This window comes from Oncorhynchus clarkii, chromosome 4, assembly GCF_045791955.1.
Source record: "Oncorhynchus clarkii lewisi isolate Uvic-CL-2024 chromosome 4, UVic_Ocla_1.0, whole genome shotgun sequence".
NCBI classification, from domain to species: Eukaryota; Metazoa; Chordata; class Actinopteri; order Salmoniformes; family Salmonidae; genus Oncorhynchus; species Oncorhynchus clarkii.
In genome coordinates, this window is record NC_092150.1 from 68,941,304 (window position 1) to 69,085,482 (window position 144,179).

At 42.5% G+C, this 144,179-nt stretch overlaps 5 protein-coding genes and 1 pseudogene across 15 annotated transcripts; 3 read left to right on the forward strand and 3 right to left on the reverse strand.

Annotated features, from left to right (window-relative positions):
- The first annotated feature begins 18,320 nt into the window (after positions 1 to 18,320).
- LOC139407175 (thrombomodulin-like) lies at positions 18,321 to 21,378 on the forward strand. The gene has a single exon (XM_071150706.1). It carries the CDS (start codon positions 18,390 to 18,392, stop codon positions 20,004 to 20,006), a length of 1,617 nt encoding a protein of 538 aa, XP_071006807.1. The 5' UTR covers positions 18,321 to 18,389; the 3' UTR covers positions 20,007 to 21,378.
- Positions 21,379 to 27,444: 6,066 nt separating this feature from the next.
- Positions 27,445 to 28,703, forward strand: LOC139408041 (toll-like receptor 5; annotated as a pseudogene).
- A 5,195-nt stretch (positions 28,704 to 33,898) lies between these two features.
- On the reverse strand, positions 33,899 to 98,088 carry LOC139407179 (protein dispatched homolog 1-like). 5 transcript variants are annotated; one of them, XM_071150714.1, is made up of 9 exons: positions 97,991 to 98,088; positions 78,683 to 78,756; positions 57,783 to 58,380; positions 40,844 to 40,873; positions 40,330 to 40,453; positions 39,999 to 40,126; positions 39,194 to 39,291; positions 38,984 to 39,081; positions 33,899 to 38,730 (listed from the first exon to the last, which is right to left on the reverse strand). In XM_071150714.1, the coding sequence occupies exons 3-9, from the start codon at positions 58,337 to 58,339 to the stop codon at positions 35,128 to 35,130; spliced, it is 4,638 nt and encodes a 1,545-aa protein (XP_071006815.1). In that variant the 5' UTR covers positions 58,340 to 58,380; positions 78,683 to 78,756; positions 97,991 to 98,088; the 3' UTR covers positions 33,899 to 35,127. The 5 variants fall into 5 exon arrangements, with proteins under 5 accessions (XP_071006815.1, XP_071006813.1, XP_071006814.1 ...); XM_071150712.1 differs by lacking the exons at positions 78,683 to 78,756; positions 97,991 to 98,088 and adding exons at positions 60,237 to 60,414; positions 61,621 to 61,635; XM_071150713.1 differs by lacking the exons at positions 78,683 to 78,756; positions 97,991 to 98,088 and adding an exon at positions 61,621 to 61,855.
- Positions 98,089 to 104,396: 6,308 nt separating this feature from the next.
- Positions 104,397 to 107,210, reverse strand: LOC139407808 (small kinetochore-associated protein-like). 5 transcript variants are annotated; one of them, XM_071151674.1, is made up of 10 exons: positions 107,166 to 107,210; positions 106,933 to 107,001; positions 106,676 to 106,710; positions 105,879 to 106,017; positions 105,760 to 105,789; positions 105,581 to 105,680; positions 105,264 to 105,378; positions 105,070 to 105,131; positions 104,850 to 104,924; positions 104,397 to 104,757 (listed from the first exon to the last, which is right to left on the reverse strand). In XM_071151674.1, the coding sequence occupies exons 3-10, from the start codon at positions 106,704 to 106,706 to the stop codon at positions 104,626 to 104,628; spliced, it is 684 nt and encodes a 227-aa protein (XP_071007775.1). In that variant the 5' UTR covers positions 106,707 to 106,710; positions 106,933 to 107,001; positions 107,166 to 107,210; the 3' UTR covers positions 104,397 to 104,625. The 5 variants fall into 5 exon arrangements, with proteins under 5 accessions (XP_071007775.1, XP_071007774.1, XP_071007776.1 ...); XM_071151673.1 differs by having other exon boundaries at positions 106,670 to 106,710; XM_071151675.1 differs by lacking the exon at positions 106,933 to 107,001 and having other exon boundaries at positions 107,166 to 107,205.
- A 5,524-nt stretch (positions 107,211 to 112,734) lies between these two features.
- Positions 112,735 to 126,539, forward strand: LOC139407181 (DNA repair protein RAD51 homolog 1). Of its 2 annotated transcripts, none has more exons than XM_071150719.1 (10): positions 112,735 to 112,789; positions 122,778 to 122,886; positions 123,057 to 123,194; positions 123,321 to 123,438; positions 123,555 to 123,646; positions 123,790 to 123,884; positions 124,100 to 124,213; positions 125,223 to 125,352; positions 125,543 to 125,664; positions 125,824 to 126,539. In XM_071150719.1, exons 1-10 carry the CDS (start codon positions 112,755 to 112,757, stop codon positions 125,945 to 125,947), a joined length of 1,077 nt encoding a protein of 358 aa, XP_071006820.1. In that variant the 5' UTR covers positions 112,735 to 112,754; the 3' UTR covers positions 125,948 to 126,539. The 2 variants fall into 2 exon arrangements, with proteins under 2 accessions (XP_071006820.1, XP_071006821.1); XM_071150720.1 differs by lacking the exon at positions 112,735 to 112,789 and adding an exon at positions 122,149 to 122,246.
- A 137-nt stretch (positions 126,540 to 126,676) lies between these two features.
- On the reverse strand, positions 126,677 to 132,019 carry LOC139407180 (regulator of microtubule dynamics 3). 2 transcript variants are annotated; one of them, XM_071150718.1, is made up of 12 exons: positions 131,142 to 132,019; positions 130,798 to 130,975; positions 130,516 to 130,656; positions 129,209 to 129,548; positions 128,974 to 129,076; positions 128,823 to 128,883; positions 128,660 to 128,735; positions 128,399 to 128,476; positions 128,182 to 128,280; positions 128,022 to 128,075; positions 127,818 to 127,898; positions 126,677 to 127,722 (listed from the first exon to the last, which is right to left on the reverse strand). In XM_071150718.1, exons 1-12 carry the CDS (start codon positions 131,356 to 131,358, stop codon positions 127,636 to 127,638), a joined length of 1,515 nt encoding a protein of 504 aa, XP_071006819.1. In that variant the 5' UTR covers positions 131,359 to 132,019; the 3' UTR covers positions 126,677 to 127,635. The 2 variants fall into 2 exon arrangements, with proteins under 2 accessions (XP_071006819.1, XP_071006817.1); XM_071150716.1 differs by having other exon boundaries at positions 127,411 to 127,719; positions 131,142 to 132,002.
- Between the last annotated feature and the right edge of the window lie 12,160 nt (positions 132,020 to 144,179).

The following is a 144,179-nucleotide window of genomic DNA, read 5'->3' on the forward strand; positions in this document are numbered from 1 at the left end:
ATTGTTTTCACTATATATTTTACCTCTTGGGGATGTCATTCGAAAACATAATGTTAACTTTCACTGCTATGCGGATGACACACAGCTGTACATTTCAATTAAACATGGTGAAGCCCCAAAATTGCCCTTGCTAGAAGAATGTGTTTCAGACATAAGGAAGTGGATGGCTGCAAACTTTCTACTTTTAAACTCGGACAAAACAGAGATGCTTGTTCTAGGTCCCAAGAAACAAAGAGATCTTCTGTTGAATCTGACAATTAATCTTAATGGTTGTACAGTCGTCTCAAATAAAACTGAAGGACCTCGGCGTTACTCTGGACCCTGATCTCTCTTTTGAAGAACATATCAAGACCATTTCAAGGACAGCTTTTTTCCATCTACGTAACATTGCAAAAATCAGAAACTTTCTGTCCAAAAATGATGCAGAAAAATTAATCCATGCTTTTGTCACTTCCAGGTTAGACTACTGCAATGCTCTACTTTCCGGCTACCCGGATAAAGCACTAAATAAACTTCAGTTAGTGCTAAATACGGCTGCTAGAATCCTGACTAGAACCAAAAAATGTGATCATATTACTCCAGTGCTAGCCTCTCTACACTGGCTTCCTGTCAAAGCAAGGGCTGATTTCAAGGTTTTACTGCTAACCTACAAAGCATTACATGGGCTTGCTCCTACCTATCTCTCTGATTTGGTCCTGCCGTACATACCTACACGTACGCTACGGTCACAAGACGCAGGCCTCCTAATTGTCCCTAGAATTTTTAAGCAAACAGCTGGAGGCAGGGCTTTCTCCTATAGAGCTCCATTTTTATGGAACGGTCTGCCTACCCATGTCAGAGACGCAAACTCGGTCTCAACCTTTAAGTCTCTACTGAAGACTCATCTCTTCAGTGGGTCATATGTTTGAGTGTAGTCTGGCCCAGGAGTGGGAGGGTGAACGGAAAGGCTCTGGAGCAACGAACCGCCCTTGCTGTCTCTGCCTGGCCGGTTCCCCTCTTTCCACTGGGATTCTCTGCCTCTAACCCTATTACAGGGGCTGAGTCACTGGCTTTACTGGGGCTCTCTCATGCCGTCCCTGGAGGGGGTGCGTCACCTGAGTGGGTTGAGTCACTGATGTGGTCATCCTGTCTGGGTTGGCGCCCCCCCCCCCCCCCTTGGGTTGTGCCGTGGCAGAGGTCTTTGTGGGCTATACTCAGCCTTGTCTCAGGATGGTAAGTTGGTGGTTGAAGATATCCCTCTAGTGTTGTGGGGGCTGTGCTTTGGCAAAGTGGGTGGGGTTATATCCTTCCTGTTTGGCCCTGTCCGGGGGTGTCCTCGGATGGGGCCACAGTGTCTCCTGACCCCTCCTGTCTCAGCCTCCAGTATTTATGCTGCAGTAGTTTATGTGTCGGGGGGCTAGGGTCAGTTTGTTATATCTGGAGTACTTCTCCTGTCCTATTCGGTGTCCTGTGTGAATCTAAGTGTGCGTTCTCTAATTCTCTCCTTCTCTCTTTCTCTCTCTCGGAGGACCTGAGCCATAGGACCATGCCCCAGGAATACCTGACATGATGACTCCTTGCTGTCCCCAGTCCACCTGACTGTGCTGCTGCTCCAGTTTCAACTATTCTGCCTTATTATAATTCGACCATGCTGGTCATTTATGAACATTTGAACATCTTGACCATGTTTTGTTATAATCTCCACCCGGCACAGCCAGAAGAGGACTGGCCACCCCACATAGCCTGGTTCCTCTCTAGGTTTCTTCCTAGGTTTTGGCCTTTCTAGGGAGTTTTTCCTAGCCACCGTGCTTCTACACCTGCATTGCTTGCTGTTTGGGGTTTTAGGCTGGGTTTCTGTACAGCACTTTGAGATATCAGCTGATGTACGAAGGGCTATATAAATAAATTTGATTTGATTTGATTAGATAAATCACTCATCCGTTTGGATTTGATAGTCATATGCACAGATGCATTATTAATCCCTATGTTAAATTAAATGATGGCACAAGTAGATCTTACCTTGATATCACAAAACAGTTTTGTAAACTACAAATTAACACAACATCGAATTGACACAAGATTTGCTACTAAAAGGCTGATCTCTGAGGAAGATTGAGGGCATAGGGTTTAAATGACTAGACTTGGCCTGGTGTCATAACGGTTTCGAATTGCTATAAGACGATATAATAAATATTATAGTCATGATGGTAGATAAGATAACGGTTTGATAGTTTCAGACCAATTAATAACGGAATAATCAACAGATAAAGTGTACTTGTAAGTCTCGCCTCACCTTCTACAACAAAATGAATGGCCTTTTTCTGAAAAAGTTTTTTTTCATCCTTGATCAAGCCCACGGGATAGCCACCATTGCTTTTGTAATTGACAAAGTTACTATAGGTTGCAGGATCCATTCTTCTGAAAACATCAGTTTCGAAATTAAATCAATCAACTGTGTTCTAATAATCTGCAACGTTATGACATTTAAGCAAGTTGTGTAATTTGGATAACATTGCCTAATGTCAGTCTTCAATGAAGCACTTGTTGTTGTTTTACTGATAGGTCAATCGCAAATGAGAAGTATCGCGTAGTGGAGGTAGGCCTGACGTCTTCCATGATATGTTGTGACACTTTAAAAAAAATAAAAATAAAAACTCAGTATGAAAGCCATTAACACTAAAATTAGGCACTCTATCACAAAAATAGGCTTTAGCAACTCACAGAAAGTGTACATACAAACTTATCATTTCATTCTTAATCATCTGTGATGCTGACAATATACAGTATGTTTTTCATAGCAGTGTAGCCATATCACCTTATAGTCGTCATAAGACGAATGAGTCTGTATGTATGTGTATGTGGTATATGTTGGATTTGGACAAGCCACAGTGATGGAAAATAAATTGGTTTGTTCTGTCGTTATTGTATATCATGATATTTGTGAGACAAGACAATACCATATGTTATGATTAAAAAGACAAACCAAACCTGTTGTGTCATTTGAGGTTAAGTGAATATACAATGCTCTTCTGTCACAAACTTGTGTAATAATCTATTAAGTCTAAGGCACACTAACCATATATACTGTACCTAATCACATTTTTCTCCTAGTGCCCAAAGCAATACTGAATCACTGACCAACCCAAATGCAGATGAAAATTACGTAATTATTCAGTCATGTTTTTGGACCAAATGTGAGACGGTGTAGATCCCTAAGTCTAAAAGATTGGATTAATGTTGAAATGTCAATCCCTTGTAACCAAGGATTGGTCTGTGAGAGGAGTCGTTTGGCCACAGTTGGACCACAAACTTCTTGTTGTTACTATCTTAATCTTACTATGAGTCTTGTGTGACATAAATTGGCAAGATCGCCAGCAGAGTGGAAAAGAACATTGTGGCAAAGGGCATTGTGACATATGCTGTAGTGAGAAAGTAGGAGAATAAGCATGGCTGTACTTGCCAAATTCTGATGATGATGATCATTTCGTGAATGATTTATCCACATTGTGACGTCTCAAAGATGTCATAATACCGTCTGTATAGGCTAGTAACACATGCAATTTTCCTCCTCTGTGACATCATCAGATACATAATCACTATTTACTCACTGCTCCTGATCAGACACGATCAGCCGAAATGTGCCCACGGGCACAGAGCAAGATGATGCATGGCAGACAGAAGCAATCCCTGATGACAACAATGCTCACAGATAACCACAACATTCCCAGTAACAAGCCTATGGACCATTTCCAGAATGTCTTCATTTATGGAATATTGCCATCAAACATATACATTTTTAAGACTTCAGTTTATTGTCTGAAGGTAACTGTAACGTTGCCTTCACAATAGTCTACTCAATAGTAGAATGGCGCCGGAAAGTATGGCTGATGTTTTACGTGCTTAAAAAATAAGTTACGAACAACGCAAAAAATATAATAATAATATAACAGTTGTTTAAACTGTTTTATTTTGTTTGTTTTTTGGGGTTGTTCGTAACTTATTATTTAACTCATTTTGTACATGATGTTGCTGCTACCGTCTCTTATGACCAAAAATAACATCAGAACAGCGATTACTTACCAGGAACTGGAAGAAGCTTTTTCCATTAACGAGTCCGACGTGGAGGATATACTGCTTTCCCGGGAATGGGCCCAAATCAACGTCTGTCATAATGGTGGGTGTAGCTGGTGTATGCAGGCAGGTGCAGGAGAGCAGAGAATTGGGAGCAACGTAACTTTGCTCAGAATAATGAATGGTGCAAGGTACAACACTACACTTGCCCAAACACAAACACACGAACATCAATTTTTACGCACGGGCAAAAAACAGCACCCGTCGAAATAACCAGTCACCAACATTACCAAACATGACAATAACAATCCCGCACAACACCATGGGTGTCACGCCCTTGGGGTTCTCTATGGTGCAGTAGGTCAGAGTGTGACTAGGGGGTGTTCAAGTACTATATTTCTATGATGGTGTGAGTATGGTTCCCAATTGGAGGCAGCTGATTATCGTTGCCTCTAATTGGATATCATACTTAATGTGGTCCTTTCCCCACCTGCGTTTGTGGGATATTGTTTTGTTTTCAGTTAGTGGCTTAGTGTGCTCTGTACTGTACGTTCGTTGATTCTTTGTTGTTTTTGTTAAGTTTCACTTAGTAATAAAGTATGTGGAACTCTACACACAATACGCCTTGGTCCGCTCCTTTTGACGGATGTGACAATGGGGAAAACAGAGGGTTAAATACAGTGCCTTGCGAAAGTATTCGGCCCCCTTGAACTTTGCAACCTTTTGCCACATTTCAGGCTTCAAACATAAAGATATAAAACTGTATTTTTTTGTGAAGAATCAACAACAAGTGGGACACAATCATGAAGTGGAACGACATTTATTGGATATTTCAAACTTTTTTAACAAATCAAAAACTGAAAAATTGGGCGTGCAAAATTATTCAGCCCCCTTAAATTAATACTTTGTAGCGCCACCTTTTGCTGCGATTACAGCTGTAAGTCGCTTGGGGTATGTCTCTATCAGTTTTGCACATCGAGAGACTGAAATTTTTCCCATTCCTCCTTGCAAAACAGCTCGAGCTCAGTGAGGTTGGATGGAGAGCATTTGTGAACAGCAGTTTTCAGTTCTTTCCACAGATTCTCGATTGGATTCAGGTCTGGACTTTGACTTGGCCATTCTAACACCTGGATATGTTTATTTTTGAACCATTCCATTGTAGATTTTGCTTTATGTTTTGGATCATTGTCTTGTTGGAAGACAAATCTCCGTCCCAGTCTCAGGTCTTTTGCAGACTCCATCAGGTTTTCTTCCAGAATGGTCCTGTATTTGGCTCCATCCATCTTCCCATCAATTTTAACCATCTTCCCTGTCCCTGCTGAAGAAAAGCAGGCCCAAACCATGATGCTGCCACCACCATGTTTGACAGTGGGGATGGTGTGTTCAGCTGTGTTGCTTTTACGCCAAACATAACGTTTTGCATTGTTGCCAAAAAGTTCAATTTTGGTTTCATCTGACCAGAGCACCTTCTTCCACATGTTTGGTGTGTCTCCCAGGTGGCTTGTGGCAAATTTTAAACGACACTTTTTATGGATATCTTTAAGAAATGGCTTTCTTCTTGCCACTCTTCCATAAAGGCCAGATTTGTGCAATATACGACTGATTGTTGTCATATGGACAGAGTCTCCCACCTCAGCTGTAGATCTCTGCAGTTCATCCAGAGTGATCATGGGCCTCTTGGCTGCATCTCTGATCAGTCTTCTCCTTGTATGAGCTGAAAGTTTAGAGGGACGGCCAGGTCTTGGTAGATTTGCAGTGGTCTGATACTCCTTCCATTTCAATATTATCGCTTGCACAGTGCTCCTTGGGATGTTTAAAGCTTGGGAAATATTTTTGTATCCAAATCCGGCTTTAAACTTCTTCACAACAGTATCTCGGACCTGCCTGGTGTGTTCCTTGTTCTTCATGATGCTCTCTGCGCTTTTAACGGACCTCTGAGACTATCACAGTGCAGGTGCATTTATACGGAGACTTGATTACACACAGGTGGATTGTATTTATCATCATTAGTCAGTTAGGTCAACATTGGATCATTCAGAGATCCTCACTGAACTTCTGGAGAGAGTTTGCTGCACTGAAAGTAAAGGGGCTGAATAATTTTGCACGCCCAATTTTTCAGTTTTTGATTTGTTAAAAAAGTTTGAAATATCCAATAAATGTCGTTCCACTTCATGATTGTGTCCCACTTGTTGTTGATTCTTCACAAAAAAATACAGTTTTATATCTTTATGTTTGAAGCCTGAAATGTGGCAAAAGGTTGCAAAGTTCAAGGGGGCCGAATACTTTCGCAAGGCACTGTACATCAACAATAATTAGGGGAATGAAAAACAGTAGAAACAAAGACAAAACAAATGGAAAATGAAAAGTGTTTCGGCGATGGCTAGTAGACCGGCAATGTTAAATGTGCAACCAGAAGGGGGAAAAAACTCTAGACCACCTTTACTCCATACACAGAGATGCGTACAAAACTCCCTCGCCCTCCATTTGGCAAATCTTACCATAATTCTATCCTCCTGATTCCGGTTTACAAGCAAAAATTAAAGCAGGAAGCACAAGTGACTAGATCAATTAAAAAGTGATGCTAAGCTACAGGACTGTTTTACAGGACTGTTTTGCTAGCACAGACTGGAATATGTTCTGGGATTCTTCTGATGACATTGAGGAGTACACCACATCAGTCACTGGCTTCATCAACAAGTGCTTCGATGATGCCGTCTCCACAGTGACTGTGCGTACATACCCCAACCAGAAGCCATGGATTACAGGCAACATCCGCACTGAGCTAAAGGGTAGAGCTGCCGCTTTCAAGGAGCGGGACTCTAACCTGGAAGCTTATAACAAATTCCACTGGGCCCTCCGACAAACCATCAAACAGGCAAAGCATCAATACAGAACTAAGATTGAATCGTACTACACCGGCTCCGACACTTGTTGATGTGGATTGGCTTGCAAACTAGTACAGACTACAAAAAGGCAAGCACAGCCGAGAGCTGCCCAGTGACGCGAGCCTACCAGACGAGCTAAATTACTTCTATGCTTGCTTCAAGGCACTGAAACATGCATCAGCGCATCAGCTTTTCTGGACAACTGTGTGATCACACTCTCCGTAGCCGATGTGAGTAAGAACTTTAAACAGGTCAACATTCAGGAGGCCAAACGGATTATCAGGACGTGCACTCCTAGCATGCGCTGACCAACTGGCAAGTGTCTTCACTGACATTTTCAACCTGTCCCTGACTGAGTCTGTAATATCAACATGTTTCAAGCAGACCACATAGTCCCTGTGCCCAAGAACACTAAGCTTACCTGCCTAAATTACTACTGACCCGTAGCACTCACGTCTATAGCCATGTAGTGCTTTGAAAGGCTGGTCATTGCTCACATTAACTCCATTATCCCAGAAACCCTAGACCCACTCCAATTCACTTACCGACCCAACAGATCCACAGAGGATGTAATCTCTATTGCACTCCACACTGCCCTTTCTCACCTGGACAAACTGGATCCTGGACATCCTGACGGGCCGCCCCAGGTTTTAAGGGTATGTAACACCCCCACTACGCTGATCCTCAAAACTGGGACCCCTCAGGGGTGTGTATTGAGTCCCCTCCTGTACTCCCTGTTCACTCATGACTGCACGGACTGAAATGATGTGTTGTTTGGACTATGAGTGCCCCTCATCTCCTACTTTTGAGTTGAAGTGTTGTGCAGGGTCCAGCTGAGGTCCAGTCATACACTACATGGCCAAAGGAATGTGGACACCCACTCGTCGAACATCTCATTCCAAAATCAAGGGCCTTAATATGGAGTTGGTCCCCCATGTGATGCCAGCATCCACTCTTCTGGGAAGGCTTTCCACTAGATGTTGGAACATTGCTGCAGGGACTTTCTTCCACTCAGCCACAAGAGCAGTAATGATATCAGGCACTGATGTTGGGCGATTAGGCCTGGCTCGCAGTTGGCATTCCAATTCATCCCAAAGGTGTTCGATGGGGTTGAGGTCAGGGCTCTGTGCAGGCCAGTCAAGTTCTTCCACACCGAATCATCTAGAATTCCATTGCATGCTGTAGCATTAAGATTTCCCTTCACTGCAACTAAGGGGCCAGGCCCAGACCATTATTCCTCCTCCACCAAACTTTAGTTGGCACTGGCATCCGCCAAACACAGATTCGTCCATTGGACTGTGAGATGGTTAAGCGTGATTCATCACTCCAGAGAACGCATTTCCACTACTCCAGAGTCCAATGGCGGAAGCTTACCATCACCCCAGCCGACGCTCGGCATGCGCATGGTGATCTTAGGCTTGTGTGTGGTCTCTATCCCATGGAAACACATTTCATGAAACTCCCGACGAACAGTTCTTATGCAGAGGTTGCTTCCAGAGGATGTTTGGAACTCAGTAATGAGTATTGCAACTGAGGACAGATGATTTTTATGTGCAACGCACTTCAGCACTCAGCGGTCCCATTCTGTGAGCTTGTGTGGCCTACCACTTCGCGGTTGAGCAGTTATTGCTCCTAGATGTTTCCGCTTCACAATAACAGCAATTACGGTTGACTGGGGCAGCTCTAGCAGGACGAACTGACTTGTTGGAAAGGTGGCATCCTATGGCGGTACCACTTTCAAAGTCATTGAGCTCTTCACTAAGGCCATTCTACTGACAATGTATGTCTATGGAGATTGCATGGCTTTGTGCTCAATTTTTATATACCTGTCGGCAATGGGTGTGGCTGAAATAGCCAAATCCACCACTTTGAAGGGGTGTCAACATACTTTTGTATACACAATGTGTTTGTTATTGTAACAGGGGTTGCCTCAAGTTAATAATATTCCTGTCACCACGCCAGACTGGCCAGCCCTGAGGAAGGCATATTTTTTTTTACAGTAGGTGTATTCCTGTCCCTTGTGCGCAGGGCTCAGGGCGGATGGGAACGGTGTGCAGCAAGGAAGGCTGAGGAGAAATATTCTCATTAATGATGACTAAGTAATGTCCAGGGAAATGAATGTCTATGAGGAAAGAATTGCCTGCCCAGGAAAAACATTGTTAGGGCCCTAGTTATAGGCAATTCCTGTTCAGTTTATGTGGTCGGGAAAATCTCAGGGTTTAGTCATGTCTAATGCAAGAGAAACCTGAACGTGGTGTGACACTGCTTGGCTCTAGTAAGCATTGATTTAAGGTTGCAAGTTAAAGTCCTTTGAAGAGGCTAGTAAACATACCAGGGGAAAGCTGGGATTGGTACATCATTTAAAAAAAACTTTTAAATAAATGATTTATACCCCTTGATTCTTGAAGTATCTCATTTATAAATGCCTCATGTGCTTAGTTCAACTGTCATACCCCATCAGAATGCAAAATATATGCTTGTTTTACTCAAATGTTTGTAAACAATGTAAATGCAAACCAAACGAAATCACATTTTATTTGTCACATGCGCCGAATAAAACTGGTGAAGTTCTTGCTTACCAGCTCTTCCCAACAATGCAGAGTTTAAAAGTAAAATAGTAACAGGAGGAATAAAATACACAAGAATGGAGCTACATACAGGAAGTACCAGTACCAGATCAATGTGGAGCTACATACAGGAAGTACCAGTACCAGATCAATGTGCAGAGATACAAGGTATTTGAGGTAGATGTGTACATGAAGGCAGAGTAAAGTGACTAGGCATCAGGATAGATAATAATAAGGTATTTGAGGTAGATTTGTACATGAAGGCAGAGTAAAGTGACTAGGCATCAGGATAGATAATAATAAGGTATTTGAGGTAGATTTGTACATGAAGGCAGAGTAAAGTGACTAGGCATCAGGATAGATAATAATAAGGTATTTGAGGTAGATTTGTACATGAAGGCAGAGTAAAGTGACTAGGCATCAGGATAGATAATAATAAGGTATTTGAGGTAGATTTGTACATGAAGGCAGAGTAAAGTGACTAGGCATCAGGATAGATAATAATAAGGTATTTGAGGTAGATTTGTACATGAAGGCAGAGTAAAGTGACTAGGCATCAGGATAGATAATAATAAGGTATTTGAGGTAGATTTGTACATGAAGGCAGAGTAAAGTGACTAGGCATCAGGATAGATAATAATAAGGTATTTGAGGTAGATTTGTACATGAAGGCAGAGTAAAGTGACTAGGCATCAGGATAGATAATAATAAGGTATTTGAGGTAGATTTGTACATGAAGGCAGAGTAAAGTGACTAGGCATCAGGATAGATAATAATAAGGTATTTGAGGTAGATTTGTACATGAAGGCAGAGTAAAGTGACTAGGCATCAGGATAGATAATAATAAGGTATTTGAGGTAGATTTGTACATGAAGGCAGAGTAAAGTGACTAGGCATCAGGATAGATAATAATAAGAGTCAAATAAAGAATAGAGCAGCAGCAGCAAATGATGAGTGTAAAAGTGTGTCTGTGTGAGTGTGAATGTGTGGTGTGTAATGTGTGTTTGTGTTGTGTCAGTCTGCCTGCCTGCCTCCCTGCCTGTGTTTTATGTGTGTGTGTGTAACGGATGTGAAACTGCGAACCAGAGGATCCCTGGTTCGCGCCCGGGTATGGGCGAGGGGACGATCTAAAGTTATACTGTTACATTGATGCTGTTGACCCGGATCACTGGTTGCTGCGGAAAAGGAGGCGGTCAGAAGGGGGTGAGTGTAACGGATGTGAAACTGCTAGCTAGTTAGCGGTGGTGCGCGCTAAATAGCGTTTCAATCGGTGACGTCACTTGCTCTGAGGCCTTGAAGTAGTGGTTCCCCTTGCTCTGCAAGGGCTGCGGCTTTTGTGGAGCGATGGGTAACGATACTTCGGGGTGACTATTGTTGATTGGTGCAGAGGGTCCCTGGTTCGCGCCCGGGTATGGGCGAGGGAACAGTCTAAAGTTATACTGTTACATGTGCATGTAAACAAACAAACACTGTACAGCCTCAAAACATGGTTAAAACTATAATTATCATACCATGGATGGCCAGTCGCTGCATCCATAGCTCTGTCTATGAATTGGAGAGTGGTTACATCGTTTGAACTGCAGATTGGCGCTATAACTTCGAGACCACAAACTAAATTATTCGGAACTCAGTTTAACAGATGTAAGATCTTAATTTGAGCCAGTTTGCTACAACAGGAAAATAATGTGAATTATTATGTGGATTATAAATAATGGACATATTTGCAGGGATTGATACATTTTTCGTTAGGTGAAAATTACAAACTTTAGAAGCTTTATAAAAACTCAAATACACAACAACTTGCATTTTCTGTGGTGCAGGAAGATTCTGAGCAACAAAAGAGTGATCAAATTAAGATCCTACACCTCTATCTACTTGTCTACCGACTCCACTCTCAAAGTTACTACACGGGTTTGCCTGCAATTTACCTACCTCATCCCCATACTGTTTTTATTGATTTACTTTTCTGCTCTTTTGCACACTAGTATCTCTACCTGCACATGACCATCTGATCATTTATCACTCCAGTGTTAATCTGCTAAATTGTAATTATTCGCCTACCTCCTCATGCCTTTTGCACACAATGTATATAGACTCTTTTTTTTTTTATTAAAAAAAATGATACTGTGTTATTGACTTGTTTATTGTTTACTCTATGTGTAACTCTGTGTTGCTGTCTGTTCACACTGCTATGCTTTATCTTGGCCAGGTCGCAGTTGTAAATGAGAACTTGTTCTCAACTAGCCTACCTGGTTAAATAAAGGTGAAATAAAAATAAATCAATAAAAACTACCAGTAGTCTGTGTAGGTAGGATGAAGGCAAAGGCTACGACATGTCAGGGTTTGTTTTCCTGTCCCTGGAGTTCTATCAGCCTGATTTAAATATCCCTTCTTTTTGCATGTACCGAGTGACACAAAACAATTGCTGGAAACACATTCCAATGTGTTTATACATAGGTCAATAAACCATCCTGTTGTACACCAAACCTCTCAGTTATTTTCTCAGTAGTAAATGAAATCTGTCAAAAACTAGAGCCTCTGTGTGATTTCCTTTTGGAGAAGCCCTATTTTACAAACTTAGGGCTGGCTGTCTCTGAAAACACATTCCACCACAGGATATGTTCTAACTGAACATCCACTGTCTCCCCGTCCATCTCCTTCCATTCAACAGTCTCACTCTGAGATCTAGGAAAATATTAATAATGACCGGATTCTGAGACTCAAACCCCCAGGAATAAAATTTTAACTCAGCCTACCCAAGAGATGGAATTTGTTGTCCATTAACCACAGTTTTTCAAAACTCACTTTTGTTTGAGTCTATGTTGTGTATTTTGAACGAATAAACATTTTTATGAATGCCGCCATGGGTTTAAGTTAGGTGAAGTTCACTCACTTGATGATTAGCATTTCCTGAGACCTGAAAACTAATCTCTAAGCCCTTCCAACTCAACTCTTGACCTCCAAGCCAGTTCCAGTGCATGTATTAATTGTTCCCCTCTAACACGAGTGTGCAATTAATTATCAGGTAGAACAGAAATCCAGAAGGCTCCGGACCACAGGGTAAAATGATTATAACCCTGCTCCAGGCTTAAGCTCACGTTTGATACCCATGCAGTCAGTCCTGGTTTCTTTTGAAATCACTTCATCATCTCTGATGAACATATCTTCATGCTGAGCAAGCTTTGTTGCTAACAAGGTTTTCACACTTACTAGACTTTTTGCTAAACTTCGGCTAATCATACAGGATTACTACAATATAAACTTGCAAACGTGTCATGACCGTAAATATTGCTTTCAAAACACCATTGTCAAGATGAACTATTACACCATATAATAGATTAAATATTTGCTCATATTTTCACGTTACACCTACCTCAGTATATTGACCAGTTTTGGGACAGTTGCTAGGTGTGTGGGGGGGGGGGGGGGGGGGGGGGTTCGATGAAGACGCGTGGTATTTTTCTTGTTTAAACTTAAGTGAGCTGTGGAGGAGTGATGTGATCTAAGAGTCCCGTGAGGCCATTTCCTGCCATTGAGTCGGTGGATCTACCTTTCCTCCCGTTCTAACACAGGACATGATTTACACTACAATTATTATCTGTGCCTCTCAGGCAGCGAAATACAATATCCTCACAGTGAGTTCCTGGAGGCAGAGGGTCAAAGAGGGTCAGAGAGGGTCAACAAAGCAAAGCAAGGTAAGCTTAGACTGTGGCAGACAGAATACCAAAATATGACTGGCTGGGTTGAGTCCACTAGCAATAGCATGAGGCATGCCAAATCATTTTGAGAATAATTTCACTAGAATCATATTACGTGGTTTCAGGGTTGGACAATCCCAACATAAACATGAGTGAGTAAGACTTTTCATGTATTCATTACACATGGTACATTTCTGTGTCAAATTTGTGTCAAATTACATAACTGCAAGTTATGAGAAGATTGCAAATTGCTGCTCCTAAAATGCAATGTTTTTGTTAAGACAAAAATGTGTTTTCAATATGGCATGTCTACATATTCTTTAATAAATATATAAATGTCTTCTTTCATCCTCCACAATCTATAATTTTCCATTGACAACAACATGAGGGAATCTTTTTCAAGGTCATTTCGACCATTTCCATAAAGGTTATCATCAATGTAGAGTTGGTAGCCATCTCATCTCACCCATGATATATTCTTTTCTGACAATGCTTACTCAGAGAGAAATCACTCCCGGGAGGGTGTGTGGCACAGAGAAGGTTATCAGTACAGACCTCCTCCCTTTCTCCTCATGCTCAACTACACCCTACAGGGGAAGACCTCCCATTTCCTCCATTACGAGTAGCCTCCGTCTAGATAAAACACTGTTGTACCCTGTGGCCACAAAGAACTGGTCCCTTTTGAGGTACTGCTTACTCAATGATATGCTTCAGATATGTTATTGGTGGCACCAGCAACGACGGAACTGGCTGTGTCAGAATGTGGCTATGCAAACACAAGCCAAGTAAGTGTTGGAAAGAACAGGCACTGTTTCTTCCGTTCTGGATATCTTTGATTTTCCCAAAATAAACATTTCGCTGCAGACACATCTTTAAGTTTTCACTAGTAAGTTTAATCAAATAGATATGCAAAACAGAGAAAACATTTTCCCAGGCATATCAAGAAGCCATCAATAATTCACAAACGCCACTACTTATCATACAATGTCCGTAATGGTCTTCATCGTGACGACCTCTTCGTCATGAAGACCACAGTAGGCCTAATCAAATGAGAGGGTTAGACAGATTTTGTTTCCATTGCATGAACAAAAGATTGCTTCCCCGAATGCCAAAGCCACCTCACTTCCACCCCATTCTCCATTTCTCTCACTTCATCCATTTTTATCAAAGGAAATACAGAGACACTGAAATAGCATGCCGTTTCTATCAACTGCTACCGTGAATTGTGGGGTGGCCTTAGAGGAAGTGAGCCCACCTTCCACGTCCTGTAGCACAATGTGTCACTCATGACTCACACTCTCCCCCTGGGAAGGGTCCCTCCCGCGAGTGATTATGTTCCTACTCCTCCCAGACAAACAGAGAGACCTAGAATCACTACATGGACACCTGCTCATTGAACATTTTATTCCAAAATCACGAGTTGGTCCCCCATTTGCTGCTATAACAGCCTCCATTCTTCTGGGAAGGCTTTCCACTAGATATTGGAACATTGCTGCGGGGACTTGCTACCATTTAGCCACAAGAGCATAACATGCTGACTAGACCAGGTACGTGCGTCCGCGTGCACAATTGCATGTTGATTTGGTCCTGACGAGATCAGGACACACTGGTTGAAATATCTTTGAACCAACTATATTAATTTGTGGACAGGTCAAAACACATGAAACATACATGGCCATTTAGCTAGCTAGCTTGCTGTTGCTAGCTAATTTGTCCTGGGATGTAAACATTGGGTTGTTATTTTACTTGAAATGCACCAAGGTCCTTTTTTTCCTGGATCTTTGTAGAATTTTGGCCCATTTTGAGTCAAACAAAATTGTGTGTTCTCTACTCCGACAATTAATCCACAGGCATGTTGTCCGGTCCTCTGGCAGTCTCTATGGGGGTGCCACAGGGTTCAATTCTCGGTCCGACTAATTTCTCTGTATATATCAATGATGTTGCTCTTGCTGCGGCCGATTCCCTGATCCATCTCTACGCAGACGACACCATTCTGTATACTTCTGGCCCTTCCTTGGACACTGTGCTATCTAACCTCCAAACGAGCTTCAATGCCATACAACACTCCTTCCGTGGCCTCCAACTGCTCTTAAAAGCAAGTAAAACCAAATGCATGCTTTTCAACCGTTCGCTGCCTGCACCCGCACGCCCGACTAGCATCACCACCCTGGATGGTTCCGACCTAGAATATGTGGACATCTATAAGTACCTAGGTGTCTGGCTAGACTGTAAACTCTCCTTCCAGACTCATATCAAACATCTCCAATCCAAAATCAAATCTAGAATCGGCTTTCTATTTCGCAACAAAGCCTCCTTCACTCACGCCGCCAAACTTACCCTAGTAAAACTGACTATCCTACCGATCCTCGACTTCGGCGATGTCATCTACAAAATGGCTTCCAATACTCTACTCAGCAAACTGGATGCAGTTTATCACAGTGCCATCCGCTTTGTTACTAAAGCACCTTATACCACCCACCACTGCGACCTGTATGCTCTAGTCGGCTGGCCCTCGCTACATATTCGTCACCAGACCCACTGGCCCCAGGTCATCTACAAGTCCATGCTAGGTAAAGCTCCGCCTTATCTCAGTTCACTGGTCACGATGGCAACACCCACCCGTAGCACGCACTCCAGCAGGTGTATCTCACTTATCATCCCTAAAGCCAACACCTCATTTGGCCGCCTTTCCTTCCAGTTCTCTGCTGCCTGTGACTGGAACGAATTGCAAAAATCGTTGAAGTTGGAGACTTTTATCTCCCTCACCAACTTTAAATATCTGCTATCTGAGCAGCTAACCGATCGCTGCAGCTGTACATTGTACATCGGTAAATAGCCCACCCAATTTACCTACCTCATCCCCATACTGTTTTTATTGATTTACTTTTCTGCTCTTTTGCACACCAGTATCTCTACCTGCACATGACCATCTGATCATTTATCACTCCAGTGTTAATCTGCTAAATTGTAATTATTCGCCTACCTCCTCATGCCCTTTGCACACAATGTATATAGACTCTTTTTTTTAATAAAAAAAATGTATACTGTGTTATTGACTTGTTTATTGTTTACTCCATGTGTAACTCTGTGTTGCTGTCTGTTCACACTGCTATGCTTTATCTTGGCCAGGACGCAGTTGTACATGAAAACTTGTTCTCAACTAGCCTACCTGGTTAAATAAAGGTGAAATAAAAAATGAAAAAAATTTTAAGATAAAAGGGCAAACTTAGTTAGTTTCTAGTAATATCTCCTCCTTCAGTCGTCGTCTTCTTCTTCTTCTTCTGACTTTATATGGTGGTTGGCAAACATCTTTAAGGTGCATTACCACCACCAACTGGACTGGACTGTGGACCTCAGTTCATCTTGCAATCACCCATGTGGGTATATGCTCCTAAAAACCAATGAGGAGATGGGAGAGGCGGGACTTGCCATGCGTTAAGCGTCAAAAATAGAACCACGTTCTATTTTAGCGCCTGGCAACGCAAACGCTAGTTGACGCAAGCGAGCAGTTTGGATGAAATTATTGAATAACATGTATGTGTACATTTATTTTTGCAATGCTCATGCACGTAACGCAGGTGGTGTGGTCAGCATGTTAGTGAGTTCGGGCATTGATGTTGGACGATTAGTCCTGGTTCGCAGTTGGTGTTCCAATTCATCACAAAGGTGTTCGATGGAGATGAGGTCAGGGCTCTGCGCAGACCAGTCAAGTTCTTCCACACCGATCTCAACAAATAATTTCTGTATGGACCTCGCTTTGTGCACATGGTCATTGTCATGCTGAAACAGGAAAGGGTCTTCCCCCAAACTGTTGTCGTCTAGAATGTCATTGTATGCATTGTAGGCCTACCATGAACAACGATAAACAACCCCAGACCATTATCCCTCCTCCACCAAACTTTACATTTGGCACTATGCATCGGGGCAGGTAGCATTCTCCTGGTATCCGCCAAACCCAAATTCGTTTGTCAAACTGCCAAATGGTGAAGTGTGATTCATCACTCCAGAGAACGCATTTTCACTGCTCCAGAGTCCAATGGCAGCGAGCTTTATACCTTTCCAGTCGACACTTGGCATTGATCTTAGGCTTGTGTGCAGATGCTCGGCCATGGAAACCCATTTCCTGAAACTCACGACGAACAGTTCTTGTGTTGACGTTGCTTTGGAAAATCGGTAGTGAGTGTTGCAACCGAGGACAGACAATTTTTATGCGCTAAGTGTATCAGCACTCAGTGGTCACATTCTGTGAGCTTGTGAAGCTTACCACTTTGAGGCTGAACCATTGATGCTCCTAGAAGTTTCCACTTCAATAACAGCACTTACAGTTGACCGGGGCAGCTCTAGCAGGGCAGAAATTTGACAAACTGACTTGTTGAATATCAAGCATAATAAGATATTATTCTGAATTAATGTATTCAAATATAACCTAAAACGTGTTTAAATCACCTCATGAAGAATGTGTTTGTCCTCGTGTCCTCAGAATGTGCCATTTGGCTGCCCAATAGGCATTCTCATGAGAGAGAACCATGTAAACACAAGGAGAGAACTGAGCAAATTAGGCTGCATATCACTGAAAGATGTTATCTACGTTTTTGATGTCATTGATGTGTTTTCAATGTGTTTCTTATTTAAATGCTAGTTTTGCCATATGTGCGTAATTTGGCTATAGCTTACTATAAATATACATTTCGTGTGTGTGTTGTGTGTGCACGTGTCAGTTCAATGTCTAGGTTTGATTTACATTTGGTTGAGTTGTCAACTAACGTGAATTCAACATGAAAAAAAATCGCCATGTTAGATTTAGTTAATGGTTGGGTGAAAATGTTACTTTTTGCAAATCTAATTAGTTTTCCACGTTGATTCAACCTCAACACATTGATATTTGGGGTTGAAATGAGATGGAAACAATGTTGATTCACCCAGCTGTTACCCAGTGGCTGGTTGTTTAGCATGATAGGCAGGTTCAGAGAGAACTTGTTTGTTCTTGGTCAGCAACTACGCCATCCAGAAAGGAACTTCCTTCCTTGATCAATCGAAGACATGGAGGGAGGCTTATATAAATGGGAGTTATCGGCAGTCTTAACGTTCATTCTGCAACTCAAGCCATGCCTAATAGACGAGTAGCCTACATCTAAATTCTATGCGATTTTTTATATTTAGTTTGAGGCGTAGGAGATTGTTTAAAAAAAATGGGGGATACAGTAGCAATACTCGTTGCCCTGACGTTCCTTTTGAGAGTGAACGGGGAAGCCCCCCTCGTCGGATACTGCATGGGGAAGCAGTGCTTTGCCGTTTTCCAGGACCAAGCTAACTTTGGAACCGCTCAAAAACGTTGTGAGGAAAATAATAATGGATATTTAATGACAGTTCGATCTTTGATATCACATAGCATCCTTTTAATATTACTTGGTATTCATACAGGAGATTATTGGATTGGTTTACATTTACCAAGCGGGCAATGCCCCGACCAAGCATCGTTTTTACGAGGGTACAGGTGGATAACTGGAGATAATGAAACCAAATTCCAGAACTGGGGGCGCTTTGAAGATGTCTGTTCTTCAAAATGTATTTCGGTATCAAAATACGACTTTGTGTGGAAGGAACAACCATGCGAAAGTAAAGTAGATGGATATATTTGTGAATATAAACTTGACAGTCCCTGCCAACATGTAATTGTAAAAGGGGACGAATCAGTTCTGTATGAGACTCCGTTGGGATTCAAGGGAGAGAACCTACTGACATTACCCCTCGGAACCACTGCAACGCTCAAATCCATCGGGTCGAAGTATATCTGTCTATCTGAACAGTGGCTACAAGCACCGTGGAGTTGCGAGGTATTCAAAGGTGGCTGTGCGCATGACTGTTCCTCAGTTAATACTAAACCTGTATGCACTTGCCCACCTGGAGAAACTCTCCAGGACAATAACGTCACATGTGAAGATGCGCAAAATGACCCTTGCCTTGACTCAGGATGCGCACATCTCTGCCAAAAAAAAGATGACAGCTACACTTGCATGTGTCAGCATGGGTATGCACTGGCAGAAGATGGGAAGCATTGCAAAGACATTGATGATTGTGTCGATAACAGACAGTGCCCTGGACATAACATTAAGTGTGTCAATACTGTTGGTGGATTTAAATGCGAATGCCATAAGGGATATGTGTTTGAAAATGACAAATGCGTCGATGAAGATGAATGCTCCATGGGTCCATGTGACCACGAATGCAGAAACACAATAGGCAGTTACAATTGCTCCTGTTGGGATGGATTCATAAGAATGACCGAAGACACCAACCGGTGCCAATTTGTTTGTTTAGCCGAGTGTTCCCCAGAATGTGACCCAAGTAAACCACATCATTGCAACTGTCCAAATGGTTACATACTCGATGACAAAAATGGGAAGTCAATTTGTGTTGACATAGATGAATGTGAGATGGATGAGTGCCATCATAATTGTACAAATACGTATGGAGGTTACCTGTGTTCTTGTGATGAGGGATTCGACTTGGTTGGTTTAAATTATTGTGTTGAGAGAGAACCGTCAAATGTTTCAGGTTTTACCATACCATTTACACCATTTGTTAAGCATCCAACTGAGCGCCCTTCCACTGTAAAGGCTGGGGGTCTTCTTGGAATTATAGTATGCATTGTCATTGTTATTTTGGTGATGGTTGTACTTATTCACCTGATACTAAAACGTCGAGGTAATTTAGACATTGCTTTCGAAAGCCAAGATTTTGGTAATCACGATTTGCAACAAGTCACAATGGATAAGTACAAAACATTATCATTTGACAGACAGTAGATATAGGACAATCAATATTTTGTTGGATAACTTTGTCATTTTCATTGTCATTACCTTTTTACACGTCTGCAAAGGAGAATCAGATGTTTGAATGTTTTATATTTTTATTTCATACAGTTGTAGTAAACCTATCATAAATGTAATGGCTCCATAAGCATCTCATTACTGAAAATTGCAGACCTGTCTAAGTAACCAATACAAAGTAGGCCTATAACTTGCAAATTATAATTTCTTCTTTTATATATACACTACCGTTCAAAAGTTTGAGGTCACTTAGAAATGTCCTTGTTTTTGAAAGAAAAGCACATGTTTTGTCCATTAAAATAACATAAAATTGATCAGAAATACAGTGTAGACCCCAAACGTTTGAACGGTAGTGTATATTAAATTGTCATTATTTGTGCGTCTTTTACGTTCTCACCACAATACCCAATCTTTTGTGAAGTGTGACCCCTTGTGGACTCTGAAAGAGGTTGCTTTCTGATGACGCTTATTTATCCTTATCGCTTAATAGTCAGCCTTTTTTCTTTGACTATAGCAAGGTTTCCAATCAATTGGCAACAGATTTTCGTGTGAATATTCTAGAATCTGCATAAGGAAAATATCTGCATTTTCCCACTAGTGGTATTTTACCGCCTGCATTGCTTGCTGTTTGGGGTTTTAGGCTGGGTTTCTGTACAGCACTTTGAGATATCAGCTGATGTAAGAAGGGCTATATAAATTCACTTGCCTGGCCAATTGTAAGCCGCCCTATGGGACTCCCAATCACGGCCGGTTGTAATACAGCCTGGAATCGAACCAGGGTCTGTAGTGACGCTTCTAGCACTGAGATCAAATCGAACCAGGGTCTGTAGTGATTTGATCTCAGTGCTAGAGGCGTCACTACAGACTTCTGCTGTGGCTGCATCACAGTAAATGCTGTACAGCCACAGCAGATGTCGGATTGACCATGCAGAGCCTTTAAGGCTAATGCCATCACTCCAGTCCTCGAGTAAGCACAGCAGTACACAGTTTTATTGTAGCCCAGGACAAGTACACCTGATTCAACTTGTCACTTAATGAACGGTGCAGAATTATTATTTTTACTACAGATGGCTACATTGGTCCAGTAATGCAGGACTATTAAAGGCCCAGTGCACTACTTTTGTGAAAAAAACATATGTATTACTATTTTTTATTTATTCCGATTTTTTAGGGGGTGCTGCAGCACCCTCAGGACCCCTACTTCCTGCCGATATGGGTTATTATATCAATATTTGCACACACAATGTTTGCACTGCTATTTCTCATGTAATTAATTTTACTGACAAAAAGTTAACACACATATGGAACGAACAAATGATCTGTCCGCATTTATAAAATTGTACCAAAACTTCCTGTTTTCATTACAGCTGTCAGGATTTGTATTTGTTTTATAAGGTAGGACTTTACTCACATAAAAACATGGTTATAGGTACACATATAATCCATAGTAGATGTCTTCAGACCCAATATGCATAAATCATTTTTTAAAAGAAGGAGACCCATTCCGAATGGACCTGAAGACAGTCAGACCCGTTCCGAAAAGGACCGTGGAAAACAGACCCAAACAGACCCGTGCTGATTCGGATCAGAGAGACCCGTTCAGATCCGAGAGTAAGAGAGATAAAGAAACCTCAGACTAAAACAATAGTTGTCTACCTCACGGTTCAGCTGCCGGAGATTTGAGCAATAAATGTATCAAGGCATGGCATGCATATAGGCCTAGGAGTCCAACGTATAATATTCATATTTAAAAATGTAAAAAACATATTAAAGGAGACAAGTTTAGGCCTAGCCCTGGAGAGACCGAGAGAAAGATAGAGATATGCCTGTGCCATGTTCCCAACATCAACATGGATTTCTTTATTGTCAGATAGGCTACTACTGCTATACAGATACATATAGGCGTACAGAAGGAGGCTAATTCGTTAATTTTCGAATATAGAATATATTTTATAAAAGATAAGCATTATATTGTTAGATTAAGGGAGTAGGCTAACTCTGGTAGTCCTAAAACATTCTTCCTCACATCAAGTTCAACTGTCGGAGTCAGTTAGAGTGCAGGTGTGTACTGCCTTCATAGCCCTGCTGTAGGTACTGTAAGCCTAATAATATCCATACCACACCAAACCTTCACAAAAGTTGCTTACTTTTGATATTACCCTAATAAAGTTAAGTCAGTGTTTATCGGGAAAATACGAACAGAATATTGCAGCATTAAATTCATTACTAACAAAGGCATACCCAACAAATGACAGCAATTGGCTAATGCTATTTACTTTTAACCTTAAACTAAATATGGAGCACAAAATTAAATAAAGAACTTAATTTAGCCCATTAAACTTTCTCAACAAAATGAAACAAAACACCTTTTGCATAGGCTATTTAAATTATAAAATTTTCCTACAATAATACTAAACATAATAAAAATGATGATTTACAATAGTAATATGACTAAACAATTGATAATAAATACAAAAATGAATACATGAAAGATAGAAAATTGCATCAAACCTCACACAGTCCATTTGGCCGCGCCAACGTTCTTTGTCCTCAAACTTTTGTCTTACCTAAATAACAAAAACTTTAGCACCGCCCTAAAAAACAGATTCAATTCGACACAAACCTTCAAGTAGGTATGTAATGACACATTATATAAACTCTTTATAGTGTTTTATTTACATTTTAGAGGCGATAAGGTGATAAGTTTGACAAATCGAGTGAAAAAAAGCCATTTTCCCACACAACATCTCTCCTTCTCACTATCACGCATTAGTTTCGCTTCCCCGCCCACCATTTTTAAAAAGACCCGACGGGGCTCATTGCCTGCTTGAATTATGCAGAAACGGGCAGCGTTTAGGACATGTAATTGATTCTGTTGGAAAGGGGAGAAATTGTGCTTTACAATGGTATTGACATTACAGATGATCTGGATCTATTACGTTTTGGGTCGCTAAAATAAGGGCAATTGTACGGACCAAGGCGATGTACGGGTTTACGTTAGCTATACAGTATGTAATGTTAGGTCATTTGAATTAGCCTGCACACATAGTTCCTGTAGCTATCATTTTCAAAAATATATGTAAGTACTTGAATAGGTTCTCCCACTGCCTCCCTTTTCCGGGTCCTTAGAAAAGGGAAATAACGGTTAAGCTTGAAGGTTTAGAGGCCATGATTATTTTCATCATTGTGTCAAGAGATATAGTACTAAAACACTTGAGTGTCTCTCTTGATCCTAGGTCCTGGCAGAGTTGTGCAGACTCAGGACAACTGAGCTTTGAAGGAATACACAGATTTAAAGAGGAGTCCGTAATTTGCTTTCTAATAATCATGATCTTTCCCTCAAAGAAGTTCATGAATTTATTACTGCTGAAGTGAAAGCCATTCTCACTTGGGGAATGCTGCTTTTTAGTTAGCTTTGCGACAGTATCAAAAATACATTTTGGATTGTTCTTATTTTCCTCAATTAAGTTGGAAAAATAGGATGATCGAGCAGCAGTAGGGGCTCTTCGATACTACACGAAACTCTCTTTCCAAGCTAGTCAGAAGACTTCCAGTTTGGTGTGGCGCCATTTCCGTTCCAATTTTCTGGAAGCTTGCTTCAGAGCTTGGGTATTTTCTGTATACCAGGGAGCTAGTTTCTTATGAGAAATGTTTTTAGTTTTTAGGGGTGCAACTTCATCTAGGATATTGCGCAGTTAGGTGGTTAACTGATTTTTGTCCTCTGAAGTCCTTGGGTAGGCAGAGGGAGTCTGGAAGGGCATCAAGGAATCTTTGTGTTGTCTGTGAATTTATAGCACAACTTTTGATGCTCCTTGGTTGGAGTCTGAGCAGATTATTTGTTGCAATTGCAAACATAATAAAATGGTGGTCCGATAGTCCAGGATTATGAGGAAAAACATTAAGATCCACAACATTTATTCCATGGGACAAAACTAGGTTCAGCGTATGACTGTGACAGTGAGTAGGTCCAGAGACAGGTTGGACAAAACCCACTGAGTCAATGATGGCTCCGAAAGCCTTTTAGAGTGGGTCTGTGGACTTTTCCATGTGAATATTAAAGTCACCAAAAATTGGAATATTATCTGCTATGACTACATGGTCTGATAGGAATTCAGGGAACTCAATGAGGAACGCTGTATATGGCCCAGGAGGCCTGTAAACTGTAGATATATTGAGTAGGCTGCATAGATTTCATGACTAGAAGCTCAAAAGACGAAAACGTCATTTATTTTGTTGTAAATTGAAATTTGCTATCGTAAATGTTAGCAACACCTCCGCCTTTGCGGGATGCACGGGGGATATGGTCACTAGTGTAACCAGGAGGTGAGGCCTCATTTAACACAATCAATTCATCAGGCCAAACACATCAAGATTATGATCAGTGATTAGTTCATTGACTATAATTGCCTTTGAAGTATGGAATCTAACATTAAGTAGCCCTATTTTGAGATGTGAGATATCACGATCTCTTTCAATAATGACAGGAATGGAGGAGGTCTTTATCCTAGTGAGATTGCTAAGGCGAACACTGCCATATCTTATCACAGCACTGGCAAACCATGGTTAACCGACTCCCTGACCAAGATGGCCGACCTTTAGCAGAATGGTCCACGGCCATTCTAGTATTCTAATTCCAAATTTATGGGAGTGGGTCTTTAAGTAGCCCAGGTTATTGGATTGTATACTACTATATTGAGTTTTGAGACAAGTTCCCCTGGTTCTACACATTTAATTAGCATAATGTGTAATAGCAATGTCATGCATTGAAAGCTACAGAATTTCGATTGGACATTATGAACTTCTACAACTTTGCAATGTCAGCTCATTGGTGGTCTGTAAAGCAGAAATGTTGCCGTTATTTGGGAAATTGACAACATGTTGACACAGAAGGAAAACATTTTTTCCCTTTGTGTTTCAAGAGGACGGTTTGAACTTGTAAGACCAATGGACTATAAAAACTGTATTTGAAGTCAGTCAGATTATTGTGTAATTAACTCTCAAACATGGTTGCATAAGAACATTTCAGTCATTTTCAGGGGAGGAGTTAATGAAAAACGGTGCTTTGAGTTACAGTATCTGCGACGGGAGTAGCCTATCCGATAAACAGGCTCACAGGCTCAACGCATATTTAGGTAAGCCACAACTATTACCTTTAGCTTACTGTTTACTCTAAGTGCATTATTGTGTGTAGTTGTTGACTAGTAGTTCACTTCAATTAGATTATAGGCCTATGCCTACTTGAATGGTTACATTGCCCAAAGACAACTTTACTCATTGATGCACCGGTCTGCAACAATTGCTGTCATATTAAGACCTCACAGTTCTTTAGATGACAACTTTATTAAATGTCAAATAATTGTAGCCTCATTAAGTACATTTAAAGGGGGAAACCGGGATTGGTAGGCCTACATCCATTTTCTGATTCTTGAAGAACATACTGTATTTTATAAATTACTCACAAGCTTAGTTGTCTTACCCCATCAGAACCCAAAAGAAATAGCTTCAAAACATGGTTAAAACTGTAATTACAATGTCATTGATGGTCAGTCCTTGCATTCATAGTACCCTCTATTTGAGAGTGGTTACATTTATCCAGCCCCATCCCTCAGTTGTTTGCCAAAAGAGTGTCACAGTTTTTGAATCTCAGATTGCCCCTTTAAAACAATTTTACTGGCCACATAATAGGTCTCATGATAATCGTTTAGCCACATCAAACGAGGCCATAGTTATATTGCCCGAGGCACTCTCTTGTGACACCTGACTAGAGTAAGGCTGTGTACCCAGCACACAAATAAAGTCTTTTTATTATCAGATTGGGACAGAAACTGTGGACTATGGATATTTCAAAGAGACAGTTAAATGTGAATTCGCTATAGCCAAGGATGTCTCATCTGAAGCGGATCATCTAAGACTGATACAGCCAACAAATTAATTTATGGACTGTAGCCCTGTAATATCATAACAATCATTTAAATTATTTTGTAATAATTTGCATTATTTTCTACTTCTGTCAGGGGGATGATGAGGAACCTTATACTGCTGGCTATATTTGGAGTCTATCTGCAGGTGGTGAAATACACCCCAACATGCCCACTATATGGCTCTATAGCAGCTTGCACCAGCCAGTCTCTACATCAGATCTCTATTTAGGACATAGCTCAGGTTTACAGATTGAACCAAATGGGTTTGTGGGACTGTCTAACCTGAACTCTCTCTCTAAATAATTGTGACCTGACTGAATCTGTGTTACAAGGTGACTATCTCAGACCACTGGTCTCCTTGGTATCACTAGATCTGTATGGTAACCAGATGAAAGGAATTCAACATGCACTGTTCTTTGTGAACATGACAGATTTCCAAAAGCTAAATGTTGTTACTCGTTGCCAACTGAGGTCCAATTCCTTTAATTTGGCTTTTGGAAATCTGTCATGTTCACAAAGATCAGTGCAGGTTGAATTCCTTTCATCTGGTTACCATACAGATCTAGTGATACCAAGGAGACCAGTGGTCTGAGATAGTCACCTTGTAACACAGATTCAGTCAGGTCACAATTATTTAGAGAGAGAGTTCACATCATAGTCACATCCTAAATAGGATGAAAAGCTTATGTGAAGATGATTTGCTTGGCTTTCAAGGCAAACACTTTCAGCTACTTGACTTGAGCAGCATCCAACTGAATAGTATGACTCAATGTGGCTTTGACTGGGAAATATGCAGAAATCCCTTACGGAACATGTCCATGGAGATACTTGACTTACCGTCCAATGGATTCAATGTCGACAAGGCAAAACTGTTTTTCAGTGCAATCCGAGGAACCAAAATTCCCCATCTTATTCTGGAACACAGCACCATGGGGAAATCATTTTGTTTCAGCGACGTCAAAGACCCAGACAGGAAAACATTGAGGGCTTCAAGAATAGTGGTGTCAAGATTCTAGATTTGTCCAAATGCTTTATTTTTACTTTGCAATATGCAGTATTCAGTCCACTGAGAGAGGTACAGGACCTAACAATAGCCCAAAACAAAATGAACAAGATTGAGTTTTTTGGCCTACAATGGCTGAACCTGTCACACAATCTTATAGGGGAAATCTATTCTTACACATTTGAAAATCTACCCAGTATTTTAGAACTAGACTTATCTTACAACCATATTGGCGCATTGGGATATCAGGCATTTACAGGACTTCCACACCTGCAAGTCCTTGATCTTACAGAAAACTTTTTTCGTGATCTAGGTACAAATGGTTACCTTGCACCACTCCCAAACATCCAACTTCTTCGTTTGACTGATAATAAGATCACATCCTTAGAAGGCCTCGCTGGCTTTGCTGATAGTACGATCATACTTAATATTCAAAACAACAGGTTATCTCATTTAGAGAATGTATATATACATTGTTTTAGCTAAATGAATGCACATTAAGCTTCTCTGGTATGGTAACAACTTCAAAAAGTGGTGCACCGTTAACAATAATATTTCAGTGCCAGCTGTGAACTATTTAAAGTTGCTTGAGCTAAGGAACATCGCTCTGCAGGTGATATGGGCACGAGGAGAGTGTTTGCATGTTTTTGAAAATCTTGGCAACCTTTTTAGTCTGGATTTAAGCTTGAACTCCCTGCAGGCTCTCCCAGATGGTATATTTAAAGGCCTGATTTCTCTGGAAGAGATGAGATCTCCACTTCAACTTCCTCACATACCTCCAATCAGACATTTTCCCAAAGACTCTCAAAACACTTCACCTCTCTTACAATTCCTGGCCTCTCCTGACCCAGCCGCTTTCCATTCTCTCAGCTGAATCAACCTGTATAGGAATCGATTCCACTGTGACTGCGGCCTGGAGGACTTTCTGACGTGGCTGAACAGGACTAACGTGCCTTTTCCAGACCCTGGCGTGGATGAATTCAGCTGTGATTTTTCCTCAAATCTCCATGGCATCAGTCTGTTGAATTACATCAGTCATATCATGTGAGTAGAATGACGAGGGGCTGGTTCAGGAGCTGAGGCTCTCGCTCTTTGTCTGCTCAGCCCTGATCACCGTCGGAACGATCGTTTTAGCCCTGTCTCCGTGGAAACTTCTTCGAAGTTTACAAAAAGGTGATCGCCAGGATCCTGGAGGGCCCTAGGAAGGATCATCCTGCTGATGGGCCCCGGTAGGACGCTTACTTATGCTTCAGCAACAACGAATACAAGTGGGTAGAAACTGCCCTGTTGAAGAAGCTTGACTTTCAGTTGGCAGAGTGCAACATCCTCCACTGCTGCTTCGAGGCCAGAGACTTCATCCCAGGTGAAGATCACCTGTCCAACATCAGGGACTCCATATGGGGGAGCAGGAAGACTGTGTGTATCGTGTCTAAAGAGTTCCTTAAGGACGGCTGGTGCCTGGAGGCCTTTACCCTGGCTCCGAGCAGGATGCTGGAGGAGCTCAGAGATTTTTTCATCATGGTGATCGTGGGGAAAGTCCCCCATTACGGACTGATGAAATGCGAAGCCATTAGGACCTTTCTCCAGAAGAGGGAGTATCTACAGCGGCCGGAGGACACACAGGACATAGAATGGTTTTATGAGAAGCTTATGTCCAAGATTCTTAACGACAGGAAGATCAAAAAGGACACAGCCAAAGATAACAATGGTGATATCACACTTGTAAATATGCAAGCAGTTGGAACTTAAAGATGCACTCTCCAACTTTTGTATAATTTCAGGCAGCAGTTTTGAAAGTGGTGCTCACATTTTTTGTTGTTGCAATTCCTATCATATATTACAAATCCAATTCTTACTATATGTTACAAACACAGGAGGCTGCTGAGTGGAGAACGGCTCATAATAATGTCCAGAACGAAGCAAATGGAATGGCTAGAAACACATGGAAACCAACGCTGGGCCAAATGCCAATTTGAACTATGGGACTCCCAAGCACAGCCAGTTGTGATACAGCCTGGATTCGAACCAGGGTGTCTGTAGTGACACCTCAAGCACTGAAATGCAGTGCTTTAGACATCTGCGCCACTCAGGAGCCCCTTCACTGTATTGTGAACTGTATTTTGAAATATGACATCATTTTTTGACTGTACAACATAAATCATTGTTACCATATTGATTACAGTCAAAACACAAGCATTTTCGCTACACCCGCAATAACATCTGCTAAACACGTGTATGTGACCAATTTAAATTGCATTTGAATGGAGAGGGTCCTCTGTATTTTGGCATAGCAAATTTTTTTACCACTAGATGGTAGACTCAACCTGTATTCACCAATCTTGGTCCTGTGAAATATGACCTGTTTAGTGTGTTTTATAGTGTGTACGTTGCAATTCTCTCCTATTATACATTTCACATTGTAATATAATTATTGTAAGAATTGTATTAGTTTTAATTAAAACCATTAACACTTCAACAGCACTACTCTTATAAATTTGAATAATTCTGTGAACTTTTATACTGAATGCATTCTTTCACTTGTTCAGTCACTGTTTTTTTTTAAATCCCCTATCTCCTCCCTATTTCCTCAATATAGAGTGTATGTCTGAAAACAGGATGCCACTGGACAGAGAAACTTCCTTCTGTAAGTATTTTTTTATTTTTTATTCAGATCCCCATTAGCTGTTGCTGATGTAGCAGCAACTCTATCTGGGATCCAAGTAAGGAGGAGCTGAGAATCAACTCATCCTCTCTCAGCAGTCACAGTGTTTGGGACTTGCATACGGAAACCTCTCCTGACCTGTGGTAATTAACACCACACATGTTTAGACCTCTATATTCAAGGACCCTAGAATTCAATTTAAAAAGATTATCAAATATTTACCAAGTAAATAAACTGCAGGTCTCCCCTTTCAAGTTATTTCAGGGATACGTAGTATTTGTGGAACACAGGCGCACGCCGGTCAGATTACCCTCACAAGAAAATGTAATAAACACTGCCCCCTAACCATAGCCAATATTTGGCCTCTGTTAAAACAAATATAATATACCTTCCGTGCAAGCTGAAGTGAAATCCATTGACTGGAGTGGCCAATCTACAGTGAGCTGCCCTGGTGTATGAAGGCACCCATGGTGGAGACCTAAGACCAGGGAACACAGAACATCCAGTCTGGGTCGTATGAAGCCCATCAGTTCAGTATAACAGGAGCTCTCATGCGAATCCCTCTAACGCCTCACTTTCCCCCTTGGTGGTTAAACTTACGCAATGTGTTTTTAAGGGTTTGCTTGTAGGTTTGTATGGTGTTTGTGTGTATGGGATTTGGGAGGGCGGGGGTGGGCAGATACATAGGGGCAATTCCACGAGAACGGAATTACGCTGAGACTCTGATATTTTACTTTAAAATGTATGCCAAGTTAAGAACCTAAGTCAGTGTAATTCTGTTACCATGGAATTGCCCATATCAAAACAGAGGTCAGTAGTGACGTACAGTGGTACCTTTGACTTGTATCTCTATTTCGGAAGGGGATAAGGGAAAATAATATTGAAACATTTCCATTTAAAGCCACAGAGGCCTGTTTCTTCCAGTTTTCTGTACTTGCTGACTGCAGAAACATTTAGGCACTGGTAGCCTACCCAACCCAGGTTAGAGGCCCTGTGGTAGTAAAGGAGTTGATGGAGCATCTACAGTCAACTTCTCTGAGTGCTGTCTGTCCTCGGAGAGAAAGACGGGCCTGAGTGGCCATCAAGAGCATGGAGTTTTAATAGAGCATAACTGCTTTCCCATCTACCCCTGGGGCTCCGGCTGTAAGTGTTTGGTACAGGGACGTATCTTATGTTTCCGCCAGAGGATCAGCCTTCACATTCCAGAAAGGAAAGGAAAGGAAAGGCAGGGAAGGGGAGAGGACCTATTTCCCAATTGACCCTTCGGAAACAGGTGTTTTCTGCACTTGAAACACTGGTGTAGCCTTGCCAGCGTGAGGAGAGAGAGAGAGCAGAGGGATAAAGGATTAGGAAATTATTCCTGCCTCCGTCACCTGTTTTTCTAGCTACAGTGCCTTGCGAAAGTATTCGGCCCCCTTGAACTTTGCGACCTTTTGCCACATTTCAGGCTTCAAACATAAAGATATAAAACTGTATTTTTTTGTGAAGAATCAACAACAAGTGGGACACAATCATGAAGTGGAACGACATTTATTGGATATTTCAAACTTTTTTAACAAATCAAAAACTGAAAAATTGGGCGTGCAAAATTAGGCACTGGTAGCCTACCCAACCCAGGTTAGAGGCCCTGTGGTAGTAAAGGAGTTGATGGAGCATCTACAGTCAAAAATATGTTGTATTGTGAAACAAACAAGAAATAAGACAAAAAAACTGAAAACTTGAGCGTGCGTAACTATTCACCCCCCCCCAAAGTTAATAATTTGTAGAGCCACCTTTTGCAGCAATTACAGCTGCTAATCTCTTTGGGTATGTCTCTATAAGCGTGGCACATCTAGCCACTGGGATGTTTGCAAATTCTTCAAGGAAAAACTGCTCCAGCTCCTTCAAGTTCTGCTGGTGTACAGAAATATTTAAGTCACACCACAGATTTTCAATTGGATTAAGGTCTGGGCTTTGACTAGGCCATTCCAAGACATTAAATGTTTCCCCTTAAATCACTCGAGTGTTGCTTTAACAGTATGCTTAGGGTCATTGTCATGCTGGAAGGTGAACCTCCGTCCCAGTCTCAAATCTCTGGAAGACTGACAGGTTTCCCTCAAGAATTTCCCTGTATTTAGCACCATCCATCATTCCTTCAATTCTGACCAGTTTCCCAGTCCCTGCGGATGAAAAACATCCCCACTGCATGATGCTGCCACCACCATGCTTCAGTGTGGATGGTGTTCTCCGGGTGATGAGAGGTGTTGGGTTTGCGCCAGACAGCGTTTTCCCTGATGGCCAAAAAGCTAAATTTTAGTCTCATCTGACCAGAGTACCTTCTTTCATATGTTTGGGGAGTCTGCTTTGCAGCTCCTTCAGAGTTATCTTTGGTGTTTTTGTTGCCTCTGATGCCCTCCCTGCCTGGTCCATGAGTTTTGGTGAGCAGCCCTCTCTTGGCAGGTTTGTTGTGGTGCCATATTCTTTCCATATTTTTTTATAACGGATTTAATGGTGCTCCATGGGATATTCAAAGTTACATTTTTTTTTATAACCCAACCCTGATCTATACTTCTCCAAAATGTTGTCCCTGACTTGAGTTCTTCAGTTAACTTTCTGAGACAAGTGTTTAAATTTGTACCATCTACACTATATGACAAAACGTATGTGGACATCTGCTCGTTGAACATCTCATTCCAAAATTATGGGCATTAATACGGTCCCCCCTTTGCTGCTATAACAGCCTCCACTCTTATGGAAAGGCTTTCCACTAGATATTGGAACATTGCTGCGGGGACTTGCTTCCATTCAGCCACAAGAGAATTAGTGAGATCGGGCACTGATGTTGGACGATTAGACCTGACTTGCAGTTGGTGTTCCAATTAATCTCAAAGGTGTTGGGATGGGATTGAGGTCAGGGTCCTGTGCATGCCAGTCAAGTTCTTCCACACCAATCTCTACAAACCATTTCTGTATGGACCTTGCTTTGTGTACAAGGACATTGCCATGCTGAAACAAGAAAGGGCCTTCCCCAAACTGTTACCACAAAGTTGGACGCACAGAATTGTCTAGAATGTAATTGTATGCTGTAGCGTTAAGATTTCCCTGGAACTAAGGGGCCTAGCCCAAACCATGAAAAACAGCCCCAGACCATTATTCCTCCTCCATCCAACTTCACAGTTGGCACTATGCATTGGGGCAGGTAGCGTTCTCCTCGCATCTGCCAAACACAGATTAGTCCGTTGGACTGACAGATGATGAAGCATGATTCATCAATTCAGAGAACGGGTTTCTACTACTCCAGAGTTTAATGGCAGCGAGCTTTACACCACTCCAGGAAATGCTTGGTATTGCACATGGTGATCTTAGGCTTGTGTGCGGCTGCTCGGTCATGGAAACCCATTTCATGTACTTGATTTTATACACCTGTCAGCAACAGGTGTGGCTGAAATAGCCAAATCTACTCATTTGAAGGGGTATCCACATACTTTTGTATAACAGTGTATCTTTCTTGTAGTTGTCTCCTTGCAGTGAAGTGGCTAGCCACTCCTCCCCAGTCAAAGGCACGTACTGATGTATCTGTGCCATTCCTCAGGGCAGGGGTCAGGGCTGCAGAAACATTGGGGCTAGTTAAACAAGGGCAATCTTACACAGGAGACATGTCATTTTGAAAAGCTTCCAGGTAGCGCGAGGTGAGAGGTTCGAACAGTCACACCTATGATTGACCTAAAATCCCATCTGCATCCCTCAGTAATTGGCAAGGCTGAACAGGGATAGGGAGTATTAGCTGGAACTAGAGCTAAGAAATGTCCATGCCTAGTTCCTGTATGACCCTTGCCTGAGAGTGTGCAAGAGAGAGGGAGTGAAGGGAGTAATTAGAGAGGACTTAGCAGTCGCTAGAGGAATTTCTCCTCGCTCACAATATGTCAAAGTTTTATTGTACCCCTGATTAAAGTTAAGAGTTGCTGCTGATCTTTGTTTTTGAGAGGGTGATGGTGTCAGAGACTACGGGGAGATGGGCTACAGTGCCAGCTTGGTGTCTCTCTCACAGATAATTACAGGCGTCTGGTAGCCTACAATACAAGTTCAGAGCTGCGCATCTGACACTAATTCAAGACTGAAAGTGTAATTATAAATCTGTATGCCGTGCTGTAGTGAGTCATACTGCCTGCAGAGCCCGGTCTAATGTATATGTTTGCTCTGTAGCAGAAGGTTTGGCCAGGATCTTGGACCACCAGGGAAACCTGTTAGAAGGGGGGATGGATGGCAGGAGCCAGAAGAGCAAATAAAACACAGGATTCGTGAATGAATGGAATTCGTAAATGAATAGGATACTTTTTATTGGACGGAGTTAACCTCTTAAAGGGCAGCCAAAGATTCTGAGAAAGGTAATAAAATAGCATGCCATTGATATGTTACAAGATCAAATGATGGGACCCATATGTGTTATACTATTGTTGGGTTTTAGAGTTTATCTTTGAAATTCATGCCCTTTTCACATACGTCCTTGGTCACTGTTAGAAAATGACTCTGTGGATGAGGGGTGTGGATGGTCTATAACAGGGTTCCCCAACTGGGAATTTGGAATGCGGATGGTTTTATCCCCCCGCCCACACCAGAAAATCAGCTCCAAGTGATTTTATTTTTGGAAATCTGTTGCCAAGTATTCCAACGCATAATAGAGAGATGTGATTATATGCAAATGTAAGCAAGGTTTCAAATGATTGTGTTTTAGTCAAATATATATCTGTTTGGGCTCCTTGCGGTCAATCTGCAGTCTACAAATAATTTGTAATTATGTTCCAGTCCCCTGACCATCTGCTCAATATTTTATTTTTTATCTAGTTGAGGATCCCTGCTGTAGGACGTCAGCATTTCTCATAGACTTACAGTGTATGACCAGCTTGGAATGTGATGCAGGCTCTTGAGGAGTGGAGATTAGAAATCAAACATCTGTGTGATGTATGAGAGCCCAGCACAGCACTGTGGCCTCAGGCCAGACAGAGCAAATCTTCTCAAGGCGCCAGCGGGAGTGAGACAATGAAACAGGTGTACCATTTGTTATTCCAAACCATGCCCTTTGAACAAAACCTTGAGATAGTTTCATTTCATACTATAGGAGCTGTGCGAAAAAATAGACAAATGGGTTAAAATGACTTTATAATCATACAATACATCTTTCATATTGGACCGAGAGGCAACGTGAAACAGACGTCTAACTAAGAAGGCCTGTGGTTCTTAGAGAATAAAGTATAATGGTTCACCTTTGTTAGAGCTCCATAAACACACAACATATTTACTGTGTACTCAAAAACAGTACATCTGACTGATCAAACCAATTTTATCTGCATAGTAGATACAGTAATCACAGAACATATAGGACCATACTTTTAGATGAAAGACATGAGGCACTTGGTCTATGAAATATACCAAGCACTTTAATTGCACAGGGACACTGCACATTATAGCTTGATATGACAAACGTTTACTCTTTAGATATAGTCTTTCAGAATTATCTTATAAGTTTATTTGCTGTCAACATAAACTTTCAGATAAGGGTTTTGAATTTATTGCAAGAGCAGGCACATTGGCTTCAGCTTTTGGCACATTAAACTCGACAGAATTGCACTTTACTTTCAAAGTTCTGTTAAAACAGTAGAGTTTCTTAGGAGAGGCTGAGGATGCCCTCTCCTTTTTGGGGTTCTGTTTGCACTTTTCAACACTTTCTTCCTGTGTGATGGGAGTAGTACTATTTTCAAACTTCTCCTGGTTGCTGGGCATCTTATGACAAGCGCCCTTTTGCGTTGTGGTGGACACATGATTATCCACGCTTGGAGCGTTTTCCGTTCCATGGTTGGCCCTGCAGCAGCCTTGGTGTGTGTGGGCTAACGTGCAGCCCAGAGGAGAGGCAGGAGGACCTTGAGTCTGAGCTGGAGTGTTAGGACTGTCACCAGGGCCAGAGGACCCTCCAGTCCGGTGTGAATCCTCCAGCCCAGATGGGTCTGGGGCAGCGCTCTGGTCCCTGGGGAGGCCACCCAGGACGGGGACAGTGTGAACACAGTAGCTTCTGAGGTGGCAGCTGTGAGGGCCCTGTCTGGGCATCCTGCCCGGGGTGCAGTGGTGGAAGTGGGATGGGGGACAGTGTACATAGTTCATACGGCAATCTATGGGTTTGTAGACGGCGTCCAGAGTAGATAGGAAGTTCTGGCCTTTGTTGGCATGGCTGCCTGTGAGGGGGAACTGAGGAGTGAGGCACGGGGAGTCCTGGGTTGTTTGAGTGCATGGGTGGGGAGTCCACTGCATACCCATAGACTGCTGAGGAGGAGGGGGGTCCCCACATGTGCAGGTTGTGTTATGAGAGTACTGGCATTTGGATCTGGGTTTAGTAGCCAGTGTGTCCAGTCCCTTTTCAGAGCAGGGCCCTCTGCCGGGCTCTGCCTTGCTCTTAAAGGGGATGTGTGTGCAGAGGGCAGAGTGGGGGGCTATTCCATTATAGAGCTGGGTGCACGTCTCCTGTTCCTCTGCAGGTTTCTCCTCATTCCTAGGGTTTGAAGCTAATGGTTCCAGTTCGTAATGCTCATGCTCCACCTCTCCTCCTCGACTGTCCAGTTGGTACTTGGTGCCATGCTTGCCCTGGGGCGAGGGGACGTTGGTGGTGCCCTCTTTGAAAGCCTGGCACTGAAACCTCTTGGGCAGGGGGATCTGTCCACAGGTGCCCTGGGGGCCCAGGCAACGGCACATGCACTGGAAGAAGAAGGTGGCGAAGGCCCAACTGATGCACATGATAAGCATCATGAAGGTGCCCAGCTGGGTGTAGGCCAGCACCGTGGATGGCATCATCATCGCCCCGGCGACAAACGTGGTGAGTGCCGCCATGGCAATAGCGGAACCCATCCGGCCGAGGGAGAAGACTACTTTCCCCTCGCGGTCGGGGTCAGGGGCGAGGCGATAAGCGACTCCATAGTGCACCGCGAAGTCCACCGACAGACCCACCGCCACTGAGATGGTGACTGACTCCAGCACGTTGAGCTCCCAGCCCAATAGAACCAGCGAGCCCACCGTGACGAAGATGGTGCCCGCGATGGAGAGGATGGCGTAGAGGCTGATGATGATGTTCCAGGTGGTGAGGAGCATGACCACGAAGGCCACCACCACGGACAATGCCATGGCGATAAGAGTGCCATCTGATAGGCTGTCCTGCAGGTCATAGAACTCCAGGTTGCTGACGAACCAGCCGTAATTCAGCCCGGCCGGGGCGCTCTTCAGCTCCTCCTGGATCCAGGTGTCCACCTCATGGTAGAACTGGTGCATCTTCTCGTAGGCCAGTGTGAACAGGTAGGCGCTCTGGAACTCCAGGACGATGGCCCGGATGGTGTCGTTGATGTCGAAGCGAGGCCCGGGGGTCTTACTGTCCAGGTGGAAGCTGGTGCTGCGGTCCAGCTCCATGATGGCCCTTTTGATGCACAGCTCAAAGATTTCCTGCTTGTAGGGGAATGTTGACTGGCTGCAGCAAGGGTAGACCGAGGCCTCTTCACAGTCCCGGTTCTCCATCCACTGCTTAAAGGTCTCAATGAAGCAGCTGGTGAAGTCCTGCTCCTCCGACTGGAACACAAAGCTCTGGTTCCTTAGCCTCTGGCAGAAGTTGAGGATCCACAGCTGGGAGGCTGGGCTGGCGATGTTGAAGGTGTTGTCCAGCATAAGTTTGCCTTTGTTCTTAGGGTTGAGGGGGTCCCCATTGTCCACGGGGGTGACCCCCCAGATGATGGTGATGGGCATGTGCAGGTCCTCCCCATGGTGGACTCTCTCAAACATGAACAGTTTCTTGTACTCTGCGTCGTAGCGCTCAAAGGGGTGGGAGGAGCGGAACACCTTGAACTCTGAGAGCTCCAGGGAGGGCAGCTTCATCTTGGGGTTGACACACACCACGTACGCCCCTCCCACTGTGAAGGCCAGGAACCAGAAGAGCCAGAGGTAGCGCAACTTGATCACGATGCAGGGCAGCACCTTCTCAAAGAAGATTCGGGAGGCCTCTGAGATGGTGAACAGGCACTTGCTGGCCTTCTGGCACAGGTTGGCCCAGAGAGTGCAGAACCCACTCTGCTGTGGGGGAGGTGGAGAGCTGGTGAAGATGTTGGGCAGGTAACGCTCATGGAGCACCACCACGGCCGGCAGCCAGGTCACCATCAGTATGTAGTTAACCAAGATGGCCGTGCCGGCGTAAACGCCAAAACAACGGATTGCGGTGATGTTGCTAACGTAGTTGGCGTAGAAGGCGGCAGCCGTGGTAAAGCTGGTGACGAACATGGAGAGGGCGGCGTGCTGCAGAGTGATGCTCACCGTCTCCGACAGCTCAGCGTTGGGCTTGTCGAACTTGGTGTAGTTCCACACGTCACAGAGGACAAAGGCGTCGTCCGCCCCGATGCCCACCAGGATGATGAGGGCCGTGAGGTTCATGAAGGGGAAGAATTCAAAGTCGAACACCATGCGGTACAGGAAGTAGGACACGATCAGGGAGCTGATGATGGCGATCATTGTCATCAGGGTGATGAACACAGATCGGGTGTACACACACATGACAAACAGCACAATCACTATGGCTATGGCCGGATACACGGTATCCGTCAGTAGGTAGTCCTGGAACAGGTTATGTTTGATACCGAACTCAATACCCGTGATGGTGGTGATGCCGTCCGAGCAGTTCCAGTTCTCAAAGTTGTCCAGGTAAATGTTCATCATGGTCTCCCCTTTCTCTGTGGGGGAGAACAGCATGCCATGTTTCAGGACAGGGATAAGGTAGTCAGTGTTCTTTGGGCTCATAAAGTCTTTGTCCACCAGGAAGTGGAAGATCTGGTAAACGGCGTTGTACTTGGTGCACTTGCGGGGGACGATGGTGCACTTGGACTGGTCCTTCCTGCGCGTGGTCATGTCCCAGCAGTCAGGGCCAAGTGTTCCGTTGTGGTAGTATTTGGCGCAGGAGCGCAGGATCTTGAGGGTGTGTGACACGTCGCGCTCTGTGATCTTCTGGCAGGAGGACTTGTTGGTGAGGATGGCTACGTAGTTACCCAGGGTCCAGCTGGGGCAGCAGGAGGCGTCGGTGGTGCGCTGGCACAGGCTCCAGTACTGGGGATGGGAGCGCACCTGGGGACAACACAATACAACAAGATATAAGAACAGAGTCTGACTAGAACATAACTATTGACCCAAGGAGACCATAACAGGAGACAAGGCCAATATATCAGTTGGGTTAGTTCCAGCCTGAGGCAGCATAGACACCCAACATACAATTTCTAATATGATGGGGCTTAGTTCAGGCATTGAAAAATCATTAACATGGCACAATTTGACATGAGCAAACGCTGAGGCACATCATCAACAGTGCTGTTCCACTTACCCGTGTATTGTCCAAATTGCACATGGATTTAATTGCTTGTATATTCCAAAGGTTCTTCCCCTCTGCAGATGTGAATACTAATCTGGAGTATCTGTCACCTGCACATACATTAAGAGCATCCGGTTAGCATTTCATCGTAGTCAAACATTCAGTCAGTCAAACACTTACTAGACAAACACTTGAAACGGGAGAAGCATGATGAGTTTGTACCTGGGACATCACAGAAGAAACTGTCTTTACTGAAGTCCCAGTCAGCTTGTCTTTTATCTCTGTCAAAGTGATCTTCAGCCCACCTGTCCTCTTGGTGACTGGAATACAAAAGTAATGGTGTGATTGCACTGCTAACACTTCATACATTACAATGAAGTTTTCTATCAATTCTGAAGATCCACATGACAGAACAAGACTGAATCCGCTTAAAGCAAACACACAGCAGAGATTTGCACATGGTAACCAAAGAGTACGAAAAGGTCATTCTTAAAACAAACTAAGGAAACGGGTTTAGACCGACCCATTTAAGCGATTACAAAGCCAGTGATTATATCATAATCGGTGAAGTGATCACTATCAGATTGCAATCTTTATTTTTCTAATCATTATAATAGCCAGATCATTGTGATGAGCAGGGGTTTCAGGGACACATCATCTGAAAGAGACATTCTTCCTTTAATCAGGAGTCTGTCAGAGGAGACTGAGGCCATGGCAGAATGATGCAGAGAGTCCTGTTGACAGGCCTGACCCTGGAGCCTCCCCCTCCCCAGTGATCAAGATGAGTAATGGAGATGGGCCGGGGATTGAACAATCTCCCCCACCAATCCTCTTGCAGGATGGGATTGAGATTTAGTGTGTGTGCTTGTCTGTTTCTGTCTGTCAGCAGGATACATCACTCCATTTCATGGCCTGAGGCCTGATCCTGACCAGTCCCCTTCATCAGGGATGTTGAATCAATACGTGTCACTAAAGGGTTAGAAGGATGACATTAAATGGACAGGATCTGTGAGTTCGGCTTTGTTACCTTTTCGCCTGCTCGTCGGCATACTTGAATGGGTAGTTAGCTAGGGTTGCTTTGTACCCTGTGTTTTTCACCATGTTATTCCATGTGACTAATCGCTGGCCTATTGCCGTGCCTCGTGGCTCAAATCCCTGAAGAAACAGACAAACAGAGGACATCTATTTATTAGTTCACCAGGAAATTGACCTTCGACATATTGGACTCTTCACATGCACTCAATATAATGATTTTGGTGTGTCAGAAACACTAGGTTTTCAATCTTGATCAAAATAAAGACCAGTATTTTCTATGGAGAAAGTTTTGTGCTTTCCTTCGATTGGCATGGCCTACTCACCAGTAAGGGGTCTGAGAAGTCTGGCAGGTCTGGCACCAGAATACCCACCAGGGCACACACCACGATGAGGACTGTACACACCCCCAGCACCACCACTGGCCAATCAGCAATCAGCTCTGCATAGCTGGAGATGAAGGTCAGGTGTTGATTAAACACAAAGCTGATGGCTTTATAACTATAGGAATATTATATGTACTGATAACCAAACAGAAAAGAGAAGGGTACACTAGTAGAATATCCAAAAGAGTATAAGGTGCTCATTGAAACGTCATGTAGATATTTAAGTATATTCAGTGTTCTGACTTGAGGGAAACTCAGTGGAAGGCATGTCTTGTAGAGGAACATGTGAGGTGGTTAGCAGGTTCCAGGCACAGAGAGCCCTTTCCACATCGATAACTGTGATGATTCACTACACAGGAATGACAGCTCGGCAGGGTTTTGATGGACTCAAGGAGAGCGAGAGAAGAGCTTTCGTAAAAAAAAAAATAAGATAATTATTTTTGGCAGATCTTACCTTTTTGGGAACCGAAAAGGCCTTGCAGGGCTGAAAAACAAAAGAGAGATAAATCAGATTTACATTTAGAAGTCAAAGCAAAATCCAATCAGAACCAGATTTGCCTCGGCATCCGTGCAGGGGGAATATGTTTCTTCATGAAAGGTTTTTGAGCAGCAATGCAGCACACACCTTGTGTGGAACAACTAGCTCTATTCAAACTTACATGCCCTCAGGGGACAGCGACCTCTTTTTGGTGAACTTTTGGTTTTCATTAAATAATAATAATGTATTCAAAAACCACACACAAATGTAGCGCCTGAAGAATCTCTGACACTAACCGGTTTAGACAAGAGTAACATCAATATCAATCTCTTTTAGGTCTGCTTTCTGTTTCTAACCTACAAAGCCCCACACAGTGCTGTAGTGCATGAAGAGGACTAGAGTCCCATTAGTGTGATCTCTCTTGTGCCATAAACACAGACAGAGAGGATCAGCACTGGGCTTCCTCGTTGCCAAAAGAAGCTTTCAGCGGCTCTGGATGTGTCTGGACTTCCCATCAGCACCTTCCCAGATCAGTGGGAAGCCTACGGACTGCAGAGTGCAAGCACAAGTCAGGGGGAATCAGATACGGCCACCGGATCACACAGGGCCCAGGACAGATAAGAGCAAGGCCAGGAGCGTGAGGATATGGGGAGAGGAGGGAGGGAGGGTAGAGGTGGGGCGGAGATAGGGCTGGGCGATATAGCCAAATATCATGTCACTGTATTTTAAAAGAATTGGATGGTATGGCGGTATTTGACTATATTTTTTATGTTTTTGAATAATAAAAGTTGTACATTTGCTTTATGAGTAGTAAATGATCCCAGGGTGGCAACACACATTCTAAGTGATTTCAATGGGTCTTTCTCCATTCTGATTGTTTTATACTGTTCAAATCAACTTTATCCAAAAATAATTTCAAGCATTTTCATACATTTCTGTATTTGCTGTACTCATTTGAGATCATTTCCACACTGCCACGTACGGATACACGATATGGGCAAACAATCTAGGCCTAATTTTTAACCAAATATTGCAAATGCTATTTGACACTTTTGGAATCATGGAAATAAATCTAATCAAATCAAAGTTCATTTGTTATTGTAAATACACCAGTTAGTCAGGCTGATTGAGGCAGTATGTACATGTAGACATGGTTAAAGTGACTATGCATATAAGATAAACAGAGTGTAGCAGCAGCGTAAAAAGAGGGTTTGGGGGAGGCACAATGCAAACACAATGCAAATAGTCCGGGTAGCCATTTGAGTACCTGTTCAGGAGTCTTATGGCTTGGGGGTAAAAACTGTTGAGAAGCCTTTTTGTCCTAGACTTGGCACTCCGGTACCACTAGTAGAGAGAACAGTCTATGACTGGGGTGGCTGGGGTCTTTGACAATTTTTAGGGCCTTCCTCTGACACCGCCTGGTGTAGAGGTCCTGGATGGCAGGCAGCTTAGCTCCAGTGATGTACTGGGCCGTACGGACTACCCTCTGTAGTGCCTTGCGGTCAGAGGCCGAGCAATTGCTGTACCAGGCAGTGAAGCAACCAGTGCTCTCGATGTTGCAGCTGTAGAACCTTTTGAGGATCCCAGAACCCATGCCAAATCTTTTCAGTTTCCTGAGGGGGAATAGGCTTTGTTGTGCCCTCTTCAAGACTGTCTTGGTGTGTTTGGACCATTCTAGTTTGTTGTTGATGTGGACAAAGAGGAACTTGAAGCTCTCAACCTGCTCCACTACAGCCCCGTCGATGAGAATGGGGGCGTGCTCGGTCCTCCTTTTCCTGTAGTCCACAATCATCTCCTTAGTCTTGGTTACGTTGAGGGCTAGGTTGTTATTCTGGCACCACATGGCCAGGTCTCTGACCTCCTCCCTATAGACTGTCTCGTCGTTGATCAGGCCTAACACTGTTGTGTCGTCTGCAAACTTAATGATGGTGTTGGAGTCGTGCCTGGCCATGCAGTCATGGGTGAACAGAGGGTACAGGAGGGGACTGAGCATGCACCCCTGTGGAGCTCCAGTGTTGAGGATCAGCGTGGCAGATGTGTTGCTACCTACCCTCACCACCTTTGGTGGCCCGTCAGGAAGTCCAGGATCCAGTTGCAGAGGGAGGTGTTTAGTTCCAGAATCCTTAGCTTAGTGATGAGCTTTGAGGGTACTATGGTGTTGAACGCTGAGCTCTAGTCAATGAATAGCATTCTCACATAAGTGTACCTTTTGTCCAGGTGGGAAAGGACAGTGTGGAGTGCAATATAGATTGCATCATCTGTGGATCTGTTTGGGCGGTATGCAAATTAGAGTGAGTCTAGGGTTTCTGGGTTAATGGTGTTGATGTGAGCCATTACCAACCTTTCAAAGCACTTCATGGCTACGGACGTGAGTGCTACGGGTCTGTAGTCATTTAGGCAGGTTGCCTTTGTGATCTTGGGCACAGGGACTATGGTGGTCTGCTTGAAACATGTTGGTATTACAGACTCAATCAGGGACATGTTGAAAATGTCAGTGAAGACACCTGCCAGTTGGTCAGCACATGCCCGGAGCACACGTCCTGGTAATCCGTCTGGCCCCGCAGCCTTGTGTATGTTGACCTGTTGAAAGGTCTCACTCACGTCGGCTACGGAGAGTGTGATCACACAGTGATCCGGAACAGCTGATGCTCTCATGCATGCCGCTGTGTTGCTTGCCTCGAAGCGAGCATAGAAGTGATTTAGCTCGTCTGGTAGGCTCGTGTCACTGGGCAGCTCGCAACTGTGCTTCCCTTTGTAGTCTGTAATAGTTTGTAAGCCCTGCCACATAAGACCACCGGCTCCGACGCTTTAGTATGATTCAATCTTAGCCCTATATTGACAATTTGCCTGTTTGATGGTTCGTCGCAAGGCATAGCAGGATTTCTTTTAAGCTTCCAGGTTAGAGTCCCGCACCTTGAAAGCGGCAGCTTTACCCTTTAGCTCAGTGGGAATGTTGCCTGTAATCCATGGCTTCTGGTTGGGGTATGTACGTACAGTCACTGTGGGGACGACGTCCTAGATGCACTTATTGATAAAGCCAGTGACTGATGTGGTTTACTCCTCAATGCCATTGGAAGAATCCCGGAACATGTTCCATGCTGTGCTAGCAAAACAGTCCTGAAGTTTAGCATCTGCTTCATCTGTCCAATTTTTTATAGACCGAGTCACTGGTGCTTCCTGCTTTAATTTTTGCTTGTAAGCAGGAATCAGGAGGATAGAGTTGTAGTCGGATTTACCAAATGGAGGGCGAGGGAGAGCTTTGTGTGTGGAGTACAGGTGATCTAGAATTGTTTTCCCTCTGGTTGCACATTTAACATGTTGATAGATATTTAGTAGAACTAATTTAAGTTTCCCTGCATTAAAGTCTCTGGCCACTAGGAGCGCCGACTCTGGGTGAGTGGTTTCCTGTTTGCTTATTTCCTTATACAGCTTCCTTATACAGAGTGCGGTCTTAGTGCCAGCATATGTCTGTGGTGGTAAATAAACAGCCACGAAAAGTATAGCTGAAAACTCTCTAGGCAAGTAGTGTGGCCTGCAATTTATCACACTATACTCTACTTCAGGCGAGCAAAATCTAGAGACTTCCTTAGATTTCGTGCACCAGCTTTTGTTTACAAATACACAAACTAATAGTGTAATTATAGAACGCTAGTGAATTTAAATGAAGAAGCATAGTGAAAACTGCATCGTTGTCATCAACTTTGTTGCAATCGCTGCATTGACCATGATGACTTAATGCAAGTGTCTTGTGATCGAGGAACAACAAATCTGTTCCTTGAATGATGGGGCGGCGCTAGGACTGTGTGGAAAGCGGCATGGAGAGAGATGACTCAAGTAGCGAAGTAAACTACAAAAATTGACATTACATATGGCGTATCACATTTAACAAACCAAACATTCAAATACCGTTATAGAAAGTAAAGTAAAAACCCAAACCGGTCCGTGCATCAATACCGGTATATCGTAAAATACAGTATACCGCCCAGCCCTAGGTGGAAGATGTCTTCATATGCCATAAAAACGAGTGTACAAAACATTAGAAACATGACCAGGTGAATGTAGGTGAAAGCTATGATCCCTTATTGATGTCAATTGTTAAATCCACTTCAATCAGTGTAGCTGAAGGGGAGGACAGAGGTTAAAGAAGGATTTTTAAGCCTCGAGGCAATTGAGACATGGTTTGGGTGTGTGTGCCATTCAGAGGGTGAATGGGCAAGACAAAAGATTGAAGTGCCTTTGAACGGGGTATGGTAGTAGGTGCCAGTCACACCAATTTGAGTGTGGGCTTTTCATACTCAACAGTTACCCAGCCAACTTGACACAACTGTGGGAAGCATTGGAGTCAACATGGGCCAGCCTCCCTGTGGAACACTTGACACCTTGTAGAATCCATGCCCTGACGGATTGAGGCTGTTGGAAGGCAAAAGGGGGTGACTCACAATATTAGGGAGGTGTTCCTAATGTTGTGTCCACTCAGTGTATACTCTGACTGGTCAAACTGACAGCGAATGGCAGTGACAGACTCACATGATCACATACACACAGGCTGGTGGCTATGAAGTCTCTAGAACTGTGGACAGACTGTCCTAACATTGTGTCCTAGGGACGATAGACATTATTACTTTACACTGCAACCGTGACATGTTCATCCTCATTCTCATCTTCTATTCACTGCAACCTGCATGAGTATTGCACTACCACGGTCACAATTTGGCACAGGCCTCACAGCCCACATCATGGACAAGGTAAGATTACACAAGAAACATAAACAAGGAAATCAGTATCCCAAACAGGGAAGTGAGCTCAGACGATTCTCTGCATTAGTCAATCACAGTGCACGCACACAGGTGCCAGGAGGTGGCTGTATTTTTCCTCATTCTCCCCTTTAAAAGGGAATCCATGGAATGCTATAATTAGTGGTTGCCATGGCACTGTGAAGCACAGATGAACAAAAGCTATTGGCAGGAATTTTTCACCACAGGGTAACTTCTGGGGAGGCAGTAAATCCACTTTAAAGTTAGCTGGACATGTTAATATGACAACCAGATGTTGTACGGCACAGGCTTTGAACAATCATCATATTGTAGACACAAGTTGAGTCCCATTAACACTACCAACCTGGAGTGAAGCTCTTTGCTATTTTTTTTTGCATTCAAGTAGACAGGGATTTAACCTTTTAAAATACGAGAGCCTGATACTAACAATGCCAAATGAAAAACACATTCCCCCTACCTTAAGTTAGCATTGTTTGCCAAGGAAAAATCTGTAACTTCATTTATTCTATGCCGTCTGTTAGTTTCCATGTACGGGCCTCGAACAGCGGAATTCGGGACAGAGATATGGCCCAGAACGAAGGAGAGTTATTGTAAATGGTTGAACTGGATTCATAAAGCATCTTTAGTCGTGGAGCCATCAAAAAAAGCACTGCTGCCTATTTATTTGCGCGATCTGTTTTGGATCTATTTTAAACTTTCCGAACCCTGACCACATTTCAGACGAATAAGAAGATGTCTAAAACAGAGGTAGCCCCTATATAGATTTACGACAGACATCCGAATCCTCAGATTCTATTTCAGCATGTTTTTTTGCATGAAGCAAACTTTTAAATATTTTTTCACTTAAAAAAAAAAAAGTATAAGCCTAGAATATGAATTGAAGTTGGCATTAAAAATATCAGCTTTGTGTCTCAATTCTCTTTTTTCCAATCTGTCAATGGGAGTATTAATGTGAAAAAATGCAGACTAATGTCCTTGGAAAAAACACCCTCTAAAGGAGAAGAGAGGAGGTGCTGGGGTGGGGAGGAGAAATCCGTTGACTGATGATCACAGGCTCTAAATCCAGCAGGATGACAACCCACAGAGTCAGGTTTCCTCCCCTCCTCTGATCCCAGTCCCCTTCAAACAAACTCCCACAATTCTTCCACAAACTTACAACAGCTACCCTTCCTAAATGTTATTCTATTTACCCGAAAGGGGAATGTTTATGGATCACAGGGTTAATTAATAAAGTTACTTGGGAGCAGCAACCAGGTCAGGCCGCGGTGGCCATGTTGACGTGTGGTGGAGTGAAGGGAGGAGAGAGAGGGGTCAGGGGTTACAGAGCTGAGGAGGGAAAACTGCTAACAGACACAGCATATATTCTGTAATAAGGGGCTGCATGAAGTGCTCAAGTCAGCCCAATTACTGTCAACTCTCAATTATTTGCTCCTGTGATTAAAACTCACTGGAACACTGCACACAATTAGAGTCTTGTTCAAGTTATGGAATTGTAAGAGTTGCTTGAGGGTGAAATACAAATATCAGCACGATATCATAGGCATAACATACAGCAGTGAAATGCTGAGTTTTAAAAAGTATTGACCATCAGGGAGTAGCCACCAGAGTCAGGGCTCATCAACTTCCATTGTACACCTTAAATAGATTTATGAGGTACAGTATTCATTCTTACAAGCTCGTAAAATTGTATTTACAAGCTATCTACACAGCACAGGTCTCTGATAGTTATTTTGGGGAGAGAACAAGGCCTCTGGATGCAAGCGTGTATGAGAAAATGTGAGTCTGAATAAGAGGTTATTGCTGTATAATAAGTCTATGCGCAGTTTGTTTGTGTGTTTGTAGAAGGGAAACGGAACAGCCACATCAGCCAGTGCATCGGGTCTGGAGGTCACAGCTGCCATCTCCACATTCTTGGGATTGAAATATGGGAGTGTACAAATTCCAGACATACAGGCCAGATTTCAACACTGTAGCCAATAGTTACAAGCTGTCCAAGAGATGTCTTTATCATCCTGTGGCCTCGCTCCCTTTATAGCAACCAGCTTATCCCCCATGAGTCCAGGGGCTTCAGGACCAACCCCAAAGAATGTATGGGTATTGCACATGCTTTCACCAACACTGCACTGAGCTAACCAACAGACATTGTCAACTAGGCCGAGCAGGGCGAATTACCGATACCGATAAGTCATTATGGCAATAAGTATGTCCATGTCATGAATTATTAATGTGGTGGCTTATGGTGTTCATAAGTTATTTGCTCAATAGACTAGATCCACGATGAGCAAGTTTAACCGGTTTAAGCAATAATTCCTACAATATACCACCAATACCAACACCTTTAATTTCATAGTCATGATGATGGACTTCATGTCAGTCTTGACACAGATCCAACAGGAGGCAGTACTAGATGAGTGTGTTGTATGTTGGCCTATTCCTGTAGCAGGACAACAGGTCAGAGTCTCTATTGCTGAACACATTCGGTACAAGCGGCTGCACAAGACCTCCAGCATTGGAACCAATGGCTTTCAGCTGCCAGCCCAACCAGCCCCAACCCATCACATCCAACATCCGCATTCAGACCTTGAGGACCGGGCTTCTGCAAGACGGGAGGCTGTGTTACCATTTGCTTCTTGCATGACCGAGATTCCTCTACTGCACAAAGTCAAGGAGTGGAACCAACGGCAAGCAGCTGTGCTGACCCATCAAGTCCTCTCCCAGTGCCTTTATGAAGATGTCCAACAACGTATTAAGGCCTGGAAGCTGTTTGATAAGGAGATCTGGGAGTTTCGCATGATTGACATGAGCTGCCCACCCCTAGTTGACACTCTGTTGCAGTTGTCATGCTGGCTAGAGCAGTTAAACAGAATGGTAACCAGGCTAGAGTTCCCTGCCTGTAGTGGTGGCCATTTTGAGAGTAAACCTCCCCCTCGTTTTTCTATATATTTTTTTATATAACCTTTATTTAACTAAGCAAATTCTTATTTACTCATAATTTGGCCCAATTTCAAGATACGCCCTCCATTAAGACTTGATACGTGATCTGGTGCATACATGTCTAGACAGAAAGGTAAACTCATGTAAAAATCCCAAGCACCACATAATCCTCTTTGTTTACCTACAATATCCAGTTTCAAGCACAGCAGTGCCTCTAGCTCCTGCCTGGGTCTCTTTGATCCAGCACGCCAGTTTGTTGTCCTGGGACTGATCTCACAGAGATATCAGGGTATCTTTTGTGTAAAGAGATACATGTTCATCACTCCCACCTCCTCTTTATACTATTCTATCCATGTTCTCTGCTCTCTCCGGGCCATCTAAGGCCACAGTGTCTGAAGGCTCTCCAGCTCTAACCGCAACTCTTGACAAAGAGGGTTTGGCGAGACGGCGCTGTGACATCTTGGAAGTGTCTGGTGACACAGCCGTCTGGTGAGTTGCAGACCAGGGCCAGCGGCTGTTGGGGCTGAGCGTCAGTTAAGGCCAGTAATGAAGTCTGACCTGTCCTCCCTGAGCTGAGAGAGTGAGTGTGAGGATGGGGGTGGTGGCCGAGATGGAAAATTCCAACCATTAGCTATGTTCACCAAGTGCGCAGAGGCTGAAGAAACTAAGAGAAAAAAACTAGTGATTCATAAGAACCTTCACACCTACAGTATATCAGAATGACGTTAGTACACCAAGCTGCATGCATTATTATGTTAAATGTTTGAATATTAATTGAATCCAGGAAGAATAATACAGTGTATTCTCAAGACTGTTTTGAAAAACTATGAGAACAAATATAGGGGAGTCACTATTGGAACCATAGATGAAGGTCCATTATAAACTAAATATACAATGCAATTCTGCACATACATGATTGAGGGATTGTGCCTTCAACTTAAATACCATTTGGACAGGCTGTTAAAAGGGCATTATACGGGATCATATTACATGCTAGTAACTATTTATAAAGCATTACAAAAGTTATCAAATCTTCCATTAGGCCTAATCCCCCAGGGAGCCGAGTCAGCCGTGGGAGGACCAGTAACGAAGCCTCACTAACTGCTCTCTCTACCAGAAGAAGAAAGAAAAAAGAGCAACCAAATTTGAAGTTATGACAGAGTGCTGTTCAGATGCAGCTTTGATCCTGGTTTATAGGATAGTATGGCTTGGGTGGGTACCTTTATGGGCTTTGCTTTGCGCCATGCTCAGGGGCCATATAGTATAGAGCATGGACTGGAGCACAGTCTGGAGCAGGGGCACTGGGAGCTCACCCCTCCTGTTATTTTTCGTACGTGCATGTACGGGATCCCTCCCCCCCCCCCCCCCCCCGAATCCCTCCCACCCCCCCGAATCCTTCCCACCCCCACGAATCACTCTCACCCCCCTGAATCCCTCCCACCCCCCCGAATCCTTCCCACACCCCCGAATCCTTCCCACCCCCCCGAATCCCTCTCACCCATGGATGAGAGCATTAAGTTGGGTTTATTTAGGTGAAAACGTCTAAAACCAACAAAAGCGGCTTACAAGCTTCTAAGATTGTCACCAGATTGTCACCTTCACCAGCAAATTAACTGCCGAAGTAAGAGGCCAGGAGGGTCCCATTTCTCAAGTTTTACAACAGGCAGAAGTGTCTCAGTGTTAAGGCAGGTGATAAATTGTACCGGGGGGGGAGAAAGCTTTTTGGCCCAATTCGGTTGATCCTGGGTAAAGGTACAGTGGGGCAAAAAAGTATTTAGTCAGCCACCAATTGTGCAAGTTATCCCACTTAAAAATGTAATTTTCATCATAGGTACACTTCAACTATTACAGACAAAATGAGAAGAAAAAAAATCCAGAAAATCACATTGTAGAATTTTTAATGAATTTATTTGCAAATTATGGTGGAAAATAAGTATTTAACAACAATAACAAAAGTTTACCTCAATACTTTGTTATATACCCTTTCTTGGCAATGACAGAGGTCAAACGTTTTCTGTAAGTCTTCACAAGGTTTTCACACACTGTTGCTGGTATTTTGGCCCATTCCTCCATGCAGATCTCCTCTAGAGCAGTGATGTTTTGGGGCTGTTGCTGGGCAACACGGACTTTCAACTCCCTCCAAAGATTTTCTATGGGGTTGAGATCTGGAGACTGGCTAGCCCACTCCAGGACCTTGAAATACTTCTTACGAAGCCACTCCTTCGTTGCCCGGGCAGTGTGTTTGGGATCATTGTCATGCTGAAAGACCCAGCCACGTTTCATCTTCAATGCCCTTGCTGATGGAAGGAGGTTTTCACTCAAAATCTCACGATGCATGGCCCCATTCATTCTTTCCTTTACACGGATCAGTCGTCCTGGCCCCTTTGCAGAAAAACAGCCCCAAAGCATGATGTTTCCACCCCCATGCTTCACAGTAGGTATGGTGTTCTTTGGATGCAACTCAGCATTCTTTGTCCTCCAAACACGACGAGTTGAGTTTTTACCAAAAAGTTATATTTTGGTTTCATCTGACCATATGACATTCTCCCAATCTTCTTCTGGATCATCCAAATGCTCTCTAGCAAACTTCAGACGGGCCTGGACATGTACTGGCTTAAGCAGGGGGACACGTCTGGCACTGCAGGATTTGAGTCCCTGGCGGCGTAGTGTGCTACTGATGGTAGGCTTTGTTACTTTGGTCCCAGCTCTCTGCAGGTCATTCACTAGGTCCCCACGTGTGGTTCTGGGATTCTTGTGATAATTTTCACCCGAGGGAGATTATCAGTGGTCTTGTATGTCTTCCATTTCCTAATAATTGCTCCCACAGTTGATTTCTTCAAACCAAGCTGCTTACCTATTGCAGATTCATTCTTCCCAGCCTGGTGCAGGTCTACAATTTTGTTTCTGGTGTCCTTTCACAGCTCTTTGGTCTTGGCCATAGTGGAGTTTGGAGTGTGACTGTTTGAGGTTGTGGACAGGTATCTTTTAAACTGATAACAAGTTCAAACAGGTGCCATTAATACAGGTAACGAGTGGAGGACAGAGGAGCCTCTTAAAGAAGAAGTTACAGGTCTGTGAGAGCCAGAAATCTTGCTTGTTTGTAGGTGACCAAATACTTATTTTCCACCATAATTTGCAAATAAATTCATTACAAATCCTACAATGTGATTTTCTGGATTTTTTTCCCTCATTTTGTCTGTCATAGTTGAAGTGTACCTATGATGAAAATTACAGGCCTCTCTCATCTTTTTAAGTAGGAGAACTTGCACAATTGGTGGCTGACTAAATACTTTTTTGCCCCACTGTATGCATGAGGTAAAAACACTATGTACAACATAGCAACCCTGAGGGCAGAAACAGGGTAGTGTTGACCTATCTGTGGGCTTAACTCACTCCACATAGATGCAGACCTGTTCTAAGAAGCCAATGGAAGGCTCTGGAAGCAAACTGGGTGGTTCCCTCCCTCCTTCCCTCATCTTTCTGGGGAAGGCAGTGCTCATCTCTCCTTTCCCCTGATCTCCCCAGAGACACCAGGGTGCTTCTTCATAAGTCAAGGCTGAGGCTGGGCGTGATGGATGTCCTGTACAGTGGTTAATGGGCCAAATGGATAAAACGGTAGCGTGAAGAGCCCTGCCGCTACTTCACAGGGGTTCACATCAGGTCCAGGACTCCAGGCTCCCTCAGACCGCAGCAGGCATAGCAAACAGTTGTTATTCTTTATAATGTGCAAAGCCTTGTCAAACTGACACCCTGAAATCCATAGCACAAAGATCAATTTCAGGCCGCCTGGCTGGTCAGGACTTGCAGCTGTCAGACAGCTTGGCATATTAGTTAATGTCTCCAAAAATGATCTCGCACTGGGTGAAAGTTATCTGAGGCATGATTTTTTTAAAAGAGGGTCTATGCATTCATATCAAGGCTTTTCTGCATGTTTCCATATATGGCCCCTAGTCATAATCACATATTCAACTGATAGAAATGTTTTAATTCATCCAATATGATGAAACATTCCAGCTGGATGAGGTGTCATGTTTTATATGTCTTTCTGCACACCATGGAAACCAAAAAAATGGTACTTGGTACAAAATCAAACTAAAAATATGCCGGCTATCTGAGAAAGTATGAAACCAATCCAAACTTGTGGCCGCTACAATAACATGAATGTACTGTAGCAGGAAGCAACGCACGGGCAAAACCCCTCCCCGGGTGAGTGGAGTGTGAAGGAAGAGGTTACAAACATGACATGACCCTGAATAGTTCAGTGTCAGCGGGCTCTTTGGGGGTTGTTCAGCCTTGGAAGGTCAAGCCAGTCTCGGCAGCACAGGTGGACGCAGCTCTCTCACTCTCTCTCTGGGAGACCAGCAGGAGCTGAAAGGTTCCTTGAGAGTGTTCTATCAAGACAATTACAGGCTTGGAAGAAACCAGCTCTGACTGTTTCCCCATGATCCTCAAATCATAAAAAAACAAAGTCACCATGAAGGATAATCTTACCATTCAGACACTGCCAATCTTAATGCATTTCCCAGACCCAGACAGAGAGATCCTTCATCTACTCAACAGATCTGCTGAGCTGGCCTTCTCCTTAATAGTGGATTTTGGTCATGACATTCAAGGATAAATCCATTTACTTCTCAGAGTAAAACACATACACACAGAAAGAGAGACTATAATCTTACAATGGGTGGATTAATACTTTCCATGTATTCTCAAGAGGAGTTATATACTGTAGTTCCTAAATGTATAGTTCTTGGACAAACACACAAAGGCCTGAAATGCCTGAGGAAGAAACTCCAGTGCAACCTTATCGGGAGGGGGAGGAGGAAGGGGCCTCTATAAAGCAGGGCGTAACAGCCAAGTGCTGTAATCATACATGTAATCCCCTGCCTAATCTCACGGATCACAGCCTTTGAGATCAAATTGATATTTGACACGATCTTGTCTGACTGCGTACCCTCAAATTACCGAGGCATTAAAAAGCCTCTCCCTCCATGCGAGGAGGGATTCTGTGGCGCACTGTGCTCCAACACGAGGGTAAAAGGAGAGGCCCAAAGCCCTGAACGTCTGGGGCCAGTCAGGGACTCGGAGACTGTGTACCAGACAGCCAGGCTTATCCTTCCCTCTTATCTTTCCATCTCCAATCTCTCTGGAGACACAATACTACTGTACAGGGGATTGGAACTGAGAGCAACTCAACGTCGGCCTGTAATTCAAACCTGTCATCACAGAACAAGAGGGACCTATTTACTAAATACAGCGGCTGAGGAACATCAGCTCTTTATTCAGACACAGAATATATCATTTTTTTTAAGAAAGCCACAGATGCCAGCGAATGCATCCAAATGGCTGCAATGATATCCTTTGCCACACCTTGCCCACCCAACTCCTAATGTGCGTGGATGGAGTTTGCTGTGCGCACACCGGCACCTGATACGAGTATATACCTAATCTCTCACAGCCACAGAAGACATTTCTCTAATGAAGTTACAGGGATCTAACTCAATTCGGTAGGAAATTTCCATGCGAAAAGATGTAAGCAAAAATATGGTTTTACACAAATGAACCTCTCCATAACTACTTGCTACCATAAAGAGGAGCTGACATGAGTAACTGCAATATTTACTTTTATTTTGTATGCTGTGGAGTTGGAGATAAATAACAAAATACACAAAGTAAGTAAATGATTAAGGAAAGCATTAAATGGCTCCAGTGTAAAATATATTTCAGTCTGTGGTTTGCAGGAAGGCGGGGAAAACGACTTGCTAAATGCGTCTCGCTTAAAAAAATGTTTGACAACAAACGTGGCAGAGTTCTCTCCCAAAGAATGTAAGAGCGGTGCTGCACCACCTTGTGGACTGGCCACTACGTAAAATTAAAGCTGCAATATGTAACTTTTTGGGGGGACCAAACCAAATTCTAATTTGCTACGAGACTCGAAATTGAGCTCAGGTGCATCCTGTTTCCATTGATCATCCTTGAGATGTTTTTACAACTTGATTAGAGTCCACCTGTCCACCTGGACATGATTTGGAAAGGCACACACCTGTCTATATAAGGTCCCATACCACAGTTGACAGTTCATGTCAGAGCAAAAACCAAGCCATGAGGACAAAGGAATTGTCCATAGAGCTCCGAGCCAAAATTGTGTCAAGGCTCAGATCTGGGGAAGGGTACCAAAACATTTCTGCAGCATTGTCTGTCCCCAAGAACACAGTGGCCTTTATAATTCTTAAATGGAAGACTATTCCTAGAGCTAGCTGCACGGCCAAACAGAGCAATCGGGGAAGAAGAGCCTGGTCAGGGAGGTAACCAAGAACCGGATGGTCACTCTGACAGAGCTTCAGAGTTCCTCTGTGGAGATGGGAGAATCTTCCAGAAGGACAACCATCTCTGCAGCACTCCACCAATCAGGCACATGACAGCCCACTTGGAGTTTGCCAAAAAGCACCTAAAGGCTCTCAGACCATGAGACACAAGATTCTCTGGTCTGATGAAACCAAGAATTAACTCTTTGCCCTGAATGCCAAGCGTCACGTCTGGAGGAAACCTGGCACCATCGCTACGGTGAAGCATGGTGGTGGCAGCATCATGCGGTGGGGATGTTTTCAGCGGCAGGGACTGGGAGACTAGTCAGGCTCCAAAGTGCTCAGGACAGACTGAGGCGAAGGTTTACCTTCCATCAGGACAATGACCCTAAGCACACAGCCAAGACAACGCAGGAGTAGCTTCGGTTCAAATCTCTGAATGTCCTTGAGTAGACCAGCCAGAGCCTGGACTTGAACCCGATCGAACATCTCTGGAGAGACCTGAAAATACCTTGCAGCGACGCTCCCCATCCAACCTGACAGAGCTTGAGAGGATCTGAAGAGAAGAATGGGAGAAACTCACCAAATATAGGTCTAGCAAGCTTGTAGTTTTACACCCAAGAAGACTCGAGGCTGTAATCACTGCCAGAGGTGCTTCAACAAAGTTCTGATGAAAGGGTCTGAAACTTATGTAAATGTGATATTTCAGTTTTGTATTTTTTATATATTTGCTAAAAATTCGAAAAACCTGTTTTCGCTTTGTCATTATGGTGTATTGTGTGTAGATTGATGAGGGGGGGAAACAATTTAATGCATTTTAGATTTAGGCTGTAATGCAACAAAATCTGATAAAAGTCAAGGGGTCTGAATACTTTTCGAATGCACGCCAAACACCAGTTTCAACATCAAAAGTGAAGAGGCGACTCCGGGATGCTGACCTTCTAGGCAAAGTTGCAAAGAAAAATATATTTCTCAGACTGGCCAATACAAAGAAAAGATTAAGATGGGCAAAAGAACACAAGACACTGGACAGAGGAACTCAACATCCCGGAGTCGCCTCTTCACTGTTGACGTTGAGACTGGTGTTTTGTGGGTACTATTTAATGAAGCTGCCAGTTGAGGACTTGTGAGGCGTCTGTTTCTCAGACTAGACACTCTAATGTACTTGTCCTCTTACTCAGTTGTGCACCGGGGCCTCCCACTCCTCTTTCTATTCTGGTTAGAGCAAGTTTGAGCTGTTTTGTGAAGGGAGTAGTACACAGCGTTGTACGAGATCTTCAATTTTTTTGGCATTTTCTCGCATGGAATAGCATTAATTTCTCAGAACAAGAATAGACTGACAAGTTCCAGAAGAAAGTTCTTTGTTTCTGACCATTTTGAGTCTGTAATCGAACCCACAAATGCTAATGCTCCAGATACTCAACTAGTCTAAAGGCCAGTTTTATTACTATTTTAATCAGAACAACAGTTTTCAGCTGTGCTAACATAATTGCAAAAGGGTTTTCTAATGATGAACTAGCCTTTTAAAATGATACATTTGGATTAGCTAACACAACATGCCATTGGAACACAGGAGTAATGGTTGCTGATAATGGGCCTCTGTACACCTATGTAGATATTCAATTTTAAAAAATCTGCTGTTTCCAGCTACAATAGTCATTTACAACATTAATGTCTGCACTGCATTTCTGATTAATTTGATGTTATTTTAATGGACATAAAATGTGCTTCTCTTTCAAAAACAAGGACATTTCTAAGTGACCCCAAACTTTTGAACAGTATATGTGTATATGTATATTTTTTTTAACTTTATTTGTTATAATTTAAGGCCAGACACCACACCCTAATGGCTATTTTTGTGTTCTAGATTGCAGGAAATGGCAGTTACGCAAAATGATTTGAGTTATGACATCAGGGAGAAGCCACACAGAGGAAACCTCTGTCCCCGGCCAGACATACTTGTAGAGATTATCTCGTCTGGCTGAGCTGTGTGTTGGTACTGTCTGCATTGTGTTTGCCTGGGAAAGAGGACAGCCAGACCATGAAACCATCAGCACCTGTCCTAGAAGAGCCTCAATGCTGATGAGCGAGGGGAGGCTTGGGAGAGGCCAGGGGGACAGTCCCTGTGGATTGACGGGACAGGCTGGGGCCTGAGGAGGGACAGCGGCCCTGCAGCCCCTGGGGCTCTCAAAGCTCTCTTTTATTGGGGTTGGGGGTGCAGAAGGGGTGGCTCTGGGGCTGGTATTGTGCTACCTGGGTGCCTGGCTGGCTGACCCCTCCTCCTCCCTGCATCTGCTGGGTTGGCACCCCTGGGACCACAGGTTATCTCCCTAGGAAATCACCTTGACCTCCACACAGCAGAACAATCAGGAATGGGTCAACAGGCAGGCAGAGGGATTATAGAGCTGAATTTAGATATGTGTTAGGAGAAAAGGGCAGTTCTAACTATGATTTCTCAATACAGGGTCCAATTCTGTAGCATGCAAGCAGTTACATGACTGACATGGTGTAATGCAAAAGTACTACTTAACCATGTCAAATGTCGAAAATGTTTCAGATATCACACTGATATCACATCAGAACTTAAAACCTACCCTACATAAACAGACTCAAAAAACATTCCTCTGAGGCATAACTGGGGGAAAAGGCAAGGCTACAGTTACATGCATGTACAGATTCTTAAACAGCCATGTGCATAATGGTACTACATAGCACCCCTAACATTATCCCTAAATACTGTGATATGTTAGTAAGCATTCAGTCAGCAGCCATTTGGCAAGGAAACGCAATGAAAGGGCTTCTGTTGGAGAGGCAGGGTAATAGAGATATGCCTAAGGCCACCCCGTTGCAGAGAGAAGCACGAACCGGCGTACACACAGAAACACACAGTCATCACACACGTACCTGAGGCCAGCCACATTGGGCTGGTTCTGGATGTGCTCCTGCCAGCAGTGGTGTAAACAAAGGGATGGAGGAGAGGCCTGCAGGCAGCAGGAGCCCGGGTGAAGGGGCAGGGCAGGGGCATGGGTCTGGAAGATGTGGCACTCCTGCTGGTTGCCGTGGCAGCACAGGGGGGGATGGAATGGGCAGCGGTGGCAGCACGGGGGAGGTGGAGACAGCAGAGGAGTAGAGGGGAAGGAGGTTGTGGAGGGCAGGAGCTTGGACAACCTTTGAGAGTCTGTGAGGTGTGATGAGGTGGAGGAAGAGGAAGGGGCCCTTAGGGAACCATTCTGCTTGATGATGCTTCCATTCTGACTCACTCTGGATCTCTGCTGCAGCTCCTTGTGCGGTGGTGTTGGCCTTGGTTGGTGCCTCTGCCTCCGCTGTGTTCTGGGTGTGGATACAACGCTGACGTCCCTTCTTTCCGTGCTGCTGAGGCTCGCACTGGCCTCTGTGACGCTGGGTGACAGGCTGCCATTGCTGAGGAGCAGGAGGTCACCATTGGCGTCACTCAGGGCCATCGTCCTCCTCCTGCTGGCCTGGCGCAGGGTTTGCCACTCCTCTGCAGAACATAAACGGAAAAGGGGAGGTAAAGCAGACAGGCCAATAGTTAGCTCTTAACTGTAGCTAGTCATGTTGACATTCAGATGAACATTGACTCTATTCACACAGAGCTGGTGAGCTGAGCTGAATGGGGCAACGAGAGGAAAGGAGGCCTGGAGCCAGGGAGTAGCGTGGGCGAAGGGGAGAGAATGAGACAGTAAACAGTGCAAGGGTTCACACTCAAAACTCAGATCAAAACAGAATGCAATGACCAGTCAGGAAAACAGATCATTAACTTGTTCTTTCTAGGCCAGGAGACTGGGAACAGATACAAGCTACACAAAGTTAATTAGTGATCAATCCTCATTGATTTTCTGAATTAAAGCTAAATGTGAAATATTAGTCAGTTACTTTACCATATTTCTCTACCTTCCTCACTGCCATTTTTGTCTAAATAGTATGATGTATAATGTATGAATACGATACGATAGGGTATGAATTGGCAGCCTCTGTTCATGGAGTATGAGATAGGCTATTTCTACATTATGAAAAGTATAAAATATTTCCAACAGAATAAGATTAAACAGAGGTCTTCAAGTGTTCATGTTGCTAGCATTTCAGACCCTATGACTCTATCACTCTCTTAAAATTAATACTTTCAGGCTATGTGTAATATAAAATGACTTCAGTTGGGACATTTTGGAGTAAGATAAAATAAAAAATATGTTTTTGCCATGATATGGCTTGACACACTTAAAAAAAGTAGTGAATTGCCTTTCACAGGTAATGCACGGTTGTGGTTGGTTGTTAAGTTGGAAGGTTGCAAAACACCAACCCCCGCTGAAACAGATTTGACGTGAACCCAGATAAATAAATCTCTCTCAGTCTAATGTGACTGGGAGTCCTGAGAGAACCTCATCTCCCTACAATAACTAATGGCTGAGGTGGGGAGAAAAAAAAACTACTTCTCACTAGTTCCCACACAGTACGGTCTACTTCATCCACATCACGCCTAGGACCGAGAGATAGATATGGAACTGCACTAGATGGAAATGTAAAGCAGTGCAGAAAATCCCCCTGTACATCACAACACATTATTACTACCATATCATAACGCATAAATATTGCCTTAGAAAACAAATCTACTGAATGTGGCTTCTATTCTTCTTTATTTTCCTATTTGATAAAATATGCAACTTTTTTAAAGGCTACTTTCTTTACTGAACCTTGTAGAGATTTTGCATTTAAAAATATTCACATCTGTCAAGACAAACTTTACACATGACACAGCTTCTTGCAAATTACGTTCCCTCAAACTCACTACGGTCCCATTCCTCCAAGTTTGGCTTGGCTCCATGTGATCGCATATGAACACAGTACACACACACAATCGTAGGCTACATCAAATATATTGACGCCAAACAAAGCTTGATGTGTTTGTGTTCAACCGACACCCATTAAGATATACAATATAGCCTTCTAGGAAAACCTTTTCTCCATGCAGGGAAACAGCCATGATGCAGTGAATGTGAATGACTGTGTTCTGCGATGCCTCAACATGAATAAGGTAGGGGGTAACATGAGACTGACAGCCCAGTCAGGTCAGAGCTGTGGGAATGGGGGGGGGAAGGAGAACTTCAACCTCACTCTGTCTGAAGGGCTCCGAATAGCAGGCAGTGCAGTGGAAATGAAGGTTACGTTTCTAGTTGACCAAAAATCACAAGTTACCAAAAATGATAGAAAAGCTGAAAGGTGGCAATGAAATGATTAAGTATGAAAAAGAGACTTAAGAGAGTAGTCTGGATCTTTGTGATATGAACTGTGATATGAAAAACATGACTATGCTTGGCTAAAAAATCAGTTGCATCCCTCTACCTGTACACATCTTCCTTCAACATTGCTCCACGGCCACAGGAATTTAGATGGCTGTGTGGGCTCCAATACTGAGCGCTGAAATCCAGGTGAGACATCTAGGCCAGTCTGTAGTCTGACACAAACAGGGGTCTGTGGCCCTCAGGAAACAACGGACAGATTACAGTGTGGAATGACTGTCCTAAAAAAGAACACTGAGGACAAGTCCTTAACAATTACTTATTTAATAAACTATTTATATATCTATTTTTTGTGTGTATCTGCAAACACTGGTATGTTACACATTTTGGTTTTAAGAATTGACGGTCACACTATGCTTACGACCGACACAATGAGGTTTGTGGAAACTGCAAAGATTTAGAATAACGGATGCATTTTTCTGCATTCATGTTGAGTTTGTGATTAATTTGGGGTGAATCTGTGCAACTACGAGGTACGCAGCAGGAGGCAAAGTACCTCATTCCTGTATTTAAAGCTAATAGGACAATCATTAATAAGAGGACTCAGTCAAGACAGTTAATAACTTCCGCCTAATAACAGAATTTATCCTGGAAACTACGAGTACATGCCCGAGAGGACTATGAGGACTTTGACATTCATATTCTAATAGTGTCTGAGAAACTTATGACAAGCCTGAAACTTTGGCCCAGTTCCACAGCTGGGTTTTACATACCTATATGGCGTTCTCGCTCAAGGCTACTGCATTGTATCAAGTTAAATAGGTAAATAAGCTGGTTTGGTGTCATACCGTCATCATGCCTTGACCAATCAATGTGAAGCTGAAATGAAGACAAGCAGCATATTTATTTTTTCTATTTTATACTTTAGCCATAATGTATTACAATGCATTGCTCCAGAGAGAGCATTATGATTAAATAAGAAAATAAACTATAATGTTGCTTCACTATGAGATATGAAACCATATTAAATCATTTGAGTAAAATGTAGTTTTGTTTCAACTTTAAAGGTAGGCTGAATGACCACTAACGTTCTAACTAAGCTGCTGTCAAACTGAAGAAGTTTCTCTGTTTTGTCGAAGTATGTCCATATTAGCCTACCAAATATAATGTTGATCAACTAAAGTTATGTAGATTACATGATGAGGTTAAAAACATTCCGATAGGAAGCTACACCAGCGTTCAGCAAAAGACCGGTGCATCCCATTCAGCGAAACATCACTTTTCATTATTTCGTTCCAGTACCTTGTAACAGCGGAGAAGGAATCCGCTATCTACATCGTATCCTAAACTCCCACTTTAGTAGCCAAAACAGTTGGAACAACAGACACAAATATACATTTATAAACCATTAAGATTATGGGTTTTAAAGCAGTATTTTTCAGAGGATCAATGCACAGCAGACATTTAATGGATTTTTGATACGGTACCTTATCGAAGTGTTCAAGCTCTGGATGCTTGCGAACGAAACGTTCGCACTCGCCTAAATTGAATGTATTAACCGAAAACGGATTACGTTTACAGTATCCACCACTAGTTTAACAAAACACTCAGAAAGAGAGGAACACGTCGCGGCGAAAGAAGGTCGTTTCTCACTGAGAAGCGTTCTGCCGGAATGACACATACATGCACCCTGTCTCCGTAAACGCAGGCGGTGGTCTGGGTGTGGGACTGCGCACTAGCCCACTGATAGGATGTTCATGATGATGCTTGTCGACTTTTAACCCAATCAAGGCCTCTGCAGCACACAGCAGCTGGAGGAACGGAGGTCATCATCCTCATCATCATCATCAGTAGTAGTATTACCCCCACAAGCAAGTTATGCCGCGTTCAAAACAACTGGGGACTCGGAAAAATATGAGGTCAAATCATGACGTCAATGATCTTCAGGTCGGAAAGTCGGAGCTCTAGAAAGTTGCCCGAGTTGAAACTCCGAGTTTGATTACCGTTATAATCGATTTTTCTCAGTCTCAGCTCCTTTTTTTCCGAGTTCCCAGTTATTTCAAATGCACTGAAGTAGGAAGTCGGAGATTTCCCAGTTCTCATTTCCGAGTTCTCAGTTAGTTTGAACGCGGCATGTGTCTCGCGTTGCCATACCTTCAAAATCACGTAGTTTTTCGACGAGGCTACTAGCTAGTAAACAGCCAAACAAACTAGACTAGAAACAATGTATTATGAGTCTGATTTATTTCATAATCACAACAGGAAAATGAAAATCTTCTGACCTGCTTATTTTAGGATGTTATTCAGACAATCACCGACTATTATTGAGAGGTTTCTAAGGCCAGGATTCAATCCGATCGCGCTTTGTCGCCTATCTGCATTCAAGATAAACGCTGCATACTGTATGTCGGCTCAATTGGAAATTATTATTTTAAATGTCAAGCGCATTATAACGCGGATTTCCAGCCAGAGGGATGTGTAAGAGAGAATAATGACCTAACACCAAGTTTACAAATGAAACTGACCAAAAAAATCAGCTGTCAAGTTAAGTTATGAAATAATCACGGTTTTGGTATCAAGACACCTTTTTGTTTTACCTCAAACCACTTCATTATGACCCCACCCACGTCATGGCCTACACCACATTAAAGATTACAGTCCAGCTGTGTTCCGTCCTTTGGCTGGGTTCTATAATGTAATAACTCCCTAAAATATACTCCCCTTTAGCTCAGACCTCCCTTTAGGTCAGACCTCTCTGCCCTGCCCATTCCCTTGAAATAACTGTGGTTTGATTCAAAACACACTGTGGACTTTCTGATAAAACCATACCCAACCAACAGTTGGGCCTCCGCCACACAATAAAATGTTTACCATATCCTTTGGACTATTTCAAGAACATTTTGTGCCCATGTTGCATGTCTCCATTACACCACCATGCAATATCACAATATTTCCCACATTGAAAAGATGAAAAACGGAAAGGGCTCGTCTTCCGGACTGTTGGAAAATCTTTGGACACTTTCTGTACTCAGAGCATTCTGCTCAGCGGGGGGGGGGGGGGGGGGGGGGGGGGGGGGTTCTTCCTCACATGGAATCATGGAAAGGGAGAGGCTATACCTGGCTTTAATTTCATCTGTCCGCCAGTATCAGGACACAGTTCATATAGCACACCATAATATGCACTGCAGTAGGGTGCTGGCTCCAAGGAAAGTACCTAGGATTTCTTTGTTTAGAACAGTTGTGTTTACCATCGTTTACCAGCAGCAACCTTTCAGGTCAACTTTCATTGAGTCCTAACTGCTGTATAGGCCTACATTGTGGTTTGTTATGTACATCTGTAGTTTCAATGAGCAATACTAATGTTAACCTAGCAGAACATCCAACACAAATCTTTCGATAAACACTCACCCTGTTTAAGTGATTACTAGCCAACAAAAACAATATAGCCTAATGTAGGCCTACTTGCAAAGCAAAAATACAGTAGGCCTACACTACATTATGTAGGCTACTGTATACACAAAGAAAATAATAACAAGCCATTTGAATAAACTACATAACATAGAACCAATAAAGTCTCACTTAACGACAAAGCCTGTGCGTGTGACCAAACATGATTATTACCTATTCATATACAGTAGAGTGTACATTACAGCAGTGGTTCCCAAACTGTGGGGCGCAGGGGGACCTCAGTCCGGCTTTAAACTTACTCTTGAACGTTGTAATAGTAGAATGCACAAGGTGTCATTTTGAAATTGGGTAGTGCATTATCAGTTTCCTCTTGTCATGTCAGTCATTGGATATCTTAGAGAGCTGTTTATAACCTGTCAGAAATGTCCAGGTCAACGAGCCCATGTCAGGTAACGTTTTTTCATTTATTTATTTTTTTGCCCATAGATATTGTTGTAATTTTTTAGTCACTCAAATATCACATGAATATACATTAGACATGGGAAAATGTATAAAATTGCATGAAAATTTGCTTTAAAACTGCTAAATGTTCTTTGCACCCCTTGAAAAAATGTGTAGAGTTACAGAAAATAAGCTTTAAACCTGCTAAATTCTCTCCATCAACAAGAGGTGTGAACAGTTTGTGTCATGAACAGTGCTGTGCGCGGGGGGGGGGGGTTCGCCAATGCTGGAAGGGGGGGGCCGAGTGAAACATTTTAGGAACCACTGCATTACGGGGCTAGTTAGCTCAGTGTGAATAAACAGCTTTATGGTTGAAGTGCAGAGCCTATAGCCCCATTAAACCTCATGAGTGGCTAGGATTATCACACTAAAGCCTGGTGTATCAGTATCCAGCCATGCCTGCGGTGGTCATCTGCCTGGTCAGCCCAGGCCATCCGAGTCCAGTGAGGATGCCCCCTTTGAAATAACAAGAGGCTGGCTGGTGGCCACTGCGGCCCTGGACAGCAGGGAAACCACATCAAAGGGCACAGCAACGGGATGAAGCTGTAATCAAAGCATACTGGTCCCAGCACTGATCACCCACAGTTCAAACTGACGGGCTCCGCAAAAAAATGAAAGAGAAAAAAAAGAAGGAGAGAGACATTTCTAAACACTTCCAGGAATGGACCTGGAGTAAGACAGTTGTAGGAACGGGTTTTCTCTTTCATGTTCCCTGTTATAATTTGGAGCACCAATGGAAATGTGATAAGGTTTTGCAAAAGCCTGCTCTATTGGAGCTTGTACTTCCTAAATGCAAGGGTCGAAGCAATATTGAAAGTACTAGGGTGACTAGTACTAGTAAAATACTGTAGGACAACTGAAGGATCCCTTACAAAAGATGCACGTTCAGGTTTGCACAGATGCAGAATACATTTAGGCCTACGCTTAAACAAAATGCAGCACAAATGCCCAAAGTAAAGAGCCAAAGCCGCTCCCTCTTGCACATTCCAAGGACATAAAACTTCAAACAGCTGAGAGGAAAAAAACATGCAGTGCACAAAGGTTTCCTGCTATAAATTAAACATGATCCAACTCGCTTTTGATTTGGAAGCACATTTACGGTGACCTAATAGGCAATCGTGAAAGCTGAAATCAGGCAGGAACCATCCGTCAGATGATGTTACAACCCCATTGTGCATTGCAGTTACCCCTGCATGTGGTAATGGAGGGGGGGGGGGGGGGGGTAGTATCACTCTCATCTTGCAGCATTGCTGACATTGCTGTGTGGCTTCTGTGAGTCTAAGTTTCGGAAACCCAGGGAAACCAAATAGCTCTGACACCCCCAGAGTGAGGACGGACATCTCCCACCCGTTTAACACCATCTCCCACCCGTTTAACACTCCCCAAGTCCGCAAGGATGGCCAGGACTTACTGCCAAAGTTAGACAAGGCCTAAAGAGAACACTCTATGTTGGGCCTAAATCTGTACGTTTATTAAAGTATACTAGACTTTATACACACTAACTGAATCTTCACCTCTCCCTATGACCACAGACAGTTAGAAGAATAGCCTTTGTGCTGAATTATCCTCATTGTCTAGCTGGAGATTCAAGGGACCAAAGAACAAGTGCAAGGAGTTGCTGGAGTAGCAGGAGAAAGTGCAACCACAACCAGCTACATGCTGTAGCCATGTGACCTGCTTCATGTCCCAGAAGAGAAGATAAACATGAAAATAGGCTGGAGAAACCTTGAAATTAAAGAGATACCGGGGTGGTGTAGCTGGATGGCCGTAATGCTAATCTACATTCCTCTTATAGGTGTGGATGGGCAGCTTGGAGGTGTAAATGAGATCACAAGCACCTGTTCTATACTCACTTTGACAGACTGAGAAGAGTGACATTTTTGTCATTTGCTGATAAATGGTTTGTCCTTTCCTTTCAAGTCCTCTAAGGATGGAATAGGCCTATTATCGGGATGATCAAGAACACACTTATTTTTGGTCACAATGAATTGCTAGGCCATATCTTTGACAATCCCAGAACACACACACAAAAAAAGAGAAAACTAGATGTGTATGTTTCAGAAGACAAGGGGAAAGGATTCTTAGAACCCAATTAACAGAGGGTTGTTCTTCAGCCTTGCTCCAGCCTTGGACTGGGAAGTAACCTCCCACCCCACCAGTACCACCCTCACAAAGCCCTTTGGCACAAAAGCAGGCTCTGCCCTCTAATTACAGTTGTTTTTACAAAGGATTTCACATGGTGTCAGGGCTTTGGACTGGACCTTTGTCCTCCTTTCACATAGAGCGGCAGTGCACCCTCGGCTTTCTCTCTCTCTCTCTCTCTCTCTCCACCTCTATCCCTTTTCTTCCTCTTCTCCTCAAGTGCAGGGATTTTTCTGCCATTGTAATTCTTGGGCGGGCCACCTAAGCGTTGGGTAAAAAAACTGATTATAATAATATTCAGCTAGACAGTCAGGGAGAATTGAAAACTCCCAAAACAATCAATTTAGCAGTATCCATTTTGATATTATGTTTGAGCAAAACAGCATTATCCTTGGCAAAAATGCATAGAATTCCAGGAAACTAGCTTTAAATTAAAAATGTAAAAATCTCAGCTCTATGGCAGAATTTTATATTAAGTCCGCAAGATAGATCCCTGCAATATCTCATTGAAGATCTTGATAACTTTTCCGTACTCTCTGGACTAAAACCTAATTATGATAAGTGTATTGGATCTTTAAAAAACTTTTACATTACCCTGCAGTTTACCTATAAAATGGGCTGATGGTGAAGTAGACATACTTGGTATTCATATCACAAAATATATAAATAAGCTCTCCACAATGAATTTCAATAGAAAACTTGTAAAAATAGACAAGATCCTGCAACCATGTAGAGGTAAATACCTGTCTATTTATGGAAAAATTGCCCCGATTAACTCCTTAGTCATATCTCAGTTTACTCACTTACTTATGGCGCTGCCCACTCCTGATGATTCGTTTTTCAAATCATATGAGCAAAAAATATTTGGATTTATCTGGGACGCTAAAGCAGACAAAATAAAGCGTGCCTATCTGTATAATGAAAATGAATTAGGTGGGTTGAGATTATTAAATATAAAAGCACTAAACCTCTCTCTAAAAGCTTCACTTATTCAAAAGTTTTACTTGAACCATAAATGGTTCCCAAGTAGATTACTAAGAAAAGCTCATCCATTGTGCAGATTGCAATGTCTCATTGAAAATTATACTTTTTTCAAAGTGTCTCTCTTTTTCAAACAAGCATTGCAGAGCTGGCTACAATTTTCCCCTGAAAAGATAGAACAAATATTACAGCAAATATTATGGCTGAACTCAAATGTGCTGCTTGATAAAATACCTGTATTTATGGGAAATATGTTTGAAAAGGGTATTTTGTTCTTAAATTATATTGTAAATTGGAATGGTAGAGTTATGTTATCAGAATTGTACGGGAAGGTCTGCTGAATCCAAGAGTACAACTAATTGATTACAGAATTACCCCAAAAATGGAGGAGGCAGGTGGCAGTGGGAGGAGGTAGGGAACTGGTCTGTCTGCCCAATATAAAGGATTCAAACTGGCGGAGGAAAAAAATAGCATAAATAGGAAAGTATACCAATTTAATTTGAGGACCAGGATGTTGACAACTGTGCCATACAGATTGCAAAATAGTTGGGAAGAGATTTTTGATGTACCGATTCCATGGTACAGGGTGTATGAGATGATATATAAAACAATGCAAGACTTCGTGCTTTTCAGCTAAAATTATTATATAGAATTCTTGCCACCAACAAAACGTTGAATATTTGGGGCATAAAATCATTGAAGCTCTGCAAATTTTGTTGTGAGGATACAGAATCAATAGACAATTTATTTTGGTATTGCCCTCAGGTAGCCTGTTTCTGGTCTCAGGAATGGCTGAAAATGCATAGCATTGATCTAAAATTGACCCTATAAATAGTACTGTTAGGAGATCTGGAGAGACCGGGTCAGTCAATTACCAATATACTAATAATCTTAGTAAAAGTATTTATCTTCAACTCACAATCTGTGGATTCTACTCGATTAGATAGATTGAAATTGTACGTTAACCATCACAGCATAGTTGAAAGATATATGTTGCGTTGAAATCCAAAGAGGGTGGCCAGCAGAGATAGATGGGATGGGCTGAGGGTTGGGATGTGGAATTGGAGACAAGTGGGAGTGGAGTTGCTGTGTGAGAGATAGAATGATGGTCAAAGATAAAAGTCAAAAATAAAGTCAAAATAAAACGTAATAAATAGTACGTTTGAATGACACTGAGGGGCAGTGTTTTTACCGCTAATGCCGGTTTGCCTGAGGCTGATGCCGTGCAGGTGTTTGTACACATGCATATACACACACTCTCAGTCAAATAAACGCATACAAGAACACACACACATACATGTAATAGTGCCAGACATGCACACAAACATATACAGTTGGCATTGCTGTAATGATGTTAGTTGTCCTTGATGTCCTTTGTTTGAAATTTATAATTTTTCTTTCTTTTTTTGCCTTGCTGTTTGCTGTTTTCTTCTGTCTTTATATTTTTTCTCTTTAGTTCATTCTCTTGGTTGTTGGTGCATTGGGGGGTTCTTGGGGGTGGGGAATGGAATTAATTGTATTTTTAATTTAAATTGTTCTTCTTGTGAGGGGACTGTGGGAGGGGTCTCGAATGATTGATGGACAGGTATTGGGGAACTGTGGGGGGATCTTGGGGGATTCGGGTTCACGTTTTTCGGCCTGGTGGGAGATCTGTCAACGTGCCCTTGAGCAGGGCATTGACCCTGGATGATTTTGTGTGTTGCTCTGAATGGGAGTCTGTTGGATGACTGGTATGGTGTCATATATACTGCAAGTACATTGTATGTTTCAGATATTCAATCAAATAAAAAAAAATGTAAAAAAAATCTATTATAATATCGCAGAAAATTGGCTTAAAATGCAAACGCTCATTGCCACGCCCACCACCTAAGCACATTTTTGATCCATAAAAACACGTTCCGTGCCAGAAGAGACACTGTGGTATAGTTCCTCCTCTGGTCAATGACAGTTTCAATCCCTGTCTAGCCTCTCCGAGAAGGGGGCTCTCAGAGCACTAACAAACTGAGGCTGGCATTACAGACACTAGAGGAGAGTGACAGTGGAAGGAAAGAGTAGTTGTTTGACCTTGGGCTTGCTGAGATGCTAACGAAGGGCTGAGACAGACAGGGCAGTCCAGCCGAGCCGACGGGGAAGGAAAAGGAGGAGGCTGGTGTTGGCCTGTGGGGGTAATGGAAAGAGACTCTTTGAGGAGCCCAAATTTAGCGTTTGTTCATCAGGTCGGCTGAGCCTTTGATGAATTGCCCAAACACAGCCAAAGCTTTCCAGAGTCAAACTTCCCCCTAGCCCCTGCTCTACAAACACAGGACAGGGCAGCTCCTCTCCTCTCCGGCCTCTGATGGGAAGGAAGGGGGGTGGGGGGATGTCTGTCAAAATCCAGCCTCCGATGGCTACCTTTTGGGACGGGGATGTCAAATTTCTCTGGGACCCTCTGATTCAACGGTTGGTATGTCACACAGTGCCGGACAGAGAGAGGAAAAATCACGACGCTACATTTTCTGTGGCAAAACAGTCTAGGTGTGAGATCACACACCACTGACATAATACTGTCATTCAGAAATACTGGGAGAGCACAAAATGAATGGAATTATGGATAATAAGGTACACACATTATCCAAAAATAATCATGTAAAAAAAGTTGCTTTAGGAGAGGAGACATGAACAGGAACCTCTCCCAACTCTCACCGACATGCATTCTTCAACGTCACCACCTGACTTATTTCAGTGGGGTTTTCAACACAGGCTTTACAATGGCAATGCTGGACGTGGGTCCAACGTACTGCGACACAAACCTCTTGGTTCCTGTCCCTCTCACCATCGTGAGACATGTCCAAGAACTCTCGGCAGGCATGGCATCAGCCCGGTCTCTGTGCCAACATAAATGGAATGACTTCATCCTGTGTCATCTCACTCAGCGGCCCAAGGACAAGCAGACTTTCTGACGGGGTTGGGGTGAATTCGCCTCACTAATGAGACTCTGGTTTGGGAGGGCTAGAGTGTGTGTGTATGTGTATTAGCCTTACTAATGGGTCTCTCTCTTTTTAGGAGGGTTGGGGCAGAGTTGGCATTTGGACTCTGTCATGCTCCCCCCTCCGGAGGGGGTAAACCACTGAGACGGGGCTTAGGCCTCCGCAGCTGCTCCTCCAGAACAGAAAAAAAACAGAAAAGTGTTGACATTTTAACACAATAAGATTTTCACATCTCTCTTCCTTTCCCACCTCATTCTCTTTTTGGTTTTTACACGGTAAGTGCAGGCCCAGTTATTAGATCTGTTCACAGCTAAGTAATACTACTCTATACACCTCAAGACCAGTACAGAACAGTGCATTAACCTTTCCCAGAATGACTGAGTAATGGCATTCAGCTAGCTATTGGCAGCTAACCAGCTATACGTTGTTATGAGGGTTTAGTAAAGAATGGCAGCCAATGTAAAAAGCTGGTCTTGGACTGGTGTAATTTACAGGCACTCTAATACAGTTCTGTGCACTTTATGATTGGTTAAAAGGCACAAGAGGTTATTTACCCTTCTTGCCAAAATAAGCAATTTCAGGGCTCCCGAGTGGCACAGCGGTCTAAGGCGCAGCATCTCAGTGCACCCTGGTTCGAATCCAGGCTGTATCACATTCAGCTGTGATTGGGAGTCCCAAAGGGCGGCGCACAATTGGCCCAGCATCGTCCGTGTTTGGCCGGGGTAGGCTGTCATTGTAAATAAGAATTTGTTCTTAAGTGACTAGTTAAATAAAGGTTAAATAAAAAATATAAAAAATACACATCTTATTAAGTGGTTCCAAATAAAAATCACTTCAGCCCTGTAGGCACAACACTTCTCTCTCTTTAAGGCTTATCCCTGCCATATGTAGAGAATGGCTAGGGACGCAAGTTGGATGGAGCAAACCTTTCAAATTCTTCCCCTTACAATCTTAAGACCAAACAACAAAATGACTGTAGAAAAGTTAGGCCCATCGAGTTCTCCTGTACCAGACTGGATAGATTGTGAGTTCTCAGAGTGATTTCTGTGGTGAGGGGTGCATTTATCAATGTAAGGCAAAATGTGTGTGTGTGTGTGTGTGTGTGTGTGTGTGTGTGTGTGTGTGTGTGTGTGTGTGTGCGTGTGTGTATCAGGTGTGCAGGTGCTGGGTGTCGCACTGAGTACCAGCAGAGGGAGAGAGACATGGGAACGCAGCACTGACACCAGTGGGCCACATGATAAATGTGCGCTTTGACAAATGTAGACTGTAAATACTCACATGTGTGTACTCCTGTCTGTCACATTCACATGTGGCCCTGATACTGCGGGTGTGGAGGATGGGGTGTGTGTGTCCTTTCACTGTGATAGAAGAGGTGCACTGGGGGAAGGGGGGCAGTGTGGGGAAAGGGGGGGCTAATCTCAAAGTAAAAACAAATAATACTAAAAGAATCACTCAAAAAGAATGGCTGTGGAACTTTCTGACAGCCGATCCACTTAACACATTTGAAACGTTGCTGCCCCGGGCCCCAAAACCAATAACAAATCGTACATCAAAAGGACACTGATACTGTACCAGGAGCCGAGGAGAAAGAGGCTTGAGAGCTACAGGTGTCTCCTCACAACTCCCTCTGTTTGTATAGAATGCCCCGGCCCATCCATCCACCCACTTCACAGCATCAGGGTACGGAGCAGACATGGACATATGAGGGTATGTTTGTGTATGTATATGCATACTTATAGGGGTGAAGGTCTGTTTGTCATTTTCATTTTACATGAGAAAACAAGCTGTTATTATTATTAAAAGGGTGGATACAGCTTTTTGGCGTCTCCACCAACAATATATAATATCTTCAAAATTAAAACTGGAAAGCCGTCCAGTTCCTAGTCAGACCTGACTTTATTAGCTGTTATGTGCATAAATATTTATAAACAGTGATATATATCAGTAAAATGGATGGAGCAGGAAAAACTCCTCGCCCAGAGAAAATTATGGGGCCCTACTACAGAACCTGGATTAAACTCCTGCCCATTAAAAGAAGTGGGAAAATTATAGTGACAGGATTATTGAATTACATCATGCTTTGGGTCAACATGCCTCCCCCAAAAGGCATTGGAAATGCTTTTTTTCCTTTCATAAACACATATGCAATACCCCCCCCCCCCGGGTTTGTGTCACATGTACGTACACACTCACACACACACCAAGGCTACACATCCATAATCAAGCAGGGAGAGTGTTAAGGAACAAGTGAATGAGAGTGGCTCATAAACCACTGGCTGGCTGGCTGGCACAGCCGTGGACATGCACCCACTTAGCTCCATACTCAGCCCATTAGTCTGCTAGAGCAGCATGACCAACAACACAGCTTTAACTGGACTAATTACAACACACCAATTAAAAACCCTACACAGAGACAGATTGCCAGCCTGTTATTTTCCATATTCATCCTGTCTGTTTGTTTGTTCAATTTGTTTCCCTTTGAAGTGTTGATTCCTACTCATGCTTATGAATTCTAACAAAGAAATTGCTTGTTTGGAGAGGAGTGTTGGAGGATTCTAGCCAGTGATGACTGGTCTTTGTCCTCTGTTCCATGATGCAATCCATCATTAACAACCTAACATTAACGTTCAGTGATGCAATTATATACACTGAGTGTACAAACATTAAGAACACCTGCTCTTTCCACGACATAGACTGACCAGGTGAATCCAGGTGAAAGCTATGATCTCTTATTGATGTCACTTGTTAAATCCACTTCAATCAGTGTAATCGGAATGGAGGAGACAGTTTAAAGAAGATTTTTTAAGCCTTGAGAAATGGATTATGTATGAGTGCCATTCAGAGGGTGAATGGGCAAGACAAAAGATTGAACGGGGTTATGGTGGTAGGTGCCAGGCGCCCTGGTTTGTGTCAAGAACTACAACGCTGCAGGGTTTTTCATGCTCAACAGATTCCCTGTGTGTATCAAGAATGGTCCACCACCCAAAGGACATCCAGCCAACTTAACACAACTGTGGGAAGCTTTGCAGTCAACATGGGCCAACATCCCTGTGGGGGTGGGGTGCGGGGGTGTTCTTAATTGTTGCTAGAGTTTCTTTTTACTGCCATCTACACCATGGCAAAATGTCCCTTCTACTTTCCCCCCACTATGTGTCAGTGGTAGAAGTAAGCTGTCCCAGTGTTGAGAGGCTCAGTGACCCTGGACTGGGCTTTCTCTACCTCTCTCTGCAGTGGCAGCCAGTGAGCGCTAAGCCGTAACGTAATGATTCTCGGAGTGGAAACGGTTGGAATGAGGGGTCAGGCCCATTCACCCCGGCACAATGCGTTTTGTTGAAGAACTTCACACCTTTGGAGGAGTAATAATGGCAGTAAATTATGAGGATTTAGGAGTTACAGTAAACCACTGTGTTGATCTGAATTATAGGGCCCCATGCTTGCTCCCTCTCCTCCTGGCCAGGGTACAACCTTCGCACACTAAGCCCTACGCCGCCCGCAGTCTTCTGGGCTGTTCATGTCAGTCACACTGATGGCGCACGGGAGACAAAGACCTGCTTTAAGGCCTTTCCAATGGAACCCGGCTGAAGCCTAAAGACAGCGTAACCCCCATTTTCATTGTTGGCATTAATTGTGATGTAGGCCTAGTGTACAAGGGTTTACAACTTAACAACTAATCTATCATAGGAGAAAGGGGGGGGGGGGGGGAGAAAGGACATCCAGAGTAGAGGTCGACCGATTATTATTTTCCAACGCCGATAACAATACCGATTATTGGAGGACCAAAAATAGCCGATACCGGCCGATTTAATTTTTTTTTTTTTGTAATAATGACAATTACAACAATACTGAATGAACACTTATTTTAACTTAATATAATACATCAATAAAATCAATTTAGCCTCAAATAAAATGAAACATGTTCAATTTGGTTTAAATAATGCAAAAACAAAGTGCTGGATAAGAAAGTAAAAGTGCAATATGTGCCATGTAAAAAAGCTAACGTTTAAGCTCAATGCTCAAAACATGAGAACATATGAAAGATGGTGGTTCCTTTTAATAGGAGTCTTCAATATTCCTAAGTAAGAAGTTTTAGGTTGTAGTTAATATATTATATATATATATATAATATTATATATATTATTATTTCTCTGTATACGATTTTCATTTCATATACCTTTGACTATTGGATGTTCTTATAGGCACTTTAGTATTGCCAGTGTAACAGTATAGCTTCCGTCCTTCACCTCGCCCCTACCTGGGCTCGAACCAGGAACACATCGACAACAGCCACCCTCGAAGCAGCGTTACCCATCGCTCCACAAGTCTCAGAGCGAGTGATGTTTGACACGCTATTAGCGCGCACCCCGCTAACTAGCTAGCTATTTCACATCGGTTACACCAGTCATAAACAGCTCAATGCTTGAAGCACAGGGACGAGCTGCTGGCAAAAACGCACTAAAGTGCTGTTTGAATGAATGCTTACGAGCCTGCTGGTGCCTACCATTGCTCAGTCAGACTGCTCTATCAAATCATAGACTTAATTATAACATAATAACACACAGAAATACGAGCCTTAGGTCATGAATATGGTAGAATCCGGAAACTATCATCTCGAAAACAAGACATTTATTCGTTCAGTGAAATACGGAACCGTTCCGTATTTTATCTAACAGGTGGCATCCATAAGTATAAATATTCCTGTTACATTGCACAACCTTCAATGTTATGTCATAATTAAGTGAAATTCTGGCAAATTAGGCGGCCCAAACTGTTGCATATACCCTGACTCGGCGTGCAATGAACGCAAGAGAAGTGACACAATTTCACCTGGTTAATATTGCCTGCTAACCTGGATTTCTTTTAGCAAAATATGTAGGTATAAAAATATATACTTCTGTGTATTGATTATAAGAAAGGCATTGATGTTTATGGTTAGGTACACATTGGAGCAAGACAGTACTTTTTCGCAAATACGCACCGCATCGATTATATGCAACGCAGGACACGCTAGATAAACTAGTAATATCAACCATGTGTTGTTTTTTATAAGATAAGTTTAATGCTAGCTAGCAACTTACCTTGGCTTCTTACTGCATTCGCGTAACAGGTAGTCTCCTCGTGGAGTGCAATGTAATCAGGTGGTTAGAGCGTTGGACTAGTTAACCGTAAGGTTGCAAGATTGAATCCCCGAGCTGACAAGGTAAAAATCTGTCATTCTGTCCCTGAAGGCAGTTAACCCACCGTTCCTAGGCAGTCATTGAAAATAAGAATGTGTTCTTAACTGACTTGCCTAGTTAAATAAAGATTAAATAAAGCTGTAAAAAAATAAATAATACAGATTTCCGATTGTTATGAGAACTTGAAATCGGCCCTAATTAATCGGCAATTCCGATTAATCGGTCGACCTCTAATCCAGAGTGTGTCTAAAGGAAGGCTGGTAACTTTACTTTTTAAAAAGATAAATACACACACAGAGACACACACACAGAGAGACACAGACAGTGTTAGAATGTCAAAGAGGGGGGTAAAAGAACAGCAGAAAGAAAGATGTGCCATAATGGAGTTCTCCAAACAGAGGAGAGAGAGCGCTGAAAGAAAGGATGTCTGATCGCTCAAACAGTGTGAAAGATCTTAAATATATATTTAGACAGAAAGTCCCCTTCGTGGCTGCTGTGGGTTCTGGTGAAAACCTCGCCCTATAAATGAGACTTCTGCTTGAGAGATTCCTTCCCCCAAAAAACCCTCCTCCAGAAATAGCCAACTTGTCCCCCCCTCTGCCATGAGTTCTGGTGAAAGTCTCATTCTCTCTCTGGGCCAGCCATTGTTGTGCAGCCTGCTAAATATTTACTTTTCCCAGCTTTCAGAGAGGAGGATGAGAATGTCCCTTTGTACTGGAGGGGTCAGAGACACAGAGCTGGTCCTTCCTGGCACCCAACACCAGAACCAGGCATCTTCTAACTTCAATTACCCCATTAAAACCAGAGGCACAGGCTCTCTGACAGACAGACAGAGAGAGACAGACAGACAGACAGAGAGAGACAGTGACAGACAGACAGACAGAGAGAGACAGTGACAGACAGACAGACAGACAGACAGACAGACAGACAGACAGACAGACAGACAGATAGAGACAGACAGACAGACAGACAGACAGACAGACAGACAGACAGACAGACAGACAGACAGACAGACAGACAGAGAGAGAGAGAGGGAGAGGGGAACCCCTTTCAGAGTTGTTTATATGGGACCACCAGCAGAACTGCCAACACAATAGGCCAAAGATGAGACAAAACAACAGCCAAAATGAATTATAGGGAAGAGTGCTGCCCTAGCTATGAATAGCCTACATCTGCCCTTTGATGAAACCTCTAGGACGGCAAGGAACCCAATAAGGGAAAAGAAAACTCCAATCAGAGTGACCGACCGGGAGTTTCAGAGTTCGGGCATCCGTTACTGAACAAATATACTCACTACACCACCTATGCTGGAGTCAGCGGTGAGGTGTCCAACACAGATGGGATCACTGCCAGAAATAAGCTGTGACTGAGCATTAGGTGAAAAATCTCCTGCTAGGGTTGAATCATTCATGAAGCGGGTAGAGAGGTTGTATGCTTTGTGGGTTTGAACATGTCAAAGCAGAGAGGAGCAGCTCTGGCAGCATGTTGTGGGCCATCTGGTATCTAGACTATCAGTTTACCTCAGGGCTCCATTTGTCTGAAACATCCAAGGCCCTTCATGAAGGTCACACATGACTCAATTTACTCAAAGTCATCTTGCCGACTAACAATTGGCAACTATCTCATACTTTCTCAATACATTCATCAACAAGCTCATCGAGATAGTTGCCAATTGTGTATCAAAATCAACAGATAATAAAAACTTTAAGCAGCCTAGTATATCTTCCTTCCAAGCTGCCACAAATGGGCACAAACAAACTGCTCAAAAGTTCCAGTGTTTCCCCTTGGAGTTCACTGTTTTAAAGCAAATTCTCTGCAATTCTACACATTTTGCAAAGGATTATGCTGGATTCTTATGATATCTGAGTGAATCAAACACTATAACAAAATCATGACATTTTGGGAATTTACAGATTCTCCTTGACTGTCTAGTTTCTATTTTGGTGATTGTTAGTTCTCAAAGATTATCTTAACTTTTTACATAGTTTACATCTGGTTTTAGTCATTTAAGTTTACACTGAAAACATTTTACCATCACAGAAATTATTATATAAAATACATAGAAAAAACACTTTTTTTTGAGTGGCGGCAGCGATTTAGCAGTGGCGGCCCGCCGCTGTTAATTGAATATAAGGAAAACACTGAGCTCGTTACGAAAAAGATACTTCAGCGCTGGCATCAAAAGTGCTTGAGGGCCCAGTACTGTAGATAAAGATTTCAACCCCTTCATAAGCTAATAAACCAGGGTATTACCTGAGGCCTTAGATGATGGAGCAGTTTACAATGCTAAATGATCAAAGCTGTTCCTCGCTGTGACTGCGGCCGTGCCAGAATGTTGCACTTTATAATCAGTGCCTTTCTTCGCAGTCAGACGAGACGGTCAACACAGCTGCTAGGTTCCCTCGCAGGCAGCAGCCATATTTTTACTTAGCTAGCTGCACTGCAACCCCCACCTACGTACACCCCCCACCTCCAACCCCTTAACCCCCATCCCATTCCCTCCAGCTTTGTCTTGGGTACATAAGTGGGCCTTATTAAGAGCAGAATCATTGCAGCTGTGCAGGAAAGGTGTAGAGCATGCAGCTTTGCTCTGAATCAACACCAGACTCTGACATTTTCAAAACAAGCACACATAGCAGACCCAGCTGTTCCATTCTGCTCCTCTCCACCTTTCATACACGCACAGATATTGGACCGCAACACGCAACACTGGCACGCACACAAAAACATACAGACCCACCTGTTTACTCGTCTGATAGACTTTTATGAATCAAAGCGACAGTCAAAGAGAAGGAAAGTGGTCAGTCTGGTCTTCAACATGAACTTGGGAAACCCTCTCGCAAAATGTAACAGTTGTGGGCTTTTTGACATGGCTCTGGAGGTGGTTCAGTGGTTCAGCAGGGCTGCCTGCATGAGCTGCAGGTAAACATGTTCACCTTGTGCTTCTCACTGACCCAGTTGTAGCAAGAGCAGGAAAAAAATAAACTTTGTTTGACTTTTACTGACAGCTTGTCTGGGCACGCCAGACAGAGAGGAATGGGAAAGGGGGAGAGGGTACAATGGAAAGCAAAGTGTATTCACTGTGAAAAACATACTCAGTATCTGATTACATTAAAGTTGGAATCTTTATTATCCAACAGCTCTTTGAAGACAAAGTACTGGTAACTATTAGTTAATGCAAGTTTGTTTATTTTAACTAATGGATTGGTCACTTTTAAAAGTAACTGAAATGTCAAGAAAGAAAATACTGCGTATGTACTTGATTCCGAGGATTTCGACCTGTATCTGTTTATCAGTCAAACATGCATAGTGTTGCAAAGGCGAATGTTTTGCTTCATGTATAAGAGGAAAGAGAAAGATGTAGTAAAATACCTTACCAGGGGAAAGATATTGTCCAACCTAGTGATGTTGTTCATGAATTCAGATTGGAAAGAGCTTCACAATGGGTAAGCTGTAAGAGAGACAAAAATACCAAATTAACCCCCACAGAACAGTTTTTTCTTCCGTTGGGAAATGTGAGGGTCTCTAAGCAAAACTTAATGGAAGTTTCACTCTGGCAATCTCATCATGATGGAGTAACTGGCTCTCAATGGTGATATACTGTACTTCTTCCTTTTTAAACTTGATGGCACAGTATGTTTTATGGCTCCCCAAACAAAGCCAACACTGAGCTGAGCCAGTGTATGCAGCAGACATTACAAAGAAGAACAACCAGAAAGCATGCATGAACTTCATCAGTCCCATATAAAATACCTTTCCAACAAACAAAAAAACATCCTACCTCGACAATTCCAAAGAATTGTGATAGAAACGTTTTAAATCGACCTCACACAGCCTACCTACTCAACAGAAAAAGAAAACTCCCAACAAAACATCCCAAAAAATACTGATTCAAAACAACTCCCAACTCGCAGGCCTGAAAAACCACCAGTGAGGAAAATCACTTTAATTGGAGGAGAAAGGGAAAGGAGAACGTGACATGTTTCCTGGGGGTTTCAAAAGAGCCTCTCCTCAGGACGCTCTCAAGCTAATAGCTGCTCCCCGCCTCAACCACCTTGACCCCCAAGAGGAGGGGTAACAGCAGTCCTGCCACTCTCGGCCCGTTAATAAGGTCACGGAGGTCACGTGAAGATTATAGACACTGGCAGCAGCAGGGCTGTGGAGCCTCTTTCAAAACAGCCTGCCCACTGGCCAGCTTTCCATCCAACCAACGTTCTACCAAGAGGGGTTTGGAGGGAGGAAGGGGGAGGAGAGGAAGCTATTCCTCCCCCTCCCTCCCTTAACGATGATGCCAACAACTATGTGCCTGGGAAAGAGAGGTCCTGGTGCTAGAGGTCCTGGTGCCACTGACTGAACAGAGGGCTATTGAAAGCCAACATGTGGTCCACATCACCAATTACCAAGGTGTGCTGAGATAGCCACAAGAAGATCAAGAGATCTGTAGCAAGTGAAGAAGTGAAATGTGGACAGATTAGTTTTTTGGGGTAAATTGGTGTAAAAACTTTAGGTAACAGGGACATTACCATAATGGACATAAATGTGCAGTCTTCAAGATCCTCAAATTGTTTGACATTCCTTCAATATAAATTCAAGATCTTAATGACTTGACTCATTTTCTAAACAACTTAATTCACACAGTAGACCTAACAGTTCAAAACCTGAACTTCTCTCTGACATAGGCCTACGTCTACATTCACCACAATTCTACATCAATTAGCTTCAATATGTCACTTTTTGGGGCAACCTGACCAAATTCACATAGAAAAGTGTGTTATAGATCTGTCATTCTCATTTAAAACAAGGCTATGTGCACTATTTCTATGCTTCCCATTCTCAAGTTCCGTTTTTTGCGTCTTTTACAGTGGTTTAGATGGTACAATGATTCTCTACACCAGTGGTTCCCAAACTTTTCATAGTCCCGTACCCCTTCAAACATTCAACCTCCAGCTGCGTACCCCTCTCTAGCACAGGGTCAGCGCACTCTCAAATGTTGTTTTTTGCCATCATTGTAAGCCTGCCACACACACACTATACGATACATTTATTAAACATAAGAATGAGTGAGAGTATTTGTCACAACCCGGCTCGTGGGAAATGACAAAGAGCTCTTATAGGACCAATAATAGGACAAATAATAATAATTTATCATTTTGCTCTTTATTTAACCATCTTACATATAAAACCTTATTTTTTAATCGAAAATTGTTTAAAAAATCACCAGAGGTTAATGAGAAGGGTGTGCTTGAAAGGATGCACAGTTGGTTTGTATTGGAGAGAGTCTCAGTCATAAATAATTTTCCACACACAGTCTGTGCATTTATTTTTGTGTTCATGCTAGTGAGGCCCGAGAATCCACTCTCACCTACACTACTGTTAAAAAGTTTGAGGTCACTTAGAAATGTCCTTGTTTTTGAAAAAAAAAGCACTTTTTTGTCCATTAAAATAACATCAAATTGATCAGAAATACAGTGTAGACATTGTTAACGTTGTAAATGACTACTGTAGCTGGAAACAGCTGATTTTTGATGGAATATCTAGATAGGCCCATTATCAGCCAACATCACTCCTATGTTCAAATGGCACGTTGTGTTAGCTAATCCAAGTTTTATCATTTTAAAAGGCTAATTGATGATTAGAAAACCCTTTTGCAATTATGTTAGCACAGCTGAAAACCATTGTGCTGATTAAAGAAGCAATACAACTGTCCTTCTTTAGACTAGTTGAGTATCTGGAGCATCAGCATTTGTGGGTTCGATTATAGGCTCAAAATGGCCAGAAACAAATAACTTTCTTCTGAAATTAAGGCTATTCCATGCGAGAAAATGCCAAGAAAATGAAGATCTCGTACAACGCTGTGTACTACTCCCTTCACAGAACAGCGCAAACAGTCTCTAAACAGAATAGAAAAAGGAGTGTGAGGCCCCGGTGCACAACTGAGCAAGAGGACAAGTACATTAGAGTGTCTAGTTTGAGAAACAGACACCTCACAAGTCCTCAACTGGCAGCTTCATTAAATAGTTCCCGCAAAACACCAGTCTTGTCTCTCAATACAAAAAACTGTGCCATACTTTGCCCCTTGATAACCAGCGCACTTCTGTATGTTGTAAAAGCGTTACATGGTCGCTGCCCATATCATTGCATAGAGCAGAAAATACAAAAAAGTTCAGGGGCCTTGCTTTAACAAAGTTAACCATTTTCACTGTAGTGTCCAAAACGTATTTCAAGTTGTCAGGCATTCCCTTGGCAGCAAGAGCCTCTTGGTGGATGCTGCAGTGTACCCAAGTGGGGTCGGGAGCAACTGCTTGCACGCTCGTTACCACTCCACTATGTCTCCCTGTCATGGCTTTTGCGCCATCAGTACAGATACCAACATGATCAGCAGCTACGTTTGGAATTCCCGCGAGAGATTAACGGTTAATGTGATTGGATGTTAATTATTTGACTAGGCTTTGACATTGTATTGTTATTTCTCTGAACATGGTTTAGTTTCATTTTTGGCAGTGAAACGAGGCTACTCAGGTGAGAAAAAAACCTCACCCAAATGTATAGCCCCGTTGGAAAACATAAATGGACTGTTTGAAAATGTGAAGATAATTTATTTATTTTTTTTAAATGTGAATCACATTTTTATTTGGTGTGCCCCCGACAGACAGCATTGTGCGTACCCCCAGGGAATACCTGCTCTACACTATACTTGCTTGTTTTGTCACAAACTAAAATTAGGCAAACAATTTGAATTTTAGCAACTAGGAAATGGTGGAGCGATTTCTGCAAAATGCATCTTTAAGTTGTTCAACCTGACTTTTTATGGAAACCACTTCTACATTCCATGCTTTTTTCTGTCTCCCAGATATGTAGCCTGCATGTTCTATGCATGTTACTATTTACAACATAGACCATGTGGTCTGTATTAGGAGGGGAAAGGAACATCATTAGCATTTGACAAGGAAAACATCTGGCTTTATTTATTACATCACAAGAAGACAAGCCAAGGTACCAACAAATGCACTAGTTTGCTGAACAATTTTTGAAGGGTAGTAAGAGAGACAATGCTCTATGTCGGCTAAATTTTCTTTACAATTCCAGTATAACATCAGTTGTTTCCTGCGGCAAAACTAACTTGGTCTCTGCTGTTTTGGTACAAAAATGTGTCTGTAAGATCTTTGAGGGTAAAACACTTCCATACTAATTTAGATGAAGTCCTAAACACAGGCCCAATTAATTCACATACATCCTGCTCACAAATTATTTCCATCTCCCCCTGCCTGGTCACTGAACGGCACAGTCCCAGCATGGTGCAAGCCAATTACTTCAATGAGGCTTGGCTTGAGTCACAGTCAGCACTCATTTCCAAAGGAGTCACTCCAATTCACTGGGCAAGTTCAAAACCATGGAATCACTGAGTCCTGTGTACGAATCCTCTTCTGAGAAGTTTGATGTCATTTTAGTTTGATGTAAATGGATGTTTCGGAAAAAACGAGTGTTCTTTACATTTGAGCTCAATTCGGGGAAATTATCCTCTTAAGCTGAGCAAGAAAGCCTGTTGATTTAGACAACAAAACCATCACCCAGAGTATTTACTTTTGCGATGACAACCCAAGGGGAGGAATTCGGGCAACGACTGTTTATCACAGGCTCATTTCCTTTGAGTGAAGGGCATCCTCAGACACCAGTGTGTCTCCCTTATTCCCGCGCCTCAGGGTCTGATCGGATCCTCTGGTCGTGTTTAACACAAGCATTTTGCAGATACATACCCGCACAAATCCAAAGCCGCATTTGTCAACCATTGCCTTGGCAACAAAACCCCGGGAGGACAGAAGAATATAGAAAAATAACAAATCACCCAGTCTGCTGAAGGAGAATGAAGGTGGTTGGGGGTTCAAAACAAGTAATGACATGAGAAAACTGTTCACTTCTAAATCATAAACGTGGCTTACATTGGAGTTTCCAATGGCATGAATAGATTCCAAAACTCTTCTTGTTTTTAGTTCGAAGACGCCGCAGTATTTGGTCTCCTCCACCACTGAGTAAAGGTAGGCCTATGCCTATATCAACTCCTGAAAGCTTTTGTGGAAAAGACGGACTACCATTGAGGAAAAAGTAATCCCCTTTTTGCTTTCAAAGATCTTTTTCCCCATTTTTGTTTTACATTTGAGTAATGAGTCATAGACATTTGGATTCCTGCTGGCTTACTGTCTTATTCTATTCAACATGGACGTCTCTCTCAATTGTATTGGATCAAAGTTCAAATGTTTTTTCTTTCAAGAAAACTCCAAAAGCCAAAGCAACCTCTGCTATAGGATCAACTATACTGAGCAAAAACCCAGGCAGGCAGCCTTGAGAGAACATCTCCCAGGATCTATGCCAAGAAGCCCTGCTCTTCCTCCCCTCCATTCGCTGACTTTTGCTCTGAGCATGCTATGCTGCGAATTTACATGCAAGCTAAACTCAATAAGTATAACAGAAACACATGAAAGAGCACTTAAGATGCATTTTCCTAAAGTGCTTAACAACCAAAGACAGGGGGAAAAGCAAAGCCCAGAAAGCAGATTAGCAACCGCAGCCCTTTCTGGAGAGCTGCCAAGAAACATCTCTGCGCTGCGCCTTATTTCAGCTGTTCAATTTCACGCTAGATACGTAAATTGCTTCTGAAACTCACACTGTACACGGTATGGGACTAGGTTTTAGGACAGGAAGAAATAGGATCGGATGACATGGGGATATCAACATGGGAAATCTGCAGTGATGAAAGCACAGTGGGGAGAGGCAACACCAAAGCCAAAGTAGGCTGAGTAATCCTCTAAACAAATCAAATAATGGCAGGATGAAAAGGGGGAGTAGCGGACACCCTTTGGAGTAAAATCAGCCCTAAAACTAAATCCCCAGTATTGAATCTGTGAACTACTAAAATACCTTGAGACCAACACACACACACACACACACACACACACACACACACACACACACACACACACACACACACACCTTCATTCTTTACTGGGCGGAACAGCTATTAGCAAAGTTGCCTATGGATTATCTGTAAAGATAAAGAGATGAATAGAGTTACCAGACAAGCAAATATTGGGTCTGGGACCCATTCTTGTCTCACAATGCCTACTAGCCTATATCATTATCAGGTGACATAACATCATTTTAAGAGGACTTTTGAAGGAAGGGCATACAAATCTACATCTCTGCCAAACCCAGAGCTCTCATCAAAAAGAAAACGACTTATCAGCTTAACCGCCCCAGCGTTCATTTTTTCCACCACGTCCAGAACAATCAACAAACCATGACACATGTACTATTAGGAAGCCAATGTTAGGTCATGGCCTATGTTATGTGTACTGTTCGATTCAAGTTTAATATCAAACATTTGAGTGACTGATTTACCAGTTATCCGCTCCCACAACACATACATTTAGCTATCTGTTTTTCTCACACAGCAAGGCTCCCATAAAAGGGTTCCCAAATTTCTTTGCAGTGAAATTACAAATAGGTGTCACAACGTGTTCATTGACATGGAGCGCCCTGCAGCTGTTCCTGTGCATACTGATGGTGTTTGTGTTCCCAGGAGATGCAGACAAAGCGCTTCCAGGTCGTCCTCTAACCTGCCTTCTCATTACTAAAGGTCAGGATATTTGAACACAACAATGACCTGCAGCCTCTAGGGACTCAGGGGGCTGCGAAGCTCAGCCAGAGGCAGTGTTTGACTAAAGGTTCTCAATCCAACCCATCCTTCACTGCTCACTTTCATTTACTGTGGTCGTCCATCTTAAGTTGGCCTAAGACGTCGTACCCCTGTCGGCCATTCTATTGTGACATAAATCCTCCTCCCGTTACCCTTCTAAGGTACTTATTAGGCACTTAATGGTAAGTAATCACACATAAATTCCAAATAAGTGCCTAAGATAGATTTAGGGCGCTTGGAGGGTTTTGTCCCAGGCTGTTGTGTTCAATCAAACCAGACCAAAAGATGAGATTGGGTGGAAACTCAGGGGCACGATACATTTCCTTGGATAAGGGGGCCTAATAATGACTTCCTGGCATCCTGCATTTAAAGAAAAAACAAAACACAAAAGCACACTACACAATGCTGCGAAACAGCGTTTTATCGAGGCTTCTAATACTAGGACTATACTGCAATCCGTTTTTAGGGTTATGGAGATGTAGAGTGGAAGTCAACATCTGGTTTTTGTAGTCCACGCCTCTGGCCTGACAGTCTCTCTGACTCAATCAAGGAGAGGAACCATTTGGCAATGCTCTGAGGCCCACCCCTCGGCTGCCTGTCTGTCCCATCCTCCCTACTTCTGGTCCTCTACTTCAGGATCATGTGAAAAATCCCAATTACCAGGAAACACGAGAAGCACACGTGGTTGTACGTGAACTTGGAATATGCAAAACACCGCGGCCGTTAACAAGAGCCATGTTGAAATGTGATAGACTGCGTCAGCAGGTCGTAAAACCCTCTCAAGATCAATGTAATTATGGAAGCTTACACACAGACTTTCCGGATAAGCGGGAGGAGAGGTTTGCACGTTCTGCCAAACCCTTTAAAACCAAACAAGTGGAAGGTCTCCCCAGCTGCCTTCCATCAGCTACAATAATAGTGAGTAAAAAACGTCCAAAACACCTGGAGGAGGGTGTCAACAAACACCCCTTATTCCAGGCCAAAGTGATGCACTCCATAAATCCTTTTGATTAGCTACAGTAGCGTGGCTAGGTGCCACTTAAATCAAACCGAAAGGGGAAGTCGCTCTGACCTTGAGCTTTGGAAGTGTCATTTAAGTGATCATTACAAAAACAAAGCTGGTTCTGTTTCTGGATGGAGAGAGGGACGGAAAGAGGCAACCCTGGGGGATGAAATTCAAAGCATGATTATGAAAATAACACCCATTGTTTGAAGCCACCATAGTAAAAATGGGGAGACACGTTTTAGAATATTCTTAGATTTTTTCTCTCCAAAAATAACAGGAAGCTCATGTTTCCACACTCAAAACAATAGATAAAATGAACCAGAAGGGTTTTGAATTGATTAACCAGCGATTGGTGACCAGTGACCTTTGAGAAGTTTCTTGTCAAACAAAATGACCTGCTCTATATTAACAAAAATGACAGAGTAAAATAGGAAAATATTACTTGAAGAAGTGAGCTCTAAAAACAAAGTTAAACTAAAATTATTTGAACACATAGGCCTACTCCATCATTCAACTGGATGATCAATGAAAAAGTCACAACTTCCATGAATAAGAATGTGATTGACCCTGGAGATGAAGCACATATTTCCAAGCTAATGGCAACCAGTGGATTCGCTGTGAGGTAATAAAAGAAGAGGTGATCCAGTTGGTCTCCAGGGGTCCATCCAATCCCTGTGTTTACAGTACAGGAGGGATGGCATAACTCAGGCCTGGGTACAAGCAGACAAATCACAAAGGCCAGTCTCCCGTTCTAACGCTTGGTAGCACGCCAGGTCCACAGAGAAAAAGAGGGTGGTCTGGCCGGCTGTAGGAACCGCTGCAGATGGCTACAAGGTTCCACAACAGTCTAATGAGAACAGATGCAGTGCCAAAGGCGGGGTGTGATAACCTAGAGGAGCCCACGTCAAGGGCACCAACAGGGAACAGTCCGTCAGCGTTTACCCTCACCAATGAGGAAATCAGCCGTTCTTCCCTGTTATCACTTACGTAGACATGGGTGGACTGAGGAGAGAAAGAGAGGAAATAAAGTCAATCTAAAGTCAAGGCCAAAAGGCATCATCCTATCAGATTTCCATTAAACTACTATTTCCCTTTACTGTTCACTCCAAACTCTGATATCTGAAGGAGGAAGAGGAGTAGTAGGAGGAATGAGATTAATATTGCCTTCATTTAACAGGGTACCCCATTGAGAACACATTATTTTTTTCCAGTAACGACCTGGCCATCTCTGGAGCTCAGGGCTGGGAGAAAGCAAGCAGCTCCTCCACAACACAATCAGGGTCCAGACAGAGCATATAATGGGGATTGAAGAGCTGCCAGTGCTCCAGAGAATCCCATTTAGTAAACACTGACACAAGGCCCTGACTGTGGCTTAACCAGAGCTCCCTCTTTAACGAAAAAAATAACCCCAAAGCCGGGAGCTGGGCAACGTCATGTCATCCACTTTACTGAGCGAGGCTGAGCTGCCGTTCCACCAGGAATCCAAAACAAAATCAGCATCAGTTTAACGCAGTACTAAAAAAAGAGAGAAGACCTTTGAAGTTTTGACTGTTACCCTTACGGGCTACCATTTCCCCATCATATGTTGCCTTTTATTGGAACCTGTCTGCTGAATGTGCTTTTTAATCAATCGCTAAAACACATCCAAAAATATTTGAATTCCATTGGTTGATATATAAACATTTCTGGTTGTCTATCAATCAAACTCTACCAAACAGTCAGCTCACAGTAGTGAAATGAAACACACAGTTTCAAACCACAATTAAATTAAATACTTCAGTTCAACGAAAATATTGGCTACTGCAATCAAAACCAGTATTCCTCTGAGGGGATGGAACGCAAGCTAAATCATTTGTTTGGCAGTCGCTGTGCCTTTTAACTCAATGTATGGAAAGGCTCAGACTTTACAAAGGTCTCTGTTGACTGAAACAAAATAAATGGATTAAGTTGAACCCAAAGCCTTCCCATCCCAGTCCCACCTTCTGTATGGTGACCAAATCAGCAGGCCCTCAGGGGGACTTTGGGCCCCGTCCAAGACTCTTGCGTACAGAGAGCCACTTCCCACCCTCATGGTTCTCTCTGGTTTGTGTCAGTCTAATGAACAGTTTCTTAATTGTTTGGAGCCAAGAACATGGAACTCTGGGAAGATTTACAGCACAGAGAGCGAGGGGGAATAAAATCCCACTCCTAGGTTCTGGCCAGCGAATACGGCTTACATTTGCAATTTTTTTCAATTTAACTCTTATTGAATTAAGAGTTCAGACTCTTGGACACCTTTCAGTAGAAAACGTAGAGGACTAAAGCACTGACATTTTTCTTAAAGGCTTCAGCTCAGACGTGATGAATGATAGGAGCCTGGTTATGAAAGAGAAGTTTCAGGCTATGAATCAGCAATGGAGAGGGCAAACAGGTTAGGGCCCCGTCTGGCCACGATAAGAGCAACAGCAGAAGAGGCCTCTGCTTTGGTTGGGTCTCTGACATGATCATTAGGACCATGTTTCCATCAACACAGTTTCTGAATTATATCACTAGGCATATTCTAATTGGTCTCCATGGTATTACTCGGGCAGCCCGGATGCCAAAAAGAACCAACGAATGAGGGTTCAGTCAAACAACGCAGGTATAGTGCAGAAATTCCATTGAAATTCCACTGCTGGGAACAGACATTTTCAGAAAATATCTTAAAAACCAAAAATAGTTGGATATTCATTGAGAGTTCCGCCATTTTGGGACTACCAGATGATATATTAATGAAATGATTTGAAAAAGCCTATGTAACTTCATCATTAGTTTCACCAAACTGAGGCCATCTCATGATGATCTATACTCAAGCTAATTGCTATTTTGAAAGTCTGCATGTGATGCTGCCGTTTGACTCCGGCACACAGGGAGTGAGAACAGACTTTGGGCATATGTCTCCATGCTTTAGCTGCTGGGGCCAGCAGGCTCTCTAGCGTCCTCCATATACCCACATAGACCCAACTGTTTTGGCAGAGAAACCAGCGACAGTAATCAGAAAATGCATCCTTGACCCTGTCACCAAACACCTCTTCCAAACATGCTTCCCGCAAGGGGAGGAGGATGGAGGGCTCTCAGCCTCAGGGCAGGTTTTTGAACCCAACCTACTGACCGATCAACCTCAAGTTTATTGAATAGGCGCCCTTATTATTTTAGGTTCCAACAGGTCTTGTTTGTGACTGACTACGTCACACATTTTCATATCTGAGTGAGGGGCCTATCCTGCAGACAGACTCATCCCCTCAAACCCCAGAGGCAAGAGACAGTCCTCTGACATGGGAGTCCAAATACCAAAGTTTTTCCCCACTTTGGTTTGCTTTATTATCGTTCTTGTTTTTTTTTGTTCATTTTTAGGCTCATGTTAAGCAGGCAGATATAGTGCACAGGGTTTTTATTTATATTGATGCATCATGGGGAATATAAGGTCATAAGTCTCAATGTAAACGGACTGGGGAGTGACATCAAGAGAAGTAAGGTAATAGCAAAGATGAAACGGGAGGGCGGTGACATACTATTCTGGCAGGAAACGCACTTATCCACACCTGAACACGAGAAACTCAAGAAAATGGGATATGGGAACACTTTTTTTTCTTCTTACAAAATGGGAAGAAGGGGAGTTGCAATCTTGATCCCAAATTCAGTTAATTTCGAGTTTATGTAGAAATTAAAGACAAGGAGGGTAGATTGATACTTGTTAAATATAAACTGGATAACCAGGAAGTTATATTATTTAATGTATACGCATCCCCGGGGAGTGACATGGTCTTCTACAGGAAGGTGTTTGATTTAATTGCCACAGAAACCTCTGGCACTCTTATCTGTGGAGGAGATTTTAACACGATTTTAAACTCTAAATTTGACAACACAAATCAAAATAGGAAAATGAGTCTAGTTGCTAAAAATATGAATAGGATATTGCAGGATTTAGGACTGCTTGATGTATGGCGTGACACCCACATGACAGATACGGATTATACTTTTTACTCATCCCGCCACACTGAATACTCTAGGTTTAGACTACTTTTTCATGTACAATGCAGATAGACACAGCTTAAGGATTGTAGGATCGGGCAGAGCGACTTATCAGGTCATAATGGAGTTTACCTAACTCTACACCTTGATAGCAAACCAATAAATACTATATCGTCTCAAAGAAAACTGTGAAGGACCTCGGCGTTACTCTGGACCCTGATCTCTCTTTCGACGAACATATCAAGACTGTTTCAAGGACAGCTTTTTTACATCTACGTGACATTGCAAAAATCATAAATGTTCAGCCCAAAAATGATGCAGAAAAATGTATCCATGCTTTTGTCACTTTTTCGAGTAGACTACTGCAATTCTCTACTTTCCAGCTACCCGGATAAAGCACTAAATAAACTTTAGTTAGTGCCTAATACGGCTGCTAGAATCCTGACTAGAACCCAAACATTTGATCATATTACTCCAGTGCTAGCCTCCCTACACTGGCTTCAGTGCAAGGGCTGATTTCAAGGTTTTACTGCTAACCTACAAAGCATTACATGGGCTTGCTCCTACCGATCTTTCCAATTTGGAAAGTAGTTTGCAAACAGCTGGAGGCAGGGCTTCCTCCTACAGAGCTAAATTTTTATGGAATGGTCTGCCTACCCATGTGAGAGACGCAGACTTGGTCTCGACCTTTAAGTCGATATTGAAGACTCATCTCTTCAGTAGGTCCTATGATTGAGTGTAGTTTGTCCCAGGGGTGTGAAGGTGAATGGAAAGGCACTGGAGCAACGAACCGCCCTTGCTGTCTCTGCCTGGCCAGTTCCCCTCTCTCCACTGGGATTCTCTGCCTCTAACCCTATTACAGGGGCTGAGTCACTGGCTTACTGGTGCTCTTCCATGCCGTCCCTAGGAGGGGTGTGTCACTTGAGTGGGTTGAGTCACTGACATGGTCTTCCTGTCTGGGTTGGCGCCCCCCCTTGGGTTGTGCCGTGGCGGAGATCTTTGTGGGCTATATTCGGCCTTGTCTCAGGATGGTAAGTTGATGGTTGAAGAAATCTCTCTATTGGTGTGGGGTCTGTGCTTTGGCAAAGTGGGTGGGGTTATAGGCCTGTTTGGCCCTGTCCGGGGGTATCATCGGATGGGGCCACAGTGTCTCCTGACCCCTCCTGTCTCAGCCTCCAGTATTTATAATGCAGTAGTTTATGTGTCAGGGGCTAGGGTCAGTCTGTTAGATCTGGAGTATTTCTCCTGTCTTATCCAGTGTCCTATGTCAATTTAAGTATGCTCCCTCGAATTCTCTCTTTCTCTCTCTCTCTCAGAGGACCTGAGCCCTAGGACCATGCCTCATGACTACCTGGCATGACGACTTCTTGCTGTCCCCAGTCCACCTGGCCGTGCTGCTGCTCCAGTTTCAACTGTTCTGCCTGCGGCTATGGAACCCTGACATGTTCACCGGAGGTGCCACCTGTCCCAGACCTGCTGTTTTAAACTCTCTAGAGACAGCAGGAGCGGTAGAGATACTCTCAATGATCGGCTATGAAAAGCCAACTGACATTTGCTCCTGAGGTGCTGACCTGTTGCACCCTCGCTGTGATTATTATTACTTGACCATGCTGGTCATTTATGAACATTTGAACATCTTGGCCATGTTCTGTTATAATCTCCACCCGGCACAGCCAGAAGAGGACTGGCCACCCCTCATAGTCTGGTTCCTCTCTAGGTTTCTTCCTAGATTTTGGCCTTTCTAGGGAGTTTTTCCTAGCCACCATGCTTCTACACTTGCATTGCTTGCTGTTTGGGGTTTTAGGCTGTGTTTCTGTACAGCACTTTGAGATATCAGCAGATATAAGAAGGGCTATATAAATACATTTGATTTGATATATGGAGACTTAATACAAGCATGCTGAATGATCCAGCATTCAAGGAATCAATAAAGACAGAATTGAACATCTATCTGGAGAATAATGATAACGGGGAAGTATCTCCTGCTACATTGTGGGATGCAGCTAAGGCAGTTATTAGAGGAAAGATCATAGCCACATCTCTCAAGAAAAAGATTAAAGCACAAAAACCGCTGAAATTACAGGAAACATTAAGAAACTTAGAACGATCTCATAGTTAATACAAAGACCCTCTTATATTACGAGAGATTCAAAAGGTAAAACAGGAAATTTACCAGATTTATAGAGAAGAAGTGAAAAAGCATTTGATTCAGTGGGATGGGATTACCTATTCCAAGTTATGGAAAGATTTTCTTTCAACAAAGAGGTGATACAGTGCATCAAAACACTGTATTCATGTCCGACTGCTATAATAAAGATAAATGGACATTTGTCATGAACGATAAAATTAGAGCGAGGGGCAAGACAAGGCTGTAATCTTTCACCCACGCTCTTCTCCTTGTACCTCGAACCATTAGCACAGGCAATAAGACAGGACCCAACCTTAGAGGGAATAACAATAAGAGGCAGTGAACATAAGATATGCATGTATGCTGATGGCGTTCTGTTATTCCTTAAAGACCCAGGCTCAAGTGTACCTAGATTGATGGATGTTTTACAAACATTTGGAACATATTCAGGGTATGTGCTTAACGTACACAAGACCCAAGCCCTAGTATATAATTATACCCCACAGGAAGAGCTGAAGAATAGGTATAACTTCACCTGGACCTCCTCATCCATTAAATATCTGGGAGTAAATTTACCAAAAGATACACTCAAACTTTATGACGTGTATTACGATCACATCAACAAGAAAGTATATGATTACCTAGACAGGTGGAATTCACTTCCCTTAGATCTTAGTAGTATAATTGAAACAAGCAAAATGAACATCCTGCCAAGGTTACTGTATTTGTTCCTGCCCATAGAAATCCCGCCTAAACAGTTTAGGGAATGGGATAAACGGATATCAAGGTTTATCTGGAACAGTAAGAGACCAAGAACTACATATACAACATTACAATTACCAAACAACTGTGGGGGTATGGCCTTACCAAACCTAAAAGATGATTTTGTGATCTCCAATTGAGACCTCTGGTGTGTTTGTGCAATTCACAATATGAATCCAAATGGAAAGACATGGAGACTACTTTGACAGAGATTCACAAAACTGACTGTATGGGTAACAAGGACATGGTAATAGAAATATACAATAGACAAAATCAATGGATTCATTTTGTTCTTAAGACATGATTTAGTGTAGTTAAGCAAAATAATTTAGACAGAGCGGTCAAACTGCTGAGTTGGCCCGCATACGACCCCAGCTCAGTCCTGCAATTCAGGATAGCAGATTTAAACAATGTACGCAGAAAGGCATCACATCATTCAGTACAATTATAAGGAATGGGAACCTAGATAACTTCCAGGACCAAAGTAAAAAAACATGGCTTGGATAAACAAGATTTTTACAGATACCTACAAGTCCGACACTATTTCTTAAGGGAGATAAAAGTGACTGACCCTCGAGCACCTCAAATGAATCCAAGTATTCAGTAACGCATACAACTTGGGGAGTAACAAAAAAACTACTTCAAATCTTACTTGGGTATTCAATCCTCAAAGAAATATTCTACAAACTATATTAAAAAGAAATGGGAGGAGGAACTTGACATTGAAATAACTGATGAAACATGATAGAACATCTTAGAGACTCAACATAGCTCCACCAACTCCAGGTCATGTAGAGAATTCTGTTGGAAGAATGTTATTTCTTCATAACACCTAAACTGAACTCAAAACAGGCTGGCTCCCTACACCGTTGTTGGAGAGAATGTGGGCTATCAAGGGTGGATCACTCTCATATCTTCTGGTCCTGCTCCGCAATCAAAACTTACTAGGGAGAAATAAGATCGAACATTGGAAAAATAATGGGATTTGACATAGAACAAACATTAATTTCTTTGTACTTGGGTGAAATACCTGATGACTTACACAATAGAGAAAAGTACCTCTTGAAGGTCCTACTGGCAGCCAGTAAAAAGGCTTTCACTAGGAAATGGCTACAAAAAGACTCTCCCACAGTGACACAATGGATAGACATTGTAAAAGAAATACACCATGTGAGCGTATGACCTTTGCTTTAAGAACTCAAGAAAAGAGAGGCCAGGAATACTGGGGAAAATGGGTTTCGTACTTGAAAATGGTCTAATTCAAAGATGATGTCAATGTAACTAATATGACTAGTATGATGTGCGCTGTAACTGACAGATCTTTTTTGTTCTTTTACTTTACTTTATTTGTATTTTCTTTGTGTTCCTCAATAAAAACTAAGTATAAAAAAATGTTTAAAAAATATGACTACAAAGAAATATAGACCCATCAGCGTGAAATGTTGAAACCTCAGGAAATAAACTTCCTCTGAAAATAGAGGCAAAACACAATCACTTCTAAACTTAAGTGCATTTCATTTTAAGTTTGTAAAAAGAGGCAAAACCCCTGCATCCTGAAGTCACTTGGAAATCAGATGCAAGGTGCTGAGAAGGCCTCTTTAATGAGTTACATATTCCATATGCACGCCATTACTCAGCATGGCTTCCACTGATTCCTATGGGGACCTGACCTTTCCTCACTAATGGGCTCTCACAGAGCACCTTTTCAAAGTTTGCTGGTGTGTGTGTGTGTGTGTGTGTGTGTGTGTGTGTGTGTGTGACCACAGGTCATTGAGGTCAATGACCCTATTAAGATGTTACAAGTACAGTATGACAAATCAGTTTAGAGCTTTTTCAATACTGGAACAATAACCTACTGCATATCCAAGATGTTTGCAAAAACTTTGAAAGAATGTAAATAGCAGAATATCTGCTACCGGAGTTTTAGGTAGAATATTTCATGCAGGGAATCAATGTAAAACGTATTGAAAGCATTTAAAAAAAATGGTTCAAAGAAAGTTGCATCTTTCTGATCTCTCTTTGAGGTCAGTCCACCTGAACTGCATTATTTATTTCCCCCGCTTTTTTTCCTGGAGAAAAGGGGAGGGTGATGGTTTGCAGCAATGGTCAATTTAAAAGTCAGATTGCCATATATTACAATAATGTGCTCTGACAACTCTATTGACTCCAGTCCACATTTTTGGGGAAATAAAATAATGGAACTAATACTCAACACCTGTTCCTTTTCAGCATCCCCAGTATATCAAATATGCAAACAGTGACAGCTGCGCCGCAGACTGAGATAGCAGAACCGGGCAATGAGAAAGACAGAGCCATGCGTTGTTCTCTCTGCTTTATCTTGTGGGCCCAGGTCAAATAGCTGAAAACAGAGTGTAATGGTTAAGTCAGTAATATTTAACATGTGGCTTTTGAAGGAACAGCACGCACTATCGATTTCTCCCATCTAAGCGGAGATTCAGAGAAGCAGCCCTATCAGCAGCCTGGCTTCAATTATGGGCTCCATAAAGCCCAGTGATAGAGCTGGTGTGATGTACAGCCTGGTAGATGCCAGGATCCATCCCATCCACCGGCATGCCTGCTGACGACACACATGCCATCGTACCAGGTGAATGCTAAGGGAAGTTGAATACAGAGATTGTCAAGCTAGGACAGGTTTATGGGTTAGTGAGGTGACAAGATGGTGCTCTCTCGCTCTCAGTAATGAGGACAGCGTCTAGAAATGAATATCATAAACTTCAGACTAGATTTGATGGAGGGATTCATTACACTGTAACTAAAGGTTAAAGACAAGTAGATGTGAAAGCAGTTAAAGGGACTGTGGAATTCTTCCACATTTAGGACAGGAGAGGAAAACAGCTCTAAAGAGTGACAGTTGAATATAATACTATCAGTTATATAAATGTATCAATCCAGTTCCACTACCTTCAAACCCATTTGTAAGCACAGGCCAAGAGCCTCTACAAAGAATGGTGAAATGACTCAGACTTAAGACTTCCGTTCAACTTACTTTGTATGTATTTGTCATGCAGTCGATAGCTACTTTGCTGAGGTCAAAGTATCACTAAGAGTAGGCTTTGCCTCCAAAGCCACTGGTTTGAAGTTGAAGGGTCATGAACTTACAGGGGAACTTCAGGATGACTTGACTAAGGCCTATATACAATTGAACTACTCCAATCTCAGTCCCATCTGACAGATGAAGTCATGCAATCTTACTCATTCTTGGTATTTCCAATAACCAAGGGATATTTCAGTAGTTATTCCAATCAGTTCTACTACACAAAAGACTGAACTCTACATTACTCTATGACCTTTACTTCAACAGCATTGGGCTGGCAATGACTAAGCGGTTAATACAAGCACTGTTTCAGTTTGACGTCTCTACAGGGAGATTAGACAAGGCAATGTGTATGATTCAAGTGGGAGCAGGGATTGGATTCGCCCGTCTCTCTCTCATCTAAATGTAAGAGCCAATGATGCGTTATAGATGGTAAGAGTGTAGTCAAGCCTTTAGTGGAACCAACCAGTCTGTTTTACCCATGTCACCACTAGATGGAAGATGTTAAACATAACTTCAATGGGGGGGGGGGCTACTGAAAATGACAGAGGCACCCACCAGAGCCTTTTCTTATATTTCAAATTACAGTAAGAGCACATTCAGCACATACAGTAAGAGCACATTCTTAGATTTCTGAGAATGCTGATAGCTCCAGATTGCCACTGGTGCATATTCATGCAGCAGTAAAAAAAAAATGAGGCCAACAGCAGGTGTCCAGCCCAGTTGTCAGAGGATGGCAGGGGTGGAACAGGGATGGAACAGGGGTGGAACAGGGATTGGAAAGAGACCCTTCCGAGATGCTCCTCCTATAGGACAGGACAGCACTCAGATAGTCCAGACAGAAGAACAGTAACAGTCTAGATGTGCTCTGAGCTGGAGCTGGCCAAGCATGCTAAACTCAAGAGGAATTTACAGTCAAGGCCACAGTCCACACAGCAGTCAACAAAGCTGCAGTTGTCTTTTATAAGGATGAGCCATTCCAAAGCCCTGACCTGCTCAATTTAACCATAAGAGTTTCACCGGGATATATTAGTTATTCATAAAACATCTATTGACGGATTAAATAGATAAGCAGATTCAAAACAAAACTTTTGGTCTTACAAATCTTCTAAATAAGTGGCTCTGGTGGTGATTTACTCTCCCTCTGATAATTGAAACATGCATTAATTGATTATGCTACAGGCCTTTTAATGTTTGACATTCCACAATAAGACACAATCCATCTTCCAACATATAAAAAAACTAACTATCCTTTGACATACTTCATCCTTTGGGTGACATTTTCTTCAGAGCACCTGGACACTCAGGCCTCAGTGGCCTGGAGGCAGCATTTTAAGGCCTGGGGCAGTAAACAGGTCACAGTTCCCTGAGGACCACCTCCAGTATCTGAGTGTGGAAAACTTTAACCCCCGCTATCCTATCCACCAGCCAGGATGGGCTCCCCTCCTCTCACTTAAGTCGCTCACAGTCCCTACAGCCAGTCATGAGTATATCTCTGAGTTTATGCCTTTTGCAGATACATATTTTTTTTGTCCCTTTCTCCATAAAATACTCAGGGCTGAACACATCTGTTTTTCTATCCGAATTTTTATTTTGTTGGTTCAGTTAACTTGATGTTCATAAAGAACAAGTAAGAAAAATACAAATGCATTGGTTTCGGATGCAACTGCCAAAAATATTGGCAAAACTTGGCAAATGATTTATTCTCCCCCCCAACCAGAAATATGAAATCATAGCAGTGTTTTCCCTTCTACCATAGCTTCTCACACACTCTCTTTTGTTTAGTTAGCATTTGAGCACCCCCTTGTGGGAATTGTTGAAAACTGCTCAATTATGTGTGGATTCTATCACCTGAGACCATTCCAGAGGTCTATCGTTTTGAATTAAAAACATTTTCAGGATTAAAATACAAACATACTCCATTAGGCTAAACAATGAAACAATGTTGTGAAGTCTAAGCCTAACTTAGGACCTCTATTAGGTCATGACTGGCTTGTGTGTATTAATGTGAAACATGCAAGGGGGAGTGTCTAACTTATTAAAAGGTACTTACTGGGAATTCTCAGACCATGTCAGAATGTAGCCTAATCTCCGGGCTCTGGCCTCCAGTTCTGACAGCATATGATCTCAGTCCACTGGCTTCCTGAATCCCTGATAAAAACATGACATTGACAAAGAGTTCTAATCAGTGGAGTATTCTGGGATTCTCTGTGGAGAACCACATTCTCCAACCTTGGTTGGAAGGCTAGGCTATATAACAAAAATACTGTATAATACATATTTCAGTGACATGAGCAAATAAGGGAACATTTCTAGAAGAAAAGAAGGGATCAGCATTCCTCTTAAGTCACATATTTAAGCCGATATAGCCTAAGTTCAACTGCAAAAACAACACTTTATGTAAAGCATTGCAACCATTATCACTACTGTTTCACATTAGATGTATATAAGAATTCAATGTTGACCATTTAAGAAACTAAACCACCTCCTCCATTGAGTTGCATGCAGAATCCACTCGTTTTGTTTCTCAGCTGATGCTGGTTGTTTCCTTTCCAGCTCTTTCAGAGACTGAAGTGGAGACAAAAGTAAGCCTACCCATACCCAAATATCTAGTTTTCAGAATTATGTTCAGAGACCAGGATCTAAAATTAGGCCTACCCCATTCTGTTCTCAACTATCGGTCTGTGATGAAATAGGCTGGCCATTCTCATCCTAACATCTTTATCTAGAGGGGGTGAAAAATGGGGTCATCCAGCAACAGTGTCGGCAACTGGATAGTGTGCAACCCCAGGAGAGACTGTATAATTTACTCCCATAGTAAATCCTGAGGCGTCTGTGCATGGGCAAACAGACTGACTGGGGCTTCCTGGGACTCAGACTCAGGGATTCTCTTTTAATGATGTGGGGAGCGAGGAGAAGCCACATGGCTGTACTAGAACCATTCCTCTACCCTAGGCCCTAAGGGGAAAGAGGCCATAGAGCAAGGCTCATGTCTCAATGTCTGCATCAACAAAAACATGTGTTCCTTCTCACTGGTTCTTTACAAAGTTAGATTCGTATTCATACATACCTGAGTTTAGAATAACAATTTTTTTCCCCAAAATAGAAACCCAGTTTCAATGTTATTGAAGAGCATCTTGTACCTGGAGATTATTTTGTGATGGGGATAACATTGATAGTTACATATCGGAATATTATTTTTGCACTAGTGGGCTGTACCTGCACCAAGTATTTTTCCTTCATAGCTTGTTCTCCAGTTAGTTCTTCCAGTTAGCCAACTAGTTTTTAGCACTTTACATCTATGACTGATTAAAACTAATTTCTCTCATGGCTCTTTCTCGTCTCTCTGCAGCTGATATATGGCGAGCAGTATGTTTGGAACATCAAATTGCAATAGATATCGTATAAACACCATAGTATCGTGGTAAGATCATATCATGAGGACTCTGGCAATTCCCAGCCCTAGTCATATTTGTGAAAAAGCTCGAAAAAAGATGTGTTGTGTGATAATTATGCTTTATTACTTTTTTTCTCTGACCCAATCGCTCAACCATTAGGCCTTATTTCCCACACAGAACAGCAAACACTCTTAGCTAGGGAGCTGTTGTTCACATTCATATGATGTAAAGTAGGCATGAGAACTGGATTAATAAGAGAAACACTTCCACCAACTAACAGTGCCCCACAATTAGAATGGCCAAGCTGTGTTTTCTACTAGCACAGCCACATATAACTAAGACATACCAGAGCTGACCCACACCACCAGAGCCATTCTTGTGTGATTTGTTGTTTGTCAGAAAGCAGGATGAGGCAGCATTACATTAAATCAAGTTTCACCCTTCCTTCTCGCCCTCTCATTAGGGCCAAAAAAGGTCATTTTGGAGGCATTGGGTGGTGCGTCACAGGTGTCGTGAAAATTAGCGCTCTCTTCAAATTTATGTAATGCAAAAGAATTGAAAGCAAGGGACAATGTATGAGGAATGTAGGAAACCAACAGGGAACAAGAATAATGACTTCAGGCCAAGTTTGCGGGTGAATGGACATTAAAACTTCTTCCCCTTTCAGACCCTACATGTAGCTGTCAAAAACAAATGGCTGTAGAGAGAAAGGGATGTCACTGCTTTATGATAATGTGAAAAGAGCAGGTTCAAAGGGGTACAATGCATTTGGACATTATTCAGACCCCTTGACTTTGTTACATTACAGACATATTCTAAAATTTATTAAATTGTCCCCCCCACACACACACACACACACACACCAAAAACATATAATTATTTTAATAAATATTCAGACCCTTTGCTCAGTACTTTGTTGGAGCACCTTTGGCAGCGATTACAGCCTCGAGTCTTCTCGGGTATGACGCTACAAGCGTGCAACAACTGTATTTGGGAAGTTTCTCATTCTTCTCCTCTCAAGCTCTGTAAGGTTGGATGGGGAGCGTCACTGTACAGCTATTTTCAGGTCTCTTCAGGGATGTTCGATCGGGGTTCAAGCCAGGCTCTGGCTGGGCCATTCAGAAACTTGTACCGAAGCCAGTCCTTTGTCTTTGTGTCGTTGTCCTGTTGGAAGGTGAAACTGTCTGAAACAGTCTGAGGTCCTGAGCACTCTGGAGCAGGTTATCGTCAAGGATCTCTGTACTTTGCTCCATTCAGCTTTCCCTTGACCCTGACTAGTCTCCCAGTCCCTGCTGCTGAAAAACATACCCACAGCATGATGCTGCCACCACCATGCTTCACCGTAGGAATGGTGCCAAGTTTCTTCCAGACGTGACGCTTGACATTCATGCCAAAGAGTTCCCACTTGGTTTCATCAGACCAGAGAACCTAGTTTCGTATGATCTGAGTGTTTAGGTGCCTTCTGGCAAACTCCAAGCAGGCCGTTTTGCCTTTTACTGAGGAGTGGCTTCAGTCTGGCCACTCTACCATAAAAGGCCTGATTGGTGGAGTGCTGCATAGATGGTTGTCCTTCTGGAAGGTTCTCCCATCTCCACAGATGAACTCTGTCAGTGACCATTGGGTTCTTGGTCACCTCCCTGACCAAGGCCCTTCTCCCCCAATTGCTCAGTGTGGCCAGCTCTAGGAAGAGTCTTGTTGGGTCCAAACTTCTTCCATTTAAGAATGATGGAGGCCACTTGGTATCAAACCATTTCTGCAGCATTGAAGGTCCCCCTTCCCCAGACCTGTGCCTTGACACAATCCTATCTCAGCCCTCTACAGACAATTCCTTGGACCTTATGGTTTGGTTTTGCTCTGACATGTACTGTCAACTGTGGGAGCTTATATAGAAAGGTGTGAGCCTTTAAAAATAATGTCCAATCAATTGAATTTACCTCAGGTGGACTCCAATCAAGTTGTAGAAACATCAAGGATGATCAACGGAAATAGGATGCACCTGAGCTCAATTTTGAGTCTCATCGCAAAGAGCCGGAATACTTATGGAAATAAGGCATGTTTTTTTATTTGCAATAAATGAGAGAAAAATAGAAACCTGTTTTTGCTTTGTCATTATGGGGTATAGATTGATGAGGAAAAACATTAACTTTATCAATTTTAGAATAAGGCTGTAACGTAAGATAATGTGGAAAAAGTGAAGGGTGTATGAGTACTTTCCGAATGCACTGCAAATGAGAAACCACATACAACTGAAAAAGTTTGACATTGGCATAGGCTATAAATTGGGTAAGTGATTATATGGTATTTCCATAGCATGTTTCCTGCCAATGTAACAGTATAAATTTAGACCGTCCCCTCGCCCATACCCGGGCGCGAACCAGGGACCTTCTGCACACATCAACAACAGTCACCCACGAAGCATCGTTACCCATCGCTCCACAAAAGCCGCGGCCCTTGCAGAGCAAGGGCAACTAATACTTCAAGGTCTCAGAGCAAGTGACGTCACTGATTGAAACGCTATTTAGCGCCCACGCTAACTAAGCTAGCCGTTTCACATCTGTTACACTCACCCCCCTTTTGACCTTCCTCCTTTTTCTGCAGCAACCAGCAGGTCAACAGCATCAATGTAACAGTATAAATTTAGACCGTCCCCTCGCCCATACCCGGGCGCGAACCAGGGACCTTCTGCACACATCAACAACAGTCACCCACGAAGCATCGTTACCCATCGCTCCACAAAAGCCGCGGCCCTTGCAGAGCAAGGGGAACTACTACTTCAAGGTCTCAGAGCAAGTGACGTCACTGATTGAAACGCTATTTAGCGCCCACGCTAACTAAGCTAGCCGTTTCACATCTGTTACACTCACCCCCCTTTTGACCTTCCTCCTTTTTCTGCAGCAACCAGCAGGTCAACAGCATCAATGTAACAGTATAAATTTAGACCGTCCCCTCGCCCATACCCGGGCGCGAACCAGGGACCTTCTGCACACATCAACAACAGTCACCCACGAAGCATCGTTACCCATCGCTCCACAAAAGCCGCGGCCCTTGCAGAGCAAGGGGAACTACTACTTCAAGGTCTCAGAGCAAGTGACGTCACTGATTGAAACGCTATTTAGCGCCCACGCTAACTAAACTAGCCGTTTCACATCTGTTACACCAAAAACCAGCATATAATTTTACAAAATAGGCATTGGCACATCAGTGTCATACACATGATTTACTGGCATGTCTGACATTTCTAGTTTAGCCAAGTCTACATTTGGAGACTGTGGCAAATGCAATACACTATAGCCATTTTACCCATTAAAGTGGATAGCTAGTAAGCAAACTAAGATAGCAATGCAAGCCACACAATATAGGCAAAGTTGCATTTGGATGGTGGCCTCGACTTAAAATTAACAAGCTAAATTCATTAAAGTAAAGATTCTCTCTACCACAGATGAAAAGGGTTAACTAGCTAGTCATCTTTGCCTCTACAATTTTACCCTGGCTTAGATAACTGGGTCATTCCTACTAGGAAGTGCCTTTTCTGTCTCAAGGAAATATCAGTTCTTATTTGGTGTAAAATATGGATTACAAAATGCTTTAAATAAGGTCAGGTGTCCTTTACCTTAAAACCAAATATGGACCCTGAAAAGGGAATTTTAAACCCATCTGTCTCAGAGGATGTAGACGGTTTTCCCCAGGTGCCGTTTATCAAGTGCCTCAAGAAATAGAAGCCAATAAATGTTTAACATCTATTTTATAGGTAGCATTATCAATAAAAATGGTATAAGATTTTCTGTATGTTCCCGATATCACTTTGCACCCTGTTAGTTTGTAGTAATTCTCCATGTAAGAAAACCCCTTCCTACAATAACACCACATTCAGGAAGCGTCATCATTTCTTTGGTGGGAAAACTATGGCGCTAAGCTAAATAATTCTAAAACAGTTGTATCTACTTGTCACCTGTTAGTCTATATCCCACTCAAATGTCCACCTCGTTAGGCTACTTAAAAAACATGTATTTAATCGTTGTTTGATAAGTTAAAATCCTATTCAAGTGTTCTCCATTATGCTAGCTAAATCTTGCGCACTCAGAGCTATAGCTAATTTAGGCTCAAAATGTCCGTTTGGTTCCACCCTGTTTAAATGCCTGAGCTTTACGAATACGTTTATTTGAAAGTCAATTGTCCTTTGACAGAATACATTTTTTATGTTGTCGGGATGGCACCGCATAGGAATAACCAAGATAGGGAGGTAGGCGATAACGCACTTCTGCTAACATAACACATCCCTGGTAGGGAGTTAACCAGCAGCTGTTAGGTTGCGTCACGGCCACTCCACCAGCCGCAAGACTCTACAGGGCAGGGGTGGTACGCTCTGCCGAATCATCACTCAGACAGTGTCATGGCAACTATCACTCGCCAACAGCTTCTACCTCCAGAACATCAGGGTGCTGAATAGTCAGTCACTAGGCAGTGAACATTTACCCTGTCCCAACGGAATGGTATAATTGTTACAGCTGTAAATATGTATATTATTTAATTCACTTCTCCCCTATGGACATTTATCATCGCTAGTTGAAAATGTGCATATTAGCACTAACTTTTGTTACCTGCACTGTTGGGAGCATAACATTTCACTGTACACTGCGATTATTTGTGCGACCCTGTGCACGTGACTAATACAAAAAAGCTTGCAGCCTATGTGCAACAGATTCAGATCCTTTTTTACAATTAACTACACATAGCTAGAAATGCCCAATGGCAAGCTAGGCTAACAAGGTAATCCAGTACAAGCCAGTAAACTGCGAGTTATGCCGTCATTCAACAAAGGTATTTAAAATACAAAAGAACGCATGTAGCTATGGTTTCTTACTTCAGTCTATCCCGACAAAAAAAAACGTGTTCTTGGGTTAGTGTAGTCAATCTGCGAGCAGTGTATGCAGACTTGCGTCTAACTTCCGGTAGGCAGCTTTCGTTTAACGAATTTCAAAATAAAAGTTGTGCAAAGACTTGGACTAAGAAATCGCTTCTTTTTTTCTCCTTCACAAGAGAACGGGACCAGAATTACCATGGGATAAATTGAGAAGTTTAATATACAAGAAAGAAATCAATGAAATTTTGTCAAGCAAAACACTGACAGTTCAATCACTTAAAATTGTGCAGTCTTCTAGATAAATCAAATATGACTAAGTGAAAACAACTTTTGCAAGTAGTAATGATCAAAATGACTTATCAAAGTTAGTTGAAAAATACAAAATATTTATACTTCCATTTACACTAAAATCAAAGACACACACAAGATCTAGTCCAACAAGAGCTGCTCTGCTTCCTCAAAAGCCTTATCCATTTCTTCAACTTCCAAGTAGAAATTCTCCCTCTCCTGCACCAGATGCTCCCGAGAATCGGTGAGAGCCTTCATGGTCTTTTGAACTTCCTGGAAATTAATGGCAAACAAGCTCTAGACAGACTGGCTTACAGGATTACTGACAATTCTGCTTTCGTGTCAATCAAACATATGGAACTTACTGTTAGTTGTGCACTTTGTTCTGTTGCCATGTCACCAAATGTCTGCAGTTCACGTAACAGATCTTGGGATACGTTCTGCATTGTTGGGAGAGATCCATTTGAAAGAAATCACTAAACACAATTACAAAGCCAGATTCCTGCAAACAAGGACCCGAGTAACATTTGAGTCTAAGTAATCAGACTGGAGTTCAACCATATGGCCGACAAAAAAAGACCTTACCACCACCTCTCTTTGTTGATCCTCATTTTGCTGTGCAGTTTTTCCAATTTTCTCTCCCAAAACTGAGAAGTCAAGAAGAAAGGTTAAAAAGTCAGAAGAAAGATTAAAGCAATCTTTAGAAAGCTCACCAAACTGTCCAAATAAACACTCTGAACCTATAACCGTGAACCAATTCCTGTCATCCCATTGATTACCTGGATCAATATTTCCAGCAACTAGTAGCACATGGCAGTCCTTCAGTTGTTTCTGGACGTCTGCATTGGTTCCTTGGAGGTCACTGCATCGTTGTTCCAGCTGGGCAACTTTTTGCTGCAAAATTAAACACTTGTGTTGTTTATAAACTGACTACAGTGAAAGAGTGCACAATATAGCACTGAACCAAACAGAGAACAGTGACTATTATCCTTCCTAAGACCTTCCATTCAATAGCCCATTGAAAAACCCTAGTGCATTTTGTTCACATAATAGCCGACATTTGGAACATAGTGAATCATCCCTTTAACGAACTTACCTGTGTTTCTGTAAGGTTTTTCTGCAGTTCTTCATTGGCTTCCAGTAAAAGTTGATTATGGCTCTTGAGTTCTGACTGCTGCCCATATCTGGTGGAAGGTCTATTAAAACAAAGACAATGCTATGAGAATGTAATTGTCAAATGTATTTCTCCCAACTTTTAAAAAATGTGCATCTTACCCTTTATGCACTTTGGCTACAACATTCTTTCTGGAAAGAAAAGAGAATGTAGATAGTCTTAACATCTTGCCCATACATAGCCTTTGCTTTCTTCCCATTGTAAATTGAAAGTTAGTCACCTTGGTACATTCTCATTGAGAGGCTTGAAAATAGCAGTTTTTGGAAAGAAATTGAAGTCTGACGGTACAGCAGTCTCTTTGAAAACGTATTTATTGGCCGCCCTCTTCATTTCTGCAGCACTGCCAGCAGGTCGCACACCTGATATAGGTAAAGAACAAAATGGGAAATTAAGATTAGACAAGTAGCCCGGAGACAGATGTTGAATTTCATTGTATTCAACGTGAGCAATATAATTAGCATTTTGATCAGGAACGTTTTATTCTCAAGACATGTACAAGCCAAAATGTTGCCTAAAATTATATCTTAATTTACCAGTACTTGCGATTGGTACTTTTGAAAGTAGGAACGGGAGACCTATCCACAGGAAAGTATAATTAAATTCAACTTAACCGTGTAAACAATGCACAACATTTACGTTTATTGCACCGACTGCAGGTTATGGAAATCTGAATGCACTACCAGAGCGTTGAAAAAAATGTAATTATACTTATGTGGATATGCCTCACATTCCTATCTGCAAATGGACAAACTGCACGGACAACAGGTAAAGTTAAAATATAATTTAAGTCAACATTCTGGCTTGTGGAGGTTTGTGAGGGGAATTGTCCTGAGCCAAAGGCTTTCTGCCCGACCTATAATTTAATATCGGGTTTCCAGGCTATGAGCCAAGATGCTTACTAGTTGCATTTTTTGTTGAATGACAAGACAAACACCGAAAACACTGCTATCCCGGAGGCTTACGGTGGAGGCGAGTTGTGTGAATGTAGAAACTGAAGGGGAAATAACTTACACTTACTCTGTCCGCATCTAGGAATTTTCGATGCCATCAAACTGTGTTGCAACGAAAATGGTAACTTTTAGCAATACATATCCAAATTACACAAGCCAACAGCTGGCTAGTGACTGGCTATGAACTCCAACATATAAATTCACGCCACTTCAATACAGTTACGATCGGAAGTGACTTTCGTAACAGGTTAGGATCATTAACGTAGAAAGTTACGAGAAATAGGTTAAGGTTTGGAAAAGGGTTAACGAAAATGCTCTCCTAACCTGCTATGAAAATCCTTTCCGGCCGTAGCTGTATCGAAGTGGCGTGAAAAGAGTATCCCAGCTCCAGAACTATCAGCAGGGAAAGACGTAGCTATTCAACTCAAATGTACACCTCCACACCCACAGAATAAAACACTGAATGGGTAATATTCTGGCATATCTGATTAATGTAGCAATAAAACAAAGCTTTCTTCCCGTATATTGTATTCAATAATAAAAACAGAGAAACTTACTTTAGAAAGCGCCCGTTCTGTTACAGCTAGCTAAGTGAAGGCGCCAGACGATTTGAAAATGTTGGTAACGTCACTTCCGTACCACGTTATATCAACACAGGAAATTACGTGGAGGCCTTTTTTTTTTTACATCAGTGATGCCGACAGGGGACACACTGCTTCAATGCGAAGTGATTTGTGATTTACTTTTCCAAAGCAGCTGGTCCATGTCTTAACATTAATAAATGTGAGCTCATGGCTGTCAAAGATTGTGTGAAACTGAAGATCTCGTACAACGCTGTGTACTACTCCCTTCACAGAACAGTGAAAACTGGCTCTAACCAGAATAGAAAGAGTGGGAGGCCCCAGTGCACAACTGAGCAAGAGTGTCTAGTTTGACAAACAGACACCTCAACTGGCAGCTTCATTAAATAGTACCCACAAACACCAGTCTCAAAGTCAACCGTGAAGAGGTGACTCCGGGATGCTGGCCTTCTACGCAGAGTTGCAAAGAAAAATCTATATCTCAGACTGGGCAATATAAATAAAAGATTAAGATGGCAAAAGAACACAGACACTGGACAGAGGAACTCTACCTCGAAGGTGAGCATTCTGGAGTCGCCTCTTCACGTTGAGACTGGTGTTTTGCGAGTACTATTTAATGAAGCTGCCAGTTGCGGACTTGTGAGGCGTCTGTTTCTCAAATGAGACACTCTAATGTACTTGTCCTCTTGCTCAGTTGTACACCGGGGCCTCACACTCCTCTTTCTATTCTGATTAGAGACAGTTTGAGCTGTTCTGTGAAGGGAGTAGTACACAGTATTGTACAAGATCTTCAGTTTCTTGGCAATTTCTCACATGGAATAGCCTTCATTTCCCAGAACAAGAATAGACTGACGAGTTTCAGAAGAAAGATGTTTCTTTCTGGCCATTTTGAGCCTGTAATCGAACCCACAAATGCTGATGCTCCAGATACTCAACCAGTCTATAGAAGGCAAGATTTATTGCTTCTTTAAATCAGGACAACAGTTTTCAGCTGTGCTAACATAATTGCAAAATGGTTTTCTAATGATCAATTGGCCTTTTAAAATGATAAACTTGGATTAGCAAACACAATGTGCCATTGGAACACAGGAGTGATGGTTGCTGATAATGGGCCTCTGTACGCCTCTGTAGATATTCATTTTTTTTTTTAAATCAGCCGTTTCCAGCTACAATAGTCATTTACAACATTAACAATGTCTACACTGTATTTCTGATCAATTTGATGTTATTTTAATGGTCAAAAAATGTTTGCTTTTCTTTCAAAAACAAGGACATTTCTAAGTGACCCCAAACTTTTGAACGGTAGTGTACCTACTTATTAACAAAATTAATGAAGTTTGTTTTAAATTATTCATAAATATTATCCTGCCAACCACTATATGAAGAAGTAAAAACAATACATAAATTCAAATTTCCCTCAAGAATTTCCCTGTATTTAGCACCATCCATCATTCCTTCTATTCTGACCAGTTTCCCTGTGCCTACCAATGGAAAAACATCCCCACAGCATGATGCTGCCAGCACCATGCTTCACTGTGAGGATGGTGTTCTCAGGGTGATGGAGAGGTGTTGGGTTTGCACCAGACATTTACTTTGATGGCCAAAAAGCAACATTTTAGTCTCATCTGACCAGAGTACCTTCTTCCATATGTTTGGTGAGTCTCCCACATGCCTTTTGGTGAACACCAAGCGTGTTTGCTTATTTTTTTCTTTAAGAAATCTTCTTAGGGCTAGGACCCTTTTTTCTCCACTTCCTGCCTGAATGATGTGCCCAAAGTAAACTGCCTGTAGCTCAGGCCTGAAGCCAGGATATGCATATAATTGCTATCATTGGGAAGAAAACACTTTGAAGTTTGTAGAAATGTTAAAATAATATAGGAGAATATAACACAATAGATATGGTAAGAGAAAATCCAAAGAAAAACCAACTGGAAATGGGGTGTTTTGAGAGACCATCCTCTTAGAAATGCAAGAGAAAAGTCATATTGAAAATTAGCTCCCTGGATGCAATTCCTATAGCTTCCACAGGGTGTCAGCAGTCTATGTTCAAGGTTTCAGGCTTGTAACTTCAAAAAGGAATACGAAATAACAGTTTTAGTAAAAGGACACTGTCTTGAAAATTCATGTTTGCACGCGCCATATAGACATTACGCACCTGCTAAAATCCGTTTCCTATTGAACGTACTTCTTTCCTAAATAAATATCATAGTTTGATTACATTTTGGGGTATCTGAGGAGTAAATAGAAACCTATTTTGACTTGTTGAAACAAAGTTTAGGGGTAGATTTTTGGATTCCTTTCTCTGCAAGTTGAACGAGTGGATTACTCAAGTCGATGGCACCAACTAAACAGACTTTTTGGGATATGAAGAAAGATTTTACCTAACAGTACGTGTTATAGTTGGGACCCTTTGGAAGACAAATCAGAGGATGATTTACAAAAAGTAAGTGAATATATGTGAATGTATGAAACCTGTGCCAGTGGAAAAATATTTTGATGTGGGGCACCTTCCTCAAACAATCGCACAGCATGTTTGTGCTGTAATAGCTACTGTAAATCAGAGTGCAGTTAGATTAATACGAAGTTAAGCTTTCAGCCGATATAAGACACTTATATGTAGCTAAATGTTTAAAATCCATAATATTTATGAATATTTATTTGAATTGCGCGCCCTCCAGTTTCACTGGAAGATCCTTAAGTTAAGCAATGGCTTTTTCTGGCCACTCTTCTATAAAGCCCTGCTCTGTGTTGTGTACGGCTTAAAGTGGTCATATGGACAGATACTCCAATCTCCGCTGTGGAGCTTTGCAGCTCCTTCAGGGTTATCTTTGGTCTCTTTGTTGCCTCTCTGATAAATGACCTCCTTGCCTGGTCCGTGAGTTTTGGTGGAAGAAATTTGTCTTGGCCCCAAAAACCCTCACAAACTTTTAGAGATGCACAGTTGAGAGCATCCAGTCGGGCTGTATCACCGCCTGGTACGGCAACTGCACTGCCCTTAACCACAGAGCTCTCCAGGGGGTGGTGCGGTCTGCTCAAGGCATCACCGGGGGCAAACTACCTGCCCTCCAGGACACCTACAGCACCCGATGTCACAGGAAGGCCAAAAATATCATTAAAGACAACAACCACCCGAGCAACTGATTGACAAAAAAATTCTCACTCGACCAACAGCCTATCAACCACAATCTACCAGTCGACTACATGGGGTCATCCCTAATATTTGGTGTGTAGTTGGTTGGCTTTGCTAGTTAGCAAGCTGAGATCTCTGCTCAAGTTGGCTAACGTTAGCTCAAACCAAAATAAAATGATATTTGTCACATGCGCCGAATACAATAGGTGTAGACCTTACTGTGAAATGTTTACTTACAAGCCCTTAACCGTTCAAGAAATAGAGTTAAGAAAATATTTACTAAATAAACAAATGTAAAAAGGAACCCAATAAAATAACAATAACGAGGTTATATACAGGGGGTACCGGTATCAAGTCAATGTACTGGGGTACAGGTTAGTCGAGGTAATTTATGAATGTAGTGAGGGGTAAAATGACTAGCTTGCTAGTGATGATTTAGGGAGAATAGGCTAGCTCCCTGTAGGATCAAGAGGGGATGGGGAGAAGATTAGATGTGCAGGTGCTTCAATTGGGTTGTTGCAGTACCCAGATGAGATGACAGTGACATTCTGGTGTAATGTCTATTAAATATTACAGCCACAACATCATGACCATGCATCTGCAGACCAGCGAGGAGGAGAAATGCCTGCTTTAGTGAGCTAGAACAACATCAACTATAACATCAGATGGACATTTTCTAGGAAAAGCATGGACAGAGCTAGCCATCTGCAGTAACATTATTACTTGACAACACCTATCTGTATTAAATATGATTATGTTTTCATCTTTTTGTACTGTAATGCTATATGTTTTAAGTTGTATAAATCATCAGCATGAAGAATCCAGAATTCTGCTGAATTGTCAAGTGGACTGAATTCTCATTCAAATAATGTTGTGCCTCTTTCAGATCTGCCAAACAAGCACAACTCTGCTTCTGTTGGGTAGGCTCCTTCCATGATGGCCCTGTCTAGGATCAGTTTAGCCTTTTAGATCATAATGAATCAAATTATATGGACTGATGGGACCTGACCCTAGATCAGCACTCTTACTCTTGGATGCTTTGTGAATATGGGCCCTGTGTGATTGTAGGCATGCCTTCACTAATCTTCACTGATTAATGTGAGACAATAGTCATTAACAAGAACAGTGAGTGTTGTTGGAGTTGTTCAGATGTATTTTGTAAATGGGAATGTTTAACTGAGCTGGAGTGGACTACATTTCAATTTAAATGATTCTCTAGGATGTCTAACATCTATCATTATCCATGACTATCATCCACATGAAATCCAACACCACTTTTCTAATGAACACTCCTCAATCTATTGTACATGGAACAACGTTCTCTAAATTCATGATTAATATTCCCTTTTGTCAATAATCGCTTCAAAACATCGTTGCAACATGTTTGACTGACTTTATGGAGGTTAAGGGGCCCATCAGATTTCATATTATGTCAAAGTTATCAATTCGGAAGATGGTGCCTGACTGTTGATGTTCACAGAATTCTCCAGAGAAATTAGCACCTGTCAACCTCGGATATGCATTAAGTAAAGTGGACTTGTAAAGTGAACAAACATGGATAAACAAACGCCACTGTCTGTCACCTGAAACATGTCTCTCGACCTGTGTGCACCTACGTTGTAAACTTTCATTCATAGGCTAGGTTGTAGCAACCTCATTATGTGTATAGGGAAAATGTTAGTATCATGTTGTAGCCTAAACCTATCGCTATTACATTGAACTGGGTGAATGGAATATGAATGACAGTCATCCAATGTGACAGTCCTCCCTCATCCTAAATGGCATTGACCGCCACTGGTGCAAATCATACTTTACATGCTTATACACTTATTACATTATTTTACCTTCATATACGTAGGGCTAAAATAACAAATGGAGTCAAACTTGCTTATACAGCTTTTGTTGTAAAAGTGGATGAAGATTTATTGACGTCCAGGAGGTCGCAGTATAACGTTTGTATCCACACAAACCAGACAGTTTGAAGAAGTTGATCCGTCTGCGCATGCTCAAGGGGGGGCGGTTCAATTCAAAACCAACAACAACTTTGATGGCTACTAGCTAACATATTACAATTGTTCGAGAACAAGTTGCTAAGGTATGAATGTGGCAAATTATACATTTCCGTTATTATGTGAGCAACTTAACTAGCTAACGTTAAGTTAGTTCTTTACTTAAAAGTCGTAAGTTCCGACACATCCAGCACTTCTTGCTCACGTTAAATACTTTCATTTTATCCAAACTTTCAAAAATGTCAGTGTTTTTTCATGCGTTTAAAACATAAGTATTCATATGGGTTCCATTGATGATGGGGCTCAACCAATTACAGGTAGGCCTAGATTCTCTGATATCTTAGGTATACACTGTATAATGCACTCTGTGACCAAGACGCCTGTTTTGCCTTCCGTTTGTGAATGTAGACATAGAAACCTTGTTGAATGCTCCCCTCCATGTTTCACACCAAAGAAATAAGGTAAGCTATGACTGAAAAATGGGGTGGTTCTTTAAATTGGACATTCAGATGGCACAGCTACATTTATCTAATGTTTATATACAGTACCAGTCAAAAGTTTGGATACACCTACTCATTCAAGGGGTTTACTTTATTTTTATTATTTTCTACATTGTAGAATAATAGTGAATACAAAGTATGAAGCATCATATGGAATCATGTAGTAACTAAAAAAGTGTTAAACAAATCCAAATACATTTTATATGAGATTCTTCAAAGTAGCCACCCTTTGCCTTGATGACAACTTTGCACACTCTTGGCATTCTCTCAACCAGCTTCATGAGGAATGCTTTTCCAACAGTCTTGAAGGAGTTCCCACATGCTGAGCACTTGTTGGCTGTAGCCACCCCACTCTGACCATTGTACTTGCCCCAGCAGAACTGGTTAGGTTGTTTTCATGTTATCCTGAGTGTTAGTGACTGTGCTGCTGGCAAAATTGTATTATCTTTTCTGCCGACGTTTACTGACACCGGCCATATTTTCAACTGGTGTTGAGTGTTTGTAAATTCATCAGTTCTGGCACACTCAGACGAGAGTGCTCTGAAATCGGAGTAGATGGCCCGACTGAATTTACGAACGCACGCAAAATGTTTACTTGCATAGTGGAGTCTTTTGTTAAGACATGTAGCAAACTAGCTAAACAATGAACATCATAACTCATGACGTTACTACCCTGCATGAATCTGCAGGTAGCTAACAAATGTCTATCGACAATTGTTAAATTCCACTTAACTTGGTCCTCCAAAAAGTGGAGAGTAAAATGTATGCATTTTTACTACGCAATACATAAAAATAAAATAAAAAAGCTACGTTAGATACGATTGCCAAAACATACTGACCAGCTCAAATAGTTAGTTATATGTTATATGGCAAACCAATCCAAACTCATCTCTCGGCATGTCCAGCCCACTCATTATCTCAGCCAATCATTCCTAGCGGGAAGGTTGCTGTTTTTTTCTGTGGATAAACCAACTAGGCTTGTAATTTTGCAATTGTATTCGTTCACATGTTTGAGAAGGCATTTCTGCCAAAAAACTATTTGCGTTCAAACGGCTCTCCTGTGAAATAGTGAATCGTGACAAACGCATAGTTTCCTGAAACGGGTCACATATGGAGTTGGTCTTTTACCAAATAGGGCTGTCTTCTGTATACCACCCCTACCTTGTCACTACACAACTGATTGGCTCCAATGCATTAAGAAGGTAAGAAATTCCACAAATGAACTTTTAACAAGGCACACGTGTTAAATGAAATGCATTCCAGCTGATTACCTCAAAGCTGGTTGAAAGAATGCCAAGCGTGTGCAAAGCTTTCATCAAGGCAATGGATTGAAGAATATAAAATGTATTTGGATTTGTTTAACACTTTTTTTGGTTACTACATGATTCCATGTGTTATTTCATAGTTTTGATGTCTTCACTATTATTCTACAATGTAGAAAATAGTAAAAATAAGAGAAACCCTTGAATGAGTAGCTGTGTCCAAACTTTTGACTGGTACTGTAGATACAGTGCCTTGCGAAAGTATTTGGCCCCCTTGAACTTTGCGACCTTTTGCCACATTTCAGGCTTCAAACATAAAGATATAAAACTGTATTTTTTTGTGAAGAATCAACAACAAGTGGGACACAATCATGAAGTGGAACAACATTTATTGGATATTTCAAACTTTTTTAACAAATCAAAAACTGAAAAATTGGGCGTGCAAAATTATTCAGCCCCCTTAAGTTAATACTTTGTAGCGCCACCTTTTGCTGCGATTACAGCTGTAAGTCGCTTGGGGTATGTCTCTATCAGTTTTGCACATCGAGAGACTGACATTTTTTCCCATTCCTCCTTGCAAAACAGCTCGAGCTCAGTGAGGTTGGATGGAGAGCATTTGTGAACAGCAGTTTTCAGTTCTTTCCACAGATTCTCGATTGGATTCAGGTCTGGACTTTGACTTGGCCATTCTAACACCTGGATATGTTTATTTTTGAACCATTCCATTGTAGATTTTGCTTTATGTTTTAGATCATTGTTTTGTTGGAAGACAAATCTCCGTCCCAGTCTCAGGTCTTTTGCAGACTCCATCAGGTTTTCTTCCAGAATGGTCCTGTATTTGGCTCCATCCATCTTCCCATCAATTTTAACCATCTTCCCTGTCCCTGCTGAAGAAAAGCAGGCCCAAACCATGATGCTGCCACCACCATGTTTGACAGTGGGGATGGTGTGTTCAGCTGTGTTGCTTTTACGCCAAACATAACGTTTTGCATTGTTGCCAAAAAGTTCAATTTTGGTTTCATCTGACCAGAGCACCTTCTTCCACATGTTTGGTGTGTCTCCCAGGTGGCTTGTGGCAAACTTTAAACTACACTTTTTATGGATATCTTTAAGAAATGGCTTTCTTCTTGCCACTCTTCCATAAAGGCCAGATTTGTGCAATATACGACTGATTGTTGTCCTATGGACAGAGTCTCCCACCTCAGCTGTAGATCTCTGCAGTTCATCCAGAGTGATCATGGGCCTCTTGGCTGCATCTCTGATCAGTCTTCTCCTTGTATGAGCTGAAAGTTTAGAGGGACGGCCAGGTCTTGGTAGATTTGCAGTGGTCTGATACTCCTTCCATTTCAATATTATCGATTGCACAGTGCTCCTTGGGATGTTTAAAGCTTGGGAAATCTTTTTGTATCCAAATCCGGCTATAAACTTCTTCACAACAGTATCTCGGACCTGCCTGGTGTGTTCCTTGTTCTTCATGATGCTCTCTGCGCTTTTAACGGACCTCTGAGACTATCACAGTGCAGGTGCATTTATACGGAGACTTGATTACACACAGGTGGATTGTATTTATCATCATTAGTCATTTAGGTCAACATTGGATCATTCAGAGATCCTCACTGAACTTCTGGAGAGAGTTTGCTGCACTGAAAGTAAAGGGGCTGAATAATTTTGCATGCCCAATTTTTCAGTTTTTGATTTGTTAAAAAAGTTTGAAATATCCAATAAATGTCGTTCCACTTCATGATTGTGTCCCACTTGTTGTTGATTCTTCACAAAAAAATACAGTTTTATATCTTTATGTTTGAAGCCTGAAATGTGGCAAAAGGTCGCAAAGTTCAAGGGGGCCGAATACTTTCGCAAGGCACTGTACTTACAAATTTATGAATCATATGAATAGTTAACTATTGCCCCCCCAAAAATGTACCATGCAAGTGCGCTACGTACTGTGTTAATCTTTGTAGTAGTGGACTTAGCTATTAATGAGACACTAAAGTAATTTATGTTTCCCCTAATAGGAAAATATAATGTTCAACCATGATGATGATGGTGAGAACTATTATGTTCACAGGAGAGGAGACAGCATTTATGTATATGACTCACAGTCACACAATACTCATCGCCAATGATTCAGAATCATCTATTGTTCTGCCACATGAAAGCAATGTAAATATATCTATGGCAACGTGGATTTTACTTTTTCAATTAAGAAAAGTGAGACTGTGTGTTCCCAGGACTCAATAGAGAATTGTGCCCTCTTTAAAAACACTTCCACCTCAGTCAGAGATATAGATCCAGAACAAAATCATGTGGCCCCAGGGGCAATCCAACTCCCAAATCCTCAACTACAATGGCATTCCACAGAGCTGTAACCCCTCCAGAAAAAAAACGGACAACAAATGTTTCCATGCTGCGCTCAATGCGCGCAGGTCTAGAGTTGATAAAGAGAATCAGGTTCCAGCTTTGTCGACAACGCGGAGAGACCGTACAGTGGCCTCAGTTAGCCCTAAAAGGCAAGGTCCACAGTTCATGAATACATCTACGATGCAAACTGAACAGGATCAGTTGGATCTGACAAAAAGCCATACAACTTTGATAGATGGCAAAGGAGTATTTCAGTGTCTACAAACTGTAAGCTCTGAAGAACACTGGCTTAGGGGAAGCCCTTTCAGCCAGGTATCTGTCTCTACTGATCCAAATGAAATGGAGTTGACCTGGTGCCAAACTTTTGCCATTGACTTCAAAGCCATTGGGATGATAGGCCCAAATCCCCTTCGGAACATTGAAAGCATTAGTGTGGTCTTCACATAAGATCCCAATTAAACCCAGATCTTCTCAGATGATGACCATGGTATGGAGATGACTGCAGCTCTCAATGTACCTCTCCAGGAGAATGTGTGTGCTCTGACCAAGAAAGGTGAATCATCACCCTGGATGTTTCCCAAGAAAAACAGAATCTCCTTTGAGCCAAATCAACAGACCTTTCATATCACCTCATGCACAAACTGGGATGACATAGAGATGACAAGATGTCAAACAGTTGCCTTTGATTTCAAAAGTGTAGGCCTAATCGAAATCCCCTTACTGGGGAATACAAACCACAGTTTATCCTGCATGAAATTCTCTCAGAGAGGTGTTTGTTACAGAAGACTAATGGTATGGATATGACCGAGGCCCTCACTATAAATATTGTGGCCAACAGCCATACAGTGACCAATGAGCCACTCCAGTTGCTTGTTCCCCACAACAGAGATGTCCCTTCATTCTGATCGAAGTGCCAACATGGAGATGACTTTAGGACAGAGAAGTTGTAATGTATGGGAACCTGCATCCTCTGATCCAGATGACATGGAAATCACAAAAAGCCTAACTGTTGTAATTGATTCCAATTCTTGTGTGATGGAGAGGCCTTCTCTTAGCAAACCCAATACCGAGTTTGACCTGGGTCTATCCTTAGTGCCATCCTCTATGGAAACTGCCATGTTCTCAGACGATGCTCACAGTGTGGAGAGGGCTCTGCATCAGGGAAGTCTGTGGGTTCAGTGTTTCTGTAGCCATATTGGATCCTGATGACATGGAAATAACTAGTAGTCAAACTGTTGCCATCAACACCAAAAGCCTCAATGTGGTCAATCGCATGCAAAACCCTACTAGGAAAAGTATCTCCTGCATGTCAGCTTCCAACAGAGCCAGTCATCTATCAGAGGATGACTGGTATCGACATGACCAAATCTCTCACTGTGTCTATAGATCACAGAAATTGTCTGAACATGACAGATGAGACCACTGGCAGATTGTTCCCCATAACAAAACACCAAAAGGAGAGGTTTGAGGAGAGCCAGGATAGAGCAGAACTTAGTACCGATGACATGGAAATCACAAGGAGCAAAACTGGGGTCATTGACGCCAGATGTTTTGGTGTCGCAACGCCTTCACTCCGAGGTGGTAAAGGAAGATCTGTCAGCACATTGGATTCAACTAAAACACTTCTCGGGGAAGATGGCAATGGTATGGAGATGACTCAAGCTCTCACTGCACAGATATGGGAAAATGTTTGTCATTCTGCCAATGGGAATGAGACTTTGGCTAGGATGTCCACCATCTCAAAGACAAATTTCAATGGAGAAAAGGGCAATTATTTTGTTGGAGTGGGTCACAAAACCGATCAACATCAGTCTTTTGGATTCAGATTATATGGATATGACAAGAAGTCAGACCGGTGTTATTGAGTCTGACAATATCAAGATGGGGCTTCATGACCCTTTCAGTGCGAGGAAACATTTTATCCAGTGTGAGTGGGACAAATTGTCTTAATTGACAATCGTTATTAAAATGTTAATACAACTTTTACCCATGTTTTCTCCTCTGTAGGATAACAATTCTGTCTGTAAACTTGGATCTTCATTACCCTTTCTGTGAGCAAATGGGGGAAACAGATCATGTTATATTGTTTTGACAATCATACCGACATGATTTCATAGTATGGAAAGTCAACAGGATCATTACATTGACATACTGGTATACTCATATGGCTTCATCTCAACAGTCTAAAGTGGTCTCCTCTTCATCGTCTCTGATTTGTAATGAGTAGGACTAGCAACAGCATAGGCTATAATAGTGCGCCCTGCCCACTGAATTTTGCTTGTTTCCATATACGCTGTGTTTTTCCAGATCAGTGCAGAGAAAGATTCTAAATGGTGCAGATCAAGGGGATGAAACACGGTGAGGAAGTTGATTTAGAGATGCAACCCAGCCTTTGAGGTAGAAAAGAACCAAACACTTTCAAATCCTAGCCCAAAGGAAATTGGAGGCAAGCTCTCCCATCCACATTGATGGGGCTGCAGTGGAGCAGGTTGAGAGCTTCAAGGTCCTCTGTGTCAAAATCACTAAAGACTTAAAATAGTCCAAACGCACACAGTCTTGAAGAAGGCGTGATAGCGCCTCTTCCTCATGAGGAGTTTGCATGGGCCTTCAAATCCTCAAAAGGTTCTACAGCTCTACAATTGAGAGCATCTTGACTGGCTGCATCACTGCCTGGTATGGTAATAGCAGCTTCCTCGATCGCATGGCGCTACAGAGGGTGGTGCGGACAGCCCAGTACATCACTGGGGCCAAGCTCCCTGCCATCCAGGACATCTACACTACATGACCAGAAGTATGTGGACACCTGCTTATCGAACATCTCATTCCAAAATCATGAGCATTAATATGGAGTTGGTCCCCCCTTTGCTGCTAAACAGCCTCGACTCTTCTGGAAAGGCTTTCCACTAGATGTTGGAACATGTCTGCAGGGACTTGACCATTAGTAGGTCGGGCACTGATGTTGGGCGATTAGGCCTGGCTCGCAGTCGGCGTTCCAATTCATCGCAAAGGTATTTCGATGGAGTTGAGGTCAGGACTCTGCAGGCCAGTCAAGTTCTTCCACACCAATCTCGACAAACCATTTCTGTATGGATCTCACTTTGTGCACGGGGGCATTGTCATGCTGAAACAGGAAAGGGCCTTCCCCAAACTGTTGCCACAAAGTTGGAAGCACAGAATCGTCTAGAATGTTTTGGGGCGGCAGGGCAGCCTAGTGGTTAGAGTGTTGGACTAGTAACCGAAAGGTTTCATGTTCAAATCTGTCGCTCTGCCCCTGAACAGGCAGTTAACCTACTGTTCCTAGGCTGTCATTGAAAATAAGAATTTGTTCTTAACTGACTTGCCGAGTTAAATAAAAGGTATACGTTTTTTTTTTTAAGTAATTGTATGCTGTAGCATTAAGATTTCCCTTCACTGGAACTAAGGGGCCTAGCCTGAACCATTATTCCTCCTCCACCAAACTTTACAGTTGACACTATGCATTGGGGCAGGTAGTGTTCTCCTGGCATCCACCAAACCCAGATTTGTCCGTCAGACTGCCAGATGGTGGAGCTTGATTCATCACTCCAATGGCAGCAAGTTTTACACCACTCTAGCCGACGCTTGGTATTGCGCATGGTGCTCTTATGCTTGTGTGCAGCTGCTTGGTCATGGAAACCCATTTCATGAAGCTCCCGACAAACAGTTATTGTGCTTACATTGCTTCCAGAGGCAGTTTGGAACTCGGTATATGAGTGTTGCAACAACGGACAGATGTTTTTTTTACACGCTTCAGCACTCGGTAGTCCCATTCCGTGAGCTTGTGTGGCCTACCACTTCGTGGCTGAGCCGTTGTTGCTTCTACTAGATGTCTCCACTTCACACTAACAGCACTTACAGTTGACGGGGGCAGCTCTAGCAGGGCAGAAATGTGACATACTGACTTGTAGGAAAGGTGACATCCTATGACGGTGCCAAGTTGAAAGTCACTGAGCTCTTCAGTAAGGCAATTCTGCCAATGTTTGTCTATGGAGATTGTATGGCTGTGTGCTCAATTTTATATACCTGTCAGCAATGGGTGTGGCTGAAATAGCAGAATCCACTCATTTGAAGGGGTGTCCACATACCTTTGTATGTATATCAGGCAGGGTGGAAGGAAGGCCCGGAAAATCGTTAAAAGCCACTATTCTCCCTGCTTCCGCAGGGCAAGCGGTACCGCTGCATCATGTCTGACACCAACATGCTTTTGAATAGCTTCTAACCCCAAACAATACCACTGCTTAATAGCTAACAAAATAGCCACACAGACTATTTGAGTTAACCTTGTATCTTTATTTTTGCACTGTCTCTATGCACACTCACACACACACTCCATCTTCTCATTCACACATAATATGCACATACATTTATACTGACTCTACATACACGCACACTCACTCACATACATGCTGCTGCTACTCTGTTTATCTTATATCTTGTTGCTAAAATATATAGCCAAAGGGGCTTTAACACAAATTAAAATTGATATTCGTGCTCCACGGGGTAGAGGTGAGGCCAAATGTAAGATCAGAGCCATTTTGTGTGACAGAAGAGTTGGGACTCCGAGCCAAAGGCCTGAATTTATATGCCCTCCAAAGAAAGGTTGGTGGACCAAGATTCAAAGGTCAGTTTAGGAAGGAAGAGGTGGTGTTTGCTCGGTTGCACCTAGGACATTGTACATTTAAAGTGTCATTACATTTGGTCGGCAAGCATGTGAATGGTTTCTGTACGGCCGGTGTATATGGTTGATGAAACTATGGAGCATGTGCTATTGTATTGTTGTATGGGGAAAAGAGTGAAAGATTAATGTGTAGGGTTAGAGGTTGGAAGGGTTTGTTAGAAGTTAGGAGGGCTCTTTTTTATTTTCTTAGTAGTGCAGGATCGGGTAGGAGTAGGAGGGTTTGGTTTTCTTAAAGGCCCAGTGCAGTCAACAACGCAATTTTCCTGTGTTTTATATATATTTCTACAGAATGAGGTTGGAATAATACTGAGAAAGCGTGAAAATGACGATAATGCCCCTTTAGTGTAAGAGCTGTTTGAAAGGACCACCTGAAATTTCAGCCTGTTTTGGTGGAGTTTTGGTCTGCCTGGTGACATTACCAGGCAGTAAATTAGTTAATAGGTCTATAAGAAAGAGAGTTCCAAACCTCTCTGTCAATAACAGCTAGTTTTCAGTTTTCCCCTCCCCACTCAGACCACTCCTAGACAGTCCTAGCAAAATTCTTTGTTGAGAAATATGTCTTTGTGCAGAAGCTATTTTTGTTTCTATTTGACTATTTTAATTGAAAAACAATCACACTTAATTGTTACCCAGAAATTATTTGATATTGTCATAAAAAGGCTGCAATGGACATGTAATGCTTCGTTCAATTCTTATATATGTGATCTGTGATTGACTTTACACCCGGGTACAGTAGGTGGCGGCATGCGCCTCTTAACGTTTGTTTGCGGCCCACTATTATATTAGAGATGAAGAAGAATCCCAGCGCTCTGGACGTCACTAGTTACCACAGACACAAAGTCATAAACCCCGCATATTTCTAGTTTCTCTTCTTAAAATGTGATTTTAACCCTAACCATACTCACATATTTCTAGCCTTACGCCTAACCTGGAATTAAGACCAAAGAGCGAATGTTGTTTTGACCAACTTTGTGGCTGTGGTTACTAGTGAAACCCCAACCCTCGAGTGAAAGGACAGCGTATTTACGTAGCACGCTCAATAGCTAAATTGAGTTACGAGCGGGAGATTTTTGTTCAAGGAAAGCAAGAGAAACTAGTGGTAAGTGGACGCTGTTATTGTAACATTGGACATCCTATTCATCACTTTAAATTAACATAAGCTAGCGACTATTTTGAGCGAAATGTGGATAACTCCGCCTTATTGAAGTACACGAAAGCCATGTCACAAACCATTTCATTGTTGGCTCAGCTGAACAAATAGCTTAAGATAGCTACGTTTCATAACACAATATCGGTCATATTCAAAGACTTCAGTATTTAACGTTAGGTATTTTTACTATCTAGGTAAGTCTTATATGTTCAAGTACATTTTTATGTGATAACAAGATGCGAAGAAGTCATCAACAACTTGACTATTTTAGCAAGTCAGTTGCAATTTCCAGTTGTGTAAACTAGCTAACTAGAATAATTTTGGATTCCATTCCAACAAGAAAACAACCCTGTCTTGATCAAGTTTAATAGCATTTGAGTGTGTCTCAGTAACTAACACAGAAGGAAACGACTAACGTTATATGCCTTTCAGTTTCACCCTCTGTGAAAACAACTTAACGTTATTTTATGACCTTAACAGACATACCTCGCCTGTCCATAAAAAAAAGATGGCTATGAGAAGCGAGGCCAGGGCAGAGGCAGAGGTAGAGGAGGAGAGCTTTGGACCACAGCCACTGAGCAGACTTGAGGTAGGTGTTGGAGCATTTATGCCCATACTAATTTATCTGGGTACAGTATTAGTGTGTTTGGCTGATATTGACTGAGGATATTCCCTGTACTAGGCAGAACTGACGATCAATATTAACATGTCTAAACGTCAAATGCATGATTGCAAATTATTCTACAATGTCCCACACAGCAATGTGGCATCAGTGCCAGTGACCTAAAGAAACTGGAGGATGCAGGGTTCCACACCATTGAGGCAGTGGCCTATGCCCCCAAGAAGGAGCTGCTCAACATCAAGGGGATCAGTGAGGCCAAAGCAGACAAAGTCCTGGTTAGGTCACCTTAATTTACCAATCTCTTGAGTTATTTTCTGCTCATTTTGGGTTGCCCACAGCTGATATTAGGCCTGCTATTATGACTGAATGATGTTCCTATACCTCTATGGTAACTCCTTCAGGCTGAAGCTGCCAAACTAGTGCCCATGGGCTTCACCACAGCAACAGAGTTCCACCAACGCAGAGCTGAAATCATCCAGATCTCCACTGGGTCCAAAGAGCTGGACAAGCTGTTACAGGGTGAGGATGGAGTCTCTTTACCAGTTACTTAGAACCTTAGACATGACTCTGTTTTTCCACTTGCCCATTTTTATTTGTCACTATCATGGGTATGAAAGGCTTTATCACTCTCTCAGGTGGGATAGAGACGGGCTCCATCACAGAGATGTTTGGAGAGTTCCGAACAGGAAAGACGCAACTGTGCCACACCCTTGCAGTCACCTGTCAGGTACTTGCCATGATGACATTATTTAGCACTAACAAAGGTAGACTTGGCTGTATACTCCTATCACATCTGCTGACATCTTATGACAATAGCACTCTCAGAACATTGTTTGTGTTCTTGTTCTGTAATGTTTTCCCCCAACTCAGTTGCCCATTGACCAGGGTGGTGGAGAGGGCAAAGCCATGTACATTGACACTGAGGGGACCTTCAGACCAGAGAGGTTACTGGCTGTAGCAGAGAGGTGAGTTCTCTCATGGACCAACACAATAACAATGGAGTAACTACTGGGTTATATGACACTGACACTTATGACACTGAGTGAAATTTGGAGCAACACTATTCCACTACAGGAATAACGCACATCAATTTCTGTCTGTTCAGAGAGTTACCATAGTACATGCAGTACTTCCTTCAAAAAACTGTACCACACTAGAATGTACTGTTTTTTTTTATTAGGTATGGACTTGTTGGGAGTGACGTTCTGGACAACGTAGCCTACGCTAGGGCCTTTAACACAGACCACCAGACCCAGCTGCTTTACCAAGCCTCAGCCATGATGGCAGAGTCTAGGTCAGACCCCCCATCCCCCCCCCCCATCCATCTCCCCCCTCCCTCTCCTATCCATCTCCCCCCCTCCCTCTCCTATCCATCTCCTCCCTCTCCATCTCCCCCCCCTCCCTCTCCATCTCCCCCCTCCCTCTCCATCTCCCCCCTCCCTCTCCATCTCCCCCCTCCCTCTCCATCTCCCCCCTCCCTCTCCATCTCCCCCTCCCTCTCCATCTCCCCCCTCCCTCTCCATCTCCCCCCTCCCTCTCCTATCCATCTCCCCCTCCCTCTCCTATCCATCTCCCCCTCCCTCTCCTATCCATCTCCCCCCTCCCTCTCCTATCCATCTCCCCCCTCCCTCTCCTATCCCCCCCCTCTCCTATCCATCTCCTCTCCTATCCATCTCCCCCTCTCCTATCCTCTCCTATCCATCTCCCCCCCTCTCCTATCCATCTCCCCCCTCTCCTATCCATCTCCCCCCTCTCCTATCCATCTCCCCCCCTCTCCTATCCATCTCCCCCCCTCTCCTATCCATCTCCCCCCCTCTCCTATCCATCTCCCCCCCTCTCCTATCCATCTCCCCCCTCTCCTATCCATCTCCCCCCTCTCCTATCCATCTCCCCCCTCTCCTATCCATCTCCCCCCTCTCCTATCCATCCCCCCCTCTCCTATCCATCCCCCCTCTCCTATCCATCCACCCCCTGCTCCTATCCATCCACCCCCCCCGCTCCTATCCATCTATCCCCCCCGCTCCTATCCATCCCCCTCTCTATCCATTCTTCCCCCTCTATCCATCCCCCTCTCCTCGATCCATCCCTGCCTTCCCTTGATCTATCTATCCCTCCCTTAACCCTGTTCCTGAGGGTTCTGATCCCTCAAATGTTTTTCTATTTCTCACATTCCTTGTTTTCCTTCCATGTTGATAGTATTGTTTATGACATGAATTGAAGTGATCTGGAATAAGGCCACTACCCTCTGGTCACCCAGTCTGCAACGCTATACATCTCTAACCATATGGCCCCTTCTCTCTCAGGTATGCCATGCTGATAGTGGACAGTGCCATGGCCCTCTACAGGACAGACTACTCAGGGAGGGGAGAGCTCGCTGCACGGCAAGGCCACCTGGGACGCTTCCTGAGAATGCTGCTGAGACTAGCAGATGAAGTAAGGCCAGGGTTAGAATTACAGGGGCTTTGTCTGTTTGCTGAATTCCTTATCCATGACTCTGGTGTCGATCTAATACAATACGTTTGTCAGTAATGTTCTGAACACTACCTTATGGGCCCATGTGTGTGTGCGCACAACTCTCTCAGTATGGTCATAATGCTAAACTTAGTCTCTCTCGCCTTGTCAGTTTGGCGTTGCTGTAGTGATAACCAATCAGGTGGTGGCCCAGGTAGACGGTGCTGCTATGTTCTCTGCAGACCCTAAAAAACCCATCGGGGGCAACATCATGGCACATGCGTCCACTACACGGTGAGTAGCTCCATTGGGCGTTGCAGAATAAAGACTGAGGGTTAGTTTTTTACATTCTGCTCCCTATTTGTTACGTTCTAATGGTTTCTAACATAGCATACCACTTGTTAAGCCCCTGGTGTTCTAGAGCAATTTAGCTAAACCTCTTCTTGTTTTTAGACTGTACTTGAGGAAAGGCCGTGGGGAGACGAGGATCTGCAAAATCTATGACTCACCCTGCCTCCCTGAGTCTGAAGCCATGTTTGCCATCAACGCAGATGGGGTGGGTGATGCCAAGGACTGAGCTCAGTTGGAACCATGCCACGTGAGAGCATGGTTGCATTTCATGAGGCCATGCCACTGTAGACTTGCACAATGGCAGCTCTCTTGGGCTGTGTACACTTACCTGAGGTAAGGGCTAATATGGGAGATGCTGGCCATAACGGCTACTTTGCATGGAGTGTTGCCCATTTCCCAGAAGAACTCAGTGATGCACATTCTTTGGCCAACACTGTATACAGATCTGTATGGCCCTATGAAGCTGAGAACCAGAGGGAGCTCAGCTTCACATAAATGTGGAATTTTTTTCACCAAACCAATAGACTTAAGATAATTATTGTATTAACTCCACTGGAGGATATGGACTTATTATTTAAGAAGTGTTGTATTGTGACTTCGGTTTTTCAAGGATGTCTGGTTTTCTACAAGTGTTCTTCTTTACAACCATTGTTTGGATTTGACATTCCCACTGTATATCAGATCTATTCTATTATTAAGAGCAGATGTTTGAGTAAACATACCAGTACAGACCCCTTGACACTCCATTTTCCCTATCATTACAGAACTATACTTTCTGTATAAGATGCATTGTATTAAAACCATTAGGATACCCTGTCTCTGGTCTACATCTGAAGTTATTTGAATTCTGACTTAGTACAATTGGGAAATTATGATTTGTCAACTAATGACCATTAAAAAATACCATGGAATTGTTGATCATTTTTGGCGACAGATTACCATACGACAGTGGATAAACAAAGATGCATTTAACTGTGGTCCTCATGAATATACAAGTAAATAGTACAATAAAAAAGCTTTTCAAAACCAGGCCAGTTTCATAACTGTCACAGGGAAAGATTATGACAGGACATCCATTAAAGGACTTTATTTTACCAGGTAAGTTGACTGCGAACACATGCTCACTTACAGGAATGTGTATATGAATGTTAAGCAATAACTCACCCTATTGAAACCAGCAAATGGAGGAATATAAATGCAATGAGTGCCAAGTAAACGTTATCTTTAACAAACAAATAAATAATCAAAGGTAAACATTTTCTCAAACAAATCAAAGGCAGCATAACACTGGAATTAAATAAAGTAGACAACCTAAGGGTCCATGCTTCTAAAATGGTATTACATGGACTTAAGACTGGACTTGTGCTTAGGTCATTGAAACATTACACACAAAATCTTTAATAATAATCTTGCTATCTATATGAGCTGTGAGGCTAAAGGGGGACATGTTTTGATCCCATTTGGTTTTACATTTAGGATAGGTTGTCAACATTGTATCACAACACCATCTAAACAACGGTAGGGCTTATGTTTGTACAGGGGGATTAGTCCCGATCTAAGTTACTCTCCACACAATGCACACATTTGGTCAACAACACTAGCAAGAAACAAACATGCTAAATTACAGTAGTACCGGTTAGATGAAAGTGCTTTGAAAACATAGCATATTAAGTGAAGTGAAAGGCAAAGATCATTCTGAAAAAGGTACTTACTCCAATTGAGAGGTCATGTGACTGCAATATAAATAGCTCACTCCATATCGATTCAGTGACATAGGAAGTTGAATATCTACTTGGCGTACTGAGGAGAGAGAAAGTTGTCGGTAGACGTTTCAACTACACAGCTGATTGGGTGGCCTGTGATGAGCGGGCTAGTTTGCCAATGGCCATCCAGTGGCAACTGCTGTGTCCTGCCCTATTTGTCCCCACCGTCAAGGGAGAGCTCAGTCACTTTGTCAATCAAGGCTCCCAGCTCTGCCTCCAACTTAGCACTATCCTCCTCCTAAAGAATGAAAAGAAAGGTAAGTGCTGCCTAGAAAAGTCAACCCTGTGTGCACAGTGAGTGCTAATCTCCATCTCAAAGAAATGTCTGCTTACCTCACTGGAGCCACTAGGCATCTTCAACGCCAACAGGGCCCAGTTTTTGGCCTCTGACACATTCCCCAGCTCCTTGTGACACTGGAAATCAAAACCACCAAGAGAACAAATCAGAGGATCAAAAAAGTTACCTTTTACACTAGTTATAAACTGGAGAAATCCACTGTTTAATTGATCTTGTCTACAGAAGTGCATTTCCAATACCTTGGCGATGTAAAGTCTCACTGTCTTGGAGAATCCTGGGTTCAGCTCCTCTGCCTGAAATCAAACAAGGTGGAATAAAAAAATAAAACATTTAAATTATTTTTTTCCCTTCTGTATAGAGGCTAGCAGTCGATTTGGCTTTGGGCAACTGATTAAGTACCTTGAGGAAGTTTCCAAGGGCGTCGTCAAGAGTAGATGTTGGTGGTTTGTCATACAAGGCAGCTGCCGCCTTCTTCTCCAGCCAGCCAAGAGTGGAAACCTACAGAGGAAAAAGGATAGGAAACACGTTTTAGTTAGCATAGGACTGGTTGTATGGTTGTTGTTTTTCAGTCAAGTCCCAAGATAAGGATTTGGGATAAAAAGCTTGTTCAGCTTACCTCATAACACCAGCGCCCCAAAAGGTAGAAACACAGTGGGTCATCGTCCCTAAGGGCAATCGCTCGGTCTAAATGCTCCTAGCACAAAGGAAGGGTGAATAGTGCATACAAAAGTCACTTTCATTGTTTACCGTTTACAACATTTTAGAAAAGTGCAGATCTTGACATTCACAATTGTTTTCTGATATAGATTACACTTTATGAACGGAGGACTTGGATGACTATTCCAATAGGATTCTGAATAGAGTAACAAAAACACACCTTTAGAATGTGACTGCTTTTCAGTTTGCTATGCATAGTCTCGTATTGGGAGGTAAGGCCTGTGAGAACAGCAAACCTGTGGAGTATTGAAAGAGATTAAAAATATATATTTTACCATTTTGCAAAGGGTCAGCACAACATCTGACGGTTTTCAGTGACTCACCACTTGTGACATTCCGCATTCAGGCCATTCTTCTTTAGAGCAAACTCGGCTTCTTCCCGACCTGTGGAGAATAGATCAAAGGTCAAAAGCGAACCATCTGACAGTGCATGTTAAAGTGAGAGTTCACTACAAAATCAAATGTTTTCTTTACCTTGTTCTGCATACGACTTCTTCTCCTGCTTGTCCTCGGTAGAATCATACATGTCACTGTAGGCACGGGCCAGTCGCCATAGAAACTCCCTGCTGTCGCCATACTGGTATCACAAAAAAACTAAATATGACAGATGTAGCTAGACTGAACAAAAAAATATTTTAACTTCAGCAACATGAAAACAAAATTTGCCACAAAAGATCCACATTCTCAGACTCCTTTCATTTGGATTGACCTGTAGCTTGTTGGCAAGGAGCAGATGGAAGCCCTCTGCCTTCAGCCTAGCGTCACCCGTATGAAGGATATCACTCTGGGCCAGGAGTAATGCCAACTCCCCACTTGGCACTTCAGCCATCACCTCCAACATCTCCTCCTCATCGTCGTCATCATTATCTTCGTCTTCCTCCTGTGGTTCCTCTCCCTCCTCCTGGGAGTCCTCCTGGCGTAGAGTGATGGTCGTGGCACAGCTCTTGTCCTCATCGGAATCCTCCTCCGGCTCTCTTTCTGCCTCCTTGTCGGTCTCCCGATCCGTGTCCCGATCCGTGTAGTCTGACTCAGCGTTGGCGGTGGAGTACCTGAGACAGTATAGGCAGACAGTTAATGTCACTACAAAAGTATAGTCCAAGTGCCATCCACCAAAATGGTGTTGTTCCGTGACCCAGGAAACAAAACTGCAAAATGTCAAAAACATTACATAGGTAATGTTATGAATATGAACACTGTTTCAAACTTGTAAAAGTTGCACATTAGTTATGTTTAATAAAAGTGAAGATTTTATGTCGCAAAATCATTGCGCATCTTGTGTAATTTCCCTAGCAATGTTCCGACATTGCCATGTTTCACCTTGGTTACTTTTGTTGCACACTGCCTCACAGAACTATGTGAGATCAGTGCTCATCCTTGCATAAGCTCAAGCAACACGTTACCGATCCTTCACTGATCCAGTTGAACCACAAAACAAAGAAATGTTTCAACCATATACAGTGGTTCTCAGTTAATCTAAGACATTTTGGCAGGTGTATTTAGCCTACAAGGGACATCATTATTTTGCCTGCTAGCCAAACTAAAGACAGCACATCGGTTTCTAGATAATACAGGTCACGACAGCTACATAAAGCGCTGTTCTGGCATCTGAGAAAAATCCATTTAGCAGCTTTCAACAGCTTTTTATCTTGTATTATTTCGGATTCCTCAGATCCGGTACATACCTTGCTTTCTGCAAGCATGGACAACAAAATGTGCGTAACAATTGCAACCTTATTGCTGCTAGGGGAAATGACCCAAAATGCACTATGATTTCAAAATTGTACCTTTGCTTTAATATTTAACGTGCAACTTTTACAAGTTTGAACCACACAGTGTTCATATTCATAAAATTAAGGAATGTAATGATGTTGAAACTGTTGTTTTCTGGGTCACAGAATGCCTTTTCTGAAGCCTTTTTTGGTGGGTGGCTCGTGGACAATTAGCCCTATGCTCATGTTCCTACAATGCTATCTATCCCATATCTATCCCAGTGATTGCAGTCCATGCTGATCTTACCCTCCCTCGCTGGTCTCCCCTCCATACACGCCTTGACTGGCAGAGAAATAGATGGAGCTGGAGCTCATGGAGTCAGTGCGTTCCCGATGGCTGATGATGTGGCGGCGTCTACGTGCTCTCTGGCTATCCTCAACACCCTTCCTGCACAGAGCAGCAAAGAGACATTCAACATACATGTCTTGAACAAAAGACACTGAACAAAAAAACCTGAAACATGATATATCCTAGATTCAGTGTCCACTTGGTGAACCCATGTGGCCACCACCAAACACCACCACTCACTTGACATCCTGGATAATCTGCTGGGCGATGTCCTGCAGGCCAGTCCTGAGCTCAGCCACCTCGAAGCGGAGGGAAGACACACAGGTCAGCACCTCATCCAGTTGGTTCCTCAGCTCCACCTGCTCAGGGGACAACCCCTGCACCACCGCCTCCAGGGCCTGCTGCTGGGCCACCACCTCTATGGAGGGACAAATGGAGACAGAAGAGATATAGCTAGGTTGTCTGGGGGGGCTGTATAGACACACACCATTGCAAATATACTCATTACACACGTGCAGACAGCTAGACACACAAACGGACAGTCTCAGATTATGCTGCTATGCCATGCAGTGCTTACCACCTACCTTGTTCAAGTGACTCAATCTGAAGGGGTGTTCCATCTGGGCTGTCTATCAAGTACTCAGGGGGGTTAGTGTGGAGTAATAATGTTTGAGATCTTCTTCTACTAATTTCTTTGTAGATTATTAATGTAATCAAGCCTACACCCGCGGTGGCTCCTACACCCAGTCCTATCATCCAATTTCTCCCTAACGGCTTCATGTTGTGCCAAATTGGGACCATAGCAACTTCTTTAGATATCTTATTTAGCTTTTGTATTTAGTTTTTGTTTGATAATTGCCTTGGTCTATTGATAAAATTCTAGCTAGCTAGCTAGATAAATGACTTATAGGGTAACTGGCAATAACTTTCTGTCCGTCTCGAAAACCCTCATGGTAGCGATATTGATAACGTTAGCCACTTTTGCTTTCGAAATGATCTGGCAGCTAGCTAGCTTACTAGCATAGATACAGTGAAATAAACGCTGAAGTTTAATGTTAGCTAGCTATCTTGCAATCAATAACGCCAAGCTATCTGACATCTTTAGCTTTGTTAATCAATATTTAGCATTTGCTGTAAATAAAATAGAGATCTGCTAGCAAGCAATGTTAGCTAGTTAGGAACGATTATTATCGTCACCCTCGGTTCTAGCTGTCAAATCAAGACGCTCGCATCGTGGTACTACTGACAGTGTGACGACTAGCAATCGTTTCAGGAAAATGCTCTTAAATTATCTCAGCTAGCTACCTACTCTATTCCCGCCTGCTGATAAGATACGTTGAATTGGTATAATGTAAGAACAGTAACCTTAAAACGCCACATTCGCTTGCATTTCGATCTGTGCGGAGGGGGAAGATAAAAATGCTGGACTCCATGAAACGTGTCACATATGAATAATTCCGTCGAGAAACTATGTTTCCATAAACGTTTCTAAAGGTCTTTGGGAGATTTATTTTGCGACCAAAAATTGTGTTTTCCAGCTATTTAAATTATCATCACCAAACATCGGTTTTATGATAGGCAAGGTTCTTGCAAGTCAATAATATGTTTTGTATTTATCATTTAGGCTACTTTTCCAGTGTAACATTTGTTTGTAGCACATTTGATTGAATTAGACCAGGGCAATCCAACCCTATTGCTGGAGAGCTACCGTCCTGTGGTTTTTGCTCCAACCCTAGTCTAGCATACCTGATTCTAATAATTAGCTAGTTGATAAGAATTAGTTTAATTAAAACTGGAGATGGAGTGAAAATCTACAGGAGGTTAGCTGTCCAGCAAACGGGTTGGAGAAACCTCAAAACTAATTTGGTGAGTGAAAATGGATTTAGGAAAACATGTTTTTCAATATCTTTCGGGTTTTCCAGTAATATTTCCTCAGCACCGAATGACAAGTTCACAGACAGAGTTTAAAACAATCTGTCATTTTACTGTAGCATAGCCTTAAAGGATATTAAAGATAGTGTCTGTTAACTTGTCATTGATTTTAATCAGTGCACAAACCACTCACCCAGTTAGCTCTATCATCTGAAGCAACCACAGAGCGTTATTTTTCCACACGGAGAGCGACATCAAAAAGTCCATCTGGGAAGTTTTTTTTAAGGATGCTTAGATACTCATCAGCACACTATTCTGCCTGGTCAGTAGCCTATTTCTATTTTCATCTTTGATTTATGCATATGTTGAGAGCGACATGCAGTGGTGGAAAAAGTATCCAATTGTCATACTTGAGTAAAATGTATAGTTACCTTAATCAATAGTTACTCAAGTAAAAGTAAGTCCCCTTGTAAAATACCACTTGAGTAAAAGTATTTGGTTCTAAATTTACTTAAGTATCAAAAGTAAAAGTATAAATCATCTCGAATTCCTTCTAATAAGCAAAGGTGGCACCATTTTCATGTTTTTAAAATGTATGGATAGCCAAGGGCGCTCTCCGACATCAATTACAAAAGAAGCATTTGCGTTTAGTGAGTTCACCAGATCAGAGGCAGTAGGGATGACCATGTGTTGTCTTGATAAGTGTGTGAATTGGACCATTTTCTTGTCCTGCTAAGCATTCAATATGTAACAAGAACTTTGGTGTGTCAGTTAAAATGTGTGGATTAGATTATTTTATTTAGGAATGTAGTGAAGTTGTCATATATATTTATAGTAAAGTACAGATGCCCCAAAAAACTACTTAAGGAGTACTTTAAACTATTTTTACTTAAGTACCTTACACCACTGGTGACATGTATGTCTGCTACAATCTGTTTTATTTAATTACAGCCACACAATTATCTCAATTTAATGTACACATGTGTTGTGGCATTTCTGCAATTTGTGTAAGAACTAATTGGCCATAGCCATAGCAAATGAGAAAAATGTCAGTCCAAATGCCGAATTGCATTTGGGAGGTCATTTGAAATGCAATTTTACCTTGCATTGTCACTGTGCTTTAGGAGACTGGTCCAACAAGGGTTGGTGGTGAGTTTTCAGACCCATCCATAATAAACTACTTATGAGCCAGAAAGACATTTGGAAACAACTTGTGATGAATTCGAATAATTTACTGGTTTTTTTTTTTAAAGCTCAGAATCTACAGAATTTGTAGTCTAACAAGTGTTTTATTAACATGCCTTCATAGGGCAAACAAATGCCCTAGTGTTACTTTGAGTTTCTTTATGAATTTACAACAAATACCCAAACACCATAGTGTTTGTTTATAAAGCCTTTTGTCTGCCATGGATTTGCAAGGTACATACTTTTTATTATGATGCATAATAAGGCAAATAATAACTAGATAATTGCATTTACAGTTGGGAGTACCATGAGGATGAGCCTCCCTGGGTGATTCTGGAGAAGCTGGGCTTCTTTGCAGCGACCATGACAGGTGTGGGGCAAACACTGTTGTGGCATCTACTGTACACAAGCACACCATGTGACAGTCATTACACAAACCACTGGGTGTCACTGCTGCAACAAGGCATGAGTATTTTCACCATAGTCGGTCAGAATTGTACTACTGCATCACTGTGTGTTTGATTGGAGGGGTGTCCATGGTCAGTGCTAACTTTGGTGAGGATGTATTTTTTTCTCTCTAATGTATGTCGGTGTCATTTTATTGTTGATAATAGAATATGACGTGGCTACAGTACTGATGTCATAGTGTAACTACAGTGCCTTCAGAAAGTATTCACCCTGCTGGACTTTTTCCAGATTTTGTTAGACTGATGGATTTTAAATGGATTTTGTCACTGGCCTACACACAATACCCTATAATGTCAAAGTGGAATTACGTTTTTAGGCATTTTTATAAAATAGCTTAACATTAAAAGCTGAAATGTCTTGAGTCAACTATTCAAGTTATGGCAAGCCTAAATACGTTTAGGAGTCAAGGTTTGCTTAACTTGCATAATTTGCATGGCCTCACCCTGTTTGACTACCTCATCTCTGTACCCCAAACAATTTTCTGTAAGGTCCCTCAGTCGAGCTGTGAATTTCAAACCGATTCAACCATATAGACTAGATAGCTTTTCCAATGCTTCACAAATAACGGCACCTATTGGTAGATGATACATTTTTTTAAATAAATAAAAAAAAGACATAATTACCCCCAGTCACTACAAACATACATGCGCCCTTCCTAATTCCGTTGCCGGAGAAGAAGGAAACCACTTGGGGATTTCACCATGAGGACAATGGTGACTTTCAAACAGATTTTAATGACTGTGATAAGAGAACTGAGGATGGATCGACAACATTTTAGTTACTCCACAATTATAACCTATTTGACAGAATGAGAAGGTAGGCTTTACAGATTTTTCTTCAAATGTGCATGCTGTTTGTAATAAGGCACTAAAGTAACACTGCAAAGAATGTGGCAAAGAAATTAACTTTGTCCTGAGTACAAAGTCTTATGTTTGGGGCAAATTCAACACAACACGTCACTGAGAACCACTCTTCATATTTTCAAGCATAGTGTTGGCTGTATCATGTTATGGGTATGCTTGTCATTGACAAGGACTAGGGAGTTTTAGGCTTAAAAGAAACAGAATAGAGCTAAGCACAGGCAAAACCCTAGAAAAGTTGGTCTGCTTTCCAACTGACACTGGGAAACAAATGCACCTTTCAGCAGGACAATAACTTAAAACACAAGGCTAAATATACACAAGGTGCTTACCAAGAAGACATTGAATGTTCCTGAGTGGCCTAGTTAGTTTTGACTTGAATCTGCTTGAAAATCTATGGCAAGACATGAAAACGGCTGTCTAGCAATGATGAACAACCAACTTGACAGAGCTTGAAGAATTAGAATGTGGAAATGTTGCACAATCCAGGTGGGCAAAGCTCTTAGTCTTACCCAGAAAGACTCACAGCTGTAAACGCTGCCAATGGTGACTCTATGTATTGACGCAGGGGTGTGAATAGTTACAGTATGTACAGTGCCTTGCAAAAGTATTCGGCCCCCTTGAACTTTGCGACCTTTTGCCACATTTCAGGCTTCAAACATAAAGATATAAAACTGTATTTTTTTGTGAAGAATCAACAACAAGTGGGACACAATCATGAAGTGGAACGACATTTATTGGATATTTCAAACTTTTTTAACAAATCAAAAACTGAAAACTTGGGCGTGCAAAATTATTCAGCCCCTTTACTTTCAGTGCAGCAAACTCTCTCCAGACGGTCAGTGAGGATCTCTGAATGATCCAATGTTGACCTAAATGACTAATGATGATAAATACAATCCACCTGTGTGTAATCAAGTCTCCGTATAAATGCACCTGCACTGTGATAGTCTCAGAGGTCCGTTAAAAACGCAGAGAGCATCATGAAGAACAAGGAACACACCAGGCAGGTCCGAGATACTGTTGTGAAGAAGTTTATAGCCGGATTTGGATACAAAAAGATTTCCCAAGCTTTAAACATCCCAAGGAGCACCGTGCAAGCGATAATATTGAAATGGAAGGAGTATCAGACCACTGCAAATCTACCAAGACCTGGCCGTCCCTCTAAACTTTCAGCTCATACAAGGAGAAGACTGATCAGAGATGCAGCCAAGAGGCCCATGATCACTCTGGATGAACTGCAGAGATCTACAGCTGAGGTGGGAGACTCTGTCCATAGGACAACAATCAGTCGTGTATTGCACAAATCTGGCCTTTATGGAAGAGTGGCAAGAAGAAAGCCATTTCTTAAAGATATCCATAAAAAGTGTCGTTTAAAGTTTGCCACAAGCCACCTGGGAGACACACCAAACATGTGGAAGAAGGTGCTCTGGTCAGATGAAACCAAAATTGAACTTTTTGGCAACAATGCAAAACGTTGTGTTTGGCGTAAAAGCAACACAGCTGAACACACCATCCCCACTGTCAAACATGGTGGTGGCAGCATCATGGTTTGGGCCTGCTTTTCTTCAGCAAGGACAGGGAAGATGGTTAAAATTGATGGGAAGATGGATGGAGCCAAATACAGGACCATTCTGGAAGAAAACCTGATGGAGTCTGCAAAAGACCTGAGACTGGGACGGAGATTTGTCTTCCAACAAGACAATGATCCAAAACATAAAGCAAAATCTACAATGGAATGGTTCAAAAATAAACATATCCAGGTGTTAGAATGGCCAAGTCAAAGTCCAGACCTGAATCCAATCGAGAATCTGTGGAAAGAACTGAAAACTGCTGTTCACAAATGCTCTCCATCCAACCTCACTGAGCTCGAGCTGTTTTGCAAGGAGGAATGAGAAAAAATGTCAGTCTCTCGATGTGCAAAACTGATAGAGACATACCCCAAGCGACTTACAGCTGTAATCGCAGCAAAAGGTGGCGCTACAAAGTATTAACTTAAGGGGGCTGAATAATTTTGTACGCCCAATTTTTCAGTTTTTGATTTGTTAAAAAAGTTTGAAATATCCAATAAATGTCGTTCCACTTCATGATTGTGTCCCACTTGTTGTTGATTCTTCACAAAAAAATACAGTTTTATATCTTTATGTTTGAAGCCTGAAATGTGGCAAAAGGTCGCAAAGTTCAAGGGGGCCGAATACTTTCGCAAGGCACTGTAGATGAGATTTCTGTATTTCAATAAATTTGCAAAAATGTTTTTACTTTGTCATTATGTGCTAGTGTGTGTAGATAGGTGAGGGGAAAAAAGTATAATTTGAATTCAGCCTGAATAACAAGGGGTATGAATATACTTTTGAGACATTCAAACAAATTGAACAATGATGACATTTACTATTGCACTCTGTCACTAAATTGTTGGTTTGTGACAAATCTTATGTTGCACATTTGGTATCATGTATTTTAAGACATCAGTAAATCACAAAATAAAGTTACCCCAGTTTTTGTGCTAATGTTTTCTCATCATATGCTGTTTATTTATGACTGCAATGTTCCAATCTATTGTATTCCTCTTGCATACCAGTGGTAATTGTGTAAAGTGGTTTGTAGCAGTGGCCCGAGGCTCTATACACAGATTTTGCATAAGTAGAAGTTTCGTGTGAACCTGCCACAGAGTTGAAGGGGGATGTTCATGCTGTTTCTGTCTGTTAAAGTCATCAGAGATGGAATTAAGGTTCACTGGCAAAGTAAGTTTTATTATTGGCTGTTTTCTTGCGCTCTCTTCACAGCTCACAATACCAGTCACTGACAGACGTAAACTAGAGATCTTAACCAATGAGTGACATCCCTTATTTGGCTACAACAGGTCTAAGGTGTGCAAAGTGAGTGTCTGCCTCCCATATTGCTCTGTGCATTTTTCGCAAGCTTCAGATTAATGTACCATTTGTCATCTTCCTTCTGCTGCAGAGGGGAAATGCTTATGGAATCTGAAATAGCCTGGTAGGCTATTTCTCACAGGGGATCATCACCTGAGCATGTTAGTGAGATCTGTGCAACAGTCTCAGATCAACAGCACTGACACACATTTACCCCACCAGACATGCCACCAGTGGGTGTTTTTACAGTCCCCAGGTCCAGAACAAATTCAAGGAAACATACAGTACAGACCTGTTTTCAAAAACAATTCAAGCGACACCTCACGGAACAATGCCTCTCCCCCATGTGACATACGTGTGCGTGTGTGTACTGACATGTACAGTGCATTTGGAAAGTATTCAGACCCTTTGACTTTTTTCATATTTCACAGCCTTATTCTAAAATGGATTATATCTTTTTTTTTTTTGCTTATCTACACACAATACCCCATAATGACAAAACAAAACCTTTTTTTTTAGACTTATGCAAATGTATTAAAAACAAAATGGAAATATCACATTTACATAAGTATTCAGACCCTCCACTCAGTACTTTTGTTGAAGCATCCTTTGACAGCAATTACAGCCTCGAGTGCTTGGGTGTGACGATACAAGCTTGGCACACCTGTATTTGGGGTTTCTCCCATTCTTCTCTGCAGATCCTCTCAACCTCTGTCAGGTTGGATGGGAGCGTCGCTGCACAGCAATTTTCAGGTCTCTCCAGAGATGTTCGATCAGGTTCAAGTCCAGGCTCTGGTTGGGCCACTCAAGGACATTCATTGACTTGTCCCGAAGCAACTCCTGCATTGTCTTGGTTGTGTGCTTAGGGTCGTTGTCCTGTTGGATGGTGAACCTCATAACTGAGGAACCTGTATAAACAGAGTTAGGGTAATGTGGCTGTATTGTCTTTAATGAGGTCACAACCATGAAACAAAATGGACTGGGTCGTAGCTGGCTTCTCTACTGACCGTTTCCACATTCTCCCGAATAGGAATATTGTTCAATTCTCAAATTCTGGGATGTAGTAGAATTTGTCAGGAGAGTTCCTTTGTTCTACTGTGACCCCCTCTCTCCCATATTGCATGGTCAGGGAGACTGTATCTGCAAGGAATTTACGATATGGTTGTAAAGTCAAACTGTAAAGTACAAAATTCATGACACTACCCACAAGGTGAAGACATCAGGGCCCATATTCACAAAGTGTCATCAGAGTAGGAGTGATAAACCAGGATCAATTTACTTTTTTTTAGATCCTAATCAATATTATTATATGGACAGTGTTGACATGATCTTAAATCAGCACTCCTACTCTGACACACTGTGAATATGAGCCAATTGATTGATATTCTTTGGAGAGACTGCATGTTCTTCAGGTGTGAGGAAAATGGGTTTGTTTGCATATTAGATCAACATGATGGTGCAAGAAATCCTTATCTAATGATTGTGAGAAGCAAACCGGGTCTGGAATGCAGGTCCCCGCACCATGTGTACATAACAGGCCGACTTTCTCTTAGAAATCAAGGTGTTCAGCTAGTGATTTACTAATGCAATTATTTCTGAGTATTTGAAGGGTACATTTTTCCACTTGGTCATGGACTGGAAAACCCTAGGACCAGACTCATAATTTGCTGTGCAAACCAAAATGTTGTGTGCCTTCAATTGCACGATTCAGAAACAAGCAAAACAGTCTATAATAATGCTCAAATCCACAAGTTGGCAAAGAAAAGGAGAAAAAGATAGCTGCGACAATTGATTCACAATACCATGATGTACTGTAAAATAATCTGAGTCAGTGTTTATAGCGTACTTAGTATTCTAGTGAGAGATTTATTAGATAATTCACCCTCAGGACTATCATGGCAAACTGAACATTGTGTCTCTGAGTGGCATTTTCCATTTCAATACTGAAGGGATTGTGCAAGCTGAGGTCGCGTCTTACAGACGACAGGCGCCATGGCTCCACATGGCCAGGTGAGTTTGTTGGACCTGTGCCATAGGGACTGGGTGTCAGCATAAATTAGTCCACTAGTCCACGTCCACATTAGTCCACGTCATTTCAACGTGGATAATTGGGTAATATTTGGTTTAGAAATTGATCAATGAGATCACAACCTGTATTCATCCACTCAAAGACAGCCAAAAGTTAGTTGAATATCCAATGTGTTATCACTATGCTTTCAACCATCTAAAAGCACAACCAAATTCCAATGGAAAAACAATGTCAGATTTTTTATTTAGTTGTCACCCAAATGTCTGTCACTGTGTTTTCAACCATTTTTAAAAGCACAGCAAAGTTCAAATGAGGATACAATGTCAGATATTTTATTTATTTATACAACAGATTCATATGTTATCACTGTGCTTGATCTAATAGCAAATGGCCTGAATTGCAGTTGAGATTACATTAAAAGTACATGGTGAAAGTGATCAATGCCGTTCGAGACTGCGCAATTTATTACAGCAATTGTTGAGACCTCCACAGACCTGCGATGACCTATGCATATCTTGAACATGCATGCTTTATACAATTACATAAGGAGAAGTTACACTGAGTGTACAAAACATTATGAACTCTTTCCATGAAATAGACTGACCAGGTGAAAGCTATGATTCCTTATTGATGTCACTTGTTAAATCCACTTCAATAAGTGTAGATGAAGTGGAGGAGACAGGTTAAAGAAGGATTTTTAAGCCTTGAAACTATTAAGACAAGGATTGTAGGTGTGACCTTCAGAGGGTGAATGGGCAAGACAAAATATCTAAGTGCCTTTGAACAGGATATTGTAGTAGGTGCCAGGCGCACTGGTTTGTGTCAAGAACTGCAACGCTGCTGGATTTTTCACGCTCAACAGTTTCCCGTGTATATCAAGAATGGTTCACCCCCCAAAGGACATCCAGCCAACTTGGGAAGAATTGGAGTATTGCATTGGCCAGCATCCCCGTGGAACGCTCCCTGTGGATTCACTTCTCCATCTCAAACAAAAAACAAAGTTAAAGAATAGGTTTTATTTGATTTAGTCCTATTCTTTAACTTTGTTTCTTGGTTAATATGGAGACATATAAATTATTCATTTGTAGACAAACTGGAATTAAAGCCGGACTAAGTCAGAGCTTGAAACCCTAGGCCTACTGTATTGTTTATTTTTAGTTGAATTGAAAAATTGGCTGTTGATTACATTGCAAATGCTATATAGCCCTAAATGGCATCATTCATGAAACTTGAGGGATAAAGTATGGTCACATTTCATATGCTCTGTTAAACCTACCGTTATGAATGACTTTGATAGCAACAGTGAATATATTTTGTTTTACCTAAAGATTGCTCAACAATCATTCTCACAATAGCAAATTGGTAATAGTCAACGACAAATATCATAGCTAAGCAGGGCTGGGCTTGGTTAAAAATCTGGATGAGAGACCAAAAGATAGTTGTAGATACATTTTCCAGTAGGAGGTGCTGCCCAGTCTATTGTTTGTTTATTTCTGATAGTGTGTATATTGTTAAAAATCTGACGTTTTAAACATAAATTCATAAAAACATAAATTAATATCCCAAGATGGCATAGCAGTCAGACGTCCTTTGTCCTTGTCTTGTCTTGTCGTGTCCCATATATATATATATACAGTGGGGAGAACAAGTATTTGATACACTGCCGATTTTGCAGGTTTTCCTACTTGCAAAGCATGTAGACGTCCGTAATTTTGATCATAGGTACACTTCAACTGTGAGAGACGGAATCTAAAACAAAAATCCAGAAAATCACATTGTATGATTTTCAAGTAACTAATTTGCATTTTATTGCATGACATAAGTATTTGATCACCTACCAACCAGTAAGAATTCCGGCTCTCACACACCTGTTAGTTTTTCTTTAAGAAGCCCTCCTGTTCTCCACTCATTACCTGTATTAACTGCACCTGTTTGAACTCATTACCTGTATAAAATACACCTGTCCACACACTCAATCAAACAGACTCCAACCTCTCCACAATGGCCAAGACCAGAGAGCTGTGTAAGGACATCAGGGATAAAATTTTAGACCTGCACAAGGCTGGGATGGGCTACAGGACAATAAGCAAGCAGCTTGGTGAGAAGGCAATAACGGTTGGCGCAATTATTAGAAAATGGAAGAAGTTCAAGATGACGGTCAATCACTCTCGGTCTGGGGCTCCATGCAAGATCTCACCTTGTGGGGCATCAATGATCATGAGGAATGTGAGGGATCAGCCCAGAACTACACGGCAGGACCTGGTCAATGACCTGAAGAGAGCTGGAACCACAGTCTCAAAGAAAACCATTAGTAGCACACTACGCCGTCATGGATTAAAATCCTGCAGCGCACGCAAGGTCCCCCTGCTCAAGCCAGCGCATGTCCAGGCCCATCTGAAGTTTGCCAATGACCATCTGGATGATCCAGAGGAGGAATGGGAGAAGGTCATGTGGTCTGATGAGACAAAAATAGAGCTTTTTGGTCTAAACTCCACTCACCGTGTTTGGAGGAAGAAGAAGGATGAGTACACCCCCAAGAACACCATTCCAACCGTGAAGCATGGAGGTGGAAACATCATTCTTTGGGGATGCTTCTCTGCAAAGGGGACAGGACGACTGCACCGTATTGAGGGGAGGATGGATGTGGCCATGTATCGCGAGATTTTGGCCAACAACCTCCTTCCCTCAGTAAGAGCATAGAAGATGGGTCGTGGCTGGGTCTTCCAGCATGACAACGACCCGAAACACACAGCCAGGGCAACTAAGGATTGGCTTCATAAGAGGCATCTCAAGGTCCTGGAGTGGCCTAGCCAGTCTCCAGACCTGAACCCAATAGAAAATCTTTGGAGGGAGCTGAAAGTCTGTATTGCCCAGCGACAGCCCCAAAACCTGAAGGATCTGGAGAAGGTCTGTATTTAGGAGTGGGCCAAAATCCCTGATGCAGTGTGTGCAAACCTGGTCAAGAACTACAGGAAAAATGTGATCATTGTAATTGCAAACAAAGGTTTCTGTACCAAATATTAAGTTCTGCTTTTCTGATGTATCAAATACTTATGTCATGCAATAAAATGCAAATGAATTACTTAAAAATCATTCAATGTGATTTTCTGGATTTTTGTTTTAGATTCCGTCTCTCACAGTTGAAGTGTACCTATGATAAAACTTACAGACCTCTGCATGCTTTGTAAGTAGGAAAACCTGCAAAATCGGCAGTGTATCAAATACTTGTTCTCCCCACTGTATAAATATATACACACCTTTCTTCGCATATCTTTTATATATTTTCTTTTCCAAAAACTCAACTCCAAAACACTCTCCTGCAACCCGCCTCACCAAAAAAAAAAAAAAAGGTATAATTTACCTCAAATCTGAAATCCACAATAGAAGCTATCCAGAAGCTAGCCAGTTTACCGGCTAACGTTAGTATTCAGCTAACCACTGTTTGTGGTCATCAGCTATCCTTTAGCTCAAAAATCTATCGGCAGTTTTGTACAACGCGACTCAGACCAGAACATACCGGATCTATTTCTCTCCATATCCCCGGATTTCAACCGCAAGCTCTGGACATTTACACCTGGATCTCGCAGCTAGCTAGCTGCTATCCGTGAGACTATTGGCTTACGTCGATCCCGGAGCAAACATCAATTATTCCGGAGCTAGCCAGCTGAAGAGTTCCATCAGCCACTTCTGGGCTACAATCACCTATCCGGACCCATTTTTACTGCCAATGCGGAGCCCCACCGGGCCTTCACGATGGGACTACCGACGTTATCTGCCCGAGGGAGTTCTCTAACTGGCCCCTCCGTCGCGACGTTAACTGAACGCCCATCTGCGGCCTGCTAATCGTTAGCTGTCTTATCGGCTGCTATCTGAATAGATCTATCGGACAATTTTTCTTGGATCACTATAACTATATCTATTTTTCCAATTGTATTGATCCCCTCTACCACACGGAACCCCACTAATCTACCGACGGAAATGCAGGAGGTGGCAAAAAACAGACCTCCATCCTATGCTAGCTTGTTACCAATGGCCCGGCTAGCTGTCTGAATCGCTGTGACCCCAACCAACCTCACTACTCACTGGACCCTTATGATCACTCGACTAAGCATGCCTCTCCTTAATGTCAATATGCCTTGTCCATTGCTGTTCTGGTTAGTGTTTTTTGGCTTATTTCACTGTAGAGCCTCTAGCCCTGCTCACAATATCTTATCCAACCTTTCAGTTCCACCACCCACACATGCGATGATATCACCTGGTTTCAATGATGTTTCTAGAGACAATATCTCTCTCATTATCACTCAATACCTAGGTTTACCTCCACTGTATTCACATCCT

Bases quoted from the DNA above. Each gene is read 5' to 3' on its own strand.
- LOC139407175 (XM_071150706.1), top strand. From the start codon at position 18,390: ATGGGGGATACAGTAGCAATACTCGTTGCCCTGACGTTCCTTTTGAGA.
- LOC139407179 (XM_071150712.1), bottom strand. The intron at 40,874-57,782 runs GTACGTGTGTGA...TTTGTTTTTCAG, and splicing joins CCCAATGTGGCTGGCCTCAG to CCCTGCAAGGCCTTTTCGGT. The intron at 39,292-39,998 runs GTAACAAAGCCG...TTTGTATTCCAG, and splicing joins GCCGACGAGCAGGCGAAAAG to TCACCAAGAGGACAGGTGGG.
- LOC139407808 (XM_071151673.1), bottom strand. From the start codon at position 106,706: ATGGCATCGAAAATTCCTAGATGCGGACAGAGTAAGT. The intron at 105,379-105,580 runs GTAAGTTCGTTA...TTAATTTTGCAG, and splicing joins AAAACCTTACAGAAACACAG to CAAAAAGTTGCCCAGCTGGA. The intron at 104,758-104,849 runs GTAAGTTCCATA...ATTAATTTCCAG, and splicing joins AACAAAGTGCACAACTAACA to GAAGTTCAAAAGACCATGAA.
- LOC139407181 (XM_071150719.1), top strand. From the start codon at position 112,755: ATGCTCCCCTCCATGTTTCACACCAAAGAAATAAG. The intron at 123,647-123,789 runs GTACTTGCCATG...CCCCCAACTCAG, and splicing joins CCCTTGCAGTCACCTGTCAG to TTGCCCATTGACCAGGGTGG. The intron at 124,214-125,222 runs GTCAGACCCCCC...CTTCTCTCTCAG, and splicing joins GCCATGATGGCAGAGTCTAG to GTATGCCATGCTGATAGTGG.
- LOC139407180 (XM_071150718.1), bottom strand. From the start codon at position 131,358: ATGGTCCCAATTTGGCACAACATGAAGCCGTTAGGGAGAAATTGGATG. The intron at 129,077-129,208 runs GTCAATCCAAAT...TTGTGATACCAG, and splicing joins TCCTTGCCAACAAGCTACAG to TATGGCGACAGCAGGGAGTT. The intron at 127,723-127,817 runs GTAAGCAGACAT...TTCATTCTTTAG, and splicing joins TGCCTAGTGGCTCCAGTGAG to GAGGAGGATAGTGCTAAGTT.